Source organism: Capra hircus, chromosome 6 (genome assembly GCF_001704415.2).
Source record: "Capra hircus breed San Clemente chromosome 6, ASM170441v1, whole genome shotgun sequence".
NCBI lineage: Eukaryota > Metazoa > Chordata > Mammalia > Artiodactyla > Bovidae > Capra > Capra hircus.
In genome coordinates, this window is record NC_030813.1 from 65102435 (window position 1) to 65246613 (window position 144179).

The 144179-nt window shown below is 36.5% G+C and overlaps 1 protein-coding gene across 1 annotated transcript; it reads right to left on the minus strand.

Annotated features, from left to right (window-relative positions):
* GABRG1 (gamma-aminobutyric acid type A receptor gamma1 subunit) lies at window positions 25219–112418 on the minus strand. The gene is made up of 9 exons (XM_005681572.3): window positions 112137–112418; window positions 88150–88298; window positions 64150–64217; window positions 45893–46113; window positions 44953–45035; window positions 42960–43097; window positions 42685–42837; window positions 38119–38330; window positions 25219–27966 (listed from the first exon to the last, which is right to left on the minus strand). The coding sequence occupies exons 1-9, from the start codon at window positions 112238–112240 to the stop codon at window positions 27697–27699; spliced, it is 1398 nt and encodes a 465-aa protein (XP_005681629.1). The 5' UTR covers window positions 112241–112418; the 3' UTR covers window positions 25219–27696.

The window sequence follows — 144179 nt, forward strand, 5'->3', positions numbered from 1 at the left end:
ACGGCTGGATGGCATCACCAACTCAATGGACATGAGTTTGGATGAACTCCAGGAGTTGGTGATGGATAGGGAGGCCTGGCGTGCTTCAGTTCATGGGGTTACAAAGAGTCGGACACGACTGTGACTGAACTGAACTGAATCTAAGTTCAAGTTTTATTCTGACATTTAACAACAGCATGACCTGAACAGATAACTCTAGTACCGAAACCTTCAGTTGTTGTTCAGTAGCTAAGTCATGTCCGACTCTTCTGCAACCCAACAGACTGTAGCTTGCCAGTCTTCTTTGTCTATGAGATTTCCCAGGCAAGAATACTGGTGTGGTTTGCCATTTCCTTCTCCAGGATCGTCCTGACCCAGGAATTTAACCCACATCTCTCTTGAGTAGGAAGGAGGATTCTTTACCACTGAGCTACCATTGCAAAGTCTTTCAGCATCTAATTTTCAAATAACTACCTCATAAGGAGATTGCAGGAATTAAATGAAATAATGTACTGGGCATTGCCACTATTTAAGCACATGTTGACAATGAATTTTCTTCCCTGATAGGGCTCCATTTCCTAAATATGCCCCCTCCATGGCAAGGAATTATTCAAATAGTAAAATTAAAGCATCCATAAAATCATTTGGAGAAGGCAATGGCAACCCACTCCAGTACTCTTGCCTGGAAAATCCCATGGATGGAGGAGCCTGGCAGGCTGCAGTCCACGGGGTCGCGAAAAGTCGGACACAACTGAGCGACTTCCATTTCCCTAAAATCATTTAGAATTTTTTCACGATGACTCTAGATAAAATGTACTCCATAATTGTGTGTGTGTGTGGCAGAGAAAAATTAAAGATGAAGATTGAATGAGCTTAGAATATTCAACTTGTTGAAAACCCCTTAGTACATACATTTTTCTTCATTACTTAATATGGTTTAAATATCTTCAATAATAGTAAACTTATCTGAAGTAAATAATGTATAAATCCTTTTCCAACTGCTATTTCTCCTGAAATATTAAAAATATATTTGTGTATGTGCATATTTATTGCCAAAAGTTTATGAGCTAACACTACTGTTTTAAGTTGTCATATGTATGAAATATCACACCAAATATTTGCCTGTGGAAATGGAAATTTTGTTTTAGGAAAACCCTCTGAGAAGGTACACTTTGTTCTCTGTGAGGTATTACTGGTCACAAACCTCTTGGGTTATTTTGGAAGCTTTTAGCCATATGTAACAAATAATATTCTCTGTCAGGTACAGAGCTATGATTGATGAATTTATTTGTAGAATTTTATATAATATATAGGTAGTATATTTTATGCAACAGGTCTGTAATTTTATTTCTTTTTTGTCTTTTATGGATTTCAGATTTTAAAATGTATTTTCTATAAAAATAAAATTGAGAGGTTTTAAAAACTTATCTCTGGAGAAGGCAATGGCACCCCACTCCAGTACTCTTGCCTGGAAAATCCCATGGATGGAGGAGCCTGGAAGGCTGCAGTCCATGGGGTCGCTGAGGGTCAGACACAACTGAGTGACTTCACTTTCACTTTTCACTTTCATGCATTGGAGAAGGAAATGGCAACCCACTCCAGTGTTCTTGCCTGGAGAATCCCAGGGACGGGGAGGCTTGCTGGGCTGCCTTCTATGGGGTCGCACAGAGTTGGACACGACTGACGTGACTTAGCAATAGCAAAACCTTATCTCTTTCTATTTCTTAAAATGTAAAATAGTTTCTTGTTTAATGTCTGACTCCAATGCCTTCCCCTCTTGATTCACGTTGTTGTGGAAATACCTAATAGTTTTATGTCAGTCTTGCCTATTTCATGTTGCTTTGTTATTACTGTGTAATTGCACAGTGTATTCTAAAATGTCTCAATTATTTCCCTATTTGAGGTTTTATCTTCTTTACATTTAAAACTTTGGTTACATGAGTTACCTGTTTTGTTTTGTTTTGTTTTTCTAATTCTCTCTTGTTTTAAAAGTGATTTTTCCCTTTTACTTTGTAATTGCCTGCCTGTGTTTATCAGTTCATGCTATATTTATCAATTTATATATTTTTTCTTGTTATTTTTTTTCTGGTTTTCCTGCATTTGTTGTATTGTTTGATTGAGCTTTTATTCAGTCCTTTTTGTTTTTACTAATTGATAATGATAACATTAAACTGCCATTTACCTGATTATGTATATATATATATTACATTCCTTTTTTAAAAGAAAAATTTTGTACATTTGTTGTAATTGAGGTATAATTATGACTTCCCTTTTGAGTCATTATTTCAATTTTCCATTCAAAAAATATTTATTTTGTCTTATGTGATAGCTGCTTTGGCCCCTGACTATCTAAAGCTATAGAGAATGATCTGTTAATCAATAATAAATGCGTATTATATACTTATAAAAGCTACCACTTATATAAGTGCTATAAAATGAATAGTTGGGGCTCAGATCAATCATATACAGAGAATAACTAGGGAGGAACCCACATTTATATAGTAGTCAGAGGATACTTCCTTTAGATTACAATTAAGCTTAGATCTACCATATAAGAAAGGCCAACAATGCAAATTGTAGGGAAATAATACCTTAGCAGAAATAATAAATTATGCCAAGGTTCTTGTGAGCTCCCAGAGTCTTTGAAATGGCATTAGACTAACTTGCAAATGTTTGCAAGTCCAGATACTGCAGAACTTTCCAGCTAATAAGTAACTGAATTAAGTCCTACCTCTTAACTGAAGGAAGGTAAACAATCACACTGTAAAACAAAGAAAGAAACAAATCATATATGCTGTAAAGTGTTGTGGCAACCATTTTTGGAAAGCACAATCTGCTGTGCAACAGATTCAGTAAATAATGGAGCTCTGGAAATGTGATTTGATACATATGCTTTCAAAGAGCCAGTCACATCTTTACTTCACTGAATATATCATTTTAGTTTAAATGCTATTCTAATTTTCATCTTGATAGTTTAAAGAAAGCAGGTCATGGTTGAAAACTACACCATTATGAAGCCCATTTAAAAAAACATACATTTTCCATAATAGTAAAAAAAGCATTTCAACTTATTAGCTTTCTCTATGATGAATCACAAAATGAATCAGCTTTATACTAGGAAATCAGCATGGCTCAATAAACTAATCAATGAACTAAGGCTTGAGCATATGGCATACACACTGTACTCCCCTTAAGATATTTTAACCTTGTCTAAATAGTCCAAACCAGATGTAGATCCATTTTTTTAATGCAACAATAACATTTATCCCAGAAATGATTTTTTACACATCCTTTGGAGGATTTCACAGTATATTCTCATGCATTCTTGAATGTCTATTTTCATCATGGTTCAACCAATCAATCAAAATATAGTGGAAAGCAACTCTAAAAACTGAGGAAACCTGTAGTGCAATTGGTTCTTCATAATTATGTATTTATTGGTAGAGGTTAGAAAAGTAAATTAAGACTTTTGTAGAAATGGATACCAATGCATTCATAGCTAGCATATGCTCAGCATCATAGAAGATGAAGTAGACTTGTGAGATCCACAATTCATCTAGGCACACATGTCTGTCAATAATAATTTTCTGCAGGCAAGTCTCTTTGCGGTTTTCTTCACCTTGCTTCCTTTAATGCTTGTGATAAGCATATACAGTGTCTGGAAGAATAGAGTTTTTTTCCCCTTTTTTAAAAAATCCATGAGGATAGGAAATTCTGGCATAAGTAATATAAGGCTTATATGACAATTCTTCAGCAGTATAATGATCTCTACTTTTTCTGCACATCAACTTTTGCACTTAGAAGTTTTCTGTCTGAATCCAAGAAAAGAAAGAGATGCTGAGAAAAGCTGACAGGACTATGACCGTTTGCAGACACCAGCTTAGTATATTTCTTAAGAACAAAAAGAAAATCTTGCTAAAGGGGATACCCAGGCATTTTCTTACATCTAATTAATGAGAATTGGATCGTATGGTCATCCTTAGATTATAAGAAAGTATGGGAAAATGAATATTTTCCATTTTTTTACTTGCCTCTATAGTAGAGAAACACTAGGGGAAAGAAAAGGATTTGTAATATTTTTTTAATTGAAGTATAGTTGCTCTACAATGCTGTATTTGTATAGGTGTACAACGAAGTTATTCAATTATGTATTTACATGGGCTTCCCAGGTGGCTCAGGGTAAAGAATCTTCCTGCAATGCAGGAGACACAGGTAGATGTGGGTTCGATGCCTGAATCAGGTAGGTATCCTGGAGGAAGGCATGGCAGCACACTCCAGTATTCTTGTCTGGAGAATATCATGGACCATAGAGCCTGGTGGGCTACAGTCCATAGGGTCTCAAACAGTTGGACACAACTGAAGTGACTGAGCACACACAAACACACACACACACACACATATATATATATACTCTTTTATAATATAGGTTATGGAAAGATACTGAAACAGTTCTCTGTGCTATAGAGTAGGTCCTTGTTTGTCTATTTTATATAAAGAGTAATGCATATCAGTTAATCCCAAACTCCTAATTTCTTTCCTCTACTTCCCCTTTGGTAACCATAAAGTTGTTTTCTACATCTGTGAGTCTATTTCTGTTTTGTAAATAATGTCATATGTATCATTTTTTAGATTACACAAATGAGTAATGTCCTATGATATTTATCTTTCTCTGGAATATTTCTTTGGCTCTTCACTTTACAGTGTCTGCTGTACATTCTACAGACTTGGTACAATTATTATCATTCATGTCTTACAGCTGAGAGGATTGTGGCTCAAACATGAAGGGGTTAAATGGGTTTCCTAGCGCCATGTGCTCAATAACTAGTGGATACGGGCTGCTAACTTAGCATCTGAAGTCCAAGTCACATTTTCAGCTACTATAAAAAGCTGCTTCCTTTTAAGTTATTGACCAAAATAGAATTATTTTAAGAAATCTCCCTTTCCCAAGTCTTTCCCATCATGGAAACATTAAGCACAGATATTAACAATTTAGGAGCAACTGCAAGGCACCAAATATTTTCAAATATTATCTTTAAAAATACTTTCAAGTATATGTTAGCCCAATTTTTAGACTAAAAAAAAATTTTGGAAGTAGTTTATCTTCTGTATAGCTGTATATTTAGATGTATAGTCATATATTTCAGTTCAGTTCAGTTCAGTTCAGAGGCTCAGTTGTGTCCGACTCTTTGTGACCCCATGGACTACAGCACGCCAGGTCTCCCTGTCCATCACCAACTCCCGGAGTTTACCCAAACTCATGTCCATTGAGTTGGTGTTGCCATCCAGCCATCTCATCCTCTGTTGTCCTCATCTCCTCCTGCCCTCAATCTTTCCCAGCATCAGGGTCTTTTCAAATAAGTCAATACTTTGCATCAGATGGCCAAAATATTGAAGTTTCAGCTTCAGCATCAGTCCTTCCAATGAACACCCAAGACTGATCTTTAGCATGGACTGGTTGGATCTCCTTGCAGTCCAAGGGACTCTCAAGAGTCTTCTCCAACACCACATTCAACAGCATCAATTCTTTGGTGCTCAGCTTTATAGTCCAACTCTCACATCCATACATGACTATTGGAAAAAGCATTGCCTTCACCAGAGGGACCTTTTTCGGCAAAGTAATGTCTCTGATTTTTAATATGCTGTCTAGGTTTGTCATAACTTTCCATCCAAGGAGTAAGTGTCTTTTAATTTCATGGCTGCAATCACCATCTGCAGTGATTTTGGAGCCCAGAAAAATAAAGTCTGACACTATTTCCACTGTTTCCCCATCTATTTACCATGAAGTGATGGGACCAGATGCCATGAGTTTAGTTTTCTGAATGTTGAGCTTTAAGCCAACTTTTTCACTCTCCTCTTTCACTTTCATCAAGAGGCTCTTTAGTTTTTCTTCACTTTCTGCCATAAGGGTGGTGTCATCTGCACATCTGAAGTTAATGATATTTCTCCCAGCAATCTTGATTCCAGCTTGCGCTTCAATCAGCTCAGCATTTCTCATACAAGTTAAATGAGTAGGGTGACAATATACAGCCTTGACGTACTCCTTTTCCTATTTGGAACTAGTCTGTTGTTCCATGTCCAGTCCTAACTGTTGCTTCCTGACCTGCATACAGGTATCTCAAGCAGGTCAGGTGGCCTGGTATTCACATTTCTTTCAGAATTTTCCACAGTTTATTGTGATGCACATAGTCAAATGCTTTGGCATAGTCAATAAAGCAGAAATAGATGTTTTTCTGGAACTCTCTTGCTTTTTTGATAATCCAGCAGATGTTGGCAATTTGATTTCTAGTTCCTCTGCTTTTTCTAAAACCAGCTTCAACTTCTGGAAGTTCATGGTTCATTTATTGCTGAAACCTGGCTTGGAGAATTTTGAGAATTACCTTGCTAGCATGTGAGATGAGTGCAATTGTGTGGTAGTTTGAGCATTCTTTGGCATTGCCTTTCTTTGGAACTGGAATGAAACTGACCTTTTCCAGTCCTGTGGCCACTGCTGAGTTTTCCAAATTTGCTGGGATATTGAGTGCAGTTATTTCACAGCATCATGTTTTAGGATTTGAAATAGCTCAACTGGAATTCCATCACCTCCACTAGCTTTGTTTGTAGTGAGCTTCCTAAGGTGCACTTTACTTCACTTTCCAGGATGTCTGGCTCTGGGTGAGTGGTCACACCATCGTGATTATCCGGTCATGGAGATCTTTTTTGTATAGTTCTTCTGTGTATTCTTGCCACCTCTTCTAAATATCTTCTGCTTCTGTTAGTTCCATACCATTTCTGTCCTTTATTGAGCCCATCTTTGCATGAAATATTCTCTTAGTATCTCAGATTTTATTGAAGAGGTCTCTAGTCCTTCCCATTCTATTTCTTTTTCCTCTATTTATTTGCACTGATCACTGAGGAAGGCTTTCTTATTTCTCCTTGCTATTCTTTGGAATTCTGCATCCAAATGGGTATGTCTCTCCTTTTCTCCTTTGCTTTTGGCTTCTCTTCTTTTCACAGCTATTTGTAAGGCCTCCTCTGACAGCCATTTTGCTTCTTTGCATTTCATATATTTAGCTGTGATTAAAAAATGACAAAATTTTTATATTAATCTGTGTAGTTCAGTTGTGTTAACTACATATACATTATTGTGCAGCAGCTTTCTAGAAGTTTTCCATCTTGCAAAACTGAAACTCTGTTTCCATTGAAGCATTTACAGTGTGTCCCTTCCCCAAGCCTTTGTACCCTTCTACTTCCTGTTTCTATGAATTTCACTGCTCTGGATACCTCATAAAGGGGAAACTTCACTGCACATATATCTTTTCAGTTGTTCACTTTATGCCACTTCACTTTTATAGAAAGACCTTTATTGGTACCTGATTTTACTGAAATGAAACCCTAGGAGGATTTTCACTTTAACAAAAATAGGCAAAAAATGAAAATAGTGTTCAGCATTTGTGCACCAAATTCCAGGAACTACACAACATCTCAGCATCAGTCCACCATAGCTCTGAACTATGTGAGCATATGTACTTTATTTATTTTGAGCATCTGTTATCAAGATGTGTCCTTTAGTAATTGTCTCCTTGCTTTACACGGTTTATAGGAAAGGTTTCATGGGCGTGCTCTGCTTTTGGATAGCTGGGGGAACCTGTATTTGTCTTCTTATGACTGCTTATTTCATTATTGTCCTCAATTTTATCTATGCTCTAGCATGTGACAATTTTTTTCTTTTTAAAAGCTGAGTAATATCCAATCGTATGTATATACTACATTTTCTTTACCCATTCAACTATTGATAGTTATAGGGCTTCCTTTGTAGCTCAGTTAGTAAAGAATCTGCCTGCAATGCAGGAGACCAGGGTTCAGTCCCTGAGTCAGGAAGATCCCCTGGAGAAGGAAATGGCAACCCACCCCAGTATTCTTGCTTGGAGAATCCCATGGACAGAGGAGCCTGGAAGACTACCGTCCATGGGGTTTCAAGAGTCTGACATGACTTAGCAACTAAGCCACCACCACCATTGATAGTTATTGGTTTGCGTCCACATTTTGGCTATTGTAGATCATTCTCTAATGAACATGGGTGTGCAAATATCCCTTCAAGATCCTGCTTTTAATTCTTTTGTATATATAAAAGATTTCTGAATCATTGTAGATGTAATTTTAATTAATAAAAAGGCACAAAATGTGAAATCTATAGATTCCATTTGGATGTTTCCCCTTTTTTCTTCCTGCTTCATCCCTGCAGTCTCTTGCTAGGACAATTAACATTTGTCCTTTGACTTCCCAGTTATATAAATTAATATAAGTAATGTTATTTCTCCAATTTGTCAGACCCTTAATGAAATCTTTTGTTTTTAACCACATTCTGAACATTCATCTTCTGCTGACTATTCTCCAAAGTGATAGACTTCTCTTTATACATACATATATATATACACATATATATATGTATGTATAATTATATTATATTATGTGTATATATATATGGCTGAGTATATATGCATATATATGCACACACACATATATTAATATTTTCATATTAATCCATTAGGAGTCAGGCTGAGTATGTGGATACTGTATGCTTAGAGAGGCAATTTGTAGAGAGATGTAGAGAACAGACTCTTAGGCTGTCATACCAGTGTTTAATCCCAGGTGTCCTGTTCACTTTCTCTGTGTCCTTGAACTAGTATGTCAAATACTCTGTGCCTCAACTTCCCTTTGTGTAAATTACAAATAAATTACTAGCTACTACTTAGGAATGTTGTAAAATTTATAGTAGTTAATATGTCAAGTATACATTATGTACTGGTTAAAATTACTTTTTTCTTTTTTTGTTGTTGTTTTTTTTTTCTTATTTTTATATTTTATTGCCTACTGTTTTTTTCTTTTTTCCTCAGAAGCCATTTCCTCTCACAATTCCTCCTAGAAAAACATGGTTCATTCTCACTATACTTAGATCAGTGTGTCACCTTCAATTTCCTATGTTATAGTTATTTGTCAAAGGTAGTTAAATCAGAATTGAACTATGGTATATTTGTGTATCACAGATGTTCAATTGCAGACCAGTCAATAGCATCAATATATTTTGAAGTTTCGCCCTTATATGTGATTGAATTTTTGTAAATAGTTCTGGGTACATAGTGAAAACTCAGCATATGCTATTACACTTTAGTTTATAATAATTATGGAAGTCAAAAAGTCTGTCATATTCCTTGTTGTAATCCTAGCAAAAAGGAAGAGCTAGAGCGATCAGAACCTTGTCTTTCTCGGTCCTGCTTCCTCCATTCAAATAATCAAGAAAAAGAGGTATACAGTAGAGACAAATGGGAAAAAAAACAAAAAAAAAAAAAACTTAAAGTAACTAGAATTTTGGTAACAAATGTCAATTGAAAAAAAATCTATAAATTTTGCCCTTAGAACAAACATATACCTAAAAATGCACTGTATCATTGTGTCAAAAATAATACCTGCAGGTGTCAGAGAAAATAGTACTGAGGACTGCTGCTGCTACTAAGTCGCTTCAGTTGTGTCCGACTCTCTGCGACCCCATAGACAGCAACCCACCAGTACTGAGGACAGACAAGCTTATGTGATGCATAGGTCAAGTTTGCCAAGGCTTTCTAGTCTAACCTTGGCTAGTGACTGTGCAGTGAGAAGCACATAGCTCAGAGATTCCAGGGTCTGCCTTAACTCTGGTTTTCCAGACAGAAAGTAATTATGTAACCATAAAGTTCATTAACTGTGTAATGAGTTCTAAATTTCTCAGTGAAAAAGTGAAAATGAATGTTAGTTGCACAGTAGTGTCCAGTTCTTCGGGATCCCATGGACTGTAGCCTGCCTGGCTCCTCTGTCCATGGAATTCTCCAGGCAAGAGTCTTGGAATGGGTTGCCGCTTCCTTCACCAGGGGATCTTCCCAACCCAGGGATTGAACCTGGGTCTCCTGCATTGCAGGCAGATTCTTTACCAATTGAGCTACTAGGGAAGCCCTAAATTTCACAGTAGGATCCTCAAACATTGTTCTGGATGCTTTCCACTTTGCCCTCTAAAAATCTCCCGTCTTATGATCTCTGGTCTGTGTCCCAGAAAATGGACCTGTATGGGTTAAATAAAATGCCCTTTGCTTTCTGGCTTCCAGTTAAGATTTGCCAATGAGAAGCAATGCTGTGGCAATCCAACTGTGGGTTAGAAAAGAATTTCCAGACACAGAGTATTTCAAATGGACTTGAGTATATTAAGGGCAAGGAACAGAGATAATGAAAGTGCTGCAAAATGCAGTGGGCCAGGGAAAGCTGGCTGTTAGGACAGAGGGCCAGCTCGTGTGACCCATGGTCTATAGCCCACAAAACTTCTCTGTCTGTGGAATTGACAGAGGGTTGCAGTGGGTTGCCACTTCCTACTCAGGGGATCTTCCCAAACCAGGGATCAAACCTGCATTTTTTGTGTCTCCTGTACTGGCAACTGGATTTTTTACCACTGCACCATCTGGGAATCCCTTACTTGGATTAGTAGCCAACTTTTATAGCCTAGAGACAAAATTCCTATTGGAAGGGTGGTGTTAGGTGATTGACTAGGGTGCAATAGGGTGAGTACTGGGGTGGGCATTTTTGCCTAATTTGGAGTCAGGAAGCTGTCTGGCAAAGATCAGGGGGCTTTTGGCAATGGTTACAAAAGGACTCAGTGAGTTTCAGAGGTGACATGGTTCTAGGCTCCACACGTGTGGCCTTTGTTTATGACTCCACAAGCACTTAACAGATGATCAGAAGGAAGAAAGAAAATCACATTATTCCACAGGATCCTCCAACAGGGTTGCCACAAGTTGCCAGTGTCCTTAAATGAAGATCATAGCACCTATCAAATGTCCCTTTGCCTACAGTTACTTCTTTCTTGCTCTCTGCAAATGCTCCCTCCCCTCTCATCCTTTAGCACTAGCTCTTCCTTTTGGATTTCAAGATTCATGAAGATGCCTGGGAGCATTCCTAATGCTCACACTTTTGAAAAGTGTCCTTTTGTTAAACCCTCCTCAAGTTACACAGATAATCTCATCATGTTCCTGGGATTATGACTGAAAAACACATTAAAACACTTTTAGTTAAGAGTACATATTCTTCACGACCAGCATAATCACGATGGTGTGATACGCACCTAGAGCCAGACATCCTGGAATGTGAAGTCAAGTGGGCCTTAGAAAGCATCACTATGAACAAAGCTAGTGGAAGTGATGGAATTCCAGTTGAGTTATTTCAAATCCTGAAAGATGATGCTGTGAAAGTGCTGCACTCAATATGCCAGCAAATTTAGAAAACTTAGCAGTGGCCACATGACTGGAAAAGGTCAGTTTTCATTCCAATCACTAAGAAAGGCAATGCCAAAGAATGCTCAAACTACCACACAATTACACTCATCTCACATGCTAGTAAAGAATGCTCAAAATTCTCCAAGCCAGGCTTCAACAATATGTGAACCATGAACTTCCAGATTTTCAAGCAGGATTTAGAAAATGCAGAGGAACCAGAGATCAAATTGCCAACATCTGCTGGATCATGGAAAAAGCAAGAGAGTTCCAGAAAAACATCTATTTCTGCTTTACTGACTATGCCAATGCCTTTGACTGTGTGGATCACAATAAAATGTGGAAAATTCTGAAAGAGATGAGCATAGCAGACCACCTGACCTGCCTCTTGAGAAGCCTGTATGCAGATCAGGAAGCAACAGTTAGAACTGGACATGGAACAACAGACTGGTTCCAAATAGGAAAAGGAGTACGTCAAGGCTGTATATTGTCACCCTGCTTATTTAACTTCTATGCAGAGTACATCATGAGAAACGCAGGGTTGGAAGAAGCACAAGCTGGAATCAAGATTGCTGGGAGAAATATCAATAACCTCAGATATACAGATGACACCACCCGTATGGCAGCAAGTGAAGAGGAACTGAAAAGCCTCTTGATGAAAGTGAAAGAGGACAGTGAAAAAAGTTGGCTTCAAGCTCAACATTAAGAAAACGAATATCATGGCATCTGGTCCCATCACTTCATGGGAAATAGATGGGGAACAGTGGAAACAGTGCCAGACTTTATTTTGGGGGCCTCCAAAATCACTGCCTAGAAAATCCCATGGACGGAGGAGCCTAGTAGGCTGCGGTACATGGGGTCGCTAAGAGTTGGACATGATTGAGCGACTTCACTTTCACTTTTCACTTTCATGCATTGGAGAAGGAAATGACAACCCACTCCAGTGTTCTTGTTTGAAGAATCCCACGGAGGGGGACCCTGGTGGGCTGCCATCTCTGGGGTCGCACAGAGTCGGACACGACTGAAGCGACTTAGCAGCAGCAGCAGCAAAATCACTGCAGGTGGCGACTGCAGCCATGAAATTAAAAGACGCTTACTACTTGGAAGGAAAGTTATGACCAACCTAGACAGCATATTAAAAATCAGAGACATTACTTTGCTAACAAAGGTCTGTCTAGTCATGGCTATGGTTTTTTCAGTAGTCATGTATGGATGTGCGATTTGGACTGTGAAGAAAACTGAGAGTCAAAGAATTGATGCTTTTGAACTGTGGTGTTGGAGAAGACTCTTGAGAGTCCCTTGGACTACAAGGAGATCCAACCAGTCCATTCTAAAGGAGATCAGTCCTGGGTGTTCTTTGGAAGGAATAATGCTAAAGCTGAACCTCCAGTACTTTGGCCATCTCATGTGAAGAGTTGACTCATTGGAAAAGAACCTGATGCTGGGAGGGATTGGGGGCAGAAGGAGAAGGGGATGATAGAGGATGAGATGGATGGATGGCATCACCGACTCGATGGACGGGAATCTGAGTGAACTCCGGGAGTTGGTGATGGACATGGGGGCCTGGCATGCTGCAATTCATGGGGTCGCAAAGAGTAAGGCATGACTGAGCGACTGAACTGAACTGAATAATGAGCGATCCTAACATATTTTCATGTGCTTATTAGCCATATGTATGCCTTCTTTGGAAAAAAGTCTGTTTAGGTCTTCTACCTAGTTTTTTATTGGATTTTTTTTTGTTTTTTTTTCTGGTATTCAACTGCCTGAGCTGGTTGCATATTTTGGAGATTAATCCTTTGCCATTTGTTTCATTTGCTATTATATTCTCTCATTCTGAGCATTGTATTTTCACCTTGTTTATAGCTTCTTTTCTTCCAAGCAGTAAGCGTCTTTTAATTTCATGGCTGCAATCACCATCTGCAGTGATTTTGGAGCCCCCAAAAATAAAGTCTGACACTGTTTCCACTGTTTCACCATCTATTTCCCATGAAGTGATGAGACCAGATGCCATGATCTTCATTTTCTGAATGTTGAGCTTTAAGCCAACTTTTTCTCTCTCCTCTTTCACTTTCAGCAAAAGGGTTTTTAGCTCCTCTTCACTTTCTGCCATACGGGTGGTATCATCTGTATATCTGAGGTTATTGATATTTCTCCCAGCAATATTGATTCCAGTTTGTGTTTCTTCCAGTCCAGTGTTTCTCATGATGTACTCTGCATAGAAGTTAAATAAGCAGGGTGACAATATACAGCCTTGACCTGCTCCTTTTCCTATTTGGAATGAGTCTATTGTTCCACGTCCAGTTCTAACTGTTGCTACCTGACCTGAATACAGATTTCTCAAGAGGCAGGTTAGGTGGTCTGGTATTCCCATCTCTTTCAGAATTTTCCACATTTTATAGTGATCCACACAGTCAAAGGGTTTCGCATAGCCAATAAAGCAGAAGTAGATGTTTTTCTGGCACTCTCTTGCTTTTTCCATGATCCAGCAGATGTTGGCAATTTGATCTCTGGTTCCTCTGCCTTTTCTAAAACCAGCTTGAACATCAGGGAGTTCACAGTTCACTTATTGCTGAAGCCTGGCTTGGAGAATTTTGAGCATTACATTTCTAGCATGTGAGATGAGGGCAATTGTGTGGTAGTTTGAGCATTCTTTGGCATTGCCTTTCTTAGGGATTGGAATGAAAACTGACCTTTCCCGTCCTGTGGCCACTGCTGAGTTTTTCAAATTTGCTAGCATATTGAGTGTAGCACTTTCACAGCATCATCTTTCAGGATTTGAAATAACTCAACTGGAATTCCATCACCTCCACTAGCTTTGCTTGTAGTGATGCTTTCTAAGGGCCACTTGACTTCACATTCCAGGATGTCTGGCTCTAGACTAGTGACCATGTCATCATGATTATCTGGGTCGTGAAGATCTTTTTTGTACAGTTCTTCTGTGTATTCTTGCCACCTCTTATGACCAACCTAGATAGTATATTCAAAAGCAGAGACATTACTTTGCTGACTAAGGTCCATCTAGTCAAGGCTATGTTTTTTCCTGTGGTCATGTATGGATGTGAGAGTTGGACTGTAAAGAAGGCTGCGCACAGAATAATTGATGCTTTTGAACTGTGGTGTTGGAGAAGACTCTTGAGAATCCCTTGGACTGCAAGGAGATCCAACCAGTCCATTCTGAAGGAGATCAGTCCTGGGTGTTCTTTGGAAGGAATGATGCTAAAGCTGAAACTCCAGTACTTTGGCCACCTCATGCAAAGAGTTGACTCATTGGAAAAGACTCTGATGCTGGGAGGGATTGGGGGCAGGAGGAGAAGGGGACGACAGAGGATGAGATGGCTGGATGGCATCATGGACTCGATGGACGTGAGTCTGAGTGAACCCCGGGAGATGGTGATGAACAGGGAGGCCTGGCATGCTGCGATTCATGGGGTCGCAAAGAGTCAGACATGACTGAGCAACTGAACTGAATGAACTGATAGCTTCCTTTGCTGTACAGAAGTTTTCTACTTTAATTAGGTCACATTTTCTTATTTTTGTTATTATTTCCATTACTCTAGGAGGTGGGTCATAGAGGATATCACTGTGATTTATGTCAAGGCATGTATTGCTTATGTTTCCTTCTAAAAGCCTTATAGATTCTGGCTTTACATTTAAGTCTTTAATCCTTTTTGAGTTTACCTCTGTCTATGGTGTTAGTAGATGGTCTAAATTCATTGTTTTACATGCAGCTGTCCATTTATCCCAGCACCACTTATTGAAGCTGTCTTTACTCCATTGTATATTCCTGCTGCCTTTGTCAAAGATAAACTGCCAACAGGCGCATGGGTCATCTCTGGGGTTTCTAGCTTGTTCCATTGGTTTATATTTCTGTCTTTGTATCAGTATCATACTATCTTGATGATTGTAGCTTTATAGTAAAGTCTGAAGTCAGGAAGCTTGATTCTTTCAGCTCTGTTTTTCTTTCTCAAGGTTATCTTTACTATTCAGGTTTGGTTTTTTTTTTTTTTTTATTTCCATGCAAATTGTGAACATTTTTGTTCTAGTTCTGTGAAAAATACCATTGGTAGCCTGATAGGAATTGCATTGTATCTGTAGATTGCTTTGGATAGTATAGTCATTTTCACAATATTGATTCTTCCAACCCAGAAACATGGCGTTTCTCTATCTGTTTGTGTCATTTTGGTTTCTTTCACCAGTGCCTTGTAGTTTTCTGCATACAGGTCTGTTGTCCTTTTACGTAGGTTTATTCCTGGGTATTTTATTCTTTCTGTCACAGTTATGTATGGGACTGTTTTCTTAACATGTATTTCTGATTTTTCTTTGTTATTGTAAGGGAATGCAAGCAATTTCTGTGTGTTCATTTTATATCCTGTGACTTTACTATATTCATTAGTTAGCTCTAATAATTTTCTGGTGGCATCTTTAGGGTTCTTTATGTATGGGATAATGCCTTCTGCAAGCAGTGAGAGTTTTGCTGCTTCTTTTCCAATCTGGATTTTTTTTTTTTTAAATTTCCTTATCTGCTCTGATTGCTGTGATTAGGACTTCCAAAACTATGTTGAATAATAGTGGCAAAAGTGGCACCCTTAACTTGTTCCTGACCCAACAATTCCAATACTGGGCATATGCTCTGAGGAAATCATAATTGAAAAAGATACATATACCCAAATGTTCATTGCAGCACTATTTACAATAGCTAGGACATGGAAGCAATCTAGATGTCCATCAACAGATGAATGGATAAAGAAGTTGTAGTTCATAAATACAGTGGAATATTGCTGCTGCTAATGCTGCTAAGTCATTTCAGTCATGTCCAACTCTGTGTGACCCCATAAACAGCAGCCCACCAGGCTCTCCCATCCCTGGGATTCTCCAGGCAAGAACACTGGAGTGGAATATTACTCAGCCATAAAAAGGAATGCATTTGAGTTAGGTCTATTGAGGTGGATAAACCCAGAAACTATTAAACAGAGTGAAGTAAGTCAGAAGGAGTAAAACAAATATTGTACATTAACACATATATTTGGAATCTAGAAAAATCATGCTGATGAACCTATGGTACTGATGAATCAGCAATGAAGACACAGACATAGAGAACAGACTTGTGGACATGGTGGGGTAAGAAGAGAGTGGGATGAATAAAGAGAGTAGAATTGAAACATATACATTATCATACGTAAAATAGATCAGTTCAGTTCAGTCACTTAGTCGTGTCTGACTCTTTGCGACCCCATAAATCACAGCATGCCAGGCCTCCCTGTTCATCACCAACACCCAGAGTTCAGTCAAACTCATGTCCATCAAGCCGGTGATGCCATGCAACCATCTCATCCTCTGTTGTCCCCTTTTCCTCCTGCCCCCAATCCCTCCCAGCATCAGGTTATTTTCCAGTGAGTCAACTCTTCACATGAGGTGGCCAAAGTATTGGAGTTTCAGCTTCAGCATCAGTCCTTCCAGTGAACACCCAGGACTGATCTCCTTTAGAATGGACTTGTTGGATCTCCTTGCAGTCCAAGGGACTCTCAAGACTCTTCTCCAACACCATAGTTCAAAAGCATCAATTCTTCGGTGCTCAGCTTTCTTCACAGTCCAACTCTCACATCCATACATGACCACTGGAAAAACCATAGCCTTGACTAGACAGACCTTTGTTGGCAAGGTAATATCTCTGCTTTTGAATATGCTATCTAGGTTGGTCATAACTTTCCTTCCAAGGAGTAAGTGTCTTTTAACTTCATGGCTGCAATCACCATCTGCCAGTGGGACTTTGTTGTATGACACGTGGAGATCAACCCTCGGTTCTGTGACAACCTAGAGGGATGGAATGGGGTGAGAGAGGGGAAGGAAGTTTAAGAGGGAGAGGATGTACATATACTTATGGCTGAGTCATGTTAATGTATGGTAGAAACCAGCACAATGTTGCAAAGCAATTAACCTCCAACTAAAAATAAATTTAAAGAAAAGAGTATAGGTTCTTTCTTTCCTTACTCATCCTTGAGAAGAGACAGGGAAGATGGGAGGGATTATGCACATAGTACAAATGGCTCTAATTCCTTTGTGATAGTCCTTAAAATCCAGAGCTTACATTATAAACACAGAACTTACGAGCAAAAGACTTGAAGCTGACATGTTATCTGGGTCACCCAGGCTTATGGTTTCTAGCTGACCAAATGGAATGCTTACTATTGGTTATTCATGTGGCATAAGCTTTCTCACTTGTCAGCTGAGAGTATTAATTTAAAAATGTGTAGCAAAAGAGTATTCTAATACTAATTATTAAGATTAATGTAAAGTGAGGTTTTCACAGCTTCAAAATTTTATTGAGAATAATCTTTTAAAAAGACAAGGCATAATGAAGAGTTGAAATTTTTGCACAATAATTTGAAGGTAAAAAGTTAAAAATTCTAAATCTAAATCTTAATGTGAATATAAACAATTTTTCAGTAGTATACTTGAATCTGTATTCAGAGATTTGATTTATGGTAAATGTTGAATATGTCATTACTAAAGTTACCTATTTTGTAGTATTATATTAAAGATGCTTTCCTATTTAGTCAGAGTATAAAACTTTTAACAAACTAATTTTTGTGACTATTGGAATTGTAAATTTTAATTATTGAAGTGCACATACTGAAATGCAGAGAGAAAGCACATGAGTAATGTGCAAAGTAAATCAAATATTTATTCCAATAAAATTATTCAGAAAGAGCTGTTCAGATTTTGATACTGTGAAAAATGTTAAAAGCAAGATAATACATTGGCACAAACAGCTTTAATGAAGAAACATACTTTATGTTGTCTAAAGGGGGAAAGCATTAAAATTACTTTAGTAGTTGCATTTATCACTTTTCTTTTACTTAAAGCATCTTGTGTCAATTTTAGTTGTAGCAGCACTCTTCTCTCTAGATTAATCTACTTTATCTACTTCAGAAAACATTGGAATAATTATGAAGCATGCATTTGACTTAATAAAACATATTGCAAACAGTTTTTTAAGCAGATTAAAAAAAAAGATCACAGCTGTGATTAATGTCTCTGAGAGGAATTGAGACTGCAAAGTACAGTGAAGAGCAATGAATTGCATTATTGGGTTGGCCAAAAACCTCAGATTTTTCTGTAATATCTTATGGAAAAACTCACACAAACTTTTTGGCCAATGAAGTATTTTTTAAAAATTAAGAAAATGCATTTAAAAACATGTAGCACATTTTAAATAACCTAATAAAGTTATTTCAATACAGAAGGCAATTTTTTCTGTAAAGTGCCAGAGGGTAAATATTGAGGCTTTATGGACCACTTGATCTCTGGTACCTACTCAACTGGGCTTCCCACCTGCCAATGCAGGAGACATATAAGGGCTGTGGGTTTGACCTCTGGCTTGGGAAGATCCCCTGGAGGAGGGCATGGCAACCTATTTCAGTATTCTTGAGAATCTCATAGACAGAGGAGCCTGGTGAGCTATAGCCCAAAGGTTTGCAAAGAGCTGGACATGACTGAAACTCTTAACATGTATGCACACACACCACTACTCAATTCTGACAATACAGTGGAAAACCAGCCACAGACAACACATAAATGAAGGGGTATGGCTGTGAACCAATAACTATTGCTGTGATAGAGTGCCATTTTTTTTTTTTTCTAAAACGTAGATGTAGCTCATTTTATTGTGCTTTGTCGATCTTGTATTTTTTACATATTGAAGATTTGTGGCAACCCTGGGTCAAACAAGTTCTGTTGGCACAAATTTGTCCAACTGCATTTGTTCATCCTATTTCTGTGACACATTTTGGTAATTCTCTCAATATTTTGAAACTTTCCACTGTTTCTTTTGGTAATCTGTGATCAGTGATCTTTGCTGTTACTCCTATAATTATTAGGTGCTGCAGCAAACCATCTCATATAAGGTGGCAAACTTGCTTGTTGAAATGACAACAAAAAATTGATAATATTACATAAACTTAGTTAACAAAGCCAAGGTAGGGTTTGAAAGATTAACTTCAATTTTGAATGATGGGCTTCTACGGGTAAAAAGCTATCAAATAGCACTCCCTACCCTGCTTATTTAGCTTATATGCAGAGTACCTCATGAGAAATGCTGGGCTGGAAGAAGCACAAGCTGGAATCAAGATTGCTGGGAGAAAGATCAATAACCTCAGATATGCAGATTACACCACCCTTAGGGCAGAAAGTGAAGAGGTACTAAAAAGCTTCTTGAGGAAAGTGAAAGAGGAGAGTGAAAAAGTTGGCTTAAAGCTTAATATTCAGAAAACTCAGATCATGGCATCTGGTCCCATCACTTCATGCCAAATAGACAGGGAAACAGTGGAAACAGTGTCAGACTTTATTTTTCTGGGCTCCAAAATCACTGCAGATGGTGACTGCAGCCATGAAATTAAAAGACACTTACTCCTTGGAAGGAAAGTTATGACCAACCTAGATAGCATATTCCAAAGCAGAGACATTACTTTGCCAACAAAGGTCCATCTAGTCAAGGCTATGGTTTTTCCAGTGGTCATGTATGGATGTGAGAGTTGGACTGTGAAGAAAGCTGAGCGCTGAAGAATTGATGCTTTTGAACTATGGTGTTGGAGAAGACTCTTGAGAGTCCCTTGGACTGCAAGGAGATGCAACCAGTCCATTCTAAAGGAGATCAGCCCTGGGTGTTCTTTGGAATGACTGATGCTGGAGCTGAAACTCCAGTACTTTGGCCACCTCATGAGAAGAGTTGACTCATTGGGAAAGACCCTGATGCTGGGAAAGATTGATGGCAGGAGGAGAAGGGGACAACAGAGAATGAGATGGCTGGATGGCATCGCCAACTCGATGGACATGAGTTTGAGTAGACTCCGGGAGTTGGTGATGGACAGGGAGGTCTGGCGTGCTGTGACTCATGGTGTTGCAAAGAATCAGACACGACTGAACATCTGAGCTGAACTACAGAAATATAATTCTTGAAGAGTCCGTTGATATGGAGAACTCCATTTTTGGTCTTACTTTAAGAAACTGCTGCAGCCACCCAATCTTTAGTAAACACCCACTGGATTAGTCAGTGGCCATTAACATCTAGGTAAGACCCTCCACCAGGAAAAAGATTATTACTTGCTGAAGGCTCAGATGATGATTAGTATTTTTCAGCAATATTTTTAAGTTAAGGTATGTACCTTTTAATAAACAAAACTATTGTACACTTAATAGACTGCTGCTACTGCTGCTACTGCTAAGTCACTTCAGTCGTGTCCGACTCTGTGTGACCCCATAGACGGCAGCCCACCACGCTCCCCCATCCCTGGGATTCTCCAGGCAAGAACACTGGAGTGGGTTGCCATTTCCTTCTCCATAATAGACTACAGTGTAGTGTAAATATAAGCTCACTATTAACTGTATTGGGAAACCAAAAAGTTTGTGTGGCTCTTTTTATTGCAATATTCACTTTATTGCAGAGGTGTAAAACTGAACCCACAGTATCTCTGAGGCATGCTGTGCAGTCTGTATTATATTTGATTAGATATCAGGGTAATTTTTTAGAACACTTTTAGCACCTGTTTAAAATGTTTCAGCTGACATTAAGTCCACATTAGATAAATATTATGTTCTTACTGAATAATATAGGATTTCTTGCCTCAAACACAATTGAGTGGATTTGTTTTTTAAGTCAAAATGTCTCTTTTGGAAAGGAATCTTGTTCTAATGTTGAAATATGAACAATTATGTTGTCATCAGAGTAGTTCCTTGTAATTGAAAGAGAAGCATCTGTACAACTTAAGGTACATATGTTTCTTTAGGTATGTGTGCTGAGAGAATGCATTTAACATATTGATCCTCAATTTTTCCATCTGTTACATATAGCTCTTTACTTTGAAGGCTAGGCTATTCATATATAATACACTTAAAGTTCTAGACACATGGCAAATGCTCAGAAAACACTAAAACCTCCCACATCTTATTCAGTTTTTTTTATAGAAACAGCATTGGACTTTAAGGAAGAATCACAAACTCCCCTCCTCCTTCTTTTTAAAGTACTGTATTTTAGTGGTAGAGAATTTTTCTTCACTAGCTGTTTCCTCAAATGAAATAATACATTTTCATATCAGGGTATTTGGAATGGCCTGGGTATTAATCCTAGCTAATATATATTGTTCTCATTGATTCATGTGGGGAATACTATCTGGTTGTTCTGATTAAGATGAAATCACAGGTTGTTAAAATAATCCAGAGATTCATTGTCTTTGCAGTGAGAATCATGCATAAACATTAACTATCTTTGCCTAACCTTTTAGTTCATTTAGCTTAATTCATTTTCAGATCTCTGTGTTAAAGAGAAACTCTTAAATTTATTTCCTTAATTGGAAAAAATGTGAAGTAACATTATCAGAAATTAACTTCTATGCTAAAATCATGATTACATATTCAGAACCAAAAAAGTGACCTATGTGTATGAAAACTACAAAAAAGACACACTGTAAGAGAATGTAACTTTTGTTTCATAATAAGTTACTGCATTTATTTGCACTTAGAGTCATTAAAGGACAGAGGCTGATAAACTGAGATACTTTTACCACACACTCACAAAATGCTCCCCAAAATGATGTCAGAAGCTGACAACAGAAGCCATTGCAATCACAAGCCATAAAATTTTATTATACAAAGTGACTACGTATGGACACAAATAACTGTTATTACAGTGGTTTATCAAGATCCAAACCATTTAGATCATCTATATCTTAAAAGTTTTTTAATTAGTAACTCTTTTCAGCTTAACTGCATTATAGTTATCACAGGCTCATCTTAAATTCACACAGATTCAAAGGTACCAGGTATATTCCATTGTCCAACAATAATTTATTTTGAGACAAATATTTCAGAAATTGTTTGAGAATCAGAAATCAACTTCCTAGATTTGTCTGGTCACTCAGCAGCCTATTTCTACTCACACTTCTCCTCCCTTCCTCTCTTTGTCCAAATATAATATTTTTCCGTAGTTAGAAAGAAGAGAAAGTTACTTGAAGAGAAAGCCCTTTCAGTGAGGGAACAGATTTTTACAAAATAATCATAATTTGGACAGATTGTACTTCAGGAGATTCTTTTTTGTCATCCCTAAATGTGGCATGCTGCAATTCATGGGGTCACAAAGAGTCGGACTCAACTGAGCGACTGAACTGAACTGAATGTGGGAAAACCTTAGATCAGTAGGAAAAATAAGCATTTGATTAAAATGTTACAAGTAACAACAAGATCATAATACATCCAAAATTACCTTGTAATGTTTTACCGTCAGTTTACACTCATACCTACTATGAAATACAGGATCCCCTTTCCTACCCACAGCATGTCACTTAGTTAATATTGTCTGTTAATCACAGCTTCTTGTTTGCCATTTTTTTTTCTTTTATTTCAGGATCCATCTTTCCTCCTACTCCATTGAACTTCAATTCCTAGCATACTGACCTTCATTCTCTCTCCTTCCATGTATTATAGTAGAAGCTTCCTAACTGGTTTTTCTTATTCTAAGCATCACACACCAGTAGGATGAAACTTTTGTGATATTAATAATGATGCTTCTGTACTCACATAACATCATAAACTCCTCAAGAATTGGTATCACCCAGTTCAGTTCAGTTACTCAGTCATGTCTGACTCTTTGCGACCCCGTAGACTGCAGCATGCCAGGCTTGTATCACCCAGTCCTCTGAAATGTGTATTCTTGCCTCTCTATTATGGGTTAGACCTATCTATCTAGTCTCATCTTTGCTTGTCCCTGTATGAATTTTAACCTTCAATTAAAATGAACTTTTATTTGTACCCAAATAAAAGCAAACTTTTATTTGATTTTGCTTCTTTATTCAAGATGTTTACTCAACTGGAAAATGTGTTCTCTATTAACCTCAGCTATTGACATATTATATTCTTACACTCCCATTTCTAAGCACATATTCTCCAAGAAACTGTCTCAGAGTTACCCTCCCTCCCTTAGATTGTATAACTCATCTTCTGATGATATGACAATTTTCCTAAGGAAAGTTAATTTTTATATTCCCTCTTGTACCTCATTACCTTTTACATAGGAAGTGCTGCATAAATATTTGAATTAAGTTAGGTTATTTTCAAAATGAAAACACAAACCTGACCTTATATTGACTAGAGCAGTGTGGTCAATAGCGTCTGGAAACAACATTTTGGAAATTTTGTTAGAAGGTTGGGAATGGACTTTACTATGGTAAAGTAAAAGTAAAGTAAATGGACTTTACTATGGTAAAGTTTACTATGCTTTGTCAAGGGCTCTCCAACCGCAAAAACAATGATGACCAATAGAAACAATAACAAGTAAGTCTGGACTTTGTTGGGTATGACAAAGGGAGTTACATAAATTTGATGATGTAAAGAAAAATAGATTGGTCAGAAATTATTTTCAAAATGTTATTCTTGGGACAAATGCTAAATCATTAATGGTCTATGAAACCACTTCACTTAAACTCCAGCACTAAGATCAATGAAATATTATAATTGCAAATGTGGTATCTTGCTGAATTTTTTAAGAGTGAAAATAGGCACTGGTATAAAACTTTGGAGACTTCCCAGGTGGTTCAGTGGTAAAGAATCTGCCTGACAATGCAGGAGACACAAGGGGCACAGTTATGGTCCCTGAATCAGACAGATCTCCTGCAGGAAGAAATGACAACTAGTTCCAGTATTCTTGCCTGAAAAATCTCATGGACAGAGGAGCCTGGTGGGCTACAGTTGATGGGGTCATAAAGCATCAGACACAATTGAATGACTGAGCAACAAAAAAATAAACCAATGATTTTATACATGTTTATTTATTTATTATGCATTTATTCAGTTATTGGTAATCACTTTAAATTTTAAACTCAAACATATCATCTGATCTAAATCTCTTGCATAATCAAAGTACAAGATGCTTTTCTTCACAACACTTGACTTGAAATACAATTTCACATCTTACAGTTATGGGCCCTTGATGTGGGAGCTCTGTCAATCATTTTTAATTTTGAATCCTTGGAAAGGATGTAGCTCTCAATATGGGTCTTGTCATTAAGCTGAAATTTAAGATAATTTTATGATTAAATTTACTATCAGAATATGGGAACACACTAAAGGGGGAAAAAACCCTCGGTGTTGTTTCTATATTTACCCACATTTATTGTGAAAAGTGAAATGTTAGTCGCTCAGTCATATCTGACTCTGTGACCCCATCAACCGTAGGCCACCAGTTTCCTATGTCCATGGAATACTCCAGGCAAGAATACTGAAGTGGGTTCAGTATATTTCAGTATACTGAAATAGTGAAGCTATTCCCTTATCCAGGGGGTCTTCCCAACCCCTGCCTGCAATGAGGAATGAACCTGAGTCTACCTCATTGCAGGCAGATTCTTAACCATCTAAGCCACCTGCTGCTGCTGCTAAGTTGCTTCAGTCGCGTCCAACTCTGTGCGACCCCATAGACGGCAGCCCACCAGGCTCTGCCGTCCCTGGGATTCTCCTGGCAAGAATACTGGAGTGTGTTGCCATTTCCTTCTCCCCATACTTATCGTACTTTAACCTAAAGTTAATAAGTTTTAAAAACTCCTTAATGAAATCTATATCTTTAAAATATAATGTATCCCATGAATTGTCTAATTTCTGCTTACATTAACACCTTCTATGTAGCTAGATTTACTCTTGAATTATGCTCTTTCCCTACTGAATTCTCAGAAAATCTAAGTTCTTTATTTTTTTCAGAAATGACTTGAAATTTTAGGAATTTTATTTCAATTAAGTCTATGAAATTCAAAAATAGATAAAATATTTTCATGCACTCATAAATCCAAGAGAATAAAATCATGCTAGTCACGATTTTCCTTTTCAATACTTCTAGATCCTGGTAACATATTTAGAGGATAGTGCTATGTGAATTAACACTTCTCCAAATTATTTTAAGTCCCTCTGGTCCAATTATCCTTTCTCTATCTATATCTTTTTTTTTTTTTTTTGGTATATGTTATTTGGTGTATATTTAAGCAGTCAGAAAACACAAGTACCAGTGAATCTAATAAAATCAAGATGGAACTCACCTGGAGAAAGAGGAGGAATTTTTTTTTTTTAAGAATTCTTTCTTAAGATAATAAAACTAATACTTGAAAGAAGAGAGAAACAGGGATTAGACTGCATTTCCTTTTAAAGTAAGATCTATTTGATTTCTTATAAAAATAATCTAATTGCATCTTCTTTTCACTCTCATTTTTAGAACGAATAAAATTTGTACACACTTCCTCTTCTGATCTGCATGTTTAAATAGGACTGTTCAGAATACCACTGGCTTTGAAAACAAATCACATGTCTTAATGGTATATACAATGAATGTATGTAGAAAAACATCTGTCATATTTTTATCTAACTTTTATCATATTTTATTTTCTCTTATTCACAATGTGAAATTGTTAATAGTAAAGTTGAGTTAATGCAACACAGTGAGAAAAGCAAAGTTGTTCAAATTAATTTTTAAGAATTTTGAAGTATGGTCACGCTCAGATAGACTTGAAAGAATACCAGAATTAAAACTACCCCATGATAATGAGCAGGCCGGAGCTTAAAACATGGAAATACCCATAATACATTTTAGTGAAATGATTTATTCTTCATTGATACTTCATTTTTCATTTATCTTTAAATGAATGTTTACTTTAAGAATATCCGTCAATATGCAATGTTATAAAAATGAAAGCATAAGCACTTTGTAAGTGAATATATACATGGCCAAAGTTTAATTTGGCTCTCCATTCAAAAAAAGCAGTGTCGGTGGATATTTGGGCAATATCACTTAATTCATTATTACTTTTCCCCAAGATTTATAAGCAAAGTGAAAAAATTCAGATGTAGGTTGTTGATGCAAAATGAAATATACTAGACTGAAAAAACCCCTATATATTCTAAAAACCTAAGTAATACCATGCCAGAGCATACTCATGTATTCACTAACCACGTGGTGTCAAGTGCACAAGGGACAGCTTCCTCCACATACCATAAGATGGGTCAGGACCATAAAACTCTTTGTCCTGATAGTTGCTGTTGACAATGGAAACAATTTTTAAAGGCTACCCTCAAGATCACCCTGGTGATTTTCCAAATGATTAGGTGATGGTGAATGAATAGGGAGTTCTTATAAATAATTGATATGCCAAACTAGTTATAGGAATATAATAATTAAAGCCTGAGTTTAACTCGCCTCTTAACAAAACAGACATTCGGAAGCTATTAACCAACAGGCTCTAAACTATAGTAAGATTATTTTTGTTCCTGTCTCTCAGAATCGAGAGTTCCATACACTCATTTTCATTAGAGGTACCTCTAACAGAATTTCACCTTTAATATAATTTCTGTGCCTGCTCACATTTTCTAAAGAAGAGAATGTCATTACAATTTATAACAAACTCATAAACCTGACCAAGTTGAAATTTAGGAACTGGAAAAGACGATATGCAACACAGGCCTGAAACTGTGTTTCCAGACTATTACTGGTCTGAAAAATGTTAATAGCATGTACTTAAGACAATATCCTCAAATTGAATTTCATATCAATTTGCTGGATAATATTCTTTAGCCCCATGAGTAAATACAAGCCCTGTTCCTCAATGTTTGTTGTTGTTGTTAATTTAAGGAATATAACACTTTTGTATAAGGGTAAGAAAAAGTCATTTAATTTTAAGCTTGGTAGATCTAAACATTTCAGTATTATTCTCTTTGTTCTTCATAAATGCTATGAAACAGAGAAAAAAATGTATTTAAGTGTCTTTGATAGTTTCCATCCTAGTTTGTAAGCCACCAAACCTAAATATTTCATCAGGAAATGAACTAGATTAAAGATAAGCTAAAAACTGGCTTTTTCTTCTTTAAAAAAAAAATATTTTTAAATTAATTTGTTAGGAGGAGTAAAGCTTCTTAGAAATCAACCCAATGAAATCATGGTTTAATGTTTTCAACTAGTTCTATTCCAAACAAAGCATAAAAAGAAAAAGAAAAAAAAATCAAATTAATATTTTCTAGGCAAAAACAGATTACACAGTATTAGGCATTAGATTAGGCTACCATTATAAACAATTGGTTAAATTTAAATAAAATTTGTAATAAATTATTCCATCTTTAAAATATGAATCACAGAACTCATAAATTCAAACTCCTAACAGAATATATGCAAAAATAAAAAAAATAAAGTACAAATATGCAATACTATTTTAATAGGCTGAATTTTGCAATAATCTGTTTTATATAAAGTACATTTAACTGAAAGCTGCTACTTTATTTACCTATGAAAGCCATAAAATAGTTAAAATAACTATTCACATTTAAACCATTGGTTTCTCTCCATTTTGAATTCAAACTTCATGCAATATTGAAGGACAGTAGATGATGTTGGATTTAGTCAGACTTCTTTTTCATTTTTCCTAGTAAGTAGGATTTATAAGTAAAGATAGCCAACCCAATAAACCAGATTGAACAGGGCAAAAGCTGTTGGGAAAAATATTCGAGAATAGGAATCAATTTTGGCAATGCGTATGTGTATCCTCCCTTCCCTCCACGATCCTGTTCTGCAGTCTTCAAAGCAACAGAAGAAGCTGGCACAATCTTTGCCCTCCAAACACTGGTAGCCATAATCATCTTCTCCTTGTGGCAGAGAAAGGCTATTCATTGGAATCAGAGTGGATCCAGGATGGAGTCCAGAGGACATCTGAGTAAGATAATAAATGAATGTTGAGGAGAAAATAGCATAAAAAAGATCAATTTGTCCCTGCAAGGCAAACTCTAGGAGTGATATGCAGTTTAAAAAAAAAAAAAATTGCATTTTTCAAAAATCAAACAAATATTCAATCCTAACATCTTTTTTTAGGCTATAATTTACTTTGTAGTATGCTGCTGCTGCTAAGTCACTTCAGTTGTATCTGACTCTGTGTGGCCCCATAAACGCAGCCCACCAGGCTCCCCTATCCCTGGGATTCTCCAGGCAAGAACACTGGAGTGGGTTGCCATTTCCTTCTCCAATGCATAAAAGTGAAAAGTGAAAGGGAAATTGCTCAGTCGTGTCTGACTCTTCGCAACCCCATGGACTGCAGCCTACCAGGCTCCGCCGTCCATGGGATTTTCCAGGCAAGAGTGCTATACAAATATTATTTTATATTCCAAAGATTTTGAAGGAAAAAGACACTAAAAAATGAAATATATTTTTATACCTTTAAAAAGATGATCTACTAAATTATTGTTGACCATGAATCTAATTCTAAAATGAGGATAAACTATATTTTCTATGATATATTACAGTAAAACATTTACAATACTATAAACACCAGTTGGTTTGCTGTGGTTATATTCTGTATTATATTTTAGTCATAATGAGAACAAATAATAAAGATTGACAAGTTCGTATTAATTTTCTTATCACTTAATACCTAAATAGTATATGTTCCAATGTTAATCAGAGTGAAAGTGGTTAAAATAAAAGATTGTTAATATATGATTTTGATAAAGCAAAAAATTTTAAGAAGGTGTAAATGAATAAAAAATCTTTGAGGTCTGGAGTTGTGGATAAGCATGAAGCATTGTGTTTGGGAGAAAGAACATGCAGGAGTTAAAAACTCAGCTTGGAAACAACTGATATTCAAAATTTTGCTCATTTTACCAAAATTTGTCTCATTCCAGTCCTCCCCATAGCTGGGGAAGAATTACATTAATGAACGCTTAAATAAAATGGCAAGTAAATTATGAATGAAAATTGCCATCTTTAGCAACCCTTATTCTTCAGGACATCCACATATTTCAGGGGTTATTTTAGATGTGAATCTCACAATATAATATAATCAATGGTTTTATTTTGTAAACACTGAATACAATGCTGAAATTATAATAATTGTTTTATCATGATTTTAAATTCTAATGAAAATATTTATAAAAGTTTTTCATCCTAAATTCTGAAATAAATCTCAAAACTATGAAAATTAAACACTGTATGAGAAAGATTTAGAAAATCAAGCACAAAAATGAGAATTTCAAAACATTTGGACCTATATTCAAACCCACTTTATTTCTAAAATAAACAGAGAATCTGAACCAATAAATATTAAACATTCAGTAGATGCAAAAAGCAAATAATCACAGTTAATGATGTTTTAAAAAGATAAATCCATCACACAAGGTATACTATCCATATTAGAAACAAATTGTGCAGCTCAAAGATAAACAATGCCCTAAAAATAAATAAAACTGACTGGACCTGTGCACATGTATCATGAAAAACGGAGGCAATATATTATTATATGTTAACGATGATCTTCTGAGACTGATACTCAGGTTTACTTGACTAGACTCCTAAATTTTAGTGGAGCACTAACATGTACAAAATTGAGATAAATGTGTATTAATTTTCTTATCACTTGATACTTAAATAGCATATGCTCCAATGTTAATCAGAGTGAAAGTGGTTAAAATATAAGATTGTTAGTATGCAATTTCAAGGCTATAAGACATAAAACACATTCCCTTTATCACTCAGAACTGCCATAAATGGAGACAGTGTGTTTGTTGGAAGATATCAATTTTGTATGAGAAGGATGATCAAACATAAAAGTGCACAAAAATGGAGGAAAACTTGCAAATGTTTCACTTAAAATATGAACCAATCCCTGGTGGCCAAAATCATGGAGAACATCTATCACAGGGACACTTTAGATTGATGGTTTTCTAGTTTCCTGCTATCTCCCTCAAAATGCCACTAACCATAAACTGAAACTATACTTCATTGAATGATGAACATGACTTGAAGTGAATTTTGTATGTGCTAAGAAAAATAATTAAAGAATTGATATAGTATCAGTAAAATAAAATATTTGTGATATACAAATTTGTAATCTGGAACCACTGAAATATGAATTGGAAAAATATAAACATTACAAACTTTATTTATCTGAAGTACAACTGCATAGCCTATCTTATAATGTCTCAAATAAAGATCCTGATGTCCACCCAAAATAACAAACATTGAGAAAATAAAATAGACCTGTTTAAATAATATAAACAAAACAACAATCAAATAGAATTTTCTTCTACTTCAAATGATGTAGTTTTGAGAATATACCATCTTTTTGTTATTTCAAAGAAATCACTAAGAATATAGCTAAACTTAACATTTTGAGAAATCAATTCCATTCTATTAAAGATACATATGTATCTGGTTATATACTAAATACTCTATTACTTATAGTTTAATCATATAGTTAATATACAAAATATACTTTAAGCACCAAGGCCAATACTTACTATTCAGATCATATACTACTACCATTAATAATATTCAGTATTAGCAATTAACAGACATTGTAGACATTATTAGGTCATGTTATTGATATTATAAAATATTGACTAGTATCACTACTATTAATTTTTCATCAAAAAGTTATACATGAGTATACTTAGTTAATTAGTCAAAATTTCAAATATTATGAAACTATATTAGTGTTAAAATAGATATGAGGTAGATTTTTGTCATTCTAAGTTATCAATCTTGGTACTTCAAGAATATAGAAGTTAATGTAAATAATTATCAGAGGAAAGTAAAAAAATAGAAAGTTAAAAAAACAAATAAACCTAATTCTGAGGGTTGGGACCAAGGCTGATAAGCAGAGAATTGTATTTTCACTTGTACATTTATACATTATTTGATTTGTTCATTTGTTTCAATCATACACAAGTAAGTTTCTTACTGTATTTCAGATTTCACCAATATCAAATAATCATTCCTGGGAGCTTTGCCAAATACCATTATAGGAAAGAAAGTTTATAATTGGTGAAACTGTGTATTGATACAGCTTTTCATTACTTTTGTGCTCTAAAAGGTAGAGGATTGCTTATTCATAAAGATATGATATGTATTAGCTGAAGAATGGGCTGTGGGTTGGGTACTGTGGCCAAAACAAATACGCACACACAAAAATACCTTTCACATTGTATTTCCACTCTTATTCTAGTTACATTCTCAGTAATATATTATATCTTGAACTTTTGCAGTAGTCTTTATCTCCTTGCTTCTTTTGTAATTCAAAAGTATTCAATGCTACTTATAATTGTCTTTCAAAAATATAGAAACAAATATGCCATCTTTGAAAACATTCATAGTTTATCAGTGCTGACAGGGAAAAATCTGAATTTCTTAACATTGTGATGGAAACTTCAACATCTTGGCAATAAACAACTTTTCTATCCTCAACTTGCCTTAATTTCCTTCCTAAGATTCGTATTTTTAAACCAGCATTATCCATAAGTTTCTACTAGTTACATGTGGCTATTAACCACTTGAAATGTGACCACTGCTACTAAGATTTAAATGTTACATTTTTGGTTGATTTTAGTTAATTTAAATCAACCTAGCTAGTGGTTATTGCATTAGATAAACAGCTTGAGAAATACACCAGCCTACTTTTTATTCTTACATGTAAACCTCAACCTGGATTACATGGTTCCTTCTCTCAAATGTTCTTGCTAATTTGTTTTCCTGAAAACTGCAATTTATTCTTCAGAGAACTACTCCAATGATGTCATGCTTTCTTTGTCGTTTTCTCTATCAAATTCCCACTTGGAAGAATTAGTTTACATACATTTTAAATAAATTATTTACAGTGGAATGAGACAAGCCCACCCACTGCACTGTCACTCACAACGGTATAGCCTCTTCTCAACACTATGTGCTTGTTCGTGTTTCACAAACTATATTACATAATGTCTCAAGACTCCTTCTGTGCATGGGACAGCCCACTTAGTTCGGACTCTGTGGTGACTATCTCTATTTCATTGAAAACATCTTCAAACATGCTTAATTTATATCTGTCATAGAAAATATTTTGGGGCTGAAAAGATGTTTGAAACCAGTTATCTAACTTCTCCTTCCTTACAGTGTCTTTGTTTACTTTTGATTTTTACATTGGACTGTTATTTGTACTGTATTTCTTATCTTCTGTTTATACTTCTATTTCATTTTTCCACAACTAGATTTACAGAGCCCTGAAAGCAGAGAACACATTCTGTCATTATTCTCTTCATAGTGTCTTGTCCATTCTTAGTCACTCAGTCGTGTCCAACTCTATGCAACTCCATGGACTGTAGCCCACAAGGCTTCTCTGTCCATGGAATTCTCCAGGCAAGAATACTGAAGTGGGTAACCAACCATTCCCTTCTCCAGAGGATCTTCCTGACCCAGGGATCTAACTTGGGTTTCCTGCACAGCAGCGCAATTCTTACTTCAGAGCCACTAGGGAAGCCCATCTTGTCCACTGTTGGTGAAATAAACTTCAAACATTTAACATTTCTACCAACTGAGAGATTACAAATAAGAAGGTTCCATCCTCAAACGGCTATGCTGCTGCTGCTGCTAAGTCGCTTCAGTCGTGTCCGACTCTGTGCGACCCCATAGACAGCAGCCCACCAGGCTCCCCCGTCCCTGGAATTCTCCAGGCAAGAACACTGGAGTGGACTGTCATTTCCTTCCCAGCCTCCTAATATAGGTATAAAATAGTTTTCTGGTATTTTTATCATCAAACGGCTGAATATTTGAGTTTTAAAATGAATGACTCTTTATTTGGATTGTTTATTACTATTGCTTTTCTGATATCTTTACCTCTTTCATAGGGGATCTTGAGTTTATAATTCAATATATTTAGTATACTAGATTTAACTGAAAATAGATATTGATACAAACATACCTGAATCGTATTCTCAATGAATAGAAATAAAATCCTATTAATATATATTCAGTTCAGATGCTCAGTCCTGTATGACTCTTTGTGACTCCAGGGACTACAGCAGGCCAGGCTTCCCTACCATCACCAGCTCCTAGACCTTGCTCAAACTCATGTTCATCCAGTCAGTGATGCCACCCAATCATCTCATCCTTTGTTGTCCCCTTCTCCTCCTGCCTCCAATTTTTCTCAGCATCAGGGTCTTTTCAAATGAGTCAGTTCTTCGCATCAGGTGGCCAAAGTATTGGAGTTTCAGCTTCAACAGTCCTTTCAAAAAATATTCAGGACTGATTTCCTCTAGGAGTAACTGGTTGCATCTCTTTTCAGTCCAAGGGACTGTCAAGAGTCAACACAATAGTTACAAAGCATCAATTCTTTGGTGCTCAGCTTTCTTTATAGTCCAACTCTCCCATCTATACATGACTACTGGAAAAACCACAGCACTGACCAGACAGACCTTTGTCAGCAGAGTAATGTATCTGCTTTTTAATATGCTGTCTAGGTTCGTCATAGATTTTCTTCCATGAGCAAGTGTCTTTTAATTTCACGGCTGCAGTCACCATCTGCAGTGATTATGCCCAAAAAAATACAGTCTCCCACGGTTTCCATTGTTTCCCATCTATTTGCCATGGAGTGATGAGACTGGATGTCATGACCTTAGTTTTTTGAATGTTGAGTTTTAAGCCAGCTTTTTCACTCCCCTCTTTCACCAAGAGGCTCTTTAGTTCCTCTTCACTTTCTGACATAAGGATAGTGTCATTAGCCTATCTGAGATTATTGATATTTCTTCGGTGATCTTGATTCCTGCTTGTTTTTCATCCAGCCCAGCATTTTGCATGATGTATTCCACATATAAGTCAAATAAGAAGGGTGACAATATACAACCTTGATATACTCCTTTCCTGATTTGGAACCAGTCTGTGGTTCCATGTCCAGTTCTAACTATTGCTTCTTGACCTGCATACAGATTTCTCAGGAGGCAGTTCAGGTGGTCTGGTACTCCTATCTCTTTAAGAATTTTCCAGTTTGTTGTGATGGACACAGTCAAAGGCTTTGGTATAGTCAATAAAGCAAAAGTAGATGTTTCTTTGGAATTCTCTTGCTTTTTCAGTGACCCAGTGGATGTTGGCAATTTGATCTCTGGTTCCTCTGACTTTTCTAAAATCAGCTTGAACATCTGGAAGTTGGGTTCACATACTGTTGAAGCCTGGCTTGGAGAATTTTGAGCACTAGTTTGCTAGCAAGTGAGATGAGTGCAATCATGCAGTAGTCTGAACATTCTTTGGTATTGCCCTTCTTTGGGACTGGAATGAAAACTGACCTTTCCCAGTCTTGTGGTCACTGCTGAATTTTCCAAATTTGTTGGCATATTGAGTGCAGCACTTTCAGAGCATCATCTTTTAGGATTTTAAATAGTTCAACTGGAATTCCATCATATCCACTAGCTTTCTTCGTAGTGATGATTCCCAAAGCCTATTTGACTTTGCATTCCAGGATGTCTGGCTCTAGGTGAGTGATCACACCATCATGGTTGTCTGGGTCTTGAAGATCTTTTCTGAGTAATTCTTTTGTGTATTCTTGTCACCTCTTCTTAATATCTTCTTCTTCTGTTAGGTACATGCCATTTCTATCCTTTATTGAGCCCATCTTTGCATGAAATGTTCCCTTGGTAGCTCTAATTTTCTTGAAGAGATCTCTAGTCTTTCCCATTCTATTGTTTTCCTCTATTTCTTTGCATTGATTATTAAGCAAGGCTTTCTAATCTCTCCTTGCTATTCTCTGGAACTCTGCATTCAAATGGGTATATCTTTCCTTTTTTCCTTTTCCTTTAGCGTCTCTTCTTTTCTCAGCTATGGTAATAAAGACCAAGTCAAAATGGCACTGACATTCACAATTAAAGATAAAGAAGAAAAAAATAAAGAAATACAGACATAAGAAAATGATAGAAGGACAAAAGGAAGGATGAAATGATAGGAGGAAGGAAGGAAGGTGGGAGATGCAGTAAGAGAAACAGAGAAGAGGTCCATTGTATAATACCACATGGAGAATAAGGCAGAAAACATTTTTATTAACTTATATTTTTCTTAGAGCGGTCATTGAAGCTAAAAATCTATTGTGTTCAAGTATCATCTCTTTCTCCTGGAAGAGGGCATGGCAACCCACTCCAGTATTCTTGCCTGGAGAGTCCATGGACAGAGGAGCCTGGACAGCTACAGTCCATAGGGTTGCAAAGAGTCGGACACAACTGAAGCAACCTAGTACTTATGCATGCATCATCTCTTCCTAAGTAAAATAAATTGAACTTTTCAGGGATTCTCAGCTAAGCAGTCAAAGAGATCTCAAGAACACCCTTAAGTATCATTTAAATAGACACATTGACCTTTCAATGACTCCAGGCAAAATCTTTGGTCCTGGCCCATTGCCATAAATAATTTGGTGAAGGAAAGGAAATGCTTGGTTTTAAACTATTCACAATTTGGGGCCTACAAAATAAAGTAGAATGTTGGCAGAACAGAGACATAGAGAATGAGAAAGGAAGATAAACTCACAAACTACTGAAACAGGTGTAAAGGGAATGTGCTGCAAGATTTCTGGGTCTAGGCTTGCATTTGATTCTCCTGGCTGGAACAGAAGAAAAACACAGATTCCGCAAAGCCCTTAAATAGAACATTTTGAGACAACAGCAAACAGAGCTATCTATTCTTCATAAGAGTGTGTTCTGATTTACCTGATTACCGAGACCATATGGTTGAACACTGAACTAGGCAGGGAGTCAGCTTTGATTAGTGATCCAGTTTTTCACTTAAAGTGTCAGTTAGTATTGAAAGAGCTAATGAAGCATGTAACTGAACAGAAAGAAGATACTATAGAGTTTTATTTTAGATAGCTCTAAATATATTTCTTCTCTAGGTAGTCAATTAAATGTTTAATTTAACTTTTCAATATTTATAATTTAGTGCTTTTAAGCACTCATTTATTTTTTATTCCTTACTTTTTCAGCTTTAGTATTTTGCTTCTAGGGCTTGGTGATATATTGTAAATATTAAACATATAGATAATTTTTTCTTAAATAGCTATTCTAGAACAGTACCTAGAACCTGGGTGTCCTTAATAAATATTTGATGAATGAACAATTATATGAACATCATAATTTTAAAGCTTGCACTCCAGTGTTTCAGCTTCCTGAGTGAGGCATCTGGTAAGGTGGTTGAGAGCACATGACCTGGAGTCAAACTGATTATCTGTAGTCCTACAATAGCCTTAGACAATATTAGTATCTATATCACATATTCTTAGAATGAAATTCTAGAATCCATGTGAGACTGTACATTGTTATTCTAAAATGTCAATTATTTTTATTTTAAACATTCTCATTCACACCCTTATTTATTCACACACTCATTTATTCACTGTTCAGAAATAAAATTGTCAAAGTAGTAACTGAACATAGCTGTGGATGAGTAAATGATGAAATGGAAAATCCAGAGAGGATGCTTGGCTTGGAGTAAAGGAAGAAAGTAGAAAACCTGTGTTTTTCGTTACTTAAAAAAATAGCAAATGGGTATTAAACTTGAAACATTGCCTCCTGATGCTTTGTCCATTCAGAGGCCACACTAAATCTTATTAATAAGCTAAAATGACATCAACTTGAGAGAATCACAGGCTAATTCTACCACGTAAATTCTGAAACATGTACCACCAACAATGTGTTCTTCTTCCTTGGAATATTGTGGAAATCTGGAAGCAAATACATAAGGCTTTGGTCCTTGGAGTACAACATAATATAATTTTAAAGTATGGAAAAATTATATAAACAAACTGATGAAAAATGAGGGACAGGAGAAAAATCATTATATCCTAGAACTTACAAATTTAGCACATAACCTGAAAAATCCCATGCTTCGTTATGTTATCTGCTATGGTAGGTTTGGGCTTCCCAGGTGTTGCTAGTGGTAAAGAACCCATCCACCAAAGCATGAGACACAAGAGACTGGGGTTCAATCCCTGGGTCAGGAAGATACCCTGGAGGAAGATCCCCACTCCAGTATTCTTGCCTGGAGAATCCTATGGACAGAGGAGCCTGGCTGGCTACAGTCCATACGGTTGCAAAGGGGCAGACACCACTGAAGCAACTTAGCACACACGCACGTATGGTAAGTTTACAAGCTTGCCACTCATGCATAATTGTTTTATATAGTTTTCAAGTATATTGTTATTATGGAACAAATCTGCTTGGAGAACATTTAGTGAAATTAGCAATGAAGTGTCTTATTTTTCAGAATCTTTTAAGAACAGACAACATAAAGGAAGGGTTACAAGCTTGACCTCTGGCACCAAAAACAACCTGGGTTTGAGTCTTGTATTCTTCACTTTCTAAGGTTGTCCTTGTGCAAAGTATTTAGTAGGTGCCTATGAGCATAAATGAAATCATGCATGTAAAATAGAGGAGTTCCTGGTACACTCAGTAAAAGTTAAGTATTACTTTAAGGTTGTTATAATGCCATTATAAAAAGAAATTATAGTTAGTCATCCAATACTGAAGTATTTTAGAGTCAGTAGAATTAATTCTAATTTACCAACCTGATGTTTTATAAGTTAAGGTAGACATATGCCTAGGAAGGGGGAGTAAGAGAGTACAACTGTATCGGTACAAAAGCCAAACAGATATCTTTTCTATGACATAGAAAGCTGCATCTTTCAAACACAGTTGAATACCAACATTAAAGAGGGATATTAATCTCTAAAAATTAGGTTTGTGGGACAACCATATTAAAAATTAAAATCCTATCACAAAAATAGATTCAAACAGAGAGCTTAAATGAGGAGTTTTCTAGGGCAAAGAATTTACTACTTATGGAAAACTTCACAGCATAATAACCACTCTTTGCAGAGGTGATTCAAAAGTACTTTCTAGGGAAAAAATATAAGTATACTTCTGGTAGTGGGAAATATTAGGTACTCAGTTTCATTTTAGTATTTTTTATCTTTTGTCAGGGTACCTCTAGCATTTATATCAGTCTAAGGAAATATAACATGAGAACTCAAAAGAGTGTCTCCAACAGTAAGTTGTTGTTTATAGAGATAATTTTTTTTTAACATACCGAGGTCTTGATTTTTGGCTTTTTTTCTCTAGTAGTCTTAACTTTTTTGTTGCTGGTAAAATAATGCAAGGTGCCATACTCCATCAAAGCTGCAAAAACAAAAATGAAACAAACAGAAACAAAGAGATCCATCGCAGTCACGTAAGAAACCTTAGGTAAGGACTTCCTGGCAATTGTACTCAGAGTTGTCATAGTCAGCACTGTTGTGATACCTGTGGAGGGAGGGAAGGAAAATAGATGATGAAAATGACCTTAGACCATTTTTATTCTTCCATTTGATATGGCAATATTGTTTGCATACATAAACCATGGAAACAAAAGAAGATGCTTATTCATGATTTATAGGGGGAAAAAATCTGGTAACCGTAGCTACATTGTGTTCAGTGTGTTCTCTGTATAACTTTTAATCATGTAAATTCTCTGGACTGCAAATAGGTAACTCCCCATACCTGTCCTTGCCTTCTTCCAGAATAAGAGACTATTCAATTTTTAGCTGGCCTGTGCCTGCCTGGAAGTACACATTTATTTGCCAGCTTCCTTTAGCTATGTGTGGCCACAGGCTGAAATGTAGCCAAGAAGAATCAAGTCAAGGGTGTAAACAAAGACCAAAAGATGTCCTTAGACATTAGAGAGATAGGAAATGCCTTTCTTTTCCTCTTTCTCAATTGATTTCTGCTGGAATATGATGGCCAGACCATCAGAAGCCACGTTAGACCCCTGTCTAATTTAATCTACAGTGATTTAAGGTTTCCTGTCACACGCAGTTAAAATTAATCCAAACTGCCATAACATTTTTATAACTTGTATTAAACCTATTTTTTAGTCTCAGTAAAGAATATAGGCAAATGATATCAAGCGACTCTTTTTAAACGACAAGAGTAAATCATATTTTGAAGAACTCAACATATAAAATGAGGATGTCCCCCTGGACCCAAGCCCTGTGTATGGATCCCTGAGGCTGTCTATTTCTCTTTATCCACGGCCTTCTTGTGGTTCTCACCACTGCTCATTTTAGTCCCCCTTACAGATGCACAGGCTCTAGCTCTTCTTATCTAAACTACCTCAATTCTCATTCTTTGTCTCATGAAACAGAGCACCATTAGTGGAATTGTTTTCTCTCTAAGAAGTACTAATATAATACCAGATGAATCTTAATTTGGCCAGCTATTTACAGACTGGCAATATCTGAGTTGAAAAAAATAGCACCTCTTTTGCATGATGAAGTTAATAGCCAACTTTTCCCTTCATGTCTACATTAAAATACACCTTAAAAATAATTTCTTTCATATGCCCATCTTTTTATTTTTGTTATCACTTAGGATTGAAAAAAATTAAGGTTGATACAGTTATGATGGATTGGAAGTTATGGAGACAAGTTCAAATTCTGACACTCTCACCTATTAATTCTATGACCTCAGGGAAGTTTCTTAACTCATCTGTGTCCCTCAGCTAAAAAATTGACACAGAAATATAATATATTTTGTTTAATATATTTATAAAAAATGTACTTACTTCACTTGGGTTTAAAGTAGATGTAAAATCTTTCTTCCCTTCTAATACTAGATTTTAAATCTATAATTTCCCCCTCTAAGCAAGGCTTTAGCTACATTTTACAAATATTTATATGCTAATTTCTTACTAAAATTCAATTTGAAATGTTTTCTAATTTCCCTTATTTAACCCAGGGGTTATCTGAAAGATCATTTTTAAAAATTCCAAATAAATGAGGCAATTATTAACCTATGAAAAGTTTTATTAATTTTCATTTACTTTCATTTTGTTCAGAAAATATATTCTGGAAAATTTTAGGCTTTTGAATGTTGTTGATACCTTGGTTAATGTTTTGTATGCGTTTGAACATGCTGTATATTCTGTAGTTAGGTACAGTGTTTTATAAATATCAATCAGGTAAAGTAGGTTGATAATTTCATTTAAATTTTATACATCTTAATTGATTTTTCCATGTAGTTATTCTGTAAATGAAAAAGAAAGGGTATTAAAATGTCCAATTATTATTGTAGATTTTCTATATTTCTCTCATTTTTCCTGACAGTTTTTGCTTCAATTATTTTTAACCCAAAATTATAATTAAAGGATTTTCATATAGTAAGTGTGAAATAATCCTAGAGACTACTACTCTTCTCTCTTCCTTGCTTAGCACATTATTTTTTGTAATTTATTAAATCATAACATTCTTATGGTCAAAGGTAGATTTCCCAAGGTACCGTTGCTTCCATTATTATGTCTCATTCAAAGTAGATTGATTTCATTATCAGTGATAAAATTAAATTTCACTTGACTAAAATACTATTACATATCTATTTCATGAAGTAAGGAAAACTATAGTAGAACTTAGCTTCTAGACATTTACCTATTTTTTTTAGTATTTATTATCACAGAGTTTAGCTTAAAAATAATATTGTGGATTTCCTATTAAAATATCTCTGAGTTCATAAGAAAACATTTAGAACACCAGATAAATATCCAACAGAGACTTCATTAGGTCTCTGCCACCTCAGAGAGGACTAGTCTGACGCCACAAGATAACACAGCAAATGAGTATCGACCCACATACCTTGTCATTCTCTAGCCATTTACTTTTATTTTTCTTTATAGCTGTTATTACTCACTGACATTTTATTATATGCTTTATACATGTGTACATCACCTGTATACCCCACTAAAACATAAATGTTTCCTGTTTTAACATGAACATTAGCACTTTATAACATATGTTCACTGTTAACACTGCAGCACCTAGAACACTACGTATTTCACATAAAGCAGTTTAAAAATTTTGTTAAAATGCAATGTTGAATAAATGAGCTGAGGAAATTGTCATTCAGTGACGTATATATGCATGTATGCATATATAATTTTTAAAATATCCTTGCTCCTCCAACTACACAGGATCCACAATTTTAAGAGATATCTTCTAAGTAGACTTGACTATGGCTTATGTTTATAGTTGATACCATAACATTATAAAATATGAATTCATGGAAAAATACAATTCCACAATTGTCTATTCTCTTTGACATTATGGCATAGGCTTTTGGCTTTGTAGAAACCTAAAGGTATAAAAAAATCCATCCAAATTATCTTTGGGAAAATAATGTTTATTTATTTATTTTTTTCCTTGATTTCATATTTTTAATGTAAGTTTCTTCATAACAAAATATAATCCTTGTTCCCAAATGCATAATAACTGTATTATCTTAAGAAATTTAATTTTAAAATTGAATTTTGTAAATTCTCAATGTTGTTCATTTCACAGCGTTTTTATCACATATCTGCTGATCTTTTCTCATTTTGGTGCCTATCTAATGGCTTTTCATTTCAGATAATTTAAAAATAACATATAATATTTATTATACTCAGTTGTTGTTGCTTAGCTGCTGTCATGTCCCTACTCTTTGTGATCCTGTGGACTATAGCCCAACAGGATCCTCTGTCCATGGCATTTTCCAGGCAAGAATACTTAGAGTATCATACAAAAAGAATCTAAAGTAATTTATTTACCTTGTAACACAAAATAATTTGAAATAATTATAGAAACAACATTCAGATATGAATTTATTGTCCCCAGCTGCATCCATACCTCTCTTTAGACCCTCTGGGAGTTGCAGTTCCAAGTACAGAACTAGGTACTTCCTGTTTTATCTTCCTACTTTTATGTGATTTGAATTTTACAAATTTTTTTACTATTTACTAAATGGAGTTATTTACCAGCTACAATAGAACCACAGGAAAATCTCTTTATTTTTGAAAATAGAAACTGTGCCAACTTTTTTTATGTTTTTAAGACACGCTTGTCAGTAGTGAGATTCATGTACTATACTGATGTGGGGAAGTAATCAATTAATCAATAATTTATCTTTGTATATCTATATTATAAGAGTTTAGGTTATCATTTTCTTTTAAACAAATGTATAGTAATTAGGCACATTTTCTTATGCCTAATTACTGATTACACTGATTATTACAACAGAATGCCAATGAAAGAAAGGAAAAGTTTCTTTTATCAAGTACTAACTACAAATTACCCTTTTAATCAATGTTATTATACAGGCAATTCTCAAAAGTTCACAGAATAATAACACATTTTATAGATAACAGAAGCCCAGAAACTTCTTGTCCCTGTCCTTTGGAACAATTGAATATTCATTAGTACCATTGTAAGAGCAGGGGATTTCAAAGCCTTCTAAATACACGCTAGTCAATAAACACTGCCTATTAGTGATTCAGCTAAAAAATAAACTCCTGATAAAAAGTATTGACAATACTGACCACATTTAAGATGTTTGGATTCTGTATGATTTTCATGCATTAATTCTTATTTAGCCCCTATCCTTCCCTTGACCTCCATTAAAAACATTTCTGAGATTTCCATCTCTTTACAATTCCATTTCCCACTTGTTTACATATATTCACTTCAACATCACACTGCACTAGAGTATCTGTCCATTTTTGTCTATAGTTAGAGGAATATTTCTAATATATTAAACTATAAACTTTTAGCATATTAAAAGTTGCATGACACTATAGCATAAGATTACATCATACCCAATGATGTTCTTGCAGGTACTGCATCTTTATTGATCCAAAAAGATACCCAAGAAAGTACAACTGTCAGAATACATGGAATGTACGTCTGAATAGTGAAATATCCCATTCGTCTGCTCAAGTCAAAGAAAATTGTCATGATAATATAGTCCCCTGGAAGAAAAAAAAATATTTTAGCTATAAAATACAAATAAGTATAGGATTTTAAGCCATAGATTTAAATACAAATGCCACTTGATGCTCGCATTAGTCATTGATTTGTGTTCCTTTCTTACCAGAGATTGTGTGAGAGATTTCAGTTGTGTTCCGTAAACCTACAAATGCAAACTGATATAATCTCCAGTATTTAGGATCAGCTACTTCTACAGAAGGCTTTTTCCACTTATACTCAATTTCATTTTTAGGGTATCCATCTAGGTAAAAATTAAAATTAAAAATATATATATTAGCAGATCCAAATCTGTTACTGTTGCATTACCGACATTATTAAAAGACAAATGTTTGGAAATTCTTTTTTCACTTTTATATGTTAATATAGAAAAATACTGCATAAAATTGGTGAGTATAGTATAAAGATAATCCTAATGATTAAATAATGATAGTCCATGCTAATTACATTTAAATCAAGAAATAAAATCTTGCTAGCATTTAAGAAAAACCATGCATCCACTCCAATAACATATTTCCCTGTTCAGCCAGACGTAACCACTGACCTGATTTATATAATAATCCTCCCCTTATGATTTTGATTATATATATTTTTGATAAGCAGTTCTGAAAAATATAGTTTAGGTTCTTTTTGAACTCTGCTTGATTTTTGCCATGCTGGATATATTATTTTATATCTTATTTATTTTAATATAGTATTTATAACCATCATTTATGCTATTTTATGTAGCAGTAGTAAATTTGTTCTGTTGTAAAGATGTGCCAAAATTATTCATCCATTTTACTGTGTCCACACTTGTAATCTTTCCTGTTGGCTATTACTAACACTGCAGTTTACAATATTATTGTACATGTCTCACAAAACACATATATGCAAAAGTCTCTCTGGTATAAATACTTAGACATGAAATAGCTGGGTTGGGGATTACGTATACTTCCCACTTTATGAAATAGTGCCAATCTCTTTTCCATAGAGAATATATTAACCTCATCTCTCATCAGGCAGAGTTTGAAAATGCATGTTGATCCATGTTTTCATCAAAGTTTATGTGGACAGGCTTCTTTATTTTCACTGTAGAGTGTTTTATTTTTTTCCTGAATATGAATAAAATCTAGAACAAATTTCACATGCTTATTAAATTTTTGAGTTTATCCTTTGGATCATTGCTCATTCAATTGTCCATTATTTTACTGGTTTTTTTTTGTTGTTGTTGTTTTTTCCCTATCTTTTCTTGGTCTGAATTCTTATATATGTTCTGGATACTAGACCTTTGTCAGTTATTTGTGTTGAAAACATCTACCTTCTCTATAGCTATCTAGAATGGAAATGCATTCTTTTAAAAAACACATGCTTTTATTTTTGCTACAAGTCCTAGAAATACACAAGGGTATTTTGGACCAAGTTAAGGAAATTTGGGAAAATCCAAGTTGGGTGGGCTTCTGATGCTGATTTAGACCTTAGTCAAACAACACAGTGAGCTAGTTACTTAACCACTCTAAATTTCATGATTTCGAGTCTTAAAATGGGAACTATAATGACATCTTCTAAATATATTTATTTAGAAATATATTTATTTCTCACTAGAAATTTATCTTTGTTTCATTCATTTTTTTTGAATGAAATAAACATTTCTTCCTTGACTTTTCCAACTAATTAAAGTCTTCTTAAATATTTGCTATTTACGTGGTAAAATTCTTCACCAGACCAATTAAATATATTTTCAAATATAATGTAATAAACTTAAATCTGGCCTCCTGGAAGATGAATAAAATTTCAATCAACTTTTTATCCATGGCAGTGTAAAAATATTTGAATACAAATCTATCTTCAGTAGTCCTTTAGTTAATCAAAATAGGAAGAGGATACAGATAGAATGAATATTTGTAAATAATAAGATTATATATTAAATATACATTTATTATCACTTTTTAAAGTAAGAAATAAATGTTATTTATAAATTTATCTAAGACAGTTAAACATAATTTAAACTTCTGTTAATTGTATAAATCATGGTTTATCTGACATAATTTTACATTTTTTAATAAAAAGGATCATAGACTATAAAATTCTATTAAAATATCAAGCATTTTATCACTTACAACTTGAAAACTCCAATGGACATGAATGTTCATCCATAGGAAAGTTATGAAGCTGAAGGTAACATTCTGCATTAATTGTCAGTCTATTTAGATGGAAAAATAGATATTAAATAATGAGAAATAATTTCAGGCATTAAAAATATTTTCTTTAATTTTAAAACATAATTTTGTCCTACAATAATGGACTGTGATACAATATAAAATAATATTAATTCTGAAGTCTCAAAACTTAAGTAGTAATATTATAACATTCATAAATGATTAATAAAATTGTGACATTTGTCTCTCCAGCCAACTAACTTGCCTCAATTAGCCCAAGTGTGGTTTCTGTGTTTGTGATTAAAATTTTATACTTCAGAATCTCAACAAACACACAGGCGTACATACACAGGCAAATTAACAGAGTGTATTCAGTTAAGTATGGTAATTTTTTTCTTTGGATCATAAACACCTTCCCATTAATGGGATGATTTATAATGAGTCAATATGTTTAAGACAATGAATTAAATAAACCTGAATCTTACCTACCAACCCTCATTTAATCCTCTGTTAGGGATGTTTTACTATACCACTGAAAATCAGAGTATTTTAAAGTATTATAGCAGGGTGGACTCCTAAAGAAAATCTTTGTCGATCATTTGCCTTATAGGTTTAAAAATATAGTATTTATGCCACAGCCTTTTCTGCTTCAAAACAGGGAAATCAAGGAGTTTTTCCTCTTTGCTTTCAGTCCTATTCACTTACTGGTAACACCAAGCTTAAACAAGTGTTTCTACAATATTTCACCTTTTTAAATTTTAGTGTATAAAAGAAGCTTCATATTGATTACTTTGCAACTGTGAAAAAGGGACATTTATGAGTTTCAAATATTAATATGTAAACTAAATTAGAGCAACTACAAGTGTTTTTTTTTTTTTCTAAAAAAAATACACAGTAATACCTTAGAGTATATAGAACTCGTCCATCATTCCATATTCGAAGAAGACGGTTAGGAGTTGTTATCCAATGAGCATCAGATTTTCTTGAGTTTCTGAAGAAAGTATCAGGAATCCAAATTTTCCCAACCATATTACTGTTAAGCATGAGCACTTTCATGGTACTATTGAATTTTAGACGACTATCAAACCAGGTTTGGGCAAAAATTATATCTATTGTGTATTCCTAAGAGATAAAAAGAGAGTAATGATTCATGATAGTAAAGCTTCTATTTTAGAAGCTTTTAGCTTCTCTTCAGACGTTTGAATTTTTATATTTTAAAATTTCTGCAAGTAAATAGCACTTGAACTCAATCTTTTTAGAAAAGTGTATGCCATTATCATAACCTTTCTTTTCCATTGTTTACCTGAGTCATGTAAAATAAAATCCAAGATTTCTAGCAATAACTGCTGTCCAGTGTCACTTCACATACTTTATGTAAATTGTATTCAACATTTTATAATATGGTTATTAATATAAAGGTCAATCACTTTCATGTTAACAACTATATAACAATTTTGTGGTATTTATGAGTGATTAAGTCACACAAAAAGGCACAAACTAAAATATCAAAATTCAAGCACTCACCAAATTATCTAACAGCCATCAAATTATCCTTTGTCCAGAAAACTAATTTCAGTCATTTAGATTCAAATGTTTTAAAGCAAACACACACAGAGAAACCCCATTTTTCCCTCTCTCTCTTTCACACACACACACACACACACACACACACACAAACTCCATTAAGTACTTATAATATGCTAAGTATTGTGTTGAGTTCTGTAAGTATCAAAAAGTGAGAGAGAGAGAAATAGAGTTTTGCATGTATCAGGGCTTCCCTGATAGCCCAGTTGGTAAAGAATCCACCTACAATGCAGGAGACCCTGGTTCAATTCCTGGGTCAGGAAGATCCGCTGCAGAAGGTATAGGCTACCCACTCCAGTATTCTTGGGTTTCCCTTGTGGCTCAGCTGGTTTAAGAATCCACCTGCAATGGGGAAGACATGGGTTCTGATCCCTGGGTTGGGAAGATCCTTTGGAGAAGGGAAAGGCTTCACACTCCCGTATTCTGGCCTGGAGAATACCATGGACTGTATAGTCCATGGGGTTGGAAACAGTCAGACACGACTGAGCGACTTTGACTTGTAAGTATCATGTCATTAAATCCTTACTGCAGCCCTATGACGGAGAAGGCAATGGCACCCCACTCCAGTACTCTTGCCTGGAAAATCCCATGGATGGAGGAGCCTGGTTGGCTGCAGTCCATGGGGTCGCTAAGAGTCGGACACGACTGAGCGACTTCACTTTCACTTTTCACTTCCATGCATTGGAGAAGGAAATGGCAACCCACTCCAGCATTCCTGCCTGGAGAATCCCAGGGATGGGGGAGCCTGGTGGGCTGCCGTCTATGGGGTCGCACAGAGTCGGACATGACTGAAGTGACTTAGCAGCACAGCCCTTTGAAATAAGTACTACTATAATATTTATTTTAAGGAATGTTTATCAATAGAGACATAAAATAATTCTCCCTACATCATAGAGTAGATGATATGAAAACTGAGGCATTGTTAAATTGAATCCCAAATCCACATACATAGCAACCACATATAATGGTCATCATAGTGAGGCCTGATGGGTGCCATAATTAGAGAAAAGCCTCTGTTCATATTCAGAAAGACTATAAATAGGAAATTTCATGGTTATGAGAGAATTCTTAGAAGTAGGTGCTTAAGTATAACCTGCCTTTGTATCCTGACAGTTATGCCTACCATATTATAAAAGTAAAAAATAATTTGATAAAATTAATGAATAAGAATGCATAACCAATGCTATTGAGAAAGGAAAATGAGCAAGTGTATGTATGTGTGAAACTTTGATGTTAGAAAGTTAGGAAAAGAGTAAACCGAAAAGTATGAAGTTTTACATGAGTCATTTGAAGTGGGAGAGATTACTTGCTCACTCTTGATGTAATGCTAGCTCTTATCCAAACTTCCCCAGAAAGAAGTATTTAATATAATAAATAGAAGTATAATTGAGAGTTTGACTAATGAAATAAAAATCTTTAAATGGTAGAGAGAACTGAAGAGCAGAAACTGCTTAAGATTAAGTAAGAGGCTAACATACCCCACCAGGATTATGGATTAGCAAAGATACATTAGTTGGTAGAAGAAAACTTAAGCTACTTAGTAGGTATATTGGCTGCAGTATTCCTAATGAAGAGGGCATTAAAAACGACACTTGAAAACTAGCTTGTATAGGGCCGGGAAACAGCCCAGCAAACAATTGTGGATCCTGCTTTTCAGCTGGCAGTTCCTTCTTTAGCAGACCTGTTTGTAACTGTGCTAATCACTGTTGGATGAGTTATGACTTCCAAAGGGTCAAATTTCCTCAAGCAGAGATTTTTGGGAAAATGAGATTTTTTTTCTGCTCACAATTCCCTCAATCTAGGTTCAAGAAGAGAAAGATACAGAGCATGTGTCTTGATAATCCATCCTTCCTAAACTTTTTGCAGAGGTTAATACTTCCAAGCTCTTTTAAATTACTAATCTTAATAAATGCTTCACTGAGATAAGAAGTTATTCAAGACTGTGCCATTTTATACATAATTGAAAAATCCCATTTTATTTGCTCATTTGTATTAGTGTAGTTTCAAGAAAACGATCAAACCCTGTTCTTGTACTTCATGTTCCTATTTACAGGTTATAATTATCTACATAATAACTAAGCAAAAGAAACATGAAAAGGAACTCCAGTCACTCAGAACAACAAGTAGAATAGCTTCTAGGATAAACATTTCAAGATGAGGAGCAGTGCATTTAGCATTTGAGATCATATGTACATTGTGAAACTTTGCCTCCTTGCAGTTAGCCCAGAAAATAGCATTAGTGGGTAAAGGTGAAGAAGTGAGCCATCGTCAATCAATCAAACTATAATTGATGAAAGTGAGTGTCATGCCCTTTTCCTACTTCACTGTCAGCTTGCAATTACATGCTGTGTCTAAAACTTAAATGCACAGGTTAACTATCTTTTTTTAGTAATGAAATTAACATCACACAAAATGCAGACCTAAATAATTAACTTAGGTGCATAATTACATCAAGAAATTGGGTTGATTTTCATCTGATGTTAGGAACCTGGCATTGATCTCTTCCTAAGCTATCGATCCACATGCCAAAAGGGTAAAATAGATCAGTGGTTACCAGTGAATCAGATACTAAGGCTATAAACATGTAGAGAAAAGGTACAAGTGTAGCTAATCACCAGAACAAATAGCTTTAGTGATGCAAGTTCATAGGATTCTTCCCAACTTTGCTCAATTATTATAAAACCACCAACTTCTTGATACTGCCACAAGATAAGAAAAAGACTTGGTATTCCTTTCTTCAAATGGAAAAGAAAAAATGGTTTTGCTTAAATCATTGAAGTCAGTCATCAATACACTGAGGGACATTATAACATAAATCCTGCATTCAGTTACCAACTGGGTTCTATTTTTATGTCTGTAAATTTAGATTGCCAAAAGTACATAATGCCACGTACATTCATCAAATAACTTTTTAACAAATATTTTTCAGTGTTCATGTTACTTCTTTATTGTTCTCAGTTTACAAAGATGAACCTGAAGTTTTTCTGTTATATATATTTACATAATAAAATTGGAAATTAATACTACTTAGGAGAGACAGAATTAAAAAGAAATAAAAACAAAAGATTATTTTCAGCTAGGAGAAATTAATAAAGACTTCATGACGGAAATTGTATTTAACCTGAATTGACTTTTAAACAGTTGCAAACTAACATTAGAGATTTTTGTCTCTAGAACAAAAGTTAATTATGCTGTCCAAGTTTAAATACTAACACAAACATAGAATCAGATAATTTCTGATATGTCAGTATGCTTCTAGAATACCACTCTTCACAGTATCATTGGAAGTGCTGGCTTCCAGTGTTTACTTCAATAGGTCAAATCAAATCTGTACATATCACAAAATAGAGTTTTCTATGCAGATAAAACCAAAGCCTACTGCAGGACTTGCACAACTTCTCTTAGAGGGATTTGTCATGATTTCCATTATAGCAAAATGTTAAAGGTGGAGACATTTAACAAGATTTATCTACTTCAGATTTTAATTAAACTGATGTGAGTTAAAATCCATTGCCAATCGGAAACCTAAGGCTTTCAGACATTATTTAAAAGCCTTTGGACTGAAATAAATATATATAACACAACTAAGGAATAGGACATTGTCTTTAACGGTATACATAATTTTAAATACTTTTAAGATAAACTATCGCAAATACATCAAATGTGTGTTACAGTGAGAAGTTACGATGTAATCTAAAGAATACTGGTTGAATGGAGACAGAAAATCATGTCAGACACCCAGTCTTGTGAGTTCCTAAAGTAGGAAGCTGATCAAGTCCTTTATTCTTTCTCAATGGAAAAATGAGGGCACTACATAAAATTATCATTCTTATCTTTCCTAGCTCTAAGTTTCGGTAATCATATTCTAAACATGAATAAGAATAAAGGGCCTATCGACATTGTATAATCCAGTGACCTATGCTCATAAAAATACTTCTGATTTAAGGTATTGAAAGAATCAATTCCTACACAGGTTGATAAGAAATCCAAGGTTCCCAAGGAGGAGATTTTTTTTTCTTTTTTCTCTACATTCCTTAGTGTTAGTCATATAAAACATTTTTTTTCTTTAAGCCCAGAACTGATGATTACACAACAACTCAGTTTAAACTCTGCACTAGGGATTATATAACAACAATGTATCCTGCTGAGAGCCGTTTCTCCTTCCTGAAAACCTTCTGACTAATTCTGATAACTTCAGTTCAGTTCAGTTGCTCAGTCATGTCCAACTCTTTGTGACTGCATGAATCACAGCACACCAGGCCTTCCTGTCCATCACCAACTGCCAGAGTCCACACAAAACCATGTCCATTGAGACGGTGATGCCATCCAACCATCATCTTCTGTCATCCCCTTCTCCTCCTGCCCTCAATCTTTCCTAGCATCGGAGTCTTTTCCAAAGAGTCAGCTCTTCACATCAGGTGGCTGAACTATTGGAGTTTCAGCTTCAACATCAGTCTTTCCAATGAACACCCAGGACTGATCTCCTTTAGGATGGACTGGTTGAATCTGCTTGCAGTCCAAGGGACTCGCAAGAGTCTTCTCCAACACCACAGTTCAAAAGTTTCTATCTTCTGTGCTCAGCTTTCTTTACAGTCCAACTCTCACATCCATACATGACCACTGGAAAAACCATAGCCTTGACTAGATGGACCTTTGCTGGCAAAGTAATGTCTCTGATTTTTAATATGCTATATAGGCTGGTTATAACTTTCCTTCCAAGGAGTAAGCGTCTTTTAATTTCATGGTGGAAGTCACCATCTGCAGTGATTTTTGGAGCCCAGAAAAATAAATTCTGACACTGTTTCCACTGTTTCCCCATCTATTTCCCATGAAGTAATGGGACCGGATGCCATGATCTTCATTTTCTGAATGTTGAGCTTTAAGCCAACTTTTTCACTCTTTTCTTTCACTTTCATCAAGAGGCCTCTTTAGTTCTTTGCTTTCTGCCATAAAGGTGGTATCATCTGCATATCTGTGGTTATTGATATTTCTCCTGGCAGTCTTCATTCTACCTCGTGCTTCCTCCAGCCCAGCGTTTCTCATGATGTACTCTGCATATAAGTTAAATAACTAGGGTGACAATATACAGCCTTGATGTATATATATAGCCTTTACCTATTTAGAAACAGTCCGATTTTCCATGTCCAGTTCTAACTGTTGCTTCTAGACTTACATACACATTTCTCAAGAGGCAGGTCAGATGGTCTGGTATTCCCATCTCTTTCAGAATTTCCCAGTTTATTGTGATCACAGTCAAAGGCTTTGGCATAGTCAAAAGCAGAAGCAAATGTTTTTTTCTGGAAACCTCTTGCTTTTTTTGATGATCCAGTGGATGTTGGCAAGTTGATCTCTGGTTCCTCTGCCTTTTCTAAAGCCAGCTTGAACATCTCGAAGTTCACGGTTCACGTATTGCTGAAGCCTGGCTTGGAGAATTTTAAGCATTATTTTACTAGCGTGTGAGATGAGTGCAATTGTGCAGTAGTTTGAACATTCATTGGCATTGCCTTTCTTTGGGATTGGAATGAAAACTGAATTTTTCCAGTTTTGTGGCCACTGCTGAGTTTTCCAAATTTGCTGACCATTTGAGTGCAGCACTTTCACAGCATCATCTTTCAGCATTTGAAATAGCTGAACTGGAATTCCATTACCATCACAAGTTGTGTTCATAGTGATGCTTCCTAAGGCCCACTTGACTTCACATTCTAGGATGTCTGGCTCAAGGTGAGTGATCACACCATTGTGATTATCTAGGTCGTGAAGATCTTTTTTCTACAGTTCTTCTTTGTATTCTTGCCAAGTCTTCTAAATATCTTCTGTTTCTGTTAGGTCCCTACCATTTCTGTCCTTTATCGAGCCCATCTTTGCATGAAATATTCCCTTGGTATCTCTAATTTTCTTGAAGAGATCTCGACTCTTTCCCATTCTATTGTTTTCCTCTATTCCTTTGCACTGATGCTGAGGAAGGCTTTCTTATCACTCTTTGCTATTCTTTCGAACTCTGCATTCAAATACGTATATCTTTCCTTTTCTCCTTTGCTTTTCACATCCCTTCTTTTCACAGCTACTTGTAAAGCCTCCTCAGACAACTATTTTGCTTTTTTGCATTTCTTTTTCTTGGGGATGGTCTTGATTCCTGTCCCCTTGTACAACGTCACGAACCTCTGTCCATAGTTCATCAGGCACTCTGTCTATCAGATCTAGTCCCTTAAGTCTATTTCTCACTTCCACTGTATAGTCATAAGGAATTTGATTTAGGTCATACCTGAAAGGTCTAGTGGTTTTCTCCACTTTCTTCAATTTCAGTCTGAATCTGGCAATGAGGAGTTCATGATCTGAGCCACAGTCAGCTCCTGGTCTTGTTTCTGCTGACTGTATAGAGCTTCTCCATGTTTGCCTGCAAATAATATAATGAATATGATTTCAGTGTCGACCGTCTGGTGATGTCCATGTGCAGAGTCTTCTCTTGTGTTGTTGAAGAGGGTGTTCTCTATGACCAGTGTGTTCTCTTGGCAAAACTCTATTAGCCTTTCCCCTACTTCATTCTGTACTCCAAGGCCAAATTTGCCTGTTACTCCAGGTGTTTCTTGACTTTCTACTTTTGCTTTCCAGTACCCCATAATGAAAAGGACATCTTTGGGGGGTGTTAGTTCTAGAAGGTCTTGTAGGCCTTCATAGAACAGTTCAACTTCAGCTTCTTCAGCATTACTGGTCAGGGCATAGACTTGGATTACCATGATATTGAATGGTTTGCATTGGATATGAACAGAGATCATTCTGTCATTTTTGAGATTGCATCCAAGTACCGCATTTTGGACTCTTGTGTTGACTATGATGGCTACTTGATTTCTTCTTAAGGGATTCATGCCAACATTAGTAGATATAATGGTCATCTGAGTTATTTTCACCCATTCCAGTCCATCTTAGTTCACTGATTCCTAGAATGTCGATGTTCACTCTTGTAATTTCCTGTTTGACCACTTCCAATTTGCCTTGATTCATGGACCTAAAATTCCAGATTCCTATGCCATGTGGCTCTTTACAGCATCAAATCTTGCTTCTATCACCAGTGCCATCCACAACTGGGTGATGTTTTTGCTTTGGCTCCATCCCTTCTTCCTTTCTGGAGTTATTTCTCCACTGATCTCCACTAGCATATTGGGCAACTACCGATCTCACATGCTAGTAAAGTAATGCTCAAAATTCTCCAAGCCAAGCTTCAGCAATACATGAACCGTGAACTCCCTGATGTGAAGCTGGTTTTAGAAAATGCAGAGGAACCAGAGATCAAATTGCCAACATCCACTGGATCATGGAAAAAGCAAGAGACTTCCAGAAAAACATCTATTTCTGCTTTATTGACTATGCCAAAGCCTTTGACTGTGTGGATCACAATAAACTGTGGGAAATTCTGAAAGAGATGGGAATACCAGACCATCTGACCTGCCTCTTGAGAAATCTGTATGCAGGTCAGGAAGCAACAGTTAGAACTGGACATGGAACAACAGACTGGTTCCAAATAGGAAAAGGAGTACATCAAGGCTGTATATTGTCACTCTACTTATTTAACTTATATGCAGAATACATAATGAGAAACACTGGGCTGGAAGAAGCACAAGCTGGAATCAAGATTGCCAGGAGAAATATCAATAACCTCAGATATGCAGATGACACCACCCTTATGGCAGAAAGTGAAGAGGAGCTTAAAAGCCTCTTGATGAAACTGAAAGAGGAGAGTGAAAAAGTTGGCTTAAAGCTCAACATTCAGAAAATGAAGATCATGGCATCTGGTCCCATCACTTCATGGGAAATAGATGGGGAAACAGTAGAAACAGTGTCAGACTTTATTTTCTGGGGCTCCAATCACTGCAGATGGTGACTGCAGCCATGAAATTAAAAGATGCTTACTCCTTGGAAGGAAACTTATGAGCAACCTAGTTATAGTATATTCAAAAGCAGAGACATTACTTTGCCAACTAAGGTCTGTCTAGTCAAGGCTATGATTTTTCCTGTGGTCATGTATGGATGTGAGAGTTGGACTATGAAGAAGGCTGTGCGCTGAAGAATTGATGCTTTTGAACTGTGGTGTTGGAGAAGACTCTTGAGAGTCCCTTGGACTGCAAGGAGATCCAACCAGTCCATTCTGAAGGAGATCAACCCTGGGATTTCTTTGAAAGGAATGATGCTAAAGCTAAAACTCCAGTACTTTGGCCACCTCATGTGAAGAGTTGACTCATTGGAAAAGACTCTGTTGCTGGGAGGGATTGGGGGCAGGAGAAGAAGGGGCAACTGAGGGTGAGATGGCTGGATGGCATCATGGACTCGATTGACGTGAGTCTGAGTGAACTCCGGGAGATGGTGATGGACAGGGAGGCCTGGCGTGCTGCAATTCATGCGGTCGCAAAGAGTCGGACACGACTAAGTGACTGAACTGAACTCAACCGACCTGGGGAGTTCATTTTTCAGTGTCCTACCTTTTTGTGTTTTCATACTGTTCATGGGGTTCTCAAGACAAAAATACTGAAGTGGTTTGCCATTCCCTTCTCCAGTTGACCACATTATGTCACACCTCTCCACCATGAGCCATCCATCTTGGGTGGCTCCACACAGCTTAGTTTCATTGAGTTAGACAAGGCTGTGGTAGTGACCAGACTGGCTAGTTGTCTGCATATCTGAGGTTATTGATATTTCTCCCAGCAATCTTGATTCTAGTTTGTGCTTCATCCAGCCTAGTGTTTCTCATGACGTACTCTGCTATAAGTTAAATAAGCAAGGCTGCAATATACAGCCTTTACGTTACTCCTTTCCCGGTTTGGAACCAGTCTATGGTTCCCTGTCCAGATCTAACTGTTGTTTCCTGACCTGCATACTGATTTCTCAGGAGGAAGGTCAACTGATCTGGCATTCCCATCTCTTTAAAAATTTTCCACAGTTTATCATGATCCACTCAGTCAAAGACTTTAGCATAGTCAATAAAAGAGAAATAGATGTTTTTCTGGAATTCTTTTGCTTTTTAGATGATCCATTGGATTTTGGCAACTGGATCTCTGGTTCCTCTGCCTTTGCTAAAACCAGCTTGAACATCTGAAAGTTCACTGTTCATGTATTGCTGAAGCCTGACTTGGACAATTTTAAGCATTACTTTACTAGCGTGTGTGATGAGTTCAGTTGTGCAGTAGTTTGAACATTGTTTGGCATTGCCTTTCTTTGGGATTGGAATGAAGACTGACCTTTTCCAGTCCCGTGGCTACTGCTGAGTTTTCCAAATTTGCTGTCATATTGAGTGAAGCACTCCCACAGCAGCATCTTTTAGGATTTTAAATAGCTCAACTGGAATTCCATCGCCTCCACTTGCTTTGTTTGTAGTGATGCGTCCTAAGGCCCACTTGACTTCACAACCCAGGATATCTGGCTCTAGGTGAGTGATCACACCATCATGATTATCCGGGCATGAAAATCTTTTTTTGTGCAGTTCTTCTGTGTGTTCTTATCACCTCTTCTTAATATCTTCTGCTTCTGTTAGGTCTATACCATTATAGCAGAGACATTACAGCAGAGACATTACTTTTCTGAATAAGGTCCATATATTCAAATTTATGGTTTTTCTGGTAGTCATGTGTGGATGTGAGATTTGGACCATAAATAAAGCTGAGCATTGAAGAACTTATGCTTTTGAACTGTGGTGTTGGAGAAGACTCTTGAGAGTCCCTTCGACAGCAAGGAGATCCAACCAGTCCATCATAAAGGAAATCAGTCCTGAATATTCACTGCTAGCACTGATGCTGAATCTGAGGCTCCAATACTTTCGCCATCTGATGTGAAGAACTGACTCATTGGAAAACACTCTGATGCTGGGAAAGGTTGAAGGCATGAGGCAAAGAGGCAACAGAGGATGAGATGGTTGAATGGCATCACTGACTTGATGGGCATGGATTTTAGCAAGCTCCAGGAGTTGATGATGGACAGGAAAGCCTGGTGTGCTGCATATCACAGGGTTGCAAAGAATCAGACATGACTCAGTGACTGAAGTGAACTGAACTGAATCTTCTAAAATGGTGAAATATTATCCCTTTGAAGTGATATTTAGTTCATGATAAATCATCACCTTATGTGTTAAACTGCTTTTTCCTATTCATTGCTTTTCTGTTTTTTAAAACATATTATTAGCAACATAATACTATTTGTCACTCTCCTCATATAAATAAACTTTATATTAAGAAATGAAAAAATCAAAGTGGTTGCCTAATAACTTTGAATTCATCATTGAAAACCCTTGGTAGGTACCATATAACTCAATTTAAATAAAGAGGTGAAAACTGTAGACTTATAAGGTATAGCTGTATTAAATATAACATTTGACAAATGAAATAAGGCCTTAAATTAGCTAGGTAGGAAGCAAAACTTAAAACCAGATTTTAACCACATTTTGACAGAACTTTCCCCCTAATCCTAACCTGAGGCCAGAACTGTCAAGCAGTACTAGCCCATTATAGAACATTCTATATCTATTAGTTCACAAAGGACTCAAAATTATAACTAAGCTGGGAGGCGTATCACTAAAAAATAATTCAACATTAGACACCTCCAAAGACTAACCACAGTGTTAGAAAATGAATTGTTAAATATATTTTAATATATGAGGCAATATTTAATGATATTTTTAAACAAGAATTAAGTATAATAATAGCCATGATATAATACATGGAAAGATATTATGTTATAGTAAAAACATGCATAATGGTATAGCATTTGGGGAAACCATGTACATAAAGTTATTAAAATGTTAAAATAGTAGCTAACAGTGGTGACCACTATATAATGATAATCCATGATATTATTCAAAAATATTTTAGATAATATAGCATAGGGTCACGATTTGCAAGTTAAAATATGTATGGATTCATAACAGAATTTTTCCTGACCCTTCTTCCTCTGTATTGATCTAATTTAATACTTTAAGCCATCCTCCCCACTAGGTTTTATACTTCTCCAAAGAAGGCCATACATTTTCTAACTTAGTAATCAATGTATCAACTGTCACAATAGAAGTATTACATAAATAAAAGACAAATAAGATCATAGAATAAAAATTTTAAAGTGTTTTTTAACATTAAGAAATAGTATAAATTATTTTAATAATTTTTGGAGGTTTAGAGGTCAGTTTAATTTCTTTATTACAAGAACTCTAACTTCCTATTCTTGGAGCAAATGAGCATTCTGGATCAAAGCAGCACAGAGATGAAAATAACACTCATTTATTTATAATTTTTAATTTTATTTCTGTTAGTGTTGAGTCAAAAGGTACCTAAAATAGAGCCAGTGAAAAGAAATTGACTTTAAAGGATATAATGAAAAAATAAATCTTAATGTAATATGCAAAAAAAGAAATGAAAACTATGGTAGTAAGCTTTAAAATGTTATACAAATGAAACAAATAACAAATGTGTTGCTGTTTTATAATTCCTAAAAGTAATATAGCTGGCAAGGAGTGACTATTTCCTGTTAATATAGTAAAAGGAAAATGTGGAGTTAATTTAATATTTAGAAGCTATGTTTAAATCTTTATTTCCTTAAATCTAGAAGCATCAGTAACAAAAAAAGAGAAGAAAGGAAGGAGAGGAATGAGAAGGAAAAGAGTAAAGAGAAAGAAACCCTGAGAGAGGGGGGCAGAAAGAGGCAAAGACAGAAAAATGGAAGAACTTATGAACACTGGGTGGAGAAGGAAATGGCAACCCACTCCAGTATTCTTGCCTAGAGAATCCTGTGGATGGAGGACCCTGGCGGGCTGCTGTCCATAGGGTCACAAAGAGTCAGACACAACTGGAGTGACTTAGCATGCATGCATGCATTGGAGAAGGAAATGGTGACCCACTCCAGTATTCTTGCCTGGAGAATCCCAGGGACCAAGGAGCCTGTTAGGCTGCTGTCTATGGGGTCACACAGAGTTGGACACGACTGAAGCGACTTAGCAGCAGTAGCAGCATGAACATCATGACCAATTGTATGAACCATGCTAAAGAAATGTGCTCCTAGAAAAAAATTCATGATTCATGAAGAAAAAAATTCTCCCCAAGCACCAGCTTCCTCAGTATATTGGTTAAACAAAAGTTATATGTTTAGCAATTTAATTATAAAAATTGAGTTTGATAAAATAAGGTAAAATTTTAAAAAAATCTTAAAAGTCAGTTCTCATCATTCTCAAATGAATTATTTAACTATACCTTACCCTCTAACTATACCTCATGGGCTTCCCAGGTGGCTCAGTGGTTAAAAAAAAAAAAAATCTGTGCTAAGGCAGAAGCCACAAGAGACATCTGTTCAATCCCTGTGTCAGTAAGACTCCCTGGAGAAGGAAATGGCAACCCACTCTAGTATTCTGGTCTGGAAAATCCCATGGACAGAGGAGCCTAGCATGCTACAGTCCATGGGATCACAAAGAGTTGGACTTGACTTAGTGACTAAACCACCACCCTCTATATGTTGGCTCAGTGGTAAAGAATCTGCCTACAATGCAGGAAGCCGCAGGAACCAGGATTCTATCTCTGGGTTGGAAAGATCCTCTGGAGTAGGGCATGGCAACAATACTTGAGTATTCTTGCCTGGAGAATCCCAAGGACAGAGGGGCCTGGCAAGCTACAGTCCATGGGGTCGCAAAGAGTTGGACACGACTGAAGAGACTTGGCATGCACGCAGGCACCTTCTATACAGACATTTGATGCTTGCTCATTCTGCTTAAATGATGGAACAAAACTTATTTACTGAAAAAATCTCTTATCCCCCTTGTTTTATTTCCATGCAATAATAATTAATGTTTATAACTTTTGTAAGTTCACCTATACTTCAAGATTATTTATGCTTTAATAGGGAACAGTTGAACTTTCCTTTTCTGGTAAAAAGAGCCTGAAAGGGGGCATTATTGCTAAATATTTCTATACTGGCAAGAAAGAAAACAACTTGTCTTTTGCTAAATACAGTAAGTCCTATTTGTGTACTGCTCAGACCCTGATGCTGGGAAAGACTGAAGGTGGGAGGAAAAGGGGATGACAGAAGATGAGATGGTTGGATGTCATCACTGACTCCATGGACATGAGTTTGAGTAAGCTCCAGGAGTTGGTGATGGACAGGGAGGCCTGGCATGCTGCAGTCCAGGGGGTCGCAAAGAGTCAGACAAGACTGAGCGACTGAAATGAACTGAACTGCCCTGTTTGTCACTCCAGCAGGTACTCTGGAATTGAGCCCAGCTGGTGTCCTGGCTTGTTTCTAATTTGCCCTGTTTATAACTGGTGCCTTCATTCTTCAGCCCTGTCTCCAGTACCAAACCCAATAAAAATTTCAAGCCTGAAGAATCTATCCAGCTTAGGAAGCATAGTCTCAGATCATGTGACCTATGACCCTGGTATTTACAATGATATAAAGTTAAATTCTATAGACATGATTTGGGATATTGTTCTTGAGAAGTTTTTTATCACTGTTTTTCTCTCTGATCTGACACTTTCAAAGCACCTATACTGATAATCTCTTAATATTGGTCTATATAAGGATGTGCTACTTCCTATAAGTAAACCCATGTCCAAACTATAGCTGTAATTTTCAATGATTACTGTTCTATACTTACTCCCCTTGTGTTAGATATCCATTATATCATCTTGGATTCACTGGAGCTTTCACTGATTTTTACTTTATTCAGGGAATTTCCATAACCCTTGACTGTTATATGTGCTACCAGAGGATAACTGCTGCTGCTGCTGCTGCTGCTTCAGTCGTGTCCGACTCTGCGCGACCCCACTGACGATAGCCCACCAGGCTCCGCCATCCCTGGGATTCTCCAGGCAAGAACACTAGAGTGGGCTGCCATCTCCTTCTCCAATGCATGAAAATGAAAAGTGAAAGCGAGGTCGCTCAGTCATGTCCGACCCTTCGCGACCCCATGGGCTGCAGCCCACCAGGCTTCTCCGTCCATGGGATTTTCCAGGCAAGAGTACTGGAGTGGGATGCCATCACCTTCTCCAAGAGGATAACTGCAGAGGATAACTGCAATTGTTTAATTACCCTGAGATATTTACTCAAAAGAGTGAAAACACATAATCTCTTCAAAACCTGAAAAATTAAGAGGATGAAATACTTTCATTTCAGTCTAATAACCTCTATTAACATTTTGTGCCTTCAGTTTTTATTGTATTTTTTTCTGTTTACATTTAGTTTTAATTAGAGCATGCATAGTTGAATGGCCTCTTTCCAAGTTAGTTTTTTTTTTTTTTTCCCAATTCTGATTAGTTGCATCTGTTACTCACTTTGCACTAAAATTTTCAAAATAAAAATTATGGGACAATCTATTTACTAATTTATTCATTCTTTTAACATGCAATTATTGAATATCCAATGTTTGACAGTGACACCAGAATTGAAGCCATTAACCTAACCTTGAATTAAAATAAAAAAAAAAAGAAAGATATGTATGATTGTAGAATGATACTGTTTTAGGTCTTATCAATAATCTATAGACACTATTTTATGCAGTCAAGTTTGAAAAAAAGAGAAAACATTTTGCACCAAATCATATTTTATTTCATTTGAAAAAGTAAAATTATTAAACCTATATATTAGCTTTGTTTCTTATCATTACCTTAAGTCATATATGTAGTTAAGAGGGGAAAAAGACTTGCTTGCTTAATTCTATTCAAGTCTGTTTGTTTTATTACTGTCACAGTCAAAGCAATTCTATTCATTTTATAATAAGTGAATTATAATGTTCCTGCATTGTTTAGTTAGTTTTCTCTGTAAACTGTTTATTCACTCCTAGTATAATATGCTTCTGTTTTAATAAACACTATTAAATATTCTAGTTTTTTTTTCTTATATGTGCTTTAGTATCACCAATTTTAATAGCAATTTCACTTAATTAGCCTTAAAAAAAAAACTATCACTGTCCAAGGTTACAAGTGTGTGATTTGCCCCACTGGAAACTAAATATTTAATACTATGAAACTTTTATGCAAGAATATCATCATAGAAGTCTCTTGATAGCTATTCTTGTCAAAGTATTTCTGGAATACTAATTCAATCTTGAATTCTACATCTTTTTAATAACCACGTTTTTTCTTTAATGAATTCATTCAAATTGAAGACAAAAGGCTCAAATAAAAAATATACAATGCAGGAAAATTTAGACTTCCACATCCCCAAATGGGTTTATCTAAGCATTAGTAGAGACTGAATATTTTAAGATTCTTTTAAAGAGAAAATTAACATCTTAGTAAAGCATTACTTTATAAAATCTTTTATTTGCATAATCTTAAATCAATACACACAGCTATGTAAACTTTTTTATCTTTACAAAAACCAAGTGGTTGTATGCAAATTTGTTTGGAGTTAGAAGGAAAACTAAAACACTTTCAAATTTTACCTTCCCTTGCTTTATCTTCATTTTCTTATCAATATAGGCAGCTGTGAAAGTTAATGAAAATCACATGAACATCATGTTGAGTAAGAGAAAAACCGATCATGACTGTAATACTATAGGACAAAGTAGACACAGATAATTGTTAGGTATATAATGATGGCTATTCAGGTATAATAAAGGACTTCCCCATTGGCTCAGTGGTAAAGAATCGCCTGTCGATGCAGGAGGTGCAGGTCCGATTCCTGGGTCAGGAGTATTCCCCTCAAGTAAGACATAGCAACCCACTCCAGTATTCTTGCCTGGGAAAACCATGGACAGAGGAGCCTGGTGGGCTACAGTCCATGGAGCCACAAAAGAGTGAGACATGACAATGTCTAAACAACAACATTCAAGTATAAAATGTTTAAGACTAGAATAAAGGGATAATCTGTTGTAATAATGAATAAATGAAGTTGGGGAGAAAAATCATCAAAGCATTAGAAAATTATCTTTGCATGGTATTATGCACTGAATGGTGTCCTCCCACAACTTATATGCTGAAGGCCTAACCCCAATACCTTAGGGTATGACTGTTTTGGGAGACAGGGCTTTTAAGGAAATGATTAAGTTAAAATGAGGTTGTAAGGGTAGACCTGAGTCCAATCTGACTGCTGTTCTTATAATAAGGGAAAGTTTGGATATTTGGATGAAATTTGGATGAAAATTTGGATACACAAAGAGCACAAGGGAAGTGGATGCACTGAAGAAAGCCCATGTGATTCAGCAAAAAGGCGGACATATGCAAACCAAGGAGAGAAGTCTTAGAAAAAAGCAAAGTTGCTGACACCTTGATTTGACTTCTGTCCTTCAGAACTTGAGACATAAGTGTCTATTGTTAGAGCCATCCAGTCTCTAATACTTTGTTATGGAAGCCTGAGATGGGTGTCCATCAAAGGAAATGAAAATAACACCTGACAGAACCCATTGAAAGGCATCAAGTAGTCTGACTCAGAAATGGGATTATTAGGGTTTGGATCAGTACATTTTCAATCTACTTTAAATAATGTCTATGGGTTGAATTGTAGGTGTTAATTATGTCTTTCTAATGGTAAGAAAAACTATTCATTCTACATGTAAGAGATAAAGCATAGTTACACACTTTTATTAATTTTCAGCTTAAATGACCTTCCCTTGGCATTTTATTATATTCTCCATATTTCTCTTACACTCTCTTCCCTCTCTACCAACAACTTCTCATCTCATTCTCTTCTAAGTCAAGTTTCTTAAAATAGTAGTTATAGCGTAAGTCAATTTTCTCAAAATAGTAGTTCATAAAATTAACCTGCATTCCCACTTAATCTCCATCACCTTGAAATCAGAACATGATTTCATGTCTGTTCTTGCAGAACCTGTATTTCAGGGTTCTGTGCCAAGAAGTTGGGTATGAGACCAATTATGAGGCTGGAAGAGAGACATATGATTTAGCTCTTATTCTTTTCTATTTTTCATCATTCCTCTGAATTTTATCTGAGAGAATCAGTACCATCTAGCCAATACCAGGAGGCCTAATTTAATTCATTTATCATTGGATTCTCATTTACATAGACAATTGTTTATTGATTCCTTCTTCATCCTCTTTTCTTCCTCAGATAATTTAATATCATCTTATCCCTGCTTCTCTTACCCTCTGACTTTTCTGAGTATGTCTCTTTTCTTCACTTCTCTCTTTTTCCACCTGTAGTTTATACACATTGGCCTCATTTTACCATCTGATTGTCAGATCTGTGCTGTTCTTAATATGTATCTTCCTTGGATCACTTCTCGAGGCTTCAAGCTATATCTTATACTGCTTGTTCTTCCTCCTTTCTCAATTTATATCTATTTCCAAATCATCTTCAAATCAACTTATTCCCTGAACTTAAAATTCAAGTCATTGCTGGACAGTTCCTCCTGAATGTGCCTTTAGCATTTGAGGGCACATGTGACTATATTCCCAATCTCAAAAGATTACTCTGTTGTCCACAAAGTCATCTCTATACCTTAGAGTCAGCCTATGCACAACCGGAGAATCACTTCACCTTTTCACCCTGAACTCATTCAGAATTAGCTCTCAGAAATTGCTCACATATTCATTCTATTGCTGTGGTATGTATGCAATAACTTTATGCGAATAATAATGTTTAATATTCATAACTCACCATATTTATGGGATCAACTGGTCCAATGCTGTTTACATAAACATCAGTTTCAATTACTGTGGGCCTCACTGCAAAATACCAATACAAAGAATATTCAAAGATACAATCAGAGGTGGTGTTAAATCTTATTTAAATAAGTCTTTACTAATCATTAATACTTTATTATTTTAGTTATAAAACATTTTGCAATATGAAATGAAGAAGCATGATTCATTATATAAACACAACAATCTTTTAAATCAATTATGTAACTAAAAAAGACCATTTTTGACTAAAAATATTCCAGTGTGTAGCCTAAAAATGTTAAAACAGTTCAAACCTTCCATGAAAATTAATAAAGTTAATTCAGTTAAAACTGTTAGATAATTTATTCTGCAACAGTTATAGAATTTAGGATTGGATGGATTTTAGAGCCTAAGTATTGTTATGTAAGCCTGTGCACACGCACATGTTCAGTTGCTTCAGTCGTGTCCGATTCTTTGTGACTCTACGCACTGTAGCCTGCCAGGCTCCTCTGTCCATGGTATTCTCCAGGCAAGAGGGAGTGGATTGCCATGCCCTCTTTGGGGCGATCTTCCCAACCCAGGGATCAAACCCATGTCTCCTGCATTGCAGGTGAATTCTTTACTGTTAAGCCACCTGGGAAACCTATTAATCTATTTAGTGCATATCAGTGGTGTGCTAGCAAATGTTACCAAGCTTACTCACAGATGAGTAAAAAAGCCCTGATTTGTATCTTTTGCTGATTTCAATGTTGCAAATACTCCCACAATGACTGATGTAGAGATACCACTGTGAAGTCAATGAGTGCAGAGTGGGGACAATATGTAATTAGTGGCTATTGTGAGCCAGTATAAACCAGTTCCAGCAATACTAGAATTTGAAGCACAGTTATGATGATCAAAGGAAGTGATGAATGTAAAGCATCTACCTCTAGGTCTGATTCTTATCGGGAGCATAATCAGTGTATTTACACCTCCTTCTTCCCTTGTTAACAATATTCCTTTGGATTGTTTACAGTTGGCTCCAAGGAAAGGTGTATTTTCATCTAATTCTCGGAGTATACTATATAGCCACCACTGTGAACTTTATCTGTTGTGTTTTGTACGCAGCCATTTGTGCTTTCTGAGTTAGTCTTTAAATGTCTACAGTCTTATATTCTATCAAAACGTGTAGCACAGGTCAGCCTTTTAAACATTTACTGAATTATATGGTTAACTAATACCCTCTATAGTGAATATTTTTTGATTACTAAATAGTGATTGTGATTTAGGCTTTCTGCCTTTGTCAGGTATTTTTGGCTTCCTATAATGAGATTTACCATAGTAATGATAATTTATACTCATGAGATTTTTTTGTTTACTATGAAAAACATTTTCACATAGTTTCTTTTTATTCCCTACTCCCCCAAAGATTCACTTATTTATTCCACACATAGTTGTTGAAGAATGCATGTAAAGGTTTCCTAAGTAGACAAGAAGGGAACAAACGTTGTGAGAAAAAAATCTATAATAGATCTCAAAGAGATTTACATAGAGATAATGCAAATTAAAGTAGAAAAACCACCTTGTACATTAAAAGTTTCTAAAGTAAGCATGTTTCTAGTAATATTTATTCAGTCATCCTTTCTGGATAACTTTATGTGATTTCCCTTTCCAGCCCTGTGTTTATCATTCTTACAATGCAAACACTATATTAGACCTGGCAGAATGAATCTTCTCCTTTAATATGTAGCTGGGTCTGCCTGTCTGATTCCCTAGCCTGTCCCAAATCTCTCTGTCTTGGTAACCTACTCTGGCAGAGCCTCCAGGCTGGTAAGCTTCCATGGAAAAGGCCTTTTGAGAAACAGTGCTTACATTATTTTAAAACCATATTTATTTTTAATCTTTGAAATTATAAAGAGTCTCAGTATGCAAAACTATAGGTTTCTGCACTTGAGTGTTCAGTTGCTCAGTCCCATTCTTTACATCTGACTGTGACACCATGGACTGTAGCCTGTCAGGCTCCTCTGTCCATGGGATTTTCCATGCAAGAATACTGTAGGGGGTTGCAATTTGCTCCTCCAGGTATAGGCTTCTAGATTTACACAATACATGACAACATAATTGGATCTACTAACCAACAATTAGATTTCTTAAATAAAAGTAGGTCTTGTAAAGTAGAGAAGGTTTTATAGCTTAATTTAAACTGATGACTTCTAAATGAGTTCTTTCAATCAGCTGCCATTTATTTTTGACCAGCTATGAGTTGTAACCAATAAATATCATGTTATTAAGCTAATTATAACTATATTCAGAGTGTTTTTTATGCAAGCCAATTAATAACAAGACAATAGGTTTATTAGTTTCATTTGCAAGTACATTTTTTACTAGTTATAACAATCAAGTGCAGTGTACCTGTCTTATTTGATTAGATTTTTGGTTCATCTGATAAACCAACAAACACTGAATAACTACTCTTATTGCATGATACTTGGAGCTGAACATAGTCTATACCAAGAATTAAATGATTCTTGAGGACATTATTGGGCTTCCCTGATAGCTCAGTTGTAAAGATTCCACCTGCAGTGCAGAAGACCTAGATTCAATTTCTGGGTTGGGAAGATTCCCTAGAGAAGGGAAAGGCTACCCACTCCAGTATTCTGGCCTGGAGAATTCCATTGACTGCCTAGTCCATGGGCTCACAAAGAGTCAGACACGACTGAGCAACTTTCACTTTCACTTTCAATAATTAAAAATGTGAGCATCTTTTCATCTGCCTGTTGACCAGCTATATGTATTCTCTGGAAAAATGTCTATATACATCTTCTGTCTATTTTTGGATTGGGTTACTTGTTTTTTTAAATATCGAGTTGTAGATACTGTTTATATATTTTGTATGTTAACTCCCCATTGGTCACATCATTACCCATATTTTCTCCTATACCATAGGTTATCTTTTTGTTTTGTCAGTGATTTCCTTTGCTGTGCAGAAGCTGTTAAATTCAATTAGGTACCAATTGTTTATATTTTGCTTTTATTTATTTTTCCTCAGAAAAATATTGCTCAAGAAAATATTGCTACAATTTATGTTAGAGAATGTTTTGCCTATGTTCTCTTCTAGGAGTTTTATGTTGTCATGTTTTTTATTTAGGTCTTTAAGCCATTTTGAGTTTATTTTTGTGTATGCTATGAGGGAGTGTTCTATTTCACTGATTTATAAGTAGTTGTCGAGCTTTTCCAACACCAGTTTTTGAATAGACTTAAGTCATTTATTATATATACTCTGAGATGAAAAGATAAAATGCTACTTTGCACTGTACATTCTGTTGTTGCTGTTCAGTTGTTAAGTCCTGTCTGACTCTTTGGGACCCCATGAACTGCAGCACACCAGACTTTCCTGTCCTTCACTGTCTCCCAAAGTTTGCTCAAACTCATGCCCACTGAGTCATTCAACCATCTCACCCTCTGTCACCTCTTCTCCTCTTGCCTTCAATCTTTCCCAGCCTCAGGGTCTTTTCCAGTGAGTCAGCTCTTCATATCAGGTGACCAAAGTATCAGAGCTTCAGCTTCAACATCAATCCTTCCAATGAATATTCAGTGTTGATTTCCTTTAGGATTGACTGGTTAAATCGCCTTATTGTCCAAGGAACTCTCAAGAGTCTTCTCGAATGCCACACTTTGAAAGCATCAGCCCTGTGCTCAGCCTTCTTTTGGCCCAGCATCCATACATGACTACTGGAAAAACCATAACTTTGACTATATGGACCACTGTCGTCAAAGTGATATCTCTGCTTTTTAATATGCTGTCTAGGTTGTCATAGGTTTCCTTTCAAGAGCAAGTGTCTTTTAATTTCATGGCTGCAGTCACCATCCAAAGGAATTTTGGAGCCTGAGAAGAGAAAATCTGTCACTATTTCTACTTTTTCCCCATCGATTTGGCATGAAGGTATGGGATGGGATGTCAGGATCTGTTTTTTTGAATACTGAGTTTTAAGCCAGCTTTTTCACTATCTTTTTCACCTCCATCAAGAGGCTCTATATTTAAATAAAAATTAATTAAATAAGCTTGAATTTAAATGTACTTGCTTAGCCATACTAACATATTTCAATACTCAGTAGTCAATAACCATTTTCAAATATCCAATACTCATAAGGCTATTATTAATATATATGACATATAATTAATACATATAAATTTAATTATTGAGAGTGTCTTATTGGAGAAAAAGACTGATCTCTCATTCTGAATAAATGTCTCTTTTAGGCAGAAGGCTGAGCAACTTAGCCTGGGCTTATACCTAAACAGGGGTAAAGAAAAAGAGTGGTAAGATTTAAAGAAAGAGAAGCAGTAGAGTCTTTACACACTCACACTCACATTCACACTCACACTCACACTCAGTTCCTTCAGTTGCTCAGTCATGTCTGACTCTTTGCAACCACAGGGACTGCAGCACTCCAGACTTCCCTGTCCATAACCAACTCTTGGAGCTTGCTAAAACTCATGTCCATTGAGACAGTGATACCATTCAACCATCTCATCTTCTGTCATCCCCTTCTCCTCCTGCTTTCAGTCTTTCTGAGCATCAGGGTCTTTACAAATGAGTCAGCCCTTCGAATCAGGAGGCCAAAATATTGGAGTTTCAGCTTCAGCATCAGTACTTCCAATGAATATTCATGACTGATTTCCTTTAGGATTGACTGGTTTGATCTCCTTGCCAACTGAGGGACTCTCAACAGTCTTTTCCAACACCACAGTTCAAATAAATCAATTCTTCAGGGCTTAGCTTTCTTTATACTTCAACTCTCACATCCATACAGGACTACTGGAAAAAACATAGTTTTGACTAGATGAACCTTGGTTGGCAAAGTAATGTCTCTACTTTTTAATATGCTGTCTAGGTTGGTCTATAACTTTCTTTCCAAGGAGCAAGCATCTTTTAATTTCATGGCTGCAATCCCCATCTGTAGTGATTCTGAAGCCCCCCAAAATAAAGTTACTGTTTCCATTGTTTCTCCAGCTATTTGCCATGAAGTGATGGGATCAGATGCCATGATCTTAGTTTTCTGAATGTTGCACTTTAAGCCAACTTTTTCACTCTCCTCTTTCACTTTCATCCAGAGGCTCTTTAGTTGTTCTTCACTTTCTGCCTGGAGAAGGCAATAGCAACCCACTCCAGTATGCTTGCCTGGAAAATCCATGGAGAGAGGAGCCTGATAGGCTGCAGTCCATGGGATCACAAAGAGTGGAACACGACAGGACAACTTCACTTTCACTTTTCACTTTCATGCACTAGAAAAGGAAATTGCAACCCTCTCCAGTGTTCCTGCCTGGAGAATCCCAGGGACGGGGGAGCCAGATGGGCTGTCATCTATGGGGTTGCACAGAGTCGGACATGACTGAAGCGACTTAGCAGCAGCAGCAGCAGCACTTTCTCCCATAAGGGTGGTGTCATCTGCATATCTGAGGTTACTGATATTTCTCTGAGCAATCTTGATTCCAGCTTGTGCTTCATCAAGCTCAGTGTTTCTCATGATGTACACTGAATATATGATAAATAAGCAGGGTGACAATATACAGCCTTGATGTACTCCTTTCCTGATTTGGAACCAGTCTGTTGTTTCATGTCCAGTTCTAACTGTTGCTTCCTTACCTGCATACAGATTTCTCAGAAGGAATGTCAGGTGGTCTGATATTCCCATCTCTTTAAGATTCTTCAACAGTTTTCTGTGATCCACACAGTCACAGGCTTTGGCATAGTCAATAAAGCAGAAAGAGATATTTTTCTAGAACTCTCTTGCTTTTTCCATGATCCAACGGATGTAGACAATTTGATCTCTGGTTCCTCTGCCTTTTCTAAATGCAGCTTGAAATTCACAGTTCATGTACTGTTGAAGCCTGGCTTGGAGAATTTTGAGCATTACTTTACTAGCATGTGACATGAATGCAATTGTGCAGTAGTTTGAGCATTCTTTGGCATTACCTTTCTTTGGGATTAGAAAGAAAACTGACCTTTTCCAGTCCTGTGGCCACTGCTGAGTTTTCCAAGTTTGTTGGCATATTGAGTGCAGCACTTTCACGGCATCATCTTTTAGGATTTGGAATAGCTCAACTGGAATTCCATCACCTCCACTAGCTTTGTTCGTAGTGACTCTTCCTATGGCCCACTTGACCTCACATTCCAGGATGTCTGGCTCTAGGTGAGTGATCATACCATCATGATTATCTGGGTCATGAAGATCTTTTTTGTACAGTTCTTCTGTGTATTCTTGCCACCTCTTCTTAATATCTTCTGCTTCTGTTAGGTCCATACCATTTCTGTCCTTTATTGAGCCTATCTTTGCATGAAATGTTCTCTTGGTAGCTCTAATTTTCTTGAAGAGATCTCTAGTCTTTCCCATTCTGTTGTTTTATTCTATTTCTTTGTATTGATCACTGAGGAGGGCTTTCTTATCTCTCCTTGCTATTCTTTGGAACTCTGCTTTCAAATGGGTAGATCTTTCCTTTTCTCCTTTGCCTTCACTTCTCTCCTTTTCTCAGCTATTTGCAAGGTCTCCTCAGACAACCATCTTGCCTTTTTGTATTTCCTATTCTCGGGGATGGTCTTGATCACTGCCTCCTGTACAATGTCACAAACCTCCATTCATAGTTCTTTAGGAATTATGTCTATCAGATCTAATCCTTTGAATCTGTTTGTCATTTCCACTGTATAATCATAAGGGATTTGGTTTAGGTCATACCTGATTGGTCTAGTGGTTTTCCCTACTTTTTCAATTTAAGTCTGAATTTTGCAGTAACAAATTTGTGATCTGGGCCACAGTCTGCTCCTGGTCCTGTTTTTGCAATTTAAAATGCCTATGAACAGCAGCAAAAGCATTCCTATACTCCTACCTATAAAATAGTCATTATGTATATGTTTGCTTCTCAACTTAAAAATGCAGATGTGAGTTCTATGCTATTTTTTATCACTCTTCCCCTTGGTATATTTGTTCTGTCACTGTACAGCAATAGTGTCTAAACAAAATACAGTGGCTTAGAACTTGTACCTCTCCCACAGGGAATTAAATCAGACAATCCACAATCAACTTTCCCTCAAGGCATGTATTAATTCCTAAATTGTGTGTGTGTGTACATGTGATGCTGAGGAAACAAATATAAAACAGCTTCTGAACTCTAAGTTACTATGTAGAGATCTCAGCTATTTAGAGAAGTCTAGGGCCACCAAGGAGAGGGAATCCCTAGTACAACTCTCAGGCTATAAGTTGAGAAATTTCAAATGACTGTGCTCTAGGAGAAATAAAAGTTTTATAAAATGAAATACACCAATTTTGGCCAAATGAAGTTTAGCCAAACTCAGCCTGACTACACAAGCAAAACTGCATCAACTTTGCAGGAAATTACATCATCTAGAATATCTATTGTTTTTAATATGACTTAGTGGCATTCAATAAAATATTAACACATATTTCATGAAACAGAAGCAAATCACCTTTAACTAAGACATAAAATTTAAGTAATCAAGTTATTGTGATTATCAGAGACTTTAATATAACTATGAGAAAATAGATGAGATAATGTCAAATTTGATAAAATACCTAAAGTTGATTTAAAAGTTATTAATGTTTAAAAGTGATTTTCAATAGAAATAATTGAAGAAAATAAAGTAATGTGTATAAATTTTGAAAAGGCAATAATAGCCATTCTGGGTTTTTGCATACATTGAAAATATGATTCAAAACAGAAGGCCACACAAAAGTATTTTCATATAAAAACTGAAATAAATTTTGCCAGAGACTTGCACCAAAAGAAATAGCATAGGACATATATTTCTAAATGGAAAAGAAGAATATCAGAAAGAGTACTTTCTTTTTTATTTATTTTTTTTACATTTATATATTTTTTTTAATTTTTTATTTTTTTTTAATTTTAAAATCTTTAATTCTTACATGCATTCCCAAACATGAACCCCCCTCCCACCTCCCTCCCCACAACATCTCTCTGGGTCATCCCCATGCACCAGCCCCAAGCAAGCTGCACCCTACGTCAGACATGGACTGGCGATTCAATTCTTACATGACAGTATACATGTTAGAATTCCCATTCTCCCAAATCATCCCACCCTCTCCCTCTCCCTCTGAGTCCAAAAGTCTGGTATACACATCTGTGTCTTTTTTCCTGTCTTGCATACAGGGTCGTCATTGCCATCTTCCTAAATTCCATATATATGTGTTAGTATACTGTATTGGTGTTTTTCTTTCTGGCTTACTTCACTCTGTATAATTGGCTCCAGTTTCACCCATCTCATCAGAACTGATTCAAATGAATTCTTTTTAATGGCTGAGTAATACTCCATTGTGTATATGTACCACAGCTTTCTTATCCATTCATCTGCTGATGGACATCTAGGTTGTTTCCATGTCCTAGCTATTATAAACAGTGCTGCGATGAACATTGGGGTACATGTGTCTCTTTCCATTCTGGTTTCCTCGGTGTGTATGCCCAGCAGTGGGATTGCTGGGTCATACGGTAGTTCTATTTGCAATTTTTAAAGGAATCACCACACTGTTCTCCATAGTGGCTGTACTAGTTTGCATTCCCACCAACAGTGTAGGAGGGTTCCCTTTTCTCCACATCCTCTCCAGCATTTATTGCTTGCAGATTTTTGGATCTTTTTTAAAGTTAATTGTTGTTCAACATTTAAAAATAATAGTTTCTGGGGCTGGTGCATGGGGATGACCCAGAGAGATGTTATGGGGAGGGAAGTGGGAGGGGGGTTCATGTTTGGGAACGCATGTAAGAATTAAAGATTTTAAAATTTAAAAAATAAAAAACTGAAAAAAATAATAATAAAATAAAATAAAAATAATAGTTTCTTTTAGTATTTCAAAATATAGAATGAAAATATGTGAATGCAATAGCAAAAAAAATAAGGACTACAGTTTATGTAGTAAATGGCTTGTGAGGTCCTTAAATCATGCTAAAGTTACTAATGTATGAGTAAATCTAATAAAGAAGGCATATTTTAATCACTAAAATTGATAAACAATTGTACATATAATAAGATAATGTAAAAAGAAAATAGAATTATAACTAGATGATGAATTCAAAAGAGGGAATGAACTGAGGGAAAATAAAATCTGGATAAAATTGATCATACAGCAAAAAAAAAAAATAGAGAGCCAACATATTGGGAACCATGCAACCCCTCACTCACCACCAACCAAATATACACCACCCACAACAACCAATTCATTCAAAGTTGAAGTTTTTGCTCTACAGACAAAAGAAATACTGATAAACTAGTAATCTTACAAGACACTCAAAAACAGCAAAAAGAAATAGGAAAACAGCAATGAAAGGATTCATAAATGCTAAATAAGAAATCAAGATCCAATGCAAATTAACTGTGGAAAAATCCCCTCAATTCACATAAGCAGGAAAAAAAAAACAAAAACCCTGATTAAGAAAAAAACAAAAGGGATAAGAAAAACTTCCTTGTATCAGAAATTCAGAAACTAAAAATGTGCCATTCCCCCAACACAAACACGTACATAGGAAGAGATGAACAAGAAATTTATTGAACTTAGTAAAGAAATGGAAGATAATATTATAAGATAGAAAAATAAATAAATAAACTAAAAATAATGAATAAAAAACAAGGAAAATATCAAGAGAATATAAATCAGTTAGAGAGAATTCAAAGAGAATGAAAGAAAATAGAAAGCTATGATGAACACACGTGTAATTGAAGCTTAAAAAGAAAACCAAAACAGTTAAAGAAAACCAATACACATCTGTGTCCTTTGTGTATAACGGACTTTTGGACTCAGAGGGAGAGGGAGAGGGTGGGATGATTTGGGAGAATGGCATTCTAACATGTATACTATCATGTAAGAATTGAATCGCCAGTCTATGTCTGATGCAGAGTGCAGCATGCTTGGGGCTGGTGCATGGGGATGACCCAGAGAGATGTTGTGGGGAGGGAGGTGGGAGGCGGGTTCATGTTTGGGAACGCATGTAAGAATTAAAGATTTTAAAATTTAAAATAAATAAATAAATAAATAAATAATAAAATTGGTATATTTATCAAAAAAAAATAAAAGAAATAGATTATAAAAAAAAGAAAACCAATATTCAACACTACAATACAATAAATAAATAAATCTATCCACAGATGAAAGAAAACCTGAAATTGCATTTTAAAAAGACATTGATTACCCAGAAAAAATGTTACCGAAAATGAACAACTCTAAGATACATCTTAACAAAAGTATCCAGCTGAACGACAAAGAAAAATCCATAAAGTCCTCTAGCTTTCATAAAACAGAGATTGAATCGATAACCAGGGCAAGAAAATTGTATTGGCATCAGATTTTCTCAAAAATGACACCACAATTCAACATAAAAAAAAAAACACCTAATTAAAAACAGGCAGAGAACCTGAATAGACGTTTTTGCAAAGAAGACACACAGACATATGAAAAAATGTCCAGCATCACTAATATCAAGGAAATACAAATCAAAACCACATTGAGTTATCACCTCATGTCTGCAAGGACTTTATCAAAATGACAAGAAATAACAAGTGCTGGTGTGGATGTAGAGAAAAAGAAGCCCTAGTTATTGTTGTCAGTTGTATGCTCAGTCACTCAGTCATGTCTAACTCTGTGGTCCCATGGACTATAACCCTCCAGGCTCCTCTGTCCATGGAATTTCTAGGCAAGAATACTGGAGCAAGTTGCCATTTCCTACCCCAGGGGATGTTCCGGACCCAGTCACCATTTCCTACCCCGGGGGATATTCCCGACCCAGACTTTGAACCCATGTCTCTTGTGTCTCTAGCATTGGTGATGGGTTCTTTACCACTAGCACCATCTGGGAAGCCCAGGGAACTATTTGTAGGAATGTAAATTGGTAGAGCCACTTTACAGGAAAATAGTCTGGAGGGTCTTTAAAAAATTACAGATAGTTATTCTGCCCTTTTTTAATCAGTCAGATCATTTGCAAATTTTTTTTCCCATTTAGTAGTTTTTCATTTTGTTTTTCATTTCCTTTGCTGTGCAGAAGTTTTAAGTTTAATTAGGCCATATATGTTTAGTTTTTCTTTTATTTCCTTTGTTTTAGGAGACAGATCTGAAAAAATATTGCTATGATTTATGTCAAAGACATACTTGTGTTTTCCTCTAGGAGTTTTATAGTTTCCCATCCTACATTTAGGCCTTTAATCCATTTGGAGATGTTCAGCATCACTAGTCATGTTGCCATTTGCAGCAATAAGGGTAGATTTTGAGGGTATTATGCTAAGTGAAATAAGTCAAAGTAAAACAAAGTAAATTTAATCTCATATGTATAATCTAAAAAACAGATAAACAACCCCTCCCCCCTGCCAAATGCAGACTAATAGATACAGAGAACAGTGAATTGACAGAAAGGAGAGGTGGGGTAGGGACAAAATAGGTGAAGGGATTAACAGGTACAAACCTATAGTTATAGAATGAATAATTCATGGGTATATAACATAAAGCATAAAGAATATGATCAAAAATAGTTTTACATTTTATGGGACCAGACAATTACTAAATGTATCATGGTGACCATTTCATAATGTAAAGAAATGCCAACCACAAAGTAGTACACTTGACACAATACTGTACCTCAGCTATATATATTTTTTAAGAGAAACACACAAAGCACGTCAACTCTGAAATAGCCTAATAAAAGAAAACTCAATGAAAGAAAGCCTGAACTAAGAATATCATATGCAGCCAATGTGTCCTTCAAACACTGGGTCAATGAAAGAGTTTTCACATAGAAAAACTTCTCAAAAAATATACTAGATTGGAGAGAACCAGGAAAATAACAAGAAAAAAAAATGCTAATGGTGAGCCTTTTAACACATATCACAGCAGATCAAATACTAAAACAAAGATTAAGACAAGGATGTGAGACTATTTACAATTGTTATATGTTGTAAAGCAGAAAATATGTTAACTAAAAATAATAAAGCATTGGAGAGGAATAATTAAAACCTAGAAAAAGCTTGCTGTTTCATGGATAATAGGTGGGCGTTAAATTAAACCAAAATCATCTGATAATAGAAAGATCAAAGACTTTAAAAAAAGGGGACTAAGTCCATTATGAAAGTTAAAACTATAAAGGTAAAGTAGAACAAAAATATAAAGCTTTGAAAATACTAAAATATAAACATTATCAATTAAAGTGCAAATAATCCAATCTCATATAGAAAGACAGTAACTATGACTAAAATGTTATGAAGGAATTGAGAACAAACCTATCAGTCATATTGACAAATATAATGGAATCAAATGATCTGTTACAAGAAAAAAAAAAAAAAATTGTCTTTATCCTGGACTACAGAACAAGACCTAATGACATGGTGCATACAAGCGATATAGCTAAAACAAAGTGATCAACAGAGGCAACAATTAATGCGGACAAAAAGATACAGGCAAGTGGAAACAGTAAGAATACTAGGATTAACAATATCTTGATATCAGATGAAGGAAAATGAAAGTCAAAAAGCCTTGCGATCTTCTGTGCTCAGTCATGTCTGACTCTTTGTGATCCCATGGACTGTAGCCCATCAGGCTCCTCTGTCCATGGGGTTTTCCAGGCAAGAATACTGGAACAGGTTGCCATTTCCTTCTCCAGGGAATCTACCCAACCCAGGCACTGAACCCATATCTCTTGTGTCCTGTCACAGTGGCAGGCAGTTTTTATTCTTTACCACTGAGCCACCAGGGAACCCCCAAAAAACCTTATAGGTGACAAATAACTTCTCTTTTTAATATTTAAATCCACAAGTCAGTATGAAGCTATAACACAAAATATTTCTACACTAAATAAAATGCAGCCACCTTTGCTTCCCTGGTGGCTCAGCAGTAAAAGAATCTGCCTGCAATTCAGGAGATTAAGGTTCAATCCCTGGGTCTGGAAAGGCCCCTGGAAAAGGAAATGGCAACCCTTCCCAGTATTCTTGCCTGCGAAATCCCATGGACAGAATCCTGGTGGGTGACAGTCCATGAAGTCACAAAAGAGTCAGACACAATGACTAAACAACAACATTTATGAGGTAAAATATACAGGGAAGAAAAAAAAAAAAAAAGGAAACAGACAGTAACACACCAAAACTTAAAGAGGGAAAATAAATCATTAAATTTCAAGCTCGAAAAACACAAAACAAAATAAAATACAAAATAAAATAAACAAAATAAAAATGAAGGTTATAATAAAGACAGAGTAGGAATAATGAGATAGTTAATAGAAAACCACTAGAACTCATTTGCTATTATAATAAATGGAAATCCTGAAAAAATCCACTACTCATAATTTTCTTGATTAGAAAAAATGGGGTAATAGTACAAAATATAAAGTAGGAAATAACAAATGGGAACTAAACATTGAAGCAGAGAAAAAAATGATCGAAAGATTAACTATTTCCAAATAGCTCAAGACCTGGATGAATTTATAATGGAATTCTACCAAATTTCCAAGAGTCAGACAATGCTAACACCTGGACAAAGAAAGTGTTAGACCTTTGTTGAGCATCTTTTCACATGCTTCTTGGCCATCTGTATGTCTTCCTTGGAGAAATGTCTATTTAGATCTGCCATTTTTTTTTTAATTGGGTTGTTTGCTTGTTTTATATTGAGCTGCATGAGGTGTTCGTATATTTTGGAAATTAATCCCTTGTTAGTAAATTCATTTGCAAATATATTCTCCAACATCTCTGACGGATGTTTTTTCATTTTGTTTATGGTTTCTTTTGCTGTGCCAAAGCTTTTAAGTTTAATTAGTCCCCATTCAACATCATTGTTTACTAGAGAAATACAAATCAAAACTACAATGAGGTATCATCTCACCCCAGTCAGAATGGCCATCATCAAAAAATCCACAAACAATAAGTGCTGGGGAGGGTGTGGAAACAAGGGCATATATACTGTTGGTGGGAATATAAATTGATACAGCCACTGCAGAGAACAGCATGGAAGCTCCTTTAAAAACTCAGAGGGTAACAGGCAGGAAGGCCAGGGGTCTCCAAAGGGAGGAAATAGGCTGCAAGTGTCAGACACTTTTATTTCTCTTAAGCAGCAGGAGGAAACAAACCAGTGATAATTTTTTTCCTTCTCTATACAAATTTAAAAAGAGGTTTCTCTTAAAATACTGTGTTGTCATAATGACACCAGGTTTCACCTGAAGTTAACTATTCTCAAACCTTGAGTTAACCAATGCATTTTTCTTATGGAAATGTTTGTCTTAAGCTATGTTAATGTACTATGCATTTACCCCAAACTCTGTCTTCAAGTCAGTTCCACCTAATGGCTCAGAACCTACTTGACAAACCCGTATGTTATACTCGGATATTGTCCCCCTAATCTACGTAAACGAAACTATTTGTATGGTAACCTGCCCTTCTACAAGATTCAAGTCAATCGTTTCATGGCCTGAGAAGAATCATCTGGTGCCAAGATTATCCCAAAATGCATCTTATGGATGAGGGGCCTCGTGCCATTCTGAGTTTTAAGACATTTCTTTCTTTGATTAACAGACTGCTAGGAGTAAGTGATGGCACCCCACTTCAGTACTCTTGCCTGGAAAATCCCATGGATGGAGGAGCCTGATGGGCTGCAGTCCATGGGGTCGCGAAGAGTGGGACAGAACTGAGAGACTTCACTTTCACTTTTCACTTTCATGCATTGGAGAAGGAAATGCCAACCCACTCCAGTGTTCTTGTCTGGAGAATCCCAGGGATGGGGGAGCCTGGTGGGCTGCCGTCTATGGGGTCGCACAGAGTCGGACATGACTGAAGCGACTTAGCAGCAGCAGCAGCAGTGACTATATAACATCCAGCTGAAGACTAGCAGGAGGGTACTCTTTCTGCCCCCTTCTGATGTCTATGTCAGAAGCTTTCTCTATCTTCTTTATACTTTAATAAAACTTTATTACACAAAAGCTCTGAGCGATCATGCCTCATCTCTGGCCCCAGATTGAATTCTTCTCCTCCAGAGGCCAAGAATCCTGTTTTTGTTCAGCAACAACCTTTCAAAACTAAAATAGAGCTACCACATGATCCAGCAATCCCACTCCTGGGTAGATATCTGGAGAAAAGTGTGATTTGAAAAGATTCATGTAGCCCAATGTTCTTTTCATTTTTTGTTTAGTTGCCAGATCATGTCTGACTCTTTTGTAACCCCATGGACTATAGCCTGCCAGGCTCCTCTGTCTGCAGGATTTTCTGGGCAAGAATAACTGGAGTGGGTTGTCATTTCCTTCTCCAGGGGATCTTCCCAACCTAGGGATTGAACCTGCATCTCCTACATGCATTTCCTGCATTGCAGATGGATTCTTTTAATACTAAGCCACCAGGGAAACCCAACCCCAATATTTAGTGCAGCACTATTTACACAGCTACTACAAGGAAGCAGTCTAAATGCCCATCAACAGAGGAATGGATAAAGAAGATATGGTACATATATACAATAGAATATTTCTCAGCCATAAAAAATAAATAAATAAAGCCATTTGCAGCAACATGGATGAATCTAAAGATTGTTATACTGAGTGAAGTAAGTCTAACAGAAGGAAATAAAGATTATATGATATCACTTATATATGGAATCTAAAAAAAAATGAACCTATTCACAAATAGAATAGAGTCACAGATGTAGACAACAAACTGATGGTTCCCAAAGGGGAAACAGGTGGGAGGGATAAATGGGAAAAAAATTGAAATTCACGTATATACACTACTATCTATAAAATAGATAACTAATAATCTAATAAATAGCACAGAGAACTTGACTCAATAATCTGCAATGACCTATATGGAAATAGATCTAAAAAAGCATGGATATATGTATACATATAACTGACACACTTTGCACTGACACACTTTGTACACACTTTGTACAGCAGAAATTAACACAACATTGTAAATTAACTATACTCAAAACTTGATTTTAAAAAATGCTTGACCTTTGAGAATGAAGGAAAATACCCTTTCATGAAACAAATATAAAAGGATAACAAAACATATGAAAATGTTACTCAAAAATAAAATGGAAGATGAATATCACTTATAAATACCAATGTAAAATACTAAATAATATATTAGCAAGCAGAATCCAACTTTAGTCCAGAATTCAAATAGTTTCAATTACTATTATATACCAGAGAAGCCACTGGTGGTGCAGAGGTTAAAGCATCTGCTTGCAGTATGGGAGACCTGGGTTCAATCCCTGGGTCGGGAAGATCCCCTAGAGAAGGAAATGGCAACCCACTCCAGTATTCTTGCCTGGAGAATCCCATGGATGGAGGAGCTTGGTGGGCTACAGTCCACGGGTTGCAAAGAGTCGGACACGACTGAGTGACTTCACTTTCACCATACTAATAGATTTAAGGAGGGTAAAACTCAAACTTTTTTCCATAAATGTTGAAAAAGACTGAAAAATTTCAACACTGATTCTTGATTTTAAAACTAAATCAAGTGAATCAAGGGATAAGTTCTTAATGTGACTATCCCTATAACGGAATACTTGAATAATTTCCCTAAGAATGAGAACAAGGCAAAGGTACCCATTATCTCCACTATTATTTATTATATTAGACAATGACACATTGTAATGTTTTTAGACAAGAGAATTCAATTAGTTTCATATGAATTGGTAAACAAAAAAGATTTTTTTGCATATGGTATGATAACAAAATTTTGAAAAGAAATAACGCTTTAACTAACAAAAATCTATTAAGGTAAAAAGATATAAAATAAACATTCATAAATCAATAGCACTGAAATACAAAAAAAATAATCAGAGGACATTATGTTTGAGGAAATATAATTTACATAAGAAAAAGTTAAATATTTAGGATTCAATTTAACAAATGTGAAAAAAATCAATGACTAAATCTTAAAACATTCCAGAGAGATAGAAAATAAGCATGAAGATTTAGAAAGACAGCCCATGTTCCTGTTTTAAATGACTCAATGTTATAAAATGCTAGTTCTCCCAAAGTTAATTCACAAGTTTGACAGTATCTCAATAAAAACACCAACAAATCTTTTTCAATTGGAACTAAACTTGTTGTTCCTATATACAGGAATAAAGCTTATATATATATATATATATATATATATATATATATATATATATATATATATATATATAAAAAGACACACAATAGCCAGGAAAACTTAAAAGGAAAAATAAACTAAAATGAAAATATGAGGTGGGGCCAGCTTTAGGGCAGGCATTAAAATACTTTACAAGGCATTACAAGTCTCAAAATACTGTTGAATCTCTACTGTTAATATAGTGTAGCGGCAAATAAATAGAAACACAAGTAAGAGAATGGAATAGAAAGGTCATAAATAACGAAAATACATAAGAATATAATATACAGTTGACATATCAAATAATGGAAGCAAAGATTGACTTTTTAATAAATCATGCTGAGTCAACAGAAAAGCCATTTGAAAAAGATAAAAATTAGATTCATACTTTACACCATACACAGTTCGAGTGTATTAGGGAATTAAATGAAATAAAACCATACAAATGCTTAAAGTAAACATAGATGGATTCCATTCAAAGTGGAATATAATCAGTAACACTGAAACCAAACTGTTGAAAAATGAGTAACATAACAATACTGAATGAGGATAGGGAAGAAAAGATTAAGTAATTTTGGGCAACAGTGTTTTCATTACATACTTTAAAGATAAACACAAAACTAATTGTATATGAATGTTTTATTCATGTTAGTTAATTTTTAATGCTGCTGCTGCTGCTAAGTCACTTCAGTTGTGTCCAACTCTGTGCGACCCCATAGATGGCAGCCCACCAGGTTCCCCTGTCCCTGGGATTCTCCAGGCAAGAATACTGGAGTGGGTGGCCATTTCCTTCTCCAATGCATGAAAGTGAAAAGTGAAAGTGAAGTCGCTCAGTTGTGTCCGACTCTGTGATACCCCATGGACTGCAGCCCACCAGGCTCCTCCATGCATGGGATTTTCCAGGCAAGAGTACTGGAGTGGGGTACCATTGCCTTCTCTGTAATTTTTTTTAATAGACCTATTAAAATTATAGAACCACTTCATTTATTTATTAGAATTGAACAAATAAGAAAATATACGATGGGAAGATGAGAACCAGGTACCTATTTGTTGGAAAAAAGAAGTTACAAATAAGGAAAAGTGAAAGGTTTGGACTCATGGTTCATAATACATGTACCCATGGATATACACAGGAATGTGTGAATGTGTAGGCAGAACATATATTTTCTCTGTCTGTCCAATGAAGTCAAGAAGCCATGACCCTCAATATTAATGAATACAACAAAGGCCCTTGTAGGGGTGTCTGACATTGGTGACCCCATGGACTTATACAGTCCATGGAATTCTCCAGGCCAGAGTACTGGAGTGGGTAGCCTTTCCCTTCTCCAGGGGATCTTCCCAACCCAGGTCTTCATATTGTAGGCAGATTGTTTACCAGCTGAGCCACAAGGGAATCCCAAGACTACTAGAGTGAGTATTCTATCCCTTCTCCAGGGGATATTCCCAACCCAGGAATCCAACTGGGGTCTCTTGCATTGCAGGCAGATTCTTTGCTAACTGAGCTATCAGGGAAGCTTCCCTCATAGCTCAGTTGGTAAAGAATCTGCCTGTGAAACAGGAGATCCAGGTTTGATTACTGAGTTGGGAAGATTCCCTAGAGAAGGAAGAGGCTATCCACTCCAGTACTCTTACCTGGAGAATCCCATGGACAGAGGAGCCTGGCAAGCTACAGTCCATGGGGTCGTGAGAGTCAGATGACTTAGAGACTAAACCACCACCACCACCAAGTACCCAGATCTTGGTTTCTAATTATCATTCTAAAAAAATGGAACCAGGAATTTTTAGAGATACAGTGAATTACATTCCTGGATCAAGATGAGCCTGAAATATCTTATGTGCTAGAAAGGAAAGGATATGCTCAGGAAATGATGCAAACATGAAAGGAAAGAGCAGTCAAATTATAGGAGGTTGTAGTTCAGTCCCTAAGTCATATCTGATTCTTTGCAACCCCATGGACTGCAGCAGGCTATCTCCTGGAGTTTTTTCAAATTCATGTCCATTGAGTTGATGATGCCACCCAACAATCTCCTCCTGCCTTCAATCTTTCCCAGCATCAGGGGCTTCTGTAATAATTTGGCTCTTCACATCAGATGGCCAAAGTATTGGAGCTTCACCTTCAGCATCAGTCCTTCTAATGAATATTCAAGGTTGACTTCACTAAAGATTGACTGGTCTGATCTCCTTGCAGTGCAAGAAACTCTAAAGGGTCTTCCCTAGCACCACAATTCAAAAGCAGCAATTCTTTGGTGTTCAGCCTTCATTAGGGGGCTTCCCTCATTGCTCAGTTGGTAAAGTTGGTAAATCTGCCTGCAATGAAGGGGATCAGGGTTCAATTTTGGGGCAGGTAAGACCCCCTGGAGAAGGAAATGGCAACTCACTCCAGTATTCTTGCTTGGAGAATCCCATGGATAGAGGAGTCTGGCAGGCTACAGTCCATGCAGTCACAAGAGTCAGACACAACTTAGCAACTAAACCACCACAGCCTTATTTATGGTTCAACTCTCTCATTCATACATGATTACTAGAAAAAAAAAAACATAACTGACTATAGGGACCTTTTCAATAAAGTGATGTCTCTGCTTTTTAATAAACTATCTAGGTTTCTCATAGCTTTTCTTCCAAGGAGCAAGTGTCTTTTAAACTTGTGGCTGCAGTCACCGTTTGTAGTGATTTTGGAGGCCAAGAAAATAAAATCTGTCACTGCTTCCATATTTTCCCCTTCTATTTTCTGTGAAGTGATGGAACCAGATACCATGATCTTAATTTTTTGGGTGTCGAGTTTTAAGCCAGCATTTTCACTCTCCTCTTTCACCCTCATCAGGACACTCTTTGCTTTCTGCCATTTGAGTGGAACCATCTGCATATCTGAGGTTACTGATATTTCCTCCTAGCAATCTTGACTTCAGCTTGTGATTCATCCAGCCCAGCACTTCACATGATATATTCTGCATATAAGTTAAACAGGGTGACAAAACACAGCTTTGTCATACTCCTTTCAAGGTTTTAACTATTGCTTCAGGCTTCACAGGAGACAGGTAAAGTGGCCTGATATTCCCATCTCTTTAAGAATCTTCCAGTTTGTTGTGACTCACACAGCCAAAGGATTTAACATAGTTAATGAAGTAGAAGTAGATGTTTTTCTGTAAATCCTCTGCTTTCTCTATGATCCAATGAATGTTGGCAATTTGATCTCTAGTTCCTCTGCCTTTTCTAAATCTATCTTGTACATCTAGAAGTTCTTGGTTCATGTACTGTTGAAGCCTAGCTTGAAGGTTTTTGAGCATAACATTATTAGTATGTGAAATACACACAATTTTATGGTAGTTTGAAAAATTTTTGGCACTGACTTTCTTTGGGATTGGAATGAAAACTTTTCCAGTCCTGTGCCACTGCTGAGTTTTCCAAATTTGCTGACATATTGAATCCAGCACTTAAACAGTGTCATCATTTAGGATTTTAAATAGCTCAGCTTGAGTTCCATCACCTCACTGGCTTTGTTCATAGCAATGCTTCATAATGTCCAGTTAAGTTCACACTCCAGGATGTGTGGCTCTAGGTAACTGAACACACCATAGTGGTTATCTGGGTCATTAAGACATTTCTGTATAGTTCTTTTGTGTATTCTTGCCACCTCTTCTTAATCTTTTCTGCTTCTGTTAGGTCCTTACTGTTTCTGTCCTTTATTGTGCCCATCTTTATAGGAAATGTTTCCTTGATATCTCCAATTTTCTTGAAGAGATCTCTACTCTTTCTCATTCTATGGTTTTCCTCTACTTTTTGGACTGTTCATTTAAGAAGGTCTTCTTTTCTTTCATGTTATTCTCTTGAATTCTGCATTCATTTAGGCATATCCTTCCCTTTTTCCTTTGCTTTTTGCTTCTCTTCCTTCCTCAGCTATTTGTAAAGCCTCCTTAGACAGCCACTTTGCCGTCTTGCATTTCTTTTCCTTTGGGATTGTTTTGTTCTACCAGATCTAATCTCTATCAGATTTAATCCCTCGAATCTATTTGTCACTTTCGCTGTATAACTGTAAGGCATTTGATTTAGATCATACCTGACTGGCCTAGTGATTTTTCCTACTTTCTTCAATTTAAGTCTGAATTTTGCAATAAGGAACTGATGATCTGAGCCACAGTCAGTTCCCAGTCTTGTTTTTGCTGATTGTATAGTGCTTCTCCATCTTTGGTTGCAAAGTATATAATCAATCTGATTTCAGTATAGACCATCAGGTGATGTCCATGTGTAGATTTGTCTCTTGGGTTGTTGGAAGAGGGTATTTGCTGTGACTGGTGCGTCTCTTGGCAAAACTCTGTTAGCCTTTGCCCTGCTTCATTTTGTGAGCACACGTGCAGGAAAGCACAAAATATCAGTCTGTGGTATTCTTGGCAAAAATGCATAAGCACAATTCAATAATGAAGATATGAGACAAATTGAGTGGTTTACACTGGCTAATATACTTTAAAGTTATCAAGTTCATGAACCAAAGAGAAAAACTGAAAAACTATACCAGATTGGAGGAGAGTATGGAGACGTGAGAACAAAATGCAATGTGTGATCTTGGTTAGAGTTCTGAACTAGAAAAAAGGGTCATTAGTGAAGTATCTAGCATAATTTGAATAAGGTCGACTGAGTGACTTCACTTTCACTTTTCACTTTCATGCATTGGAGAAGGAAATGGCAACCCACTCCAGTGTTCTTGCCTGGAGAATCCCAGGGATGGGGGAGCCTGGTGGGCTGCCATCTATGGGGTTGCACAGAGTCGGACACGACTGAATCGACTTAGCATAGATTAGTTAATATTACTGTATTGATACTACTAATGCATTGATTTATGGTAATAGTTCTATGATTACGTAAATGTTAACAGTACATTTAAAAGGTTTACAGGAATTCCATGTATAGATAGCATTTTGTTGTTGTTGAGTAGCTTAGTGATGTCTGTCCTGGCAACCTCATGAACTGTACCCCTCCAGGTTCCTCTGTCCATAGGATTTTCCAGGCAAGAATACTAGAATGGATTGCCATTTCCTTCTCGATGCAATTTTCCTGACCCAGACATCGAACCCACATTTCCTCTACATGCAGGAGAATACTTTCTACTGCTGAGCCACCGGGGAAGCCCAGATAGTATTTCACTAAGTCTAAATTCTATTTTGGAATGAAATATTTAAAACAATGTAGGAACACAGGAAATTAAATACACAAAAAATAAATTAGCATAATAAACAAAATAGTGACATTTAAGAAATTTGACAGAGCCAATATTTGATTTTATGACAACTGATAAAAAGTTTTAAGTCCTTCAAGATTTATTCATAAGTGAAAGAATAGTTTGTCAATATAAGTGACAAAGGGGAAAAATCCTTAGTGCTAAAACTCACTAAAAATATCACAAAAGCTTTATGAAACAATTTAACATTAGTAAATTTAAATTCCTTGAAAGCCCACCAAAAGTGATTATTGAAGTAATAGAACTGTTAAAATTTTTTCCTAAAATGCAAACTCTAGGTCAACATGATTTTACTAAATAATCTTTTCAAATTTCTTAAAGAAACAGTATTCATTTTAAATAACTCTTTCAGTGAAGAGAAAAATGGGGAACCATAACTCATTAGTAGATGCTAGCATAATTTTGACTCTACAACTGAAAAAAAAATTTTTTTAAGTAAACCAACTAATTATCTTCCTTAACATATATATAAAATTCTAAAAGAAAATATTAACAAATTGAATCTAGTGATATTTTAAATATCTTACCATGTCACAACCAACTGACATTTATTATAAGCATGCACATTTGGTTGATGTTTTAAAAATCAGTCAAATTTATAGAACAAATGGTAAATAGAATAAAGAACAAAATATGATCAATATGATTGTTTCAAAAGAGGAACAGAAATCATTTTAAACATTAGGGAGGAAGAAAGAGCCCTAGCAAAATTTTTGAAAATGAAGTAAAAACTCATTAGTTGAAAAATGGACACTATTGGCAAAGTAGTCATTATTTGTAATAATCACCATTCAATAAATAAAGTTGATAAATTTAGCAAGGCTGCTGAGGATACAATAGATAGCAAAATGTCTACTGTATTTCCATATGTTGCTAATAAAAACTTACAAAATAAAATTTTTAAAAATCTATTTATGCTTATATCAAAAACTCCAAATATAGATAATTAAATCTAGCAAAATATATTCAGAACTTCTTTCAGAAAATATTAATAAAAATAGAATACCTATAGAAGGATATACGATGATCATGAATTTGGTTTGGTAAAAATTCAATATGATAACATTTCAATTTCCCTATATTGATCATAGATTGAATGCAATTTCAATAAAAGTTTTTGCTGACTTAATGTATTTTGCTTCTTTGTTTTAAATTGTCACAGGAGAAACAGAAGTGAATCATGTTATAAGATGTATACAAAAATGTACAGAACTCAGACTAACAATTTTACAAAGAAGAACAAAGTTGGATTACCTATGCTAAATATACACTCAAGGCTTATAATTTTACATTCTCTAAGACAGTGCAGCAGTACTATACAGAATTAGAACTCTTAGTTACATTTGAAATATTCTGTTTAATGAAATATCTCTTAGCATTTCATCAAAACTTGGATGGCTATTTTATCAAAACTTTGCTATTTCACCCTTTATTGAAATGTAGCAGTTGTAAAATAATGACATAAAAAATATTTAGATATCTTTCTTCCCACATCAAACTGTGAATATTTCAAAGCAGTACCAGTCTAACTAATAATTGTCAAACCTAGCAGTTTACAACATTTGTCAGAAAATCAAGAAATATGAGATATGATTAAAGTAACATCAATAAGTGTGGCTTTCATAGGCACCAAAATCCCAGAATGATTACTCAAACTTACCTCCTATATCTGGGCGAAGTTTATTGTCATAGCCTTGAAGCAAGGAGTTGAGAATTTGTGTTATATCTCCTTCGTGAATCTTTGGTGCCAAGACCCAAGTTTTGTTCACTGTTAAGTCCTCATCATCTTCGTCATCTGCTTTATCAACACTAAGAAATTCAAAGAAAAATTTGTATGATAGTTCAGTCAAAGAAGGATTTTAAAAAATAGTTTAAGGTTGCTATAATTGTATATGGGAGTAATAAGAGATGAAAAAAAAGCATTAGAAATATCTTACACTAAGTAAGCCTAATACCTAATATCTTCATCATATGAACTGCCCTGTTTCAATAATATTCAAAAATGAAGAAATCAATACAAGGAATAATCATATAATATTAAGATAATAAAATAAAATTTTCCCATCCCACAACTGTCATTTACAAAGACAGAGGTCATGCCAATGGTAGTGTAAGTAGTGGCCCTAGATTTGTGCAGACCACAATCTGCAGAGCCATATACAGTGATTCTAAACCAGACACTAAAATAAAAATTAAAAGGTGAATATATATATATATAGGAAAAGTTGCAATAATTAGTCCAGTAAATGTATTTAAAATGCAAATATAAAACAGAAGACAAAGAAAAATGAGAGAAATAGAATTAAAAGAATAAAAGGAAGAAGTATTAAACACATCTGGTCAGAGCAAACACCCTCTTCCAACAACACAAGAGAAGACTCTACACATGGACATCACCAGATGGTCAACTGAAATCAGACTGATTATATTCTTTGCAGCTAAACATGCAGAAGCTCTATAGAGTCAGCAAAAACAAGACGAGGAGTTGACTGCGGCTCAGATCTTGAATTCCTTATTGCTAAATTCAGACTTAAAGAAAGTAGGGAAAACCACTAGACCATTTAGTTATGATCTAAAGCAATTCCCTTACTATTATACAATGGAAGTGACAACTCTTACGATTATACAGTGGAAGTGACAAATAGATTCAAGGGATTAGATCTGATAGACAGAGTGCCTGAAGAACTATGGATGCAGATTCATAACATTGTACAGGAGACAGTGATCAACACCATGCACAAGAAAAAGAAATGCAAAAAGGCAAAATGGTTGTCAGAGGAGGCCTTACAAATAGCTGCGAAAGAAGAGAAGCAAAAGGCAAAGGAGAAAAGGAAAGAAATTCCCATTTGAATGCAGAGTTCCAAAGAATAGCAAGGAGAGATAAGAAAGCCCTTCTCAGTGATCAATGCAAAGAAATAGAGGAAAACAATAGAATGGGAAAGACTAGACATCTCTTCAAGAAAATTAGAGATACCAAGGGAACATTTCATGGAAAAATAGGCTCGATAAAGGACAAACATGGCATGGACCTAACAGAAGCAGACAATATTAAGAAGAGGTGACAAGAATATACAGAAGAACTGTACAAAAAAGATCTTCACGACCCAGATAATCACGATGCTATGATCACTCACCAGAGACAGGCATTCTGAAATGTGAAGTAAAGTGGGCCTTAGGAAGGGTCACTATGAACAAAGCTAGTGGAGGTGATGGAATTCCCATTGAACTATTTCAAATCCTAAAAGATGATGCTGCATAAGTGCTGCACTCCATACGCCAGCAAATTTGGAAAACTCAGCAGTGGCCACAGGACTGGAAAAGGTCAGTTTTCATTCCAATCCCAAAGAAAGGCAATGCCAAAGAATGCTCACACTACTGCACTATTGCACTCATCTCACATGCTAGCAAAGTAATGCTCAAAATTTTCCAAGCCAGGCTTCAACAGTATGTGAACCATGAACTTCCAGATGTTCAAGCTGGTTGAGAAAAGGCAGAGGAACCAGAGATCAAATTGCCAACATCTGCTGGATCATCGAAAAAGCGAGAGAGCTCCAGAAAAATATTTTCTTCTCCTTTCTTGACTATGCCAAAGCCTTTGACTGTGTGGATCACAACAAACTGAAAAATTCTTAAACCGATAGGAATAACAGACCACCTTACCCGCCTCCTGAGAAATCTGTATGCAGGTCAAGAAGCAACAGTTAGAACTGGACATGGAAAAACAGTTCCAAATTGGGAAGAGTCTGTCAAGGCTGCATATTGTCACTTTGCTTATTTTATTTATATGCAGAGTACATCATGAGAAATGCTGGACTGGATGAGGCACAAGCTAGAATCAAGACTGTCAGGAGAAACCTCAATAACATCAGATATGGACATGACATCACGGTTACGGCCGAAAGCGATGAACTAAAGAGCCTCTTAGTGAAACTGAAAGAGGAGAGTGAAAAAGTTGGCTTAAAGTTCAACATTCAGATCATGGCATCCAGTCCCATCACTTCATGGCAAATAGATGGCAAAACAATGGGAACATTGACAGACTTTATTTTGGGGGCTCCAAAATCACTGCAGATGGTGACTATAGCCCTGAAATTAAAAGACGCTTGCTCCTTGGAAGAAAATCTATGACCAACCTAGACAGCATATTAAAAAGCAGAGACATTACTTTGCCAACAAAGGTCCATCTAGTCAAAGCCATGGTTTTTCCAATAGTCATGTATGGATGTGAAAAATGGACTATAAAGAAAGATGAGCATGGGAGAATTGATGCTTTTGAACTGTGGTATTGGAGATGACTCTTTGAGAGTCCCTTGGACAGCAAGGAGATCCAACCAATCCATCCTAAAGGAATCAGTCCTGAATATCTATTGGAAGGACTGATGCTGAAGCTGAAACTCTAATATTCTGGCCACCTGATACGAAGAACTGACTCATTTCAAAAGACCTTGAGGCTGGGAAAGATTGACGGTGGCAGGAGAAGGGGATAATAGAAGACGAGATTGTTTGATGGCATCACCGACTCAATGGACATGAGTTTGAGTAAGCTCTAGGAGTTGGTGATGGCCAGGGAAGCCTGGAGTGCTGCAGTCCATAGGGTTGTAAAGAGTCAGACCAACTGATTGACTGAACTGTCCAAACTGATGCTTCTTCCAAGTCAGAAGAATCCAGACCCCAGAGATTTATTTCAACAATTTGGTTGAAGATTATCTTTTTAAATCGTAAGTGAATGACTCACTCTCCATATATACATAATTGAAAACTCTGATTATCAAATTTTAGGACTAGAATTTAGACTTTAGAGATCAAATAGCCCACTGCCTTTATTTTGTAAAGAGGAAACTAAAGTTTGTAGGGAACTAAGGAAAGCACAAACACATTTGTTTGCCAAACTGAAACTCAAACCCTGATCATACAGCTAATGCTTCCTGCTATACCTGTGTGTTTAACAAGCATAAAGTTTCAACTTACTTATGAATTATATTAGAAACATATTGTGGTAGTAGTGTGTGTGTGTGTGTGTGTGTGTGTGTGTGTGTGTGTGAGCTTAGTCTCTCAGTCATGTCTAACTGTTTGAGACTCCCTGGACTCTAGCCACTAGGTTCCTCTGTCCATGGAATTTTCCAGGCAAAAATACTGGAGTGGGTGGCCATTTCCTATCCCAGGGGATATTCCCAACTCGTGGATTGAGCCCAAATCTCTCGCATCTGCTACACTGGCAGGCAGATTCTTTCCCACTGTGCCACCTGGGAAGCCTCAGTTGTAATATATTTACCTTTGAAAAGTCAAAGTTGCTCAGTTGTCCTACTCTTTGCCAGTCCATGGTATAGTCCATGGAATTCTCCAGACCAGAATACTGGAGTGTAAAGCCATTCCCTTCTACAAGGAATCTTCCCAGCCCAGGGATCAAACCCAGCTCTCCCACATTGCAGGCAGACTCTTTACCAGCTGAGCTACTAGGGAAGCTGAGCCACCAGGATAAAAAATATTCATCTTAATTACCCATGAATTACCCAATCATCATTTGAGTGAGATTATCCTAGACTTATACTCACTTTTAGTAAATCTTAGTTCCCAGTGAAAAATATATATAAACTTTTATATTTGTAAAATTAGGTAAATCTACAATACATTATTTACTTATATATGTTTCAGAGATGGGCTTCCCTCCCAAAATAGATACTGAAGTTTATCATAACAGCTTTAGTTGTCATTTCTACACTAGTCATTTAGCTCTCTTTTGCTGTGGACCTAAACATCTTAGCTAATGCAGTTCTTAACTCTTTTATCATTTTTTTTTCCAATTTTATTGATATATAATCAACTTATAACATTGTATATATTTAAGGTGTACAACACAACGATTTGATCTATGAATACAGCAAGATGACTACCACAGTAAGTTTAGTTAACATTCACCCTTTTTATACTTTTAAAGAGTATAAATTAACATTGTAAACAAAAACTTAAACTTTGAAATATTTGTGCCTCATTTCATCTTCAAAGTCATTATATTGATAGTTATAACAGATAATGGGATGTATTAGTCTTCTCAATATTTCTCATCTTCTTCCTGTCAGATAGTTATAGTTTCCACTTCACTGGCTTCTAACTTGGTCATGTGACCTGAGTTCTCCTTTCTCAAAGAGTGACCCACTATACTCAAGTTTGGCTCAGTAGTTTGTTTTGGCTAATGGAATATGTAACATGTGCCACTACCAAGCAAAAGATCTAATGCCAATGCACGCTCACCATATCTCTCTCGTCCTTCTGTGAAAAGACCCAGACACACTCAGAGGCTACTACTCCATGACTTGTCTATCGGAGTAAAGGCAACCTGAACCGAGCCACAGTTGACCTACAATGGACACGCAGCCTGAATGAGAAATAAACATTTACAATTGTAAGTCACTAAGATTTGGGAGTAGCTTATTACTAGAGGATATAATTCTATCCCTTTTGTAAGCTAGTGAGACTTGGGGGGTAGTTTATTACCACTTTTAACACAGTATACAAAGTTTATACTCCTGGTATATTAACAGATTTTTAATGTTCATTTATAATTATTTTGCTGTATTTAACTTTAAAATATATACTACTGAAATATAGTTAGTTATATGATTTCCTTCAAATAATTCATTTTATGTCAATAAAAGGGAAATATATGTACATAGATACATTCATTTATGAACGAAGGAGTAAAAAATACTGAAGTATTAGGAATCCCTGCTGGTATGTCCTCCAGCAAAATTTTATGAAATTAGAATTGCTGAGATATTGTCAATAACCAAAACTTTAGGGCATACATCTAGCTTTAAAACCCAGTTTTATAAAGAAAAATCTGATCGATAGAGAAGATCATTACACATATAAGAACTTGATTTTTCTTTGCAATATGATTGTAGTCAAATGGATGTTCCCAGAAAATATAAAAGCTTTCCCTAATTTTTAGGGTAACAAAATCTTGGCAATCCCAAAAGTACATGCTCACAATGATGTATATTCCCATTTTCCCAGAAAGCTCAGAGGTAATATGAAAATTTACCTCAATGATATTATAAAGCTAACTTTGCTCATTTTTGGCAATAACAGAAAGGAACTTTCATTATATTAATAGTTCATTATTCTACATTTTCTTCTACATTTTCTAAATTGCCTTCAGAATATTAACTACTTTAATATCATATTGGTATTATTTTGTGGATTAAAAAACACTTGTAATAAGTTAAACATAGTTTGTATTGCATATCAATGTCTCACTGTCTTTCATAGGCTGGAAGATCTGTAACATTTACGTATGTTGAGTGAACATTCATTTTGGGGAAACAAGTAGTAGTTCCTTAGGAAATTTTCCTGGGAATTTCCTGACTCATTCTCAAGCACTTATTTTAAATAATGTGAATAAATATAATTTTATAAGTACTGGAAATACATAGATTCCTCAGCATATAATTTTATAAATTGTTTATTTTAATGATTGATGTTTTCATATTTATTAGCAACTGTTGAGGGCCAGTGATGCGCCATTATGTTCCTATTATGTTTTCAGAACTGTGTGCAAGGTTTCTTCCATATTAAGTTATGTTACTTAATACAGAGTAATCCTATTAAATACATATTACTATTCCTATTTTACAAATGAGAAAAAATAGATATACAGAATTTCCAGGAGCCACCCTACTAAACAATAGAGGCAGAATTTGAAACAAGATTGATTTAGCTTGAAGACTCACTTTCTCTTTGAAGTTTCCATGATATTTTATCATTATTAAACAATCCAGTGTGGTTGAATTTTGAGTCTTCTAATTTATAAGAACACAACACTTGTGGTAAATAGTTAGCAAGTGCATTTGGACTGTGCATGTGTAGGATGCTTAGTCTCTGCCTTGAGTTCTGAGAAGTTAGAATGATAATTTCAAGGAATCACACACACTCCCTGATGAAAAAGATTTTCTAACAGATATGCTTAATCTTCAATCCAATGCTTTCATTCATTTATAGCAGAAATAACAAGTGCTACACATATGTTAACTACAGAAAACATAAAGACAAATAAAACTATATTCCTGATCTAAATGATCTTGTTGTTGCTATTCTTTAGTCACTAAGTCGTGTCCAATTTTTTGGAACCCCATGGACTCTAGCCCACCAGGCTTCTCTGTCCATGAGATTTTCAAGGCAAGAATACCAGAGTGGGTTGCCATTTCCTCCTCCAGGGGATCTTCCAAACCCAGGGATTGAACCCGAGTCTCCCACATTGGCAGGAAGATTCTTTACCACTGATCCACCAGAGAAACCCCTAGATGACATTATTTTCTATTAAAGGAGATAATTATTCAAAAAATCAGGCTTCTGTGGTAGCTCAGTTGGTAAAGAATCCGCCTGCAATGCACTCCAGTATTCTTGGGCTTCCCTGTGGCTCAGACAGTAAAAATCCACCTGTAACACGAGAGATCTAGGTTCAATCCCTGGGTCGAGAAGATCCCCTGGAGGAGAGCATGGCAACCCACTCCAGTATTCTTGCCTGGAGAATCCCCATGGACAGAGGAGCTTGGGAGGTTACAGTCCATGGTGTCTCAAACAGTCAGACATGACTGAGCAACTAAGCACAGCACATTCAAACAACACAGAAAACCATTATATACAAAGATGCTTATCACAGTGTCATGTATAGTAGCACAAACTTTAAACAGTAAGATCATGTTTAGTAAATTATTATTTGCCTATAGCGTCTAATGGATTTATCCATTCAATTGGTGATTGTGAAGTGTCTCGTAAAAATATAAAATTATTTTCATAATTGAATCTTATATGCAAAGTAACACATAATAATTTGCTTTTATCAAACCCTAGGTATAAAATAGCTAAAATATTTAACAAGAAAGTAGCATAATGAATACATTAAGTGTTCTACAGTCATGGAGCTATAAAAAATTTAATTTTTTCTGCTATAATTTTGTAATATAAACACATGAAAAGCAGTTTATTTGACATTAATACCTACCTAAAAATGAACTGCCTCTTCCTATATACTAGATAATGCCCTGAAATAAATTTCTAATCATAAAAATTAAATAATTAAATAGAGACTTTTACGGAGAGAAGTAGAGCTTTATACTCTGCCACAAAAATGAATATGGCAGCCCTAAAAAGTTGCCACTCGGCTCTCCTGGGTTGGGAATATGGTTTACTGACAGCCCAGGTGTCAGTTCTCTGGACCAGCACTATGTCTGCACCAGATCCAAGCTCCCCCAGGCAGCTTTCAGGCAATAACTCCACACTGTGGCAATGGTAGTACAGACCCATTCCTGCAGGACGAGGGACCTCTCTACAGGGCAAATTTGGTTGGATGAATCCAGAAGGCCTGACTAAAGCCTGTTGAAAGGGCACTCTATTCTGAGACTATTTTGAATCAAACATCTTTGCCCTATACTTTCATAGGGGTCAGATCTCCATTATTATCTGAAGGCTCTCTCTGCTTACTTCCACTTCCTCTCCTTTACCCTGCTGGGCATTTCTCACAAAAAACTTTTACATGTCTAATCCCATCTTGGCATCTGCTTCTCTGAGGCTTTTGCTTCTCATGTTCCTTAATTGATCCTTGTGACCAGTCACTAAAGAAAGTTTTGTGAGTTACCTGCTTCAATATTGGGCTTCCCTGACGGCCCAGTTGGTAAAGAATCCACCTGCAATGCAGGAGACCCTGTTTCAATTCCTGGATTGGGAAGATCCACTGAGAAGGGATAGGCTACCCACTCCAGTATTTTTGGGCTTCCTTGTCGTTCAGCTGGTAAAGAATCAGTCTGTATTTATGTCTTACTAAGCTATTTTACTACAAGTCTGATTATAGTAAATATATAGTAAATTATTCGATGTAAAAATAATTTGAGTATATTATTCTTCCTAATACAATAAGTAAAAGTTTAAATTTATGATAACTTAGAGTCTAGACAAGATATGCTAATGCATATAATCATGAAAGAATTCATCTCTACTGCTAGAAATACATATATATATACACATATATGTGTATATATATATATATACTATATATATATATATATGTATTTCTAGCAGTAGAGATGAATTCTGCTACTGCTAAGTTGCTTCAGTCGTGTCCAACTCTATGCGACCCCACAGACGGCAGCCCACCAGGCTCCCCCGTCCCTGGGATTCTCCAGGTAAGAACAATGGAGTGGGTTGCCATTTCCTTCTCCAGTACATGAAAGTGAAGTGAAGTCGCTTAGTCGTGTCCAACTCTTAGCGACCCCATGGACTGCACCCCACCAGGCTCCTCCATCTATGGGATTTTTCCAGGCAAGAGTACTGGAGTGGGGTGCCATTGCCTTCTCCAATATATATATATATATATATATATATATATATATATAATATATATATATAAATATATATATATATATAAATATATAACAAGTCAATCAATCAATACAATTTTTCATAAATAGGGTAAACATTCATCAAGATTTGCCCAAGACAATCTTGATTTACACCTGTTGCCCTAGAATAATTATAAATAGTACCCTCTCTCACTCACAAAAAGCCTAATTTGAATTATAAATTGTACAGTCACCCTGTATATAGTTCATATAAGGTTGACTTCAATGCAGGTGTCCTTGTTCTGACACCTGGGGAAGACCCTTTCATTAATCTGTTAAGACAGTACAGGTGAAACTCAAAAGCCAGGCCTCATCAGTGAACCGTTGCTCATGACAAATTAGTGTTTTTTTATAAACATCAGATACATTTCCATAAGTCAACTGACAGATTCCAGGGAAGAAATATAATGTTTTAATGCTTCTAAGTAGACTATATCTTAAAGTCAAAGCCTACAGGAGCTAACTTTTAAAGAGAATTTATAGGCACTGATTTTAGATTTAAAAGAGAAAATAAAATTTTAAAAATTCAATTATTTTTCTTCTTTTTGCCTTTATATTCTCACCACTTATTTCTTTAGTATAGGGTCCTTTTTAGGGTAGTGGTGCTGAATCATTTTCATTGTTCATAAATGTTGGTAGGGAAGCAAAATAAGTAAGAGTGATAGATAATAATGTTACAGATTTGAACCTTCTGAGGTGAAATGACAGTCCACTCAATTCTGTGATTAAATGATAAGCACAAATGAATCTGGGAACCATCACTTAAGGCACTAGAGAGGAATGCTTTGGAAATCTGAGAAGGGAGAAGGGAAGCATGCCTAGAGTATTAAGCAAGTGTATTCCACCCTATGCTTCCAGTCTATTCAGTGCTTAACTCTAACATAAATTAATCACACTGTATCTTATTCAACTACTTTGTTTATGGTGCTCTATAAGCTCCTTGAAAACTGAGGCTAATATTTTCAATATGAAAACACTGTTGCTTAGCCTGACATATAATGTGCACAATAAAGAAAATTCACTAAATAAATGAATAATAATGTAAAGAATATTGGAAATCATCTTGATGTTCATAGGCAAAATTATAGTGAATAAAGAAAATAAACAAGTAAGAACTGTAAATATTGGCCTTAATCAGAGAATTCATTATTGTTCAGTTCAGTACAGTCACTCAGTCATGTCTGACACTTTGCGACCCCATGGACTGCAGCACACCAGGCTTCCCAGTCTATCACCAACTCCCAGATCTTACTCAAACTCATGTCTACCATGTCGGTGATGCCATTCAACCATTTCATCCTCTGTTGTCCCCTTCTCTGCCTGCCTTCAATCTTTCCCAGCATCAGGGTCTTTTCCAATGAGTCGGTTCTTTGCATCAGGAGTCCAAAGTATTGGAGTTTCAGGTTCAGCATCAGTCCTTCCAATAAATATTTAGGACTGATTTCCTTTAGGATGGACTGGTTGGATCTCCTTGCAGTCTAAGGGACTCTCAAACGTCTTCTGCAACACCACAGTTCAAAAGCATCAATACTTTGCTGCTCAGCTTTCTTTACAGTCCAATTTTCGCATCCATACATGGCTACTGGGAAAAATCATAGCTTTGACTAGACGGACCTTTGTTCGTAAAGCAATGAAAAATGTCTCTGCTTTTTAATATGCTGTCTAGGTTGGTCATAGCTTTGCTTCCAAGAAGCAAGCATCTTTTAATTTCATGGCTGCAGTCACCATTTGCAGTGATTTTGGAGCCCCCAGAAATAAAGTCTGTCACCATTTCCACTGTTTCCCCATCTATTTGCCATGAAGTGATGGTACTGGATGGTATGATCTTAGTTTTCTGAATGTTGAGTTTTAAGCCAACCTTTTCACTCTCCTCTTTCACTGTTATCAAGAGGCTCTTTAGTTCTTCTTCTAAGGGTGTCATCTGAATATCTGAGGTTATTGATATTTCTCCCAGAAATCTTGATTCCAGCTTATGCTTTTTCCAGGCTGGCATTTCACATGATGTACTCTGCATGTATGTTAAATAAGCAGGGTGACAATATACAACCTGATGTACTCCTTTCCTTATTTGGAAACAGTCTGTGGTTCCATGTCCAGTTCTAACTGTTGCTTCTTGACCTGCATAAATTATTGTAATTTTTACCTAATATAAAATTAATTTTAAAAACACAGTAGCTTTCTCATCCTAGTACTAATCTATCATAAACATCAGAAAAAACAATGCAAAACAATCTAAAAAACAGTTACAAAAAATATAGCAGAAAAGGTGTACATCTTATGAGGAAACTAAAAAACTAACTGAAGCATGTAAGAATAGAAAAAAATAAATGCAAAGTAAATATTTTGGCTATAAAACTGTCATATTAATATATAATTCTCAAACTAGTTTATAAATCTAAGAAATCTGTATTTTAAACGTTTTGTAGATGTATTGCAGAAACTAAACCAATATTGTAAGCAATTAGACTTCAATTAAAAATAAGTTAACAAAAAGAAAGATTCCTATGTAAAATGTTAAAATCATTATACTGTAGTTAATCCTCAATATGAGGATTACAAGAAATTTTTGAAAAATAGATTGTGAGATAAAATTTGCCTTGACAGAATAAAGAGAAAAATAAAGTTACTGAAATTAAAACCAAATTGTGGTAACACAAAGAAATCAGTGAGAATGATATCAAACATTCAAAGTGATATACCAAGTGTCCAGAAATTCAATATATGATAAATGTGACTAGTCAGCTTAGAAATGAGAACATGAATAATTCAGTAAACTCCTGTTAAAACATTTAGAAAAAATAAATTACCACTTACATAATAAATTACTAATATACCCAGGTGGGGCTAGTGGTAAAGAACCCGCCTGCCAATGCAGAAGAAACGGGATGTGGTTAGATCCCTGGATCTGGAAGATCCCTGTGGAAGGAAATGGCAACCCATTCCAGTACTCTTGCCTGGGAAATCCCATAGACATAGGGGCCTGGAGGACTTTAGTCCATGGGGTCACAAAGAGTCAGAAGCAACTGAAGCGATTCAGCATGCATACTAAAGATCAAAATATAATAAAGTATAAAAAATTAAAGAAAATATAAAAAATATTTATTTTCTAACTTTTTAGGGTAAGGAGTTCCTTATACACAACATGTTGTCAAACCAGGAGAGTAAAAAAAACTGACAAAAAAAATAAATTATGGAGGACATTAGACAGAATTCAGATAAAAACTATAGAGCAAATAATAAAAACAAAGATATTTACAACATAATTTGTACAGGAATTTCAGAGGGAAAAGAAGACTAATAAATATATGAAATTATGCCATTATTTACTGGTAGCAATGGAAAATAAGTTTACAATATGGCGAATTTTAGCCATAACACTGGAAAAAACATTCAAAGTTTTGGTAGCAGTACATTCATAATATAGTACATAATATAGATAAATGGCATTTTTATAACCATTTGTGTTCAGTCACTCAGTCATGTTGGACTCTTTGTGACCGCATGGACTGAAGCACACCAGGCTTCCCCATCCTTCACTATCTCCTGGAGTTTCCTCAAACTCATGTCCATTGAGTTGATGATGCCATAAATAGAATAAATTACTCTAATAGAACAAATTGGGTAGCTTGGAAACACCAATGAAGTAGTAAAATTAAAACATGAGAATCCCATGGACGGAGGAGCCTGTGCAGGCTATAGTGCATAGGATTGGCTGCACAGAGTCAAACATGACTAAAGTGACAACACACATGCAAGCACATGTGTATATATGAACACAAAAAAATATGTTCCTGGGAAGAAAAACTATGACCAGCCTGGACAGCATATTAAAATGCAGAGACATTACTTTGCCAACAAAGGTCTGTATAGCCAAAGTTATGGTTTTCCAGTGGTCATGTATGGATGTGAGAGTTGGACTAAAACGAAAGCTGAATGCCAAAGAATTGATGCTTTTGAACTGTGGTATTGGAGAAGACTCTTGAGAGTCTCTTGGACTGCAAGAGATCAAACCAGTCAATCCTAAAAGAAATCAGTCCTAAATAGTCATTGGAAGGACTGATGGTAAAGCTGAAACTCCAACACTTTGGCCACCTGATGCAAAGAACTGATTCATTGGAAAAGACTCTGAAGCTGGGAAAGATTGAAGACAGGAGGAAAAGGGGATGACAAAGGATGAGATGGCTGGATGGCATCACCGATTTGATGGACATGAGTTTGAGGAAGCTCCAGGAGTTGGTGCTGGACAGGAAACCTGGGGTGCTACAGTCCACAGGGTCACAAAAATTTGGGACACGACTGAGCAACTGAACTGAACTGAGATACTTAGTTCCTCCTTTTAATGATGATGTGGTAGTCTATATTACATAAGTTTCATAATTTATTCTGTTAGTCCATAAACAGTGAAAAGGAACTAAAAAGCCTCTTGATGAAGGTGAAGGAGGAGAGCAAAAGAGCTGGCTTAAAACTAAATATTAAAAAAACTAAGAATACAGCATCTGGCCCCATTCAGTTCAGTTCAGTTCAGTTCAGTCACTCAGTCATGTCTGACCCTTTGCGACCCCATGAATCACAGCACACCAGGCCTCCCTGTCCATCACCAACTTGCGGAGTTCACTCAGACTCATGTCCATCGAGTCGGTGATGCCATCCAGCCATCTCATCCTCTGTTGCCCCCTTCTCCTCCTGCCCCCAATCCCTCCAAGCATCAGGGTCTTTTCCAATGAGTCAAGTCTTCACATGATGTGGCCAAAGTATTGGAGTTTCAGTTTCAGCATCAGTCCTTCCAGTGAATACCCAGTACTGATATCCTTTAGGATGGACTGGTTGGATCTCCTTGCAGTCCAAGGGACTTTCAAGAGTCTTCTCCAACACTATAGTTCAAAAGCATCAATTCTTCAGTGCTCAGCTTTCTTCACAGTCCAACTCTCACATCCATACATGACTACTGGAAAAACCATAGCTTTGACTAGACAGACCTTTGTTGGCAAAGTAATGTCTCTATGTTTTAATATGCTATCTAAGTTGGTCATAACTTTCCTTCCAAGGAGCAGCTGTCTCTTACTTCATGGCAAATAGAGGGGGAAAAGTTGGAAGTAGTGACAGATTTCCTCTTCCTGGGCTCTAAAATCACTGTGAATGGTGACTTCAGCCATGAAATCAGAAGACATTTTCTTCTTGGCAGGAAAGCTATGACAAACCTAGAGAGTGTGTTGAAAAGCAGAGACATTACTCTGCCGACAAAGACAAAGGCTGTAGTCAAGGCTGTGGTCTTCTCAGTGTATGATCGTGAAAGCTGGACAGTAAAGAAGGCAGAGCAATGAAAAATTGATGCCTTTGAACTATGGTGCTGGAGAAGACTCCTGAGAGTCCCTTTGACAGCAAGGAGATCAAATCAGTCAATCTTAAGGGAAATCAACCTTGAATACTCATTGGAAGGACTGATGCTGAAGATGAAATTCCAGTATTTTGGTCATTTGATGCGAACATCTGACCCATTGGAAAAGTTCCTGATGCTGGGAAAGATTGAGGACATATGGAGAAGACAGTATCAGAGGATGAGATGACTGGATGGATATGAATTTGGGCAAATTTGGGGAGATACTGAGGGACAGGGAGGACTGGCATGCTGCAATCCATGGGGCTGCAAAAATTCAGATATGACTGGGCATCTGAACAACAACTAAGTATATATATATATAAATCTAGAAGAATACCTTTGATATTAGTTGCATGACAAAAACAAGTGTTAGATTTCATTTGTACAAAAACTGTACACACAAATGTGTATACACATACTTGTTTAAACTTACAGAAAAATCTGGAAGTATAGGCTTCAAATGGCTAAGTAATTTTGAGTAGAAATGTAATAAGTTTTATTCTATTATTATTAACAGTACATGGTCAAAAACATTATGACTCTAGGGAAAAAAGTTTTATTTTTTCCATGACTTCAACAACATATAGGAGAAGGAAATGGTAGCCCACTGCAGTATTCTTGCCTGGAAAATACCAGGGACAGAGGAGCCTGGTGGGCTGCTATCTATGGGGTCGCAGAGTCGGACACGAGTGAAGTGACGTAGCAGCAGCAGCAGCAACAACATATATGTATATCACTAAGAGATTATTTAAATTATTTAAGAAAATAAAGAAAAATAAATTCTAATTATTTGTGGTAAAAAGCTTAAAACATTTTATGTCCACAGAGAAAGTGGATTAAATATTAATGATTCTACAATTTGAGACATGAAATATTAGTCTAGAAGAAAAAATAAAATATATTTTCATCCACTGTGAACTTTATGTGACTTTCTTGATAAAGTAGAATATATAGAATCCATCAAATTACATTAAGGTTAAGAAATTAATGACCATAGAGATTGCTTGGGCACACAGTGCTTCATTCTTAGTTTCAAAAAGAAGTATGACAAATTCCTAAATCTAGTAGAACATAGTTTGATGTGATTAGACTAGAAATAGGAATGTAGAGTTATAATATTTAATAAGAAAGGGGAAAGACTCATATCAGAATATATTTTTAAAAATTAATTAGTGAAGTGACATATTTAGAAAGAGAACAAAATGAGAAAAGTACAAAATAAAGCAGCTTATTTTTTCTTAACATCTTTGCTCATAGTTATGAAATTCTCATGGTTTAGTGACTGATCCAAAAATGCTAATAATAAAACAATGTTTTATGCAAATTTTTGGATTTCTAATTACTTTGTTTGACACACCAATTCTATTTTCTTGAAACCGAGTTTATAAAATTGTGAACCATGATTCCAAAGAATAATATTTAGGAGGGATTATAAATGTTTTTTGAGCCTGTTTCCACATGAATATTTTTTTGAGGAAGGAAAATAAACCATAATTTTCTTCAGTCTATTAAAAAATTACTGCTGGGTTGAAAGTATATTAAAATGAACACCAAATTTGTCATTATATCACTTTATATTCATAGAACACAACACAACATAAATTAGACTTAGAAACAATATAACTCTTCATGACATTCACATTCTCTAAGGCTTTGATGCTCAGATAAATTATATAAGGTTGCTAAAATTTTTGCAAAATTGAGGCATAATATTGAGGGTTATTAAATTATAAAAGATATGAAAAGATCTTTAAATGGAAGAAATAAATGGGAATTGGTTCTTCTGAATGCAAAAAGGTATACGTTTTCCTATGTCTTAAGATCATAAAGTAAGCGGTAAAATATTTTCACTAACGTAAGTTATCTTCTCAGAACTTTCACTTTAAAAGGGAGAGAATACAAATGAGTATAACAGGAACAGCAAAACATTCTCGTCACCTACAGTTATGACAATCTGAAGGTTTTCAGAAAGAATTGTTACTAAGGAAATGACAGGAACAAATGCACACTCAGAAGTCACCTGCAGAGTAAGAAATCAGTTTAAAAAACACAGATGTCTTACTAAAACTTAAATTTAATCTAACCAGTAGAGATACCTTGTTTCAGTCAATATGGCTCTTTAGTAGAAAAGTAATCCTTGCTCAAAACCCTCTACTACATGTGTTGGAAAATTATTCTGATAGTTATACACATCTAGGATGACTGACGGAGAAGGCAATGGCATCCCACTCCAGTACTCTTGCCTGGAAAATCCCATGAACAGAGGAGCCTGGTGCGTTGCAGTCCATGGGGTCGCAAAGAATTGGACACGACTGAAGCGACTTAGCAGCAGCAATAGCAGGATGACTGAGAGGTGAATGACGTGCCTTTATTAAAGCAGTTCTCAAATTCTGCAAGCACGAATCATGGTCCTAGTAACATACCCAAAGATTAACTTGTTTTCCAGAACCCTTGATTCTAATAGTCTTATAGTTAAGTAGTGAACCGAATCATACCCTGATTATAACAGTGTTAAAATTTTATATTAAACCTACTATTTTCTAATCATAAGCCTTCTGATATGCCCATCCACCTACAGGTTGAAGTTCAGGGTCTATGTTAACTTTCTTTCTATATCCCTGTGTTACTCAAAATATTTGTCAAAAGTAAGGAGAAATGTTAAATCTCCAAATGGATTGTATTTAAGAGAAAAGGATTCCTACAGTTCAGAAATTTACTACTTCACTAAATTATATAGATTTTAACAGGATGTTAGAAAGTGAAAGTCACTCAGTTGTGTCCAGCTCTTTGTGACCCCATGGACTATCATGGAATTCTCCAGGCCAGAATACTGGAGTGGGTAGCCCTTCCCTTTTCCAGGGGATCTTCCCTACCCAGGGATCGAACCCAGGTCTCCCATATTGCAGGCAGATTCTTTACCAGCTGAGCCACAAAGGAAGCCTGAGAAAACTGGAGTGGGTAGCCTATCCCTTCTCCAGCGGATCTTCCCCACCCAGGAACGGAACCAGGGTCTCCTGCATTGCAGGAGGATTCTTTATCAACTGAGCTGTCAGGGAAGCATTGCCATTTTAATGAAAAATACTCAGTGACCAAAGTAAAGAATATCCTGGGAATATAGTTTTCAAAAGCCTCACCAAAATGTGAGGCCATACCTCTGGCCACAAAATATAATGTTCTCTCTCTATGCATATTCTTTACTAACACTGACCTGAACTTATGTATATGACAGCTAAGAATATTAGTCTTTTCCTAGAGTTGCAACTGATGCCAGTCTCCTTTATACCTCATTATAGCTCATATAGAATTCTGAGGAAGAATTATAGTATTTTACTGTCTTTACTTTTATATTGACAGGCCATCTCAACACTAACTACTAGAATTTAAGTCCACTGGATGCACATATACTATCACATATATGTCCTGTCTACAGTACACAAACACTACTAGGGCAAACACTATGTCTTGCTTACCACTGTATCCCAGTTCCCAGACTCTGCTTCATACATATTAGGCACTGAGTAAATATTATTGAATGGATGCTAATGTTTAATAACTGTTTACTGAATTAATAGCTAAGACTCTTTCCTGAAACACGGGGCTTCAGTTGGCTAAACTATTTTAGTACAGATAGAATTAGATCCTGAGCTATTTAAAAATAGAAGAAAATCATAGATTTTATCTCCTGCTAACAAGTTTCTGCTAAAAGTCTAGTGATAAGGCATTCATTACTTTGTTAGAAGACTTTTGTATGGATGAAAATCTGTCTTCACATAGCTTTCACTACTTAGTTATGGACTGTTTATAACATCTATACATAGTAAATTCAAGCATGATTTTCTCTGGCATCCTTAAGAATATAAGATGCCTCAATGCAAGTCTCCTGAATTCCAAATTCTCGTTTTTAACTCTTTATCCAGTGGGGTTTTTTTCTAGATTAAGAAGTCCAGTTGAAGTTTTTTTTTTTTTTTTTTTCCCCAAAATAATTAATCCAGCACTGCACATAATATTCTAGATTACATGTCAGGTAGAAGAGAAGAGAGGGGAGGAGACACTTGAGTGCAATTGAGAGAAGCGCAGTAAGTACACTATCCACTGTGTCAGTTCAGTTCAGGTCAGTCACTCAGTCGTGTCCAACCCTTTGCGACCCCATGAATTGCAGCACGCCAGGCCTCCCTGTCCATCACCAACTCCCGGAGTTCACTCAACTCACGTCCATCGATGCCATCCAGCCATCTCTTCCTCTGTCTTCCCCTTTGAGGGATTGGGGGCAGGAGGAAAAGGGGACGACAGAGGATGAGATGGCTGGATGGCATCACCGACTCGATGGACATGAGTCTGAGTGAACGCCGAGAGTCGGTGATGGACAGGGAGACCTGGCGTGCTGCGATTCATGGGGTCGCAAAGAGTCGGACACGACTGAGCGACTGACCTGAACTGAACTGACACAGTGGATCCTATACCTACTGCGCTTCTCTCAATTGCACTCAAGTGTCTCCTCCCCTCTCTTCTCTTCTCTCTGCTCCTCTCTTTTTCTCTACTTTCCCTTCCTCATCCTTTCCTTCCCTCCCTTGCTTTCCTCATCCACAGTTATGTTAATGACTTTGATTTACATGACATTTGTAATCTTAGAGGAAAGGTGATTAAAAATGCAGGTTCTGTGCAGACAGCACATGGATCTGAGTCTTGGATTCAGCATTATCAGCAAGATGATCTTTGCTGTTGTTTATTTAGCTGCTCTACTGTGTTTTATTTTGGGCTTCCTTGATAACTCAGTTGGTAAGGAATCCGCCTGCAATGCGGGAGACCTGGGTTCATCCCTGGGTTGGGAAGATCCCCTGGAGAAGGGATAGGTTACCCACTTCAGTATCCTGGCCTGAAGAATTCCATGGACTATACAGTCCATGGGGCCAAAAAGAGTTTTACACGACTGACTTTCACTTTCTTTCTATGTATTATTTAGTGCCTACTCTGTATTATCTAGGGGGGCTCCCAAATCACTGCAGATGGTTACTGCAGCCATGAAATTAAAAGACCCTTGTTCCTTGGATGAAAAACTATGACCAGCCTAGATAGCATATTAAAAAGCAGAGACATTATTTTTCAAACAAAGGTTTGTCTAGTCAGAGCTATGGTTTTTCCAGTAGTCATGTGTGGATGTGAGAGTTGGATTAGAAAGAAAGCTGAGCACTGGAGAATTGATGCTTTTGAACTGTGGTGTTGGAGAAGATGTTTGAGAGTCACTTGGACTGCAAGGAGATCCAACCAGTCAATCCTAAAGGAAATCAGTCCTGGGTATTCATTGGAAGGACTGATGCTGAGGCTGAAACTCCAATGTTTTGTCCACCTGATGCAAAGAACTGACTCATTGGAAAAGACTCTGATGCTGGGAAAGATTGCAGGCAGCAGAAGAGGATGACAGAGGATGAGATGGTTGGATGGCATCACCAACTCAATGGACATGAGTTTGAGCAAGCTCTGGGAATTGGTGATAGACAGGGAATGGATGCAGGGCGTGTTGCAGTCCATGGGTTGCAAAAAGTTAGACACGACTAAGCGACTGAACTGAACTGAACTGAATTTAGCTACATAGTTGTGTCAAACTCTTTTGTGAACCCATGGACTGTAGCTAGCCAGGCTTGTCTCTCTGTGGGATTTCCCAAGCAAGAATACTGGAGTGGGTTGCCATTTCCTCCTTCAGGGGATCTTTCAGACCCAGGATCCATCCTGTGCCTCCAGCATTGCAGGAGGATTGTTTACCACTGAGATACCTGGCATCTTTAGTGAGTTCCTAGAAATTGATGCGCCCTGATTTTTCCATCTGTAAATTTGGGAGAATAACAGTATCTAACCTTTATTTTCCCTTCATGCTTGATTGTAGTTCCACTAAGTATAACATTCTAGGTTGAACATGTGTCTTTATTTTGGAGACATTTCCCCCATGGTTTTCTGGTATTGTCAATGAGTAATCTCACGGTGTTCTAATTTTCTTGCCTTGACTGTGATATTTTCTATTAGCACCCTCTAACCTTAAAAATTTAGACTTCTCTGTTTATCTTTGGAGTTAAGGTATATTTCCTTATTTTGACTACAAGATGTTTCCCTTTGAGTAATATCATAAATCTCAGCCTTAGCAGTGAGTATAAAAGTAGTACTCATGTAAAATTCTGGACACAAGTACTGTCCATATGGTTAGAACTCATGTCTAGTTTATTCACCACGGATAGCCGGCATTCAGTAAATATTTGTTGAATGAAAGACTGATATTTCTCATAATTCAAAACTAAAAGTGTGAAAGTGTTAGTCACTCAGTAGTGTCCAACTTTTTGTGATCCCATGAACTGTAGCCCATCAGGTTCCTGTCTGTTGAATTCTCCAGGTAACATATTGGAGTGGATAGCCATTCCATTCTCCAGCGTATCTTCCCCACCTCTTCCCCACCCAGTCTCCTGAAATGCAGGTGGATTCTTGACCATCTCAGCCATCAGGGACGCTTCTGATGGCTTTATGATATCTCTAATTCAAAAGAGATTTAGTAATATGAAAAGTAGTTTCATAGTTCAGTTCACTGTAAGATATTTAATAATAATACACAATAATTCAAGGAGTTTACTGTGCTTGACTTTAACTAGAATAATTCTAGAGTTACTGTGATTCTGAGAATATCTGGTATGTCATTTCAGTTAAAAATTTAGGTGACATTACTTTGCACAAATTTTCTTTCTTGGTCCTGAAACAAGCTAAAAACATAGATGTCATTTCTGCTTTTCACAAATGAGGACTCTGCCTCAAAGATTTGTATGAAATCACCCTAGTGGGAAGGAGTGTAGCTGAAACTAGAAATTATATCTAATGATCAGGTCCAGGATTCTCAGTTGGCAGTATGCATATATGTGAATTAATCTCTAGAGACCTGTGGTGGTCATTTTATTATATTTTGATAATATCTCAAGAGCCATTTTTTTTTTTTTTCAGTTTTCCACGCTGATTTGCCTCCTCTTGTTTGGGACCCTATTATCATTATTATTTTCTTAGATAAATCTTAATCACCTGTATATAAATATAAAACACCAGATTTGTCTATTTCATTTTTAAATGAAAAATCAGAAATTTCCTTCTGTTTCTTAACCAAAAATGTGTCTCATAGTATATAATGGGATAAAAGGGAAGAAGAGTATACTTGAAAGACTCTATAAACAGGGGATTTATTAATTATGAATTTGCATTTTAGCTTCAAAATTATTTTGTCTCTCATTTCTTCTTAAAATATTTAATTATTATAGAACATTATTAGTCATTTTGTCTGTAAGTTTGCACCCATATTTTATTAGAGAATGAAGCCAAAAATCTAAATGTCTAAAAAAAACCATGTATTATCATGTCCACTAAAATTATTTGAAAATAATATATTTTAAAAGCAATTATACTTGATATTATCATTTAGGCAAATGATTGCTGACTTAAGAAATTGTTTTTAAAAATGAGTTCTCTTCCTTGAGCTCTCTCAAAATATAACTTCTTAGTCAAAGCTCACTGTAAATTAGTTTAGAACAGCCAAAATTTCACACCATTTTTTCAATTATTTTACAAAGTCTGATCAAAATGAGATTGTTTTCAACATTACAAATAAGACAGCTCAAGCTTGAGAAATTTTAACCAACTTGCCAAGATGCCATAGAGCCTCTCTGAGAATGAAACACAGGAACTGTGACTTCAGGTTTTAGCTACAACAACAGGATCGGTTTTCATAGTTCAGCAATATAAAAATCAATAAAATGTCTCTTCTTTATACTCTTGATGAAAACTAATGAGGAAACAAGCTACCGTCTCTGATTAGATACAAAAAAATAATGGCTTCCAATTTGGTAAATTCCAAAATAGGTGACTTTGAAGATTTAATTTAGAAACTGGCATCAGACATCAAAATTCTTAGAAAGAACCATCTGTGGTTAGTTTTAGGAAGGTCTCTCAAAAAAGGAAAAAGGAAGAAGAAAATATGAATATAAGTGTTTTATACATGTCTATATCAATTATCTTCAACTAAATATTAAAAGGATGAAAAGTTCATCACAACTGTAGCTACTTTGAAAAGTGAATACATACATTCTCATCATTGAGACCCTAAGAGCTAACTACAACAGCAATATATAGCTTTAATTTTTTACTATGTATTTATTCACTGGCCAGAAAAATTCATATTCTGTTTGGTACTGTGATAAATAATTCATCTACTTTAGCTGTTAACACATTTGTCTCTCTCTCACTTATCCATAATGGCAAAAAAAGTACATGACATTCCCAATTAAAATTTCCCCCTTGAAAACTACTAAGAAAAGCCAGTGACATGACTACTGAGTTATTTTGTTTCAGTTCAAATCTTGGACATGTTGTATATGAAAACTTGAAGAAATTATGAATGATCTACTACTCTCCTTCATTTCCTAAATGAAGAAACTGTGTTCAGAGAGATTAAGGACTCTTGACACATAGAATCATGTCTCCAGACTGCCAGAGTCCAATCTCTGTCTACACCACCACAACAAAACTCTCTAATTCTGAGCAGCTTGAAAGAGAGTTCCGAAATCTGGATAATGCAAATATCCTCAAGAAGAAAATATAATATTTAAAACCAAACATCTCTTTAGAAAGACAATATCCCCTTTAGTAAGCAGCTTGTCTATTAGGTCGCAAAAGAAACTTGCACTTGGAGTGATAAAGGAGCATACAGGTTGCTATTTTAGAAAACCAATGGGTAATCTATTTATACTTATGAGAACACAGGTTCATGTGCAATATTATAAAGATGCAGGAGAGCACTGATACATGGCCTACCAAGGTATCTTTCATAATTTTATGATATATTCAAAGAAATAAATCATTACGATACACTTAAATATAAGAAGTTATTAATTACGTAGTATGTTTGTGCCCATACAGAACATTTAAGTTTCTAAGGAAAAACTAAAACCGTAATATTTAAAAAGCAGTGTCAAACATATTCTGGCAAGACTCATATTACTTAGTATACTTTATTCTCTGTTTTTGGAGAGAAAATACAGTTGTTCTATGGGCCAGTGGTAAATTCTGGCTATATGCTAAAAATCATCATCATCATAATAAATTTTAGCAATGATGCAAGTAGTTATAAAAGCATGTTTCCATCTCTGTAGTGATTGCATTTTACTCTTGAGTTCTAAACACTGCCCCCACTTCCCTTTGTCATACACATGCACACACACACACACACGTATCCAGATTCACATCAACATAACACTTTCATTTACTTGTACACATCCAATGAAAATAAAAATCATTCAAAACTGACTCAATAAATTATACACAATTAATTTCTAAGAAATATAACACACTTGCCACCCTGATGGATTTTTTTAGCCATATTTATGGTCTTTCTTGGCTAAAACTTTGCTTATTTTTTTCGAATAGCAAAAAAGAAAGGATAAGGGGAAAAGCAGTATTAGTGTATAGAAAAGCATCATACATTCCATGCTGTGTAACAAGTTTCTAAAATAACTTTGTCTTTAAAATGAAGAATAATTCAGAAAGTTCAACAGTGGCATTCATTCACTAAATGCAGTAACAAAATCATTTCTCCTCCCCTCCCTACTTCCAGTAACTGAGTCTTCACTAGTTTCCACTGCGCTTCAAGTCAAAACCAACTGAGCTAATTTCGGTGCTTCACACATAGGCTCATTTCATTCTATCAGAAAATAAGTAGATCTAATAAATAAACTGATGGTAAAATATCCCAAATGTGCCCGGGGAAATGCAAATTATTTAACCCAGAATGATTTCTAAAGAGAAACGAGGAAGGAGTGGGTAGATACCAGAGAATAGTTTAAAGTCCTTGAATTTACTCACCAGTTTCCCAGATGCACGGTCAGTAACAGGAACATCAACCTCACCCCTCTCCTTTGATTCCACAGAAGAAAAGGGGAGAAGAGAAGAGCTTTCCAAGAACCCATGGGGATTGCTTTTTCTTCTTAGCTCTCCAGCCAGGACTTTTCCTCCCACCTCAGCTGCAGACTGGTGAGTACAGAAAGGAGAAGGTGGAAAGGCTGTACACCTCCCAACCAGGTAGGATGCGACTCCCAGTGGAATTGAGCAAAGCGAGCCAATCAGACCGAGAGGATGCCGGTAGAAATTATCTGAAAAAAAGTTGGGCCAATCAACAGCCCAAGGAGGCGGAGCTTCCCCTACTAGAAATCGAGCCCAGTAGGGAAAAGGGCTCTTTTCTTCCTAAAAGAAAAACAAACCTCTTCTCCCTGGCAGCCTCAGAGAAACAGTTGAGTGGCTCTGACAGATTTCCGTCCCTAGGGAAAGGCGGCTTCCTTCTTTTCCCCGAGCCTTCCCGACCGACTCTATTTCGGGAGTCTCTTTCCTCTCCCGCGTTTGGATTCTGAATCTGTCTTCCAAGAGGGATCCGTGGGGAGCTTGCCATGCCTAATTGGTTTTCCCCAGGCTCCCGAAGGTTCTGCTAATTTTGGTAATTACCGTTGTTACTTTGCGTGGGGCGGTGTCTCATTTCTTTGCAGACCCAGCACCTGGCATAATGCCCCACACAAATATGTTCTCGGGAGGTGTTGAAATATATAACTGTATGAGTGAATGAGCCAGCTGGGTGCATTCCTGATAATCACGTTTCCTACCCACCTCCCTTCAGCTGCAGTTACAAGTGAGAGGATTTGCCGTCTCCTCGCTCTGGGCAACAAATGATAGTAATGAACAATACCAGGCAAGAATTCTCTCATTTTATAAAAACATAAACAAAAATCCGATTTTAGAGAGATTATTTTAGTCCTAGGAGCTGTAGATCGAATACATGTGTAATCCTTGTTCTCCCCTTTGCGTTTGTTGAGCTCCAGTGTTTGGTACCTAACTTCAGAGGCTCTGCTTTGAGTTTGCAGCAGAGCCCAACAGTTGCTATGGCAACTAGAAAGCCTCTGGCAGCCTGAACAACTGTACAGGCTGACAGTGGTGGCGGTGGAAACAGGCTCGCTCTGCCCAGCCATCTTCCTCCTCTGTCCCCTCCTAGATCGCTGCTTCCCGCAAAACCCGTGTGGTTGGAGGCTTTGGCTGTGTCCTTAATCATCTCACAACTACCTGGAACTGACCAGATGCAGGGGTGAACTGCAATTTGATGGAGTTACTTTAGAGTATTTGTCTCCCCAGCATATAGTTCAAGGTAGAAGTAACAGTGTTTGTGGATGAGTAGCTGTTGCTACCCTAGCTTCTGAAATCACTTAAAGGAACTGGATGCGGTAACAAGGTTACAGATATTTTCTTGCCCAGAATAACAGATGGTGAAATACAAGGGCTTTTCTCCTCTCTCTTTGGTTCTCCATCTCTTTAGTCTTCTCTAAATATAGGTGTTGACTTCCTTATTTTTCTTCTTCTACTTGTTAATTACTAAGCATTATTCTCTTTCATCAAACCATATTAGTCAAGGTACCTCATGCTAAATAATTTGAATAAGAATAAAGTTTCATTATAATAAATTTTGAGATGAATTGAATATAGTTAAAAGTTGATTTCAATTTGAATCTGGGTAGTAGTTGTTTTTCTGGCCAATTAAGAATGCACTTTGCAGAACTGTTTAACTGTTTCATTGGGTGCACACACTAATTCACTGCTCTGGTTAGCAAGCAAACTTAGGAATGAATTTATTAGAAGTATGTGGTGAATAACAAATATTTGTCTAGGTACTCTGCATTTTTCAAAGATTAGGTAAGTTTTCTGCATATAATCAATATGATATCGAGTTGACAATATGATATTGCATATATTTATACAACGGTAGTTGAAAGTTCTCCCATCAAAAATTTTACTTTTATTGTTCTAATGCATAACTGAAAGATGCTGGGAGCCATTACAAAAAATTAATGGAGAGGAAAGGTGAAGGATATATCCTTAGGCTACTATACATTGTTTATTGTTGTAAAAGATAAAGGACTGGAGTAATTTCCAAACTGGGAAATTTTCTGTATTTTCTGAAATACACATTTTTGCCAATTTGGGGCTGAAATATTTCAAATTTATTTAAATCCTTTCCTTCAAACAATGTCATGTGACTTTTTATTTCTATGTCTCTTCCTTTGATTTTTCTTTTCCTTTTTGTAACATTTGTCTTCTGGGAAAAGGATCCTATTCTGCTGTCATAGTTAATTATAATTCCCTGTAAACTATGTTAGAGGGATCCGTGCCCTCCAGAACCTAATTTTGTATATCAGCCATGTCTTGACCCTGACAGTCTGTCTCATTTGATTTACTGAATCAGTTGTGTGTGTGTGGTGGGAGTGGGGAATGACACACAGTGCGAGCTCTGAAAAAAGCCAAGAAGGAAAACAGCGCTCATCAAACCAACCGTAGTGTGTCATAGAGGAGCCTTATGGAGAAATAGATTAGGTGTCTTACACACATCTAGATTAGAAGGCCAGAAGCTGCTATAGGGAAGAGTCTAGACAAAACTCTGTCTTCCGTTAAGGCCGTGGTTTCCAAACCTGGGCAGTTTTACCTCATAAGACATGTATCAGTGTCTGGAGACATCTTCAGTTGTCGCAGCTTGGAGGGAGGAGTGAGCTACTGGCACTGAGTGAGCAGAGTCCAGAGTTGATACTACATGTTGTAAAATGCAAAAGAGAGCCATCCCACAGCAAAGAATTATTGCATTCAAACTGTCAATAGTACCAAAGATGAGAAGCCCTGCATTATGTATAAAAATAGAAAGAGTAGACTGATTCCCTTGCAGCTGATGATTTCCTAATATTATCATTGAAATCATCATACCCCTTCTCCTTCCTTTGACATGCACGTTAAGTCGCTTTAGTCAAGGCCAACTTTTTGAAACCGCATGGTCTACAGCCTGCCAGCCTCCTCTGTCGATGGGATTCTCTAGGCAAGAATCCTGGAGTGGGTTGCCATGCCTGCCTCCAGGGGATCTTCCCAACCCAGGGATCAAACCTACATCTCTTAGGTCTCCTACATTGGCAGACAAATTCTTTACCACTGGTACCACCTGGGAAGCTCTTCTTTTGACCGGCTGAGCCATAACCATTATTCATTCATCTCATATCTAGTTGTAATGACCATAGACTGATAGTTCACAGCAATTTTTTTTCAAAATGTATCCAAATATTAGAATAAAATGAATATTTGAACATTAGAATAAATTGTTTGGAGTATCTACTTACAATGCAAAAAACATGGGCTTCTACCCAGACCAAATGAATTATAATTTTTAGCAAGAATCTCTGGAGCTTCTCATGTGTCAAAATGTTTGAAAAACATAATCTGATAATCGTCCTACAAAATGACTAGTGAGACAGTGACCTGATTATGAATGTGCAATTCTGGCCTTAGGAAAGCTAGATTTCCACATGATTCATCTGTCTGTTGTTAATATATTCATCGAAATATTTGTGAATAAATTTTGATGTCAAACACTGTACCCGACATTAAGAATACAGTAGTGAATAAGACTTACAACTTCTTGCCTTGCTTTCTTCATCTATAAAAAGGTGATAAGAATTTTTAGTCTATTGAGTTGTTTTTAAGATCAAATGGATGAACACAAGGGGATTGCTTTGAACAGTATGCGGATAATAGAGATTACTCAAAAAATGTTATTTGTCACTGTCATTGACTTATTGAGAGTGGATTTCAAATATAATTTTCTTATTCCAGCCATTGGTATAGAATCTGGCACAAAGCAGCATTCCTAGAATCAGCAATCTTATAAACACTATGGAGAAGATCAGGAGAACACTGGTGTTCTCATCCTACCCTCAACATTGTCCTGAAAACTGGCTTCTCCAGAGCAAGAAGACAATTGGAGTCATGTTCTAGTTCTCCTGATAACACTTTTCTTCTGATGGCCACAAATTCTATACAGTTAAAGCTGTAATTGTAGCTTCCTAAACTTATTATTCAATATCATAATTTTGTGTTTGTTTTATCCTGTCATATGCTATTCCTTTAGCTCATGGGGCCCTTCCTTCTTCTTCATCTGGTTAGTCTCTCATTACTCTTTGTGAGTGTTTAAGTGTCATTTTTCTCCAGGGAGTCTTTATTGATTGTTCACTACTTGCTAGTCTGTGGTACAGTTTTATCATCCAATAACAGTGAATATTTACTGAGTGTTTGATGTGTCACCAGACATTATTCTTAATGGTTCTGCGTTATAGATGTATATAATACTCTCACAACTTAAAGTAACCATTTCATATTCATATCACACAATATAACACATTTTTTAAATGTGTTAAAGCTATCTGTATTTCTGCCCAAATTATTAACTCTGTGTTTTAGATTTTACATATTAAGATTTATAGCACTTTCTAGACCTGTTATCTTATATATATATTCAATATTATTATAGTTTATCTTTAATGTCATATGTACATTTCTCTCCCTAGAACTTAACTCCATGATGTCAAAGATTTCATCTGTGTTCATCACTCACTCCTTTTGTCCAAAGCAATGACTAGTAAGTAGTAGGTACTTGATAAATACCTATAGAATGAAAATAAGTGTTCAGACAATAAATAAACACACACATGGCTTTAATCGTTCTATAAATTTCTGGAGTCATTAAGGGACTTCTTTCAACAGCATAGGTTCCAAGTGCCCATCCCTAATTAGACAAAATCCAGACCTTGTTGCTTGACTTATTCCTTCTTATCATACTATGGGAATTAATTATTTTTCTTATTTATATTTTGCCATGATAAAACTTAACAAACTCAGGCACTTTATGCAATAAGATTATTATTTAAATCAAACAGAAGAGAGGACCAGCAGACAGAAATTTCACAAAACTGAAAGCACACACCCTTTCTTTGTCAATCTGTTCAATCTCCTTTATCCTGTACCTGACCTCTGACGTACAGCCAAGAGAGGGAATACTGATCATTGGTGGCAGGTAGCCATGGATTTAAAGCTTCTAAATCCATCACATTTTTTGGTTTCTATATTGTAGTTTCCGATAACCTTTTGCCACTGGTTATTACTATTCTTTCTCGTATCTTCCATGCTTTCTTTTTTAGCTGATTTCCTCTCAGTATGCAAATATGTCCGTAAAAGTGAAAGTGAAAGTCACTCAATTGTGTCTGACACCTTTATCGAGCCCATCTTTGCATGAAATGTTCCCTTGGTATCTCTAATTTTCTTGAAGAGATCTCTAGTCTTTCCCATTCTGTTCTTTTCCTCTATTTCTTTGCATTGATCACTGAAGAAGGCTTTCTTATCTCTTCTCACTATTCTTTGGAACTCTGCATTCAGATGCTTGTATCTTTCCTTTTCTCCTTTGTTTTTCACCTCTCTTCTTTTCACAGCTATTTGTAAAGCCTCCCCAGACAGCCATTTTGCTTTTTGCATTTCTTTTCCATGGGGATGATCTTGATCCCTGTCAGACTTTATTTTTGGGGGCTCCAAAATCACTGCAGATGGTGATTGCAGCCATGAAATTAAAAGATGCTTACTCCTTGGAAGAAAAGTTATGACCAACCTAGATAGTATATTCAAAAGCAGAGACATTACTTTGCTGACTAAGGTCCATCTAGTCAAGGCTATGGTTTTTCCTGTGGTCATGTATGGATGTGAGAGTTGGACTGTGAAGAAGGCTAAGTGCCGAAGAATTGATGCTTTTGAACTGTGGTGTTGGAGAAGACTCTTGAGAGCCCTTGGACAGCAAGGAGATACAACCAGTCCATTCTGAAGGAGATGAGCCCTGGGATTTCTTTGGAAGGAATGATGCTGAAGCTGAAACTCCAGTACTTTGGCCACCTCATGTGAAGAGTTGACTCATTGGAAAAGACTGATGCTGGGAGGGATTGGGGGCAGGAGGAGAAGGGGACGATAGAGGATGAGATGGCTGGATGGCATCACTGACTCAATGGACGTGAGTCTGAGTGAACTCCGGGAGTTGGTGATGGACAGGGAGTTGGTGATGGACAGGGAGGCCTGCGTGCTGTGACTCATGGGGTCGCAAAAAGTCGCACACGTCTGAGCGACTGAACTGAACTGAACTGTGTCTGACTCTTTGCCATCCCATGAACTATACAGTCCATGGAATTCTTCAGACTAGAATACTGGAGTTGGTAGCTAGCCTTTCCCTTCTCCAGGATATCTTCCCAACCCAGGAAGTTGAACCCAGGTCTCCTGCATTGCAGGCAGATTATTTATCAACTGAGCCACAAGGGAAGTGCAAACATGTCCATGTAGAACATAAAACTTTGTTCACATACCACATTAACCTTATTACCTCCTCTGTTTTTTATGCCTATTCCTTACTCCCACTAAGAGCCATTCTTCTCTATTTTGTCACCACCCATTCACTCACCAAGCTTTGTAGTCTGGCCTCTGCACCATGACACTGATGGATCCAGGTTGCTAAATTCAGTAGAAGTTTCCCTCAGTCACCTTGTGTTTCATTTCCGTTGGATCCAGTTGATTCTCTTTCTCAAAATACTTGGCATCATGACACCATACTTTCCTGGTTTGTTTGTTTTTTACATTCCTTTAGCTAATTTATTTTAGGCCTCTTTGCATGCTTATTCTACCTGACTCCAACGTTTCTGAGTTCCTCAAATATGAGTTCAGCTTCTTTGCTTTTTTGCATCATACTTTCACACTGAGTAAACTCATCTATTTCCCGAGCTATTTATATAATTTTAAAACCTGAAGTGTATCCCCTCAAATTTAAAATCCAAGCATTTCTATTGGGCCATCAAAACATATATCAAACTAATCCCAGCCAGGTAGTCAAATGAGAAACCTCACATTTTTTCTAGATACATGTATCGTCTAAACTGTCATTAACACTTCAATATTTGCAAACCATATTTCCAGTGACGTGATTATGTGCTAAGTCACTTCAGTCCTGTCCAACTCTTTGCAAACCTATGAATTGAGCCTGCCATGCTCCTCTATCCATGGGGATTCTCCAGGCAAGAATACTGGAGTGGGTTGCCATGCCCTCTTCCAGGGGAATCATCCCTATTCAAGGATCAAACCCACCTTTCTTACATCTCCTGCATTAGCAGGTGGATTCTTTGCCACCAGCACAACCTAGGAAGCCTGTATCTCCCGTCAACCAACATAAATAGATTGCATTGGCCATGGGCTCATATATAAAATAGCCTGGGTTCAAACTCAAGATCTTCTACCACTAATTGTCTAAGAATAGGAAGTTTACTCATTTTTCAGTGTCTTAATTTGCATTAGATTGATGTGAAAATTGTTAGACAATTTAGTAAGTGCTCAATCTTAACAATTATCACTATTGCTATTACTATCACTATTGTTATTATCATAATCCAACTAGTTCTCCTGCCAATTAATCCAAGCAGCCATCATCAGTTACATGGACTAAGTGCCTACCATTTTCAACCTTGCCTACTCCTAAATTATTCTCTATATAACTACCTGAATGGTAATTTTAAAGTGGAAATCTGATAATGCTAATGTTTTGCTTATACATTCAGTGATTTTCCGGTTGTACTTAGGACAAAATGCAAAGTTTTCTCCTGGACTTTGAGACCCTCCAGCTTCTGGTCCCTACATCTCTCCCCTGCACCATCTTTTCAGCTCTTCCTTTCTCTCAATGTGTTCCTACCAGAATGAACTTACTTTTTTGTTTTTCCCATTGCCAAAACTCATTGTTAATTTTGGGCTTTACAGATGTTTTCTCTTTATTTTGGTCACTCCACCTCACACTTCACCCTTTATCTGGCTATTTCATTACTCTCTTTTCAGTCTCAGCTTGACTGGCACATTCTCAAAGAAGCCCCAATTTCCAAATTTAAATTATGTCCTCTGTTATGCCATCTAGTAGCATTCAGTACTTTTCCTTTCTGACACTTGAAGTATAACTCACTGATTTATTTAATTCAAGAAATAGTCATTGAGCACCGAAGTTTTAAGCATTCTTTGATATATTGAAGGTTTGAAGGTTTTAAGCATTCTTTGATATAGTATACACATCATAATAAATAAAACTGAGATTCATGCTGTCATGGAGCTTACATTTTATTGAGCTATAATAAATGAAAGATGTATTTTTCATTCTTAAATATATTTTTCACAATCTATTATTTTTGACTATTAAAAAAATATTTTTAATTGGAGAATAATTGCTTTACAATGTTGTGTTGGTTTCTGCTGTACAACAAGTTGAACCAGCTATAGCTACAATCATCCCCTCCCTCTTGAGCCCCTCTCCCACCCTCTCCCCTATCTCACCCCTCTAGGTTGTCAGTTGATTGAGCTGAGCTCCCTGTGTTTTATAGCAACTTCCCACTAGCCATCTGTTTCACACGTGGTAGTGTGTTTATGTCAATGCTACTCTCTAAATTCATCCCATCCCCTCCTTCTATCCCACTCCGCCAGGGTTCACCTATTTGCAGGGCAGGAACAGAGGCACACAGACGTAGAGGATGGACTGGTAGTCACAGCATGTGAATGAAAGGGTGGGACACATTGAGAGAGAGTGCTGAAATATATAAATTCTCTTTTGTTTAATTTTTACCTCTTATCTACACTGTAGCTCCATGATGACAAGAAATTTTGGCTTTTTTTTTTTTTTTACCCTTTTGTACATCGTCCCAAATGTCTGTGATTCTGCCCCCATCATATCCATTGGTTGAATGAAGAAATGAAGTACACTTCTACATTCACTGTCTCTAAAAGTTTGAGCAGCATACTTCATTTCTGTAAGCTTACATTTATTCTCTATTAAAAAAAATGTGCAGGATATCAGCATGAAGTTTGCAGAGTTGATGTACTAGTATTAGATAATACAAAAATGCCGAGCACATATTAGACCACAATATATGGCTAAGATTTGGAATCAGGTGGGTAAACTCTTGTTAACATCAGAAAGTATATGATTAAATTACACTTGTAAAAGTAAGGTGTGTAGAGTCAGCTTCAGTCAGTTCAGTCGTTCAGTCGTGTCCGACTTTTTGTGACCCCATGAACTGCAGCACATCAGGCCTCGCTGTCCATCACCAACTCCCAGAGTCCACCCAAACCTATGTCCATCAAGTTGGTGATGCCATCCCACCATCTCATCCTCTGTCATCCCCTTCTCCTGCCCTCAATCTTTCCCAGGGTCTTTTCAAATGAGTCAGCTGTTAGCATCAGGAGTCAGCTTCAGTTCAGTTCAGTTCAATTCAGCCACTCAGTTGTCTCCAACTCTTCGCAACCCCATGAAGCACAGCACGCCAGGAATCCCTGTCCATCACCATCTCCCGGAGTTCACTGAAACTCACATTCATCAAGTTGGTGATGCCATCCAGCCATCTCATCCTCTATCGTCCCCTTTTCCTCCTGCCTCCAATGCCTCCCAGCATCAGAGTCTTTTTCCAATGAGTCAACTCTTCTCATGAGGTGGCCAAAGTACTGGAGTTTCAGCTTTAGCATCATTCCTTCCAAGGAACACCCAGGACTGATCTCCTTCAGAATGGACTGGTTGGATCTCCTTGCAGTCCAAGGGACTCTCAAGAGTCTTCTCCAACACCACAGTTCAAAAGCATCAGTTCTTCGGCACTTAGATTTCTTCACAGTCCAACTCTCACATCCATACATGACCACAGGAAAAACCATAGCCTTGACTAAATGGACCTTTGTTGGCAAAGTAATGTTGCTGCTTTTGAATATGCTATCTAGGTTGGTCATAACTTTTCTTCCAAGGAGTAAGCGTCTTTTAATTTCATGGCTGCAATCACCATCTGCAGTGATTTTGGAGACCAAAAAGATAAAGTCTGACACTGTTTCCACTGTTTCCCTATCTATTTCCCATGAAGTGATTGGACCAGAAGCCGTGATCTTCATTTTTTGAATGTTGAGCTTTAAGTCAACTTTTTAACTCTCGTCTCTCACTTCCATCAAGAGGCTTTTTAGTTCCTCCTCACTTTCTGCCATAAGGGTGGTGTCACCTGCATATCTGAGGTTATTGATATTCCTCCCAGCAATCTTGATTCCAGCTTGTGCTTCTTCCAGCCCAGCGTTTCTCATGATGTACTCTGCATATAAGTTAAATAGGCAGGGTGACAATATACAGCCTTGACATACTCCGTTTCCTATTTGGTACAAGCTTACATAAATTTAAATCCTGCCTACACTAATTATTTTTGTGACATTTGGCAAAACACAACATCTCTGTGAACCTCAGATTTCTCAATTACAAAGTGAAAATGAAAACCCCTAAAAAATTGGTACGAAGATCAAATGCAATAATCTTATTATAACTTTTAATAAATGATTAAATAATGTAGAAATATTAGTTATGTTACTAATAATATCAGATGCTTACTCCTTGGAAGAAAAGTTATGACCCACCTAGATAGCATATTGAAAAGCAGAGACATTACTTTGCCGACTAAGGTCCGCCTAGTCAAGGCTATGGTTTTTCCAGTGGTCATGTATGGATGTGAGAGTTCGACTGTGAAGAAAGCTGAGTGCCAAAGAATTGATGCTTTTGAAGTGTGGTGTTGGAGAAGACTCTTGAGAGTCCCTTGGACTGCAAGGAGATCCAACCAATCCATTCTGAAGGAGATCAGCCCTGGGATTTCTTTGGAAGGAATGATGCTGAAGCTGAAACTCCAGTACTTTGGCCACCTCATGTGAAGAGTTGACTCATTGGAAAAGACTCTGATGCTGGGAGGGATTGGGGGCAGGAGAAGAAGGGGACGACAGAGGATGAGATGGCTGGATGGCATCACTGACTCAATGGACGTGAGTCTGAGTGAACTCCGGGTGTTGGTGATGGACAAGGAGGCCTGGCGTGCTGCAATTCATGGGATCGCTAAGAGTCAGACACGACTGAGTGACTGAACTGAACTGAACTGAATATCAGACAACAGTAGTATCACTGTTATTATTCTTCAATGATCAGTAGAAAAGGACAGTAATTAAAGGAGATATGTCAAAGAAATTTCAAGAGTTCACCATTTTTTAATCCTCATGGTTTTCTAATACTTGGAATTATTAATTTGGATATCTTAATTTATTAAAAGCCTGAAATAATTATGTGAGGCAGTTACTATTATAATTCCTTTATTTTACAGATAAGAAAATTGACCTAGTAGATTTAGTAACTATTCATGTCAGACAGCAAATAAATGAGAGAATTTGGATTTGAATCCAGGCAGTCAGCATTCATAGCCCACATTTGAACTACTATGTGATATTGTCTTCACCATGACAGATGAATCATGATTTCTGCTTTAAAGAAGATAATTTATATCTCTGCCATGACACCCTTTCCCACCTCAGGTCAACCAACACTGTTATTTTAGTGACTACGTACGAGGGTATCACTGTCATGAAAACCTTCCATATTTTACTTTAAAGGCCCATCCCATAAAAATGTCAAAGATGGCAAAGAGCTTTTAAAGAATGACGCTTAAGCAGCCATGATTCAAAGGAATACAGTCTTGTTCAGCATATGAGACACTTATAGGAAGAGGTCCAGGACTTGGAGATATATCAAAGCCTGACATTTAATGAAAACCTTAAAGGTCTTGATGAAGCTTTATTATATCAATTACTCATTCACCTTGTATATAGCCCAATATATTTTATTTTAAAAATGTCTTGCTAGCAGGACTGGCATTGAAATAGTAGCCCCGAGGGCATCTCTGAATGTGTCCTTATCTAGTACTTACCTTGCTACTCATCTAGTTAATAGCCCATAATATGTCTATTTATGTGGTTTTGACTAGCAGCTAAAGAATCATATAGTTTCATACGGCCATTATAGTCCACAGAGAGAGAATCTCCTGCTTGCATATTTACTCCCTTATTTGTCTCACAGTAACTCTTATGATCAACCTAGATAGCATATTCAAAAGCAGAGACATTATTTTGCCGACTAAGGTCCATCTAGTCAAGGCTATGGTTTTTCCAGTAGTCATGTATGGATGTGAGAATTGGACTGTGAAGAAGGCTGAGCACTGAAGAATTGATGCTTTTGAACTGTGGTGTTGGAGAAGACTCTTGAGAGTCCCTTGGACTGCAAGGAGATCCAAACAGTCCATTCTGAAGGAGATCAGCCCTGGGATTTCTTTGGAAGGAATGATGCTGAAGCTGAAACTCCAGTACTTTGGCCACCTCATGCGAAGAGTTGACTCATTGGAAAAGACTCTGATCCTGGGAGGGACTGGGGGCAGGAGGAGAAGGGGACGACAGAGGATGAGATGGCTGGATGGCATCACTGACTCGATGGACGGGAATCTGAGTGAATTCTGGGAGATGGTGATGGCCAGGGAGGCCTGGCGTGCTGCGAATCATGGGGTCGCAAAGAGTCAGACACGACTGAGTGACTGAACTGAACTGAACTAAACTGAACTCTTGGTCCAACAAAGCATGCAGTGATTATGTGTAAATATCAGAAAAGCATTTATAGTCTTCAAATCTCCTTTTAGACCCATGAACAGATGCCATGCATAGCAAAAGAATTGTTCTTAGTCACTCTGGGGAGTCTTTGTGAGAATAAATTCTAAGCCGACTAGATCAGAGTAGAAGAATTATAATGCTGAATTGTCAACATGTGTTGCAATGTGTACATTCACTAAGTGAAGATTTTGGATTCAATATGTTTAATCAAAGTGTTTCTAACAGTTGGCATCAATGGTTGACTGATCCTTTACCCAAAAGTAGCAAGTTATGAAGTTAAAATATCCATGGTACTGAAAAGTAGGTATCCAGAATTTTTAGAAGGGCATTCACTGGTGGCTCAGATGGTAAAGAATCTGTGTGCGATTCAGGACACCCAGGTTCTATCCCTGGGTTGGGAGGATCACTTGGAGAAGAGAATGGCAACCCACTCCTGTATTCTTGCCTGAAGAATTCTATGGACAAAGGAGCCTGGCAGGCAACAGACAGTCCATGGGATCACAAAGACTCAGACACAACCGAGTGACTAACGCCTTCACTTTCACAAAGATTTTAGAAGAAATGGACTTTAGCATATAGATTTGTCCAGCTTACCAACTCCAATATAATGGCCCCAAAATTTGTCCAAGCACACTCCCTTAATTTTAATGTATTCACTGGGGAACCTCCAGCCACCTTGAACCTCTTGGGTGGCTATTACATGTAGGCCAGAGACGATAGGGGGAAATGCTGCCATCAGACTGGATTCCCCAAAACAGTGGGGATAATGGAACTCAGGGTTTCTCTGTATCAATGAGCTTGATAGAATTCTAGAATGTCAGGGGCCTAGTGACAACACTTATAATCAGGGTTAAGGTAGGCATTAGTACAGAAATATATACCAGAGGCAACATGGTAATCAACCTGGTTTGATCCCCAGAGACCTTTCCTGTTGCTGCTGTTTAGTCGCTAAGTTCTATCTGACTTTTTGTGACCCCATGAACTGTAGCCTACCAGACTCCTCTGTCCATGGAATTTTCCAGGCAAGAATACTGGAGTGGGTTGCCATTTCCTTCTCCAGGGTATCTTCCTGATCTAGGGATCAAACCCACATCTTCTGCTTGGCTGGCGGATTCTTTACCACTTGGAACTGAAGTAAATGATCAGCCTATAGAATCTTACTGATTTGTATAATCAAAAAGTCACTAGTTCTGGTGAAGATGTAATTTGAATTATCACAAAAGAGTGCAAGTCCCTCAAACCAGTTTCTAGTTTTGAGTCTAGAGCCTCTTAATGAAGGGGAAGTGAGATTTGCTTAAAGAAGGTTATAGATACACACACAAAAATTCATCCTGTAAATTTATGTCCTGGCCTTTCTCTAAGAAGTCCTGCCACCATTTATCAGAGTACTATAGAAGCTGAATAACCAGATTCCTTGAGACTATAAGGCCCTAGTTCTAACATACAGCAATTACTGGAGATCCCGAATGCTGCCATAGTCCAATGTAGCCACAGTAGGCATCAATAGATATAAGATCATTTATAGTATGGGATACTCCCAAAGTAGGCCTACATGCACCTTAACATATCATGTGGGTTTTTTCCCAGTTATACAAGACATAGTTGGGAGGCACATACTTAGCAACTGGTAGAATACTGGATTAATTCTGTGACCTGTGGGGAAAAATCTCAATTAAAAGTCATAGAACTATTTTTTTTACCTACCAATGTAATAAGCAAAATACAATACCACATCTCTGCCACATCAAAGACATAAAAGAAGACAAAGTGGTGCTTCTTACTAAAAAGAAATTTAGCTTGTCCATTTGGCTTATTCATAAATCAGATGGATATAAGAGAATAAGAGTGGATTAGCAAAAACCTAATTGGGTAATGATTCCAATTGCAGCTCTTTTCCTAGATGTGATTTTATTGCTGGAGTGAATCTCCTGATACCTGGTGCGTAGAAAATAGATCAATGGTGAAAGTCAGTAGAAGTTTACTTTCAGACGAGAGAGTCAGAATACACTGTTGCTGACTTACCTCAGAGCCAAATCAAACATCCAGCCCAGTGACATAACCTAGTCAAAAGAGAGCTTCTGTGTGTGCTAGTTGCCAGTCACATCTGACTATTTGTGACCCCATGGACTGTAGCCTGCCAAGCTCCTCTGTCCATGGAATTCTCCAGACAAGAATACTGGAGTGGGTAGCCATTCCCTTCATCAGGGCATCTTCCTGACCCAAGTATCAAACCCAGGACTCCTGAATTGCAGGCAGACTTCTCTGGTGGCTCAGACAGTTAAGCGTCTGTCTACAAAGCAAGAGACCCGGGTTCAGTCCCTGGGTTGGGAAGATCCCCTGGGGAAGGAAATGGCAATCCACTCCAGTACTATTGCCTGGAAAATCCCATGGACAGAGGAGCCTGGTAGGCTACATGTAGTCCATGGGGTCGCAAAGTGTCGGACATGACTGAGTGACTTCACTTCACTTCACTTCCTTACCATCTGAGCCACCAGGGAAGCCCTTATTGTATAAGACATCATATTTTTTCATTGAATTGAAGATGCCATTCTGACTGGATCTAGTGAATAAGAAGGAACTACTCTAGACACCTTGATAAGACACATGCATACTAAAATGTGGGAAAAGAACTCCACAAAAATGAGAGGCTTTATTTACACCCTGATGAAATTACTAGGGGTTCAATGACCTGGGCGTGGAGATATTCCTGTGAAGGTGAAGGAAAACTTCATGCATCAGGTCCTTTCTATTATGAAAGAAGGAAAATACTGTCTCTTTGGATTTTAGAAGCAATATATCACTTGTTTAGGTTTATTTCTCCAACCCATTTACCAAGTAACTTTAGCGTCTCTGTTTTTATTAGGGATATTATTATTTTTATTAGGACTTAAAAACATAGAAAACTCTGCAATAGATTTAGACTACTGCACAAGAGCCTCTACCACTTGAGCCAAAAGTGAATGCTAATCCAATTATGTCTGAAAAGATTGTTGGTGAAATACAAAGTAGACTTTTAAAATTTTAGAGCAAAGCTGTTCCATCCTCTTCAGATTAATATTCTCCTTTTTAAGAGATAGATTCTGGCTTGCTACAGGCCTCTAATAGCGACTGGACACTTACCACAAGCCACCAAGTTACCCTACAAGCTGAGCTACCCTTCATGAACTGGTACTCTCAGCATGGACAGAAGTCCACAGTCAAATGATAGCAACACATACATAAGAGATCAGGCTTGAATGAGGCCTGAAGGCATAGATTAAGACATGCAAGCAAATGGCTAAGGTGTCTATGGACCTTATTCCCTAGCTCCTTTGTGTCTCTCAGTCTTCACGCTCAGCATCACTTTGTTGTTTTTATTCAGTCACTAAGTTGTGACCAATTCTGCAACCCCATGGACTGCAGTACACCAGGCTTCCCTGTCCTTCACTATCTGCTAGAGCTTGTTCAAACTTATGTCCATTGAGTCGGTGATGCCATCCGGCCATCTCATCCTCTGTCCTGCCCTTCACCTCCTGCCCTCAATCTTACCCAGCATCAGGATCTTTTTCAATAAGTCAGTTCTTCGCATCAGGTGGCCAAAGTACTGGAGCTTCAGCTTCAGCTTTAGTCTTTCAAATGAATATTCAGGGTTGACCTCCCTCAGGATGACTGGTTTGATCACCTTGCTATCCAAGGGTCACTCAAGAGTTGTTCTGCAGGACCAAAATTCAGAATTCTCTTATCTACTTTTTTTTTTCTTTTGTGCTCAGCCTTCTTTCAGTCAAACTTTCATCTATACATGACTACTGGGAAAACCATTGTTCAGTTCAGTCGCTCAGTCAAGCCCTCCCAGCATCAAAGTATTTTCCAATGAGTCAACTCTTCACATGAGGTGGCCAAAGTACTGGAGTTTCAGTGTTAGCATCATTCCTTCCAAAGAAATCCCAGGGCTCATCTCCTTCAGAAGGGACTGGTTGGATCACCTTGCCATCCAAAGGACTCTCAAGAGTCTTCTCCAACACCACAGTTCAAAAGCATCAATTCTTCAGCGTTCAGCTTTCTTCACAGTCCAACTCTCACATCCATACATGACCACAGGAAAAACCATTGCCTTGACTAGATGGACCTTAGTCAGCAAAGTAATGTCTCTGCTTTTGAATATGATGTCTAAGTTGGTCATAACTTTTCTTCCAAGGAGTAAGCATCTTTTAATTTCATGGCTCCAGTCACCATCTGCAGTGATTGGAGCCTAAAAAAATAAAGTCTGACACTGTTTCCACTGTTTCCCCATCTACTTCCCCTGAAGTGATGAGACCGGATGCTATGATCTTCATTTTCTGAATGTTGAGCTTTAAGCCAATTTTTTCACTCTCCTACTTCACTTTCATCAAGAGGCTATTTAATTCCTCTTCTCTTTCTGCCATAAGAGTGGTGTCATCTGCATATCTGAGGTTGTTGATATTTCTCCCAGCAATCTTGATTCCAGCTTGTGTTCCTTCCAGTCCAAGGTTTCTCATGATGTACTCTGCATAGAAGTTAAATAAGCAGGGTGAAAATATACAGCCTTGACATACTCCTTTTACTATTTGCAACCAGTCTGTTGTTCCATGTCCAGTTCTAACTGTTGCTTCCTGACCTGAATACAGATTTCTCAAGAGGCAGGTCAGGTGGTTCTGTATTCCCATCTCTTGAAGAATTTTCCACAGTTTAATGTGATCCACACAGTCAAAGGCTTTGGCACAGTCAATAAAAGAGAAATAGATGTTTTTCTGGAACTCTCTTGCTTTTTCCATGATACAGCAGATGTTGGCAATTTGATCTCTGGTTCCTCTGCCTTTTCTAAAACCAGCTTGAACATCAGGGAATTCACAGTTCATGTATTGCTGAAGCTGGAGAATTTTGAGCACTACTTTACTAGCATGTGAGATGAGTGCAATTGTGCAGTAGTTTGAGCATTCTTTGGCATTGCCTTTCTTTGGCATTGGAATAAAAACTGACCTTTTCCAGTCCTGTGGCCACTGCTGAGTTTTCCAAATTTGCTGGCATATTGAGTGCAGCACTTTCACTGCATCATCTTTCAGAATTTGAAATAGCTCAACTGGAATTCCATCACCTCTACTAGCTTTGTTCGTAGTGATGCTTTCTAAGGCCCATTTGACTTCACATTCCAGGATGTCTGGCTCTAGATGAGTGATCACACCATCGTGATTATCTGGGTCGTGAAGATCTTTTTTATACAATTCTTCTGTGTATTCTTGCCACTTCTTAATATCTTCTGCTTCTGTTAGGTCCATCCCATTTCTGTCCTTTATCGAGCCCATCTTTGCATGAAATGTTCCCTTGGTATCTCTAATTTTCTTGAAGAGATCTCTAGTCTTTCCCGTTCTGTTGTTTTCCTCTATTTCTTTGCATTGATCACTGAAGAAGGCTTTCTTATCTCTTCTTGCTGTTCTTTGGAAATCTGCATGCAGATGCTTATATGTTTCCTTTTCTCCTTTGCTTTTTGCTTCTCTTTTTTTTGCAGCCATTTGTAAGGCCTCCCCAGACAGCCATTTTGCTTTTTTGCATTTCTTTTCCATGGGGATGGTCTTGATCCCTGTCTCCTGTACAATGTCATGAACCTCATTCCATAGTTCATCAGGCACTCTCTCTATCAGATCTGTTAAATCTATTTCTCACTTCCACTGTATAATCATAAGGGATTAACCGTAGCTTAGAGTATATGGACCTTTGTCAGCAAAGTGATGTCTCTGCTTTTTAATATACTGTCTAGGTTTGTCAATAGCTTTCTTCCCAAGGTGCAAATGTCTTTTAAATTTTCCTGGCTGCAGTAACCATCCACAGTGATTTTGAAGCCCAAGAAAATGAAATCTGTCACTGTTTCCACTTTTCCCCCTTCTATTTGCCATGAAATGACAGGACTGGATGCCATGATTTTAGTGTGTTGAATGTTGAGTTTTAGGCCAGCTTTTTCACTCTTCTTTCACCCTTATCAACAGGCTCTTTAGTTTCTCTTCATTTTCTGTCATTAGAGGGGTATCATCTGCCTATCTCAGGTTGTTGATATTTCTCCTGGCAATCTTGATTCCAGCTTAATTAACATCCCTTGTGATTAGAAAAATGAAAATCAAAAATACAATGAAGTATCACCTCACAAGGTTCAGAATGGTCATTATCAAGAAATCTACAAACAATAAATGCTGGAGAGGATGTGGAGAAAAAGGAAGCCTCTTGCACTGCTGAGAATGTAAATTAATACAGCCATTATGGAGAAAAGTATGGAGATTTCTTTAAAAACTAGGAATAAAACTACCATATGAGCCAGAAATCCCACTACTGGGGATATACCCAGAGAAAACCACAGTTCTAAAAGACACATGTACCCCAATGTTCATTGCAGGACTCTTTACAATAGCCAGGATATGGAAGAAAACTAGCTGTCCACTGACAAATGAATGGATAAAGAAGTTGTGGTATATATGTACAATGGGATATTACTCAGCAATAAAATAAGTGAATTCAAGTCAGTTCTAGTGAGATGGATTAACCTAGACCCTATTATACAGAGTGAAGTAAATCAGAAAAAGGAAAAACAATGTTGTATGTTAACTCATATATATGGAATCTAGAAAAATGGTACTGATGAACCTATTTGTAGGGCAGCAAAGGAGATGCAGACATAGAGAACAGGCCATGGACACTGCAGGGGAAGGAGATTATGGGTCAAATTGAGAGAGTAGTACTAAAACATATACATTGCTGCCACTGCTAAGTCACTTCAGTTGTGTCCAACTCTGTGCGACCCCATAGACAGAAGCCTACTAGGCTCCTCTGTCTCTGGGATTCTCCAGGCAAGAATACTGGAGTGGGTTGCCATTTCCTTCTCCAGTGCATGAAAGTGAAAAGTGAAAGTGAAGTCGCTTAGTCATATCCGACTCTTAGCAACCCCATGGACTGCAGCCTACCAGGCTCCTCCATCCATGGGATTTTCCAGGCAAGAGAGTACTGGAGTGGGGTGCCATTGCCTTCTCTGAAACATATACATTACCCTGTGTAAAATAGATATCCAGTTGGAACTTGCTGTATGAGGCAGGGAGCTCAGTCTGGTACACTGTGACAGCCTAGAGGGTTAGGATGGGGTGGGAGGTGGGAAAGAGGTTCAGGAGAGAAGGAATATATTTATACCTATGATTGGTTCATGTTGATGTATGGCAGAAACCAACCCAACACTATAAAGCAATTATCCTCCAATTAAAAATAAATTTTAATAAAAGAAAAAAATAATCTTCACCTAGAGTTTCATTAGGCATTTCCTATAGGTAGTAAACAGAATGAAAAATAAATCAGGCCTTATTTACAAGTGATTCTGTAGAATTGGCACCCCAAAGTAGATAACTTCAGCTTAACAAACTATTGTTCCAGGTCCTCCCAAATAAATTGAAAAAATCTCTTTCCAGGAGGCAGAATGTTGAGTAGTAAATAGTTTTGTTGGATTTTTTTTTTTAATAAGAGATTTTCAGAAGTAGAATCTACATTGATATATAGGTTGTGTAAAGTCAAGAGACATGGAAGAGCCATATTTGGAAAATCAGTGACAAGAAGAATGGGGAAGAGATATTTGAATAGATCTCTCTGAAGAAACAGAATATCAAGTTATTTTTCATTCCATCTGTGATTCTCACCAAAAATACCCTCAGCAGAATAAGTCCTTTATATTCACATGAACAAATGTTGTGCTATATGACTACCTGCTTTCTCCAACCACCCATGTTCTTACAGACTGTAATCTTACACAAAATGATGAAAGTTATACACAGATTCAATAACATAGATTCACTGAGAATGGTCTGACTTAGAAATTTTCCAACCAGTCAATATCAAATGCTAATACTTAGCTCCAAACATGATACCATTCCATGAGGGCATTAATTAGCCACCCAGTAGCAGGTGGATTGAATTGGACCCTACCATGGATGCCATTCCCTTCAGCAAGTTACCTGAGTTTCAAAATTGGAAGTTGTGAGAAACACCCTAGTTTCCAGTTTTTCTTCACTCTTCATCCCTTTGCAGCCAGCTTTCTTCCAAAATTGCTATCCCTGCTGACCTATAGCCATTTTTCACCCACCACCACCCATGAAATTCTATAGCAGTCTGACTCATTTTGAACAAAAATAAAGGGTGCTCTGAGAGGGCAAATTACAAAGTCTCCAAGAATATTAATGTCTAAATATTTGAGAATAAACATGGGCTAATGTGTTATCACAATGTAAAACATTTTTAAAATAATTTTTTATCAACAGATGCCACATACACACAATCATCAGATATTGCCATATATATTCTGTATTTCTACACTGTGTATATGTTCCATTTTAGCCATTAGTATTTCATATTATGGTGTTTGTCATAATACCATATGGCAAATTCTCTGTAGCAAAGACTCTTTTGTCTGTGCTTCTACTAATACCTAGCAATAGTAAGTATACTAGTTGTTGGAAGAAAAAGTAAATTTGTAAATTATCTGTCAGTTAGTCTATCTATCTAGATAACTAGCTATAGAAATAAGACTAGCATTTATGTCAAGAAAGCATAATGAAGAATTGAAGACTTGTCATAAATTTGAGTGCATGGGATGGGATGTCAGGGTTAATGCAGGGAGATATTTCTCAGTAGAAATTGAGATGGTACAAGGGTCTGGTACAAGTTAAGTCTTTCAGAATTGTGATATATTGCATTTTTGTTGATTCAAATAAAAGTTAAAAGTTAGTCAGGTGAATTGTATCATATCTCATGGGTAAAAGAGAAGAATATATTTGTCTGGATATCAAAGGTTTGATAAAGAACAAGAGTATGGAAAATTAATCTCTGAAACAAATTATGAGACACAGGAATGAGGACTAAAAACGCAAATAATGTTAAACAAAATATTTTACAAGTGGAGTAGATGAACAGAAGGAAACATCTACAAATTTACATTACATGTATGCATGATAATGTAAGTGTACCCACTCCAGTATCCTTGGGCTTCCCTTATGGCTCAGCTGATAAAGAATCTGCCTGTGATGCAGGAGACCTGGGTTTGATCCCTGGGTTGGGAAGATCCCCTGGAAAATGAAAGGCTACCCACTCCAGTATTCTGGCCTGAAGAATTTCATGGATTATAGTCCATGGGGTCACAAAGAGTCGGACACAACTGAGCAACTTTCACTTTCTCCAAGATTAAATATTTGGCTAATACAGCTGATTCCTAGAAGTCTTTATAACATTTTCTGTCATATTTTAACATCAGAAGAATTATGAACATCAGTGTGCTATTCTCTGAAAATGATTTTTTTTAGTATTATCATATTATTTCTTCAAATTCAGTAGTTCACTTGGTAAAGATACCTTCATTATTGCTAATTTTTTTTAATTGAAGTTGTTCAATCGTGTCCAACTCTTTGCGATCCCATGGACTGTAGCCTACCAGTTTCCTCCGTCTATGGGATTTTCCAAGTAAGAGTACTGGAGTGGGTTGCCATTTCCTTCTCCAGGTGATCTTCCCAACCCAGGGATCGACCCCGGGTCTCCTGCATTGTAGACAGATGCTTTACTATTATTTTGTCACTATTGCTAAAGAATCCTTAAATATCTTTCCAAAAATAAAAAATAAATAATCTTTACTTATTTAAATATAATCCATATTTAATCCATAAATAATCCTTCCCAGAACAAATGTTTGAAATGATTATGAAGGCATGGAATTAACTGCCATTATCTTGAGGAACGAATTTGTTATCAATATTTTTTTTCCACTGAGAAAGTTTAACTTAAAGAACATGTTAGGTAATTTCAGTTCTTTATAAACATTGAAAAATATCGCAAGACTTAGTAAGTTTTGAACCACATTTCCAAACTAGGCTATTGAACAGAAAGACCTAGTGGAGGCTTTAAAAATAGAAATTTCACCACTGTATACCACATGATTCAGTTTCACTAGGTAAAATCCTGAAATTTGTATATTTAACAAACTTCTCAAAAGATAGTAATACTAACACAAAGGATATATAGACCTGCATTGAAACCACTGATACCATATACAGTTGCAAAATGTGGTCGATACATATTTGCTCACTGAATATATAAATGACCAACTTTGCAGCTTGGCTAAATGTATCACATTCCTAGGGATGTTAAAATATTTGCCAGAGCTTAACAAGTATTTATAAGCCAACGTCATGGTGATCCTTCTCTTAGGGTTTGGTAACTTCTTAATGAAAAGATGAATGGGATTCATTGTCTTTGAACTCCATTTTACATAAATAGTAGGTATGTATTTTTTTTTCTAAGAAGAAGCTCCATTTCATTCTCACTAATTTAGCAAATATTTGACTATCAATGAGGGATTCTTTCTTCCATCTCCCAAAGTTGAGAACCATTGCCCTAAATTACTCATACTGCTGTTGATTTGCATGCATGCTAAAATCTTTCCTCTAGGCTCACAACCAACATCATTTAAATGTTAAACAAAGTGCAATTACCAAGAATCCATATGCCCTTAGAATAAAAAGGAAACAGTATGATCAGGAAACAAGGCCAAGTAACATCATTTTTTCCACGGTAATTTACATGTAGAATAGCCTCAGAGGTTTAAGCTTTTCATATTAGAATTCAAGACAGAAATCCTTGCTCTGAGATAACTTCATCAACCCTCTCCATAGCTCAGCTGGTTACACTGCAGGAACTTGCCTCTGACAGACATAGTAAAGGGTCATGGCTTTGAAGTCCTTAGGGTAGCTACTGTTTCAGTCTGTGTAGTAGCTGTAGTCTGTGTGGATTTAAAGTTGGTTAGTCAACCAAACAAAGACACTATAGATTTAACTGACCAATGTCACCCTGAAAGAAAATTAAAAAGTATTTTTTGCAAGGTAATGAAAAATATGAAGCTAGGAGAGAAAGCTTTCTTATCTACTGCATGACAGAATTTAGCTTTGGGAAATCTTGACACAGTTAAAATCTAACAGTAATGAGTATAAAGAATATTGCTTATATCTCATGATTATTGAGATATATTTTACAAGTGTCAAAATTTATCCTGTTTGGAGTTTGATTCTGTAGGTTTTGACATTCTCATTATGAAGACGTAAAATATTCCCACAACCCCAAAAGTTTCCCCTTGTTCCTCTGTAGTCAATCCATCTCATACCCAGTCCTGGTAATCACTGTCTTGATACCTGTCTCTATACTTGGCCTTTTCCAGAATGTCATATAAACAGAATCTTAAAGTATGCAATCTTACATTTCTGTGTCTTTCATTTGGCATAATAAATTTGAGATTCTGCTCTATTAGATGTTATCAATATTTTGCTTCTTTTATTTGGGAACTGTATGTAACTGTATGGATGTTCCAAGATTTATTTATTCATTCACCAGTTGATATATAAATTTTCTTTTTTCCAGCTGCTCTATAAGCCTTTGTATACAGTCTTTTGTGGACATATGTCTTTATAATTTTTGTTAGATGCCTGGTGTGGGGATTACTGTGTTGCATATGGTACATATTAAATTATATCATATTATGTGACATAGATACATCTTATACATTGTATATGGAGAAGGCAATGGCACCCCACTCCAGTACTCTTGCCTGGAAAGTCCCATGGACGGAGGAGCCTGGTAGGCTGCAGTCCATGGGGTTGCTAAGAGTCAGCACAACTGAGCGACTTCACTTTCGCTTTTCACTTTCGTGCACTGGAGAAGGCAATGGCACCCCACTCCAGTATTCTTGCCTGGAGAATCCCAGAGACAGAGGAGCCTAGTAGGCTTCCGTCTATGGGCTCGCACAGAGTCAGACACGACTGAAGCAACTTAGTAGCAGTAGCAGCAGTAGCAGTACACATTGTATAAAAACTGCTAAACTGTGCTCTAAAGCAAATGACTGCACCATTAGCTTTCCTGGAAAGAGTGTATGACAGCTGCTCAGCATTCGTGTCTGCACTAGACATTGCCATTTTTTAGCCATGCTAATACATGCATAATGAAATCTCAGTTTGGTCTTTATTTTCATTTTCCTAAAAACCAGGGATGTTGAACCTCTTGAAAGTGCTTGTTTGCCATCCAAATCTCTTTTATGGTTAAGAGTCTGTTCAAAAGATTTTTTCCCATTTTTAATGGATTTATTTTTGTTACTATTTTTACTATTGAATTGTGAGAATTTATATGACTTTAATGGATATATGACTTGTAAATATTTTATCCAATCTCTTCAATATGTATAAAAAACCAAAAGTTTGTAATTTTGAAAAAATACTGATATCAGTTTGATTTCTTTTATGGATTATACTTTGCATGATCAAAGAAATTTTTACTTAATCCAAGCTCAGAAAGATTTTCTCTTATGACTTCTGAAGTTTTGTAGTTGTAGGTTCTGTGTTTAATTCTATGATCCAATTAATGTAGTTTTTTATGTCTTGTGCAAATATGCAGAAGTCTCCTTCTGTTCATACAAATACCCAACTGGTACATCACAATTTGTTGAGATGACTGCTCTTTCTTAACATTGTATAACCTTGTCAACTTTTTTTGAAAATTAATTACTAACATATATGTAAATCTATTTCTGTACACTGATCTAGTTCAATGATCCTTTTGCCGATATCACACTATCTGGATTACAATAGATTTGTTGAAAAAGTCTTCAAATCAGATATTGGAAGTTCTGTTACTTCTTGTCTTCAAAATTGTTTTGACTTATAGGTTCTTTGTGCTGTGCTTAGTCGCTCAGTTGTGTCCGACTCTTTGCAACCCCATGGACTGTAGCTACCAGGTTCCTTTGTTCATGGAGATTCTCGAGGCAAGAATACAGGAGTGGGTTGCTATGCTCTCCTCCAGGGGATCTTCTGACACAGGGATCGAACCCAGGTCTCCCACACTGCAGGCAGATTCTTTACCATCTGAGCCATCTGGGAAAACCTTAGGTTCTTTACCAGTCCATAAATATTTTAAAACAAGCTTATCAATCTGTAACAAAACGAAAAGTAAAAAATACCACTGGGATTGTGTTTGATATTGCTTTGGATCCACAAATCAATTTGGGGATAATTGATATCTAAATAATATTGGGTCTTCCAAATCAACTTTCCATGTATTTAGGTTTTCTTTGATTTCTCTCACTGATGTCTTAGTTTTCATCATATTCATCATTTATACACTTTGATAGATTTTTCCCTTTTAGTGCTTTACATTTTTGATCCCACTGTAAACAATATTTCAAGGTTTTTGTTTGTTTTCAGCTGCTTGCTGCAAGCATAATTTTTGTTTCCTCATCTATTTAGTTTTTATTTTTAAAATCTTGACTACATTTGGTTAAAATTACTCCTGTAGATGTCACTTTACATGATATTTTAAGTAATGAAACTTAAAATTCAATTTAAATACTTTATCACCAATATACATAAAAATTATTTTTAATGTACCCAAGTACATCAAAGTATGAATAAAATAAGTTTTAGTTATTTCTTTCTCATCTCTGTACTTTTAGATTTTGTTTGTTTTATTTGCCTTATTTTTCTGGTTAAGACTTTTATTTTGAGTAATAATGGTTGGAGAGTACATCACTGCCTTAATCTCCATCTTAGCAGGAATGAATTTCTCAATATTATATCTATGATATCAACTGCAATTGTTTGGTAAATACCTTTAACCAGGTTGAGATTGTTTCCTTTTGTTCCTCCTTTGCTAACAGTTTTTATCATAACTGTCAAATTATTTTTGGAAAAGGCAAGGAATGGAGTATTTCTAAAAGCCTCTAGAGAGTGTAGTTTTGCCAACTCCATGACTTATACATAGTTCAGCTGGCAAATAATCCACCTGCAATGCAGGAAACACCAGTTCAGGATAGGATGCCCACTCCAGTATTCTTGACTGACCAAACCAGTCAATCCAAAGGAAATCAACCCTGAATATTCATTGGAAGGACTGATGTTGAAGCTTAAGCTCCAATACTTGGCCAGCTGATGTAAGAGCTGACTCATTAGAAACTACCCTGATGCTGGGGAAAGATTGAAGGCAGGAAGAGAAGGGGATGACAGAGGATGAGATGGTTGAATGGAATCACCAGCTCAGTGGACACGAGTTTGAGCAAGCTCTGGGAGATGCTGAAGGACAGGGAAGCCTGGAATGCTGCAGTCCATGGGGGTCACAAAGAGTCGGACACAACTGAATGACTCAATAACAGCAATATTATACCAACTCACAAAGAGTTTAAGAAAATTAAAAGGGTCTATATAATTCCAATTTTGTACTCTCATCCATTCTGTTATTTTTCTCATAATTTTACTTTTATATATGATATAAGGCCCACATTATATTTGTTCACTTTTGCTTTAAAGAATCAAATATATTTTAAATTATTAACAATAAGAAGGTGTGCAATTTCTATCTGCATGGATTTTTAAAAATTTTATTTCCCATATTATTTTTGCTTTGCCTAGATTCAAGTTTCTATCTGATATGATATTTCTTAACATAGTCTGAAAAATTTCTTAACATAATCTGCTGGCAGTGAAAAATGTTCCTTATTTCATTTTATTTTTTTGTAAGATATATTCTTTGGATACAAAATTCTGCTTTGAGTGTTTTTATTTTTCACCCTGTGGTTTGAAGATGTAAAACTGTCTTTTGCCTTGCATAAGTTCTGATCAATAAGATTATTTTTAAATTTTTTGTTGTGTAATAGTTTCTTTTTAGTCTGATTGTATTAAAAATTTAACATATTTTCCCACATTATTTTTGACTATGATGTATCTAAGTGGATAGTTTTTTTTTGTTTATTTCTCTTTGAATATATACAGATTAAGATTCTACAGGCATCTTGATCATTATATCTTCAAATATTTCTTCCCCACCCCAATTTTCTCTTCTCCTTCCAGAACCTTTATTATACATGTGCTTGACTATTCCATGTTGTTTATCTACTCTTAGATTCTCTTTTACTTCTTTCTCTCTTTGGGGTCCAATCTACTAATAAATCAATCAAAGGAACTTTTTATACGATAGCATTTTTAGAATTCTAGTATTCTTATTTTTTGTTGTTGCTTAGTCACCAAGTCGTGCCCAACTCTTTTGCAACCTCATGGAGTGTAGCCTGACAGGTTCCTCTGTCCATGGGTTTCTCCAGGCAAGAATACTGGAGTGGGTTGCCATCCATTCTCCAGGGGATCTTCCTTCTCCAAGGGAACTTCCCGATCCAGAGATCGAACTTGCATCTCCTACATCTCCTGCACTGGCAAGAAGAATATTTATCACTGAGTCACCAGGGATGTCCATTCTTACTTTACTTTCTTATATTACTCATCTGTTGGCTAAACTTTCCTCATACACATATGTTGTCTACTTTTTCCTGTAGATCCTCTAACATATTCATTTTAGTTATATGAATGTCCCAATCTCATAATCCAAAACCAGGCCCACCTCTGAGTCTGATTTATTCCTTGACAATAATTTTAATTTTTTGCCTTATATTTTTGAATGCCTTGTAATTTTGAGTATCAGGAATTGTATGCAAATAATAAAGACTGAGGTAAATATTATTTATGCCTGAAAATGGTGATACTTCTTTTGTTACACTGTTAGTGTAGGGATGAACTAATTTAGTATGTAGTTGAAATCTAATTGGGTTTTGTTATAGCTCTTATTATCTTTGGGGATACTCTGATGCTCAATTTTCTGTGTTAACTTGCCTGGGCTAAGGGATACCAAGATAGCTGGTTAAACATGTTTTTCTGGGTGTGTCTGTGAGGATATTTCCAGAACAGATTAGCATTTGAATTGGTACTCTGTGCAAAGAAGATGGCCCTCACCAATGCATCATTCAGTCTGTTGAGAGCCTGATTAGAAGAAAGAGCAGAGGAAGGGCAAATCCTCTTGCTCTACTTGAGCTGGAATATCCATGTCCCCCTTACCTATGACATCAGTGCTTCTAGTTCTTGGGCTTTTGGGTTCAGACTGGAAATCATACCACTGGCCTCCTCGTTCTCAGTCACTGGGCTTAGATGGTAACTACATCAGCTTTGTTGGGCTTCCAGCTTAGAGATGACAGATCATGGGACTTCTCAAGCCTCCATAATAACATGAGACAATCCCTAACAGTAAACTCTTTCTACACATCTGTATGTATACACCATAATGGTTCTATTTCTTTAAAGAATCCTGACTCATACAGATACATATTCATCTACGAATGCACTGTTGTCACATTTTCAGTTCAGTTCAGTTGCTCAATCATGTCTGACTCTTTGTGACCCCATAGACTGCAGCACGCCAGGCTTCCCTGCCCACCACCAACTACCAGAGCTTGCTCAAACTCATGTCCATTGAGTTGGTGATACTGTCCAACCATCTCATCCTCTGTAGTACCCTTCTCCTCCTGCTTTCAATATTTCCCAGTGCCAGGGTCTTTTCCAATGAGTTAGTTCTTCACATCAGGTGGCCAAAGTATTGGATTTCCGCTTCAGCATCAGTCCTTCCAATGAATATTCAGGAATGATTTCCTTTATGATTGACTGGTTTGATCTTACAGTCCAAGGGACTCTCAAGAGTCTTCTCCAACACCACAGTTCAAAAGCATTCATTCTTTGGTGCTCACATTTAATGTTGATATAAAGTAAGGAGTAGAGAATCAATTTTTTTTTTTTTTTAGTGTCTCTGCTCCTCTTTAAACTTTAGTCATTTCGGCACACCTGCACCACAGATAGGCTTTTTCTACATGCCCTTGCTCTCCATTAATTGTTGGACCATTGTTGCTTGTTACTTAATGCTTGAACTGTGTGAGATGTGGGGACAGTAATTTGCTTTTGCCTTGGTCCAGCCTGAGCCATAGACTAACCCACTGTTGGCGGACTTAGGAATAGGACTTTCTCTGCATTTATTCTCTTTCCCCTTATGGCAGTCAACCTCTTCTTTATGTCTTCATAAGTCTTGGGTGAAAGTTTCTAGAATATTCTGAATAACAATCAGTTCAAATAAAAAAAATTGTTTAAAATAATTGTATATATAAAGTAAGTTGTTAAAATTCAGAAATAAGTCAAAACTGGTAAAATCAGTTATAGTTGCCATTAGATAGTAAATTCCATAAAATTGGTAATAGCTGCCATTAAATGAATAATTATACTTTTTAGTAAGATCTATGTTGTCTTTTTGCATACATTTAGTATTTCATTTAATCCCTAACAGAAATCTTCCACTTTAATATTATTATATTTATTTTATAGATAGAGTAATGAAAACTCAGAGAAGTTAAAAACTTGCCCAGGGTTACACAGCTACTAAATGGCAGAGCTGGTATTTAAATCCCAGATCTTACCAACTCCAAAACCCTGCTGCTTTCCACTGTATGTCAAGAGAATTTAAGTAGCTGCTTAACACTAAAAGCATATTTGCTTCATGTAACTAATGTGATGCTAGCAAAACATCAAAGAAGGAAATTGGAGATTGGATACCAATGGTAGAAAAGCATTGATTTGTTTAATCATAAAGGAATCTTGGGGCTCAAATATCTAAAATAAATAAAATGACTTTTCTCACTTAAATATAAAAATATTCTCTCAATGTTTTTCTCTTCATTCTAATTTAGTAGATGCATGGGTTTATTGACAGTAATTTATGATTATAAATTAAATTCAGGGTATCAGAATCTATTAATGAAGAAATCAGTCTCACAAGCCTCAGCAAGTAGTTTTTTTTTTTTTTTTATCATAGTGTCTCGTTAAAAAGATCATAGGCTTACTCAAACACAAGATTAAATAATTGTGACATTATAGAAATGAACATAATTAATCAGATATAGAAGTACAAGCAGTAAAGGTGACTACTGAGAAATATTCAGTTCAGTTCAGTCAGTCGCTCAGTCGTGTCCAACCCTTTGCAACCCCATGAATCGCAGCATGCCAGGCCTCTGTGTCCATCACCAACTCCCGGAGTTTACCCAAACTCATGTCCACTGAGTCAATGATGCCATCCAGCCATCTCATCCTCTGTTGTCCCCTTCTCCTCCTGCCCTCAATCCCTCCCAGCTCAGGATATTTTCCAATGAGTCAACTCTTTGCATAAGGTGGCCAAAGTATTGGAGTTTCAGCTTCAGCATCAGTTCTTCCAATGAACACCCAGGACTGATCTCCTTTAGGATGGACTGGTTGGATCTCCTTGCAGTCCAAGGGACTCTCAAGAGTCTTCTCCAACACCTCAAAATCATCAATTCTTCAATGAGAAATATTAGAAAGTAAGAATCATTCATATAAGCAATATAAGCCATGGTCTCTGAAGCTTAAAGTTACTCTTTGATAATAGAATAGATGCTTATTATTATCTCATATATATTTGAAGTTAGAATGATGTATAACAGAAAGTAGAAAAGTGTTCTGTCAATCTGTGACCTCATTTCCTGGTAAGACATAATTTCCAGTGAGAGGACATGGTCTCCAGTGAAGTTGGCAGTAAATTCTGATAATTTAAACTTCATAATTTGAGCTTCATCTCATGTATGACCATGTGATATTGACAAGTAAATAAGTAAAAAGTTGGATCTTGAGTTATTGTTGATGATGAGTCACTGGAAGTGTCATCAATGCAAATGAGGGCTCTGTTTAAAGTTGAACAGAGGAACTCTTGTAGCTAAAGAAATTGAAAGTAGAACCTGTCTTTAGTCAGGTGGAAGAACATTGATACTTCGGGAAAACATTAATTCAGTGGAGATTCCAGAGATAGTATAATTCAGACTGGAGATAAACAGCCATTGCAGTTGGTCAGTAGTGGGCAGAGGGGCAGGGATGTGGAGAAAAAACTTTATTAACAAAGGACATGAAATAAAATGTGAGAATCCCAAAATTGACTGGAAGATGTGGAAAAGAACAACATGGTGAATGCCAGGAAAAAAAAACACAAATTGGATCACAGCTTCTACTTTTATAAACATTAAAGGTTAAATGTTATAGACTGTTACTTAAAAAAGAGAAACTAGAAATTAATGATAAAAGCCACCTTCCTTTAGAGTCCATTATGTATAAGTATAGTATAGGTAATTCTAGATAGTTTTCAAAAGTGAGTGTAAATTTAGTTATGCTCAATAAATGCTTTAACTTCAAAATTTTCCGAGTTAAATGAAGAAGTGAAGTGAAGTGAAAGTTGCCAAGTCTTATCTGACTCTTTGCAAACCCATGGACTCTACACTCCATGGAATTCTCGAGACCATAAAACTGGAGTAGGTGGCCTTTCCGTTCTCCAAGGGATCTTTCCAACCCAGGGATTGAACCCAGGTCTCCCACATTGCTGGTGGATTTTTTACCAGCTGAGCCACAAGGGAAGCCCAAGTTAAATGAAAACACTTTAGTATTGTTTTATATTTACATAAAAAACATATGAATGTTTTCTTAACATTAGAATTAAGATTTTGGTACTTAGAATGAACAGTGAGAAATAAAAGGGCTCTCTCAAACACTCCTGCCTTAAGTCTTAATAGTGTTTGGATATGATATACCTCATAGTAGCATTTAC

Bases quoted from the DNA above. Each gene is read 5' to 3' on its own strand.
- GABRG1 (XM_005681572.3), bottom strand. From the start codon at position 112,240: ATGGGTTCTTGGAAAGCTCTTCTCTTCTCCCCTTTTCTTCTGTGGAAT. The intron at 45,036-45,892 runs GTATTACTGTGT...CCATCTAAATAG, and splicing joins CGAGTTCTATATACTCTAAG to ACTGACAATTAATGCAGAAT. The intron at 43,098-44,952 runs GTAAGTGATAAA...ATTTTTACCTAG, and splicing joins TCCATTGGAGTTTTCAAGTT to ATGGATACCCTAAAAATGAA.